General features: G+C 46.0%; 5 protein-coding genes across 9 annotated transcripts; all 5 read right to left on the bottom strand.

Annotated features, from left to right (window-relative positions):
* Positions 1–10,103: 10,103 nt before the first annotated feature.
* Positions 10,104–15,627, bottom strand: LOC124979648 (keratin, type I cuticular Ha3-II). Its single transcript, XM_047544129.1, has 7 exons — positions 15,277–15,627; positions 13,802–13,884; positions 12,675–12,831; positions 11,627–11,788; positions 11,411–11,536; positions 11,065–11,285; positions 10,104–10,274 (listed from the first exon to the last, which is right to left on the bottom strand). Exons 1-7 carry the CDS (start codon positions 15,622–15,624, stop codon positions 10,172–10,174), a joined length of 1,200 nt encoding a protein of 399 aa, XP_047400085.1. The 5' UTR covers positions 15,625–15,627; the 3' UTR covers positions 10,104–10,171.
* Positions 15,628–29,667: 14,040 nt separating this feature from the next.
* LOC124979646 (keratin, type I cuticular Ha4) lies at positions 29,668–33,986 on the bottom strand. Its single transcript, XM_047544127.1, has 7 exons — positions 33,409–33,986; positions 33,222–33,304; positions 32,198–32,354; positions 31,197–31,358; positions 30,981–31,106; positions 30,603–30,823; positions 29,668–30,128 (listed from the first exon to the last, which is right to left on the bottom strand). Exons 1-7 carry the CDS (start codon positions 33,754–33,756, stop codon positions 30,044–30,046), a joined length of 1,182 nt encoding a protein of 393 aa, XP_047400083.1. The 5' UTR covers positions 33,757–33,986; the 3' UTR covers positions 29,668–30,043.
* Positions 33,987–47,193: 13,207 nt separating this feature from the next.
* LOC124979647 (keratin, type I cuticular Ha1) lies at positions 47,194–50,834 on the bottom strand. The gene is made up of 7 exons (XM_047544128.1): positions 50,484–50,834; positions 50,209–50,291; positions 49,733–49,889; positions 48,809–48,970; positions 48,594–48,719; positions 48,209–48,429; positions 47,194–47,557 (listed from the first exon to the last, which is right to left on the bottom strand). Exons 1-7 carry the CDS (start codon positions 50,829–50,831, stop codon positions 47,404–47,406), a joined length of 1,251 nt encoding a protein of 416 aa, XP_047400084.1. The 5' UTR covers positions 50,832–50,834; the 3' UTR covers positions 47,194–47,403.
* Positions 50,835–90,377: 39,543 nt separating this feature from the next.
* On the bottom strand, positions 90,378–122,109 carry LOC124979745 (keratin, type I cuticular Ha5). Of its 5 annotated transcripts, none has more exons than XM_047544389.1 (7): positions 121,651–122,109; positions 120,967–121,049; positions 120,572–120,728; positions 119,975–120,136; positions 119,746–119,871; positions 119,347–119,567; positions 90,378–90,883 (listed from the first exon to the last, which is right to left on the bottom strand). In XM_047544389.1, exons 1-7 carry the CDS (start codon positions 122,107–122,109, stop codon positions 90,754–90,756), a joined length of 1,338 nt encoding a protein of 445 aa, XP_047400345.1. In that variant the 3' UTR covers positions 90,378–90,753. The 5 variants fall into 5 exon arrangements, with proteins under 5 accessions (XP_047400345.1, XP_047400344.1, XP_047400346.1 ...); XM_047544388.1 differs by lacking the exons at positions 119,347–119,567; positions 119,746–119,871; positions 119,975–120,136; ... (1 more) ...; positions 120,967–121,049; positions 121,651–122,109 and adding exons at positions 103,711–103,931; positions 104,394–104,519; positions 104,814–104,975; ... (1 more) ...; positions 105,478–105,560; positions 106,370–106,840; XM_047544390.1 differs by lacking the exons at positions 119,347–119,567; positions 119,746–119,871; positions 119,975–120,136; ... (1 more) ...; positions 120,967–121,049; positions 121,651–122,109 and adding exons at positions 93,245–93,465; positions 94,193–94,318; positions 94,403–94,564; ... (1 more) ...; positions 96,176–96,258; positions 96,904–97,417.
* Positions 122,110–133,037: 10,928 nt separating this feature from the next.
* Positions 133,038–137,042, bottom strand: Krt13 (keratin 13). The gene is made up of 8 exons (XM_047544845.1): positions 136,560–137,042; positions 135,481–135,563; positions 135,138–135,294; positions 134,806–134,967; positions 134,579–134,704; positions 134,267–134,487; positions 133,549–133,574; positions 133,038–133,235 (listed from the first exon to the last, which is right to left on the bottom strand). The coding sequence occupies exons 1-8, from the start codon at positions 137,040–137,042 to the stop codon at positions 133,156–133,158; spliced, it is 1,338 nt and encodes a 445-aa protein (XP_047400801.1). The 3' UTR covers positions 133,038–133,155.
* Positions 137,043–142,091: the final 5,049 nt, after the last annotated feature.

Below are 142,091 nucleotides of genomic sequence, written 5' to 3'. Positions count from 1 at the left end.
CCAAGGAAATAATTCATAATGAGCAAGGAGGAGAAGACAAATGAAGCGGGAGATTAAAGCCAAGAATAGTAAATAACTATGTTTCAAGACAAAATATGGATTCAAAACCCAAAATAAATTTCCACTCTACCAAAAGAAGTCATTACTTTTTTTAAAGATCAAACAATTTCTAGACATGAAAGACAAAGCTTAAAGTATAAATTTTAAAAGTAGGTCTCCTGCAGTTTCAAAAAATCCAGTTTTGTTTTGACATCAATGATATTCTCAAAGCTGCTGAATTTCCTCTCAGGTTCTACTGAATTAACAGAGTTATAATCAGAGCACAGTCCTAGCCTCTATAATCCTATTGACAATTTTTATATAAGCCAATTCCTTTCCCACTGATTAAATCACAGCAAGTATCATGTTTTTTTAACTTAATTTTATTAGTATTTGTTCAATAGAGCTTTACAACATCCTTTGACACAATTCTGGAAGTCAATAAACTTGTCGAGTTTTTGGTTTTTTTTTCTTTTTTCATCAAGTGAAAAATCTACTTTTATAAAATCAAGTAGATCTCTTGAGGATTGATGTTCATCTTGTAGGTTTTCTAATAAAATACATAGATATACATTTCTGCTTCACATTTCATCATTCATTCCCCTTACTTTTATATTCTAATCACTTTTTATGTATCAAATTATCATTAACTTTAATAATTGACATATTTCTTATAAAGTACTGCTATCTTGGTTAGAATTGCATTTATTAAAACCAACTCTGATGAGGATTTTAATAATTTTTTTTCTATTTTCTAAACAATTATAAAATAAATCTGAAAATTCAATTGATAAGTTAAACATCAAGTTAGACAAAGATGAAAAGAGAATAAGTGAACTGGAAGTAATAGCTAAGTTTGCAAGAATGTAGCCCAAAGATATTTAAAGATAGAAAACAGGGAAGAGAAAGTGATAGAATGTGAAGGACCAAAGCCTGTTTAAAGGAATCCAAGAAATGGTGGTGTGAATAGCTCCAGGAAATCCCTTCCCCAGAATTAGCAAAGACAATCAGTCAAAGTCTCTGGAGATTAATTAAAGGCTCACAACACATTGAGAAGAACTAATGCAACAAAAAAAAAATATGGTATATGAAAAATAGTGGAATGAGAGAGACATCATTACCCTATGTAGATATATAATCACAAAAAGTTGTACACCATTTGTGTACAATGAATCAAAATGCAGTCTGTAAAAATAAAAAAAAAAATTAAAAACAAAATATGGTAAGGACATGGGGAGGCTGTGGTGTTTGAGTCACAAGGAGCTGCACTTACCCCTCCCAGCTCTGTCTTCCAGAAGAACATGGTCTTGGCAGCCAAATGAGAGTCGCCATACTCCCCGGCAACCAGAACACACCAGCAGATCCCATTTTCCATAGCTCACCCATTTTCTAAACCTTTGTGGGGAGGATCCAGGCAGGGTCGCTGGTAAATAGCACTGTCCCTCTTTTGCTCACACTTCTGGGTGGCAGGAGAGGTACTTTGGTGGATTCAATAGTAGAGTAGTTTAAAAAAAAAAAAATGATGGCAATGCTCCCCAAACTGGTCTACAGTTTGAATGCAACATCTACCAAAATCCCAAAAAGCCGATTTAAAGAAATTGACAACTTGAACCTAAAATTCAGCTGGAAATGCCTAAACAATCTTGAAAAAGAACAACAAAGTAGGAAGATTCTTATTTCCTGATTTCAAAACTTACTACAAAGTACATTCAATGCAGGTGCCAATAAAATTAACAGGGGAAAATAGTTTTTTCAATAAATAATACTTGAACAACTGGACATGCACGTGCAAAAGAATAAGGCTTTGCTCCCTCCTTACACCAGAGACCAAAAAAAGGAAGAAAAAAAAAAAACCCTCAAAATGGTGCAGAACCTAAATATAAGAGCTGAACCTATAAAACTTACGGAAAAACATGGGTGTAAATCCTCATGATCTTGGATTAGGCCATGATTTTGTAGATATGGCACCAAAACATTGAGTGATTAAAGTAAAAAAAAAAAATTTAAACTTCAAAATTTTAAAAACTTTTGTACTACAAAACTTTCTTTTCATCAAGAAAGTAAAAAACTATCATATGAAAGAAAATGTTTGTAAATTATATAAGAAAATTGTATCCAGAATATATAAAGAACTACTACAGTTCAATAGTAAAAGATAAATAAACCAAGTTTTAAAATAGGTAAAAAATCTGAGTGGACATTTCTCCAAAGAAGATATATGCAGCGACCAATAAGCACATGAACAGAAACTCGACATCAGTAATCATTAAGGAATTACAAACCAAACCCACAATGAGATGCTACTTCATGGGCACTAGGATGGACATAATTTTTTATAAAGAATGAAACGTCACAAGTGTTTGTGAGGATGTGCAGAAATTAGAGCCCTCATCTATAAACAATGTCCAAATGGTGCAACCACAGGAAACAATATGGCATTTACTCAAAATTTTAAGCATAAGGTTATAATATGTCCTAGCAACTTCACTCCTAGGTATATACACAATATATATATCCACTCTAGAACTTGAACACAAATGTTTATAACAGTATTATTCTCATAACAATGAAACAACCCACATAATCTAGTGGCCATAATACATGTTAGAAGTTACAAACCTGGAAACATTAAGTTATGTAAAAGAAGCAAGTCAGGGCTGGGGATTTAGCTCAGTGGTAAAGAAGTTGTCTAGCATGTGTTAAGACCCTGGTTTCAATTCCCAGCACTGCAAAAAAAAAAAAAAAAAAAAACAAGTCAATGAATCCCACGTATCATGATTTCAGAATAAGTAAATCTATGGAGACAGGGGTTGCCCAGGTCTGAGGAGTTGACAGACAAAAGGGAGGTGACTACTAACGGGTACGAGGTTCCTTTTAGGAATGACAAAATGTTCTAAACTTGTAGTTATGGTTATAACTATAAGTATATTTTAAACCATTAAATTTTGTGCTTTGTGTGGGTAAATTTTATGGCATATGAATTACATGTGGTGTCTTAATTATATGTCAGTGAAATCAATGTATAATTTCTAAAAAGGAAACCAGAAGGAGAAAAGGGAGACAATAAGATATTTATGTTCTTCACAAAACATAAAGGCTGAGAAATTCCCACACCATTGAAAGGCATGAACCATTTCAAGAAGCATGCAAGTCCTGAACAGGAGAACAAAACTAAACCTGCCCTTGACACAATGTAGTGAAGATACACAATGTTAAAGAGAGCAAGACAATCTTAGAAGTAGAGAAGGGGGGAAAGAAAAAGCATTATCACTGATAGAAACATAGTGAGATTGAAGATGGGCTTTCAGTATCAACCACAGAATCCAAAAGATAATGGCACAGTATCTTCAAAACGCTAAGGAAAACAGCTGTTAACCTAGAGTTCTTTTTTATGCTTAATAGCACATATTAATTATACAACTTAATGGGTTTCACTGTGACATTTCCATACGTGCATACGTTATGATTTGATCACCTCCACCCCTTCTTACAGCTCCCTCTCTCGCCCAACCCTCCAGCCCCTACTCTGATCCCTCTTCCACGGTTTTTATTATGAAGGGATGTTAAATTTTATTAAAAAGTGTTTTTTCATCCATTGAGGTGATCATGTGATTTTTTTTATCCTTGAGTCTCTTTATATACTACATTATATTATTGATTTGAATATGTTAATCCATCCTTCCATCCCTGGAATGTAGCCAATTTGGCTATGGTGTATGATCTTTTTAATGTGCTGTCTGTGAAAGAGTAGAGACCCCCTTATAAAAAGAAAAAGGTAGAGACCCTCTGACATAAAACAAATATATCTAGTTAAGATTGACCAAACCAAAATGGGTGCGAATAAAATCACTTGAGTTGTTCTGACTGTGGTAAATACAAGGACAGTACCCAAGATAAAATAATGTGGCCAGGACTTAAGGACATTGCGACCATTTCTGTGAAGCAACCCATCCTCTCAGAGGCCCCAGAAGCTACCGGTTTCAGATATAGGCAGTCTGGCTTCCCCCAGCCTAGCTCACCCTGCTAACCCGCCAGGTGCAACCTGAAATAGATAAGCTGGAGCTGGCGGCTTACATTCCTTGGAGGGGTGGGGGGAGGAAAAAGGTCCCTATTGTAAGCCTGCCATGATTTTTTTATGGTTTTCACTTTAAAAACCAGCTTGCTGAAGTCACTCACTAGTAGTGACCCACTTGGAGTGGTGATCCTGACATGTCAGTCTGTTTTCTTTTCTTTTTATTTTTTTTTCTCTTTTCCCAAAATAAACTTTTTTCCTACTTTTGTTCCTGGTGGTCTCACTATGCGTCAATAACCAGACCCCACAACACAATGGTTTGCAAGTATTTCATTGAGTATTTTTTTGCATCCATGTTCATCGAGGATATTGGACTCTATTTTTTTTTTTTTTTTTTTGTTGTATTGGTTGGATTTTGGTAGCAGGGTAATAGAAGTGTCATAGAATGAGTTTGAAAGACATGCTTTCATTTCTATTTTATGGGCTAGCTTAAGGTTCATTGGTATTGTTCTTCCTTAAAATGCCTGGTAAAATTCAGCATTGACTCTGTCTAGTCCTGGACTTTTCTTTATTGGTAGACTTTTTATTACTTCTTCAATCCCATTGTGTGTTATCAATCTATTTGAATATTTTATATCCTCTTGGTTCAATTTTGGTAGATCATATGATATATCCACAAATTTGTCCATTTTTCCATATTTTCCAATTTATTGGCATAAAGCTTTTCAAAATATTCCCCAATAATCCTATGAATTTCCGTGATACCTACTGCCTTATCCCCTTTTGTGTGTGTAATTGTATTTATTTGGTTCTTCTCTCTCTTGATTACTTTGGCTAAGAGTTTTTTAATTTTATGTCTTTTCAAAGAAACAACTCTGTTTCATTGATCCTCTATATTGTTCTTTAAGTCTCTGTTTTGTTAGTCTCTGTTTTATTTATTAATAAATAACCTTTATTATTTATTTCCTTCTACTGATTTGGGTTTTTGTTTGTTCTTATTTTTATAAGACCTTGAGATATATAATTAGGTTATTTATTTGAGAGCTCTCTGTTTTATTTTTGTTTCCTTAGCCTTCCTTTATTGATGCATTATAATTATACATAATAGTGGAATTCATTATGCCATATTCTTATATACACATAACATAATTTGATCCATCACTTTTTTTTTTAATGTTGGCACTTACAGCTATAAGTTTCCTTTTTTTTAAAACTACTTTCAGGGCTGGGGAGATAGCTCAGTTGGTAGAGTGCTTGCCTTGCAAGCACAAGGCCCTGAGTTCATATCCCCAGCACAAAAAAAAAAAAAAAAAAAAAATGAAACTACTTACATTGTATCCCACAGATTCTGGTATATTGTGTTTCCATTTTCATCTGATTCTAGAATTTTTTTTAATTTTACCTTTGATTTCTTTAGTACTAGGAATTGGACACCCTACCACTGAGCTTTAACCTCTGCTCTTTTCAATTTTTGTTTTGATATAGGCTCTCACTAAGTTGCTGAGGGTCTTGCTAAGTTGACAAGGCTGGCCTCAAACTTGTGATCCTCCTGCCTCAGACTTCACTGGGGTAGCAGGCGAGCAGCACTGTGCTCAGCCCCCTTTGGTTTCTTTAATGACCCACTGTTCATTTTAAAGTGCACTGTTCAATCTTCATGTGTTTGTATAATCCCTGAGGTTACTCTTGCTGCTTCTAGTTTCATTCCATTTTGATCTGATAAGATGCATGGATTTATTTCAATTATTTCTATTTGTTAAGACTTGCTTTATTGTCTAATTATGATCCTTTTTGGAAAAATCAATCTGGAACCCCTTACCAAGTAAGAGTGACCATTAACAAAAGATATTTTCAGACAATAACAGAGAATTTATCGCTTCTATATTATATAAGAACTACCAAAGAATGTATTTTGGTAAACAGGAAATAGAAACCAGAAAGGAGGGAGAAAGTATCAGAAGCATTTTTTAAAAGAAATAAACTGATTCACATGCAGGTGTTTCTAAAAGCAAGGTGGAAGTTAAAGAACACAAATACAAACTTCCATGGACCTTGTTTATATAAAAGAAAAGAAAGATAAGTTAAAATTAGATAGTACTGTCAAATGTGCACATTTAAAAGTTATGGATAAACATTAAAAGGGGGACAATCCAATAGATGTTGGGAAACAAAGAAACAATAAGCAAAGGAGAATCATGCTTAATAGAAAACACAAAATTGGGTTCCATAAATTAATTCTAAGATGTCAATATAAAATAGACTAAGCCCTATTTTTCCTCATCAGACATCAAGTGCTCTGACCACTCGAACATCAAAAAGTTTCTGACCCCCACCCCTCTCTGTCCTTTCCCCACTTTACTTTCCTTTGAAGGCACACCCACTAACATAGTCTTGCTCTTTGCCTCTGTTGTCTTTCTCCACTTCCAAGTAAACTCTTAGAGATTCAGTCTTTTTATTTTTACATTTTATTAGTTGTTGATGGAGCTTTATTTTATTTATTTATATGCAGTGCTGAGAATCAAACACAGTGCCGAGAATCAAACACAGTACCTCACACATGCTAGGCAAGTGCTCTACCACTGAGCCACAACCCAAGCCCAAGATTCAGTCTTTGTTTGTTCACTGCTCTGTCTAGCAGGCACCAACATAAGTACTCAACCATTGTTAAGTTAAATCCACAGGGATGAAATCTAAACAAATAATCTAAAAAACATTTTAAATACATAATTGTGGAGAGCAGTGAATTGAATCATGGTCTTTCTGACTCTCTTATGTCTATATTTGCACTGGCAACTTCCTGTGCAAAGGAGCAGGTCAAGATGGTCCAGTTGCTATGGTGACGCTGGCCAGAGGAAGCCACATGCAAAGGCACACAGTTGTATCAGTTGAGACCTTAAGCTCAGACACCAACTCCCAGGGTAGAAAATTCTAAGCATAACAAGATAACCCTGATGTATCACCAGTCCTGCATCCTTCAGATTATCTGCTTTGCAGAAACTTTCCCAAAAATAACCTTTTGATGACAAAATCTATAGAATAAACATGCTAAGCTAGCTCTAGGTCAGTCAGTCTCTATCAGAGCTTGGCTGCCTACCTGGCCCCAGCTTTTTCTCTCTGTGTGTGTCTGTTTGTCTTTTCTTCACCCCCCATCACCCTCCACTGGCTTCTGAATTAAGAGCCATGATAATGTCCCTAGGAATAAGAAAACTGCAAACTGGGATAACAAGATGTCTTTGTACCCACATTTCATTGGCAATATTTACTAAGTCTGATGACACTCCTCAAGTTTAAAGATAATAAAATCTCCCAGAGTTTCGCTAGAACAGGTTGCTAGTCCTCTCAGAGTTTTTTTAAGTTTGTAGGTCTGGGAGATCAGCATTTCTAATAGGTTCCCAGGGAACCACACTTTGAGAATCACTGCTCCAGAAAAACATTCACATGAGCACACAAGGACATACTGGCAAGGATGTTCCTACAACACTGTTTATACTTTTTTTTTTTAAAGAAAACTGTCCACCAGGAATGGAATAGATAAAAACATGGCTGATTTTCCTTATGGAATACTTCGTAGTTAACATAAATGAAAAGAAAAACATGTATTAGAATAAAGGAATCTCAGAAACTTTGTGTTGAACGGGGAAAGTTTAATGGCAACATTGGCACCATTTATGTTATGTTTTCTAACTTAAAGTGCTAAGTTAGAAAACATACCAACAAAATGCATCCCTATATAAATTTTAGAAATGTTTTACTTGAAGGATGATATACCACCAAGCTTAGGGAAAACCTCTAGGAAGACAGAGAAAAAGAAGGATGGATATAGGTGGGGTTTTATCTCAATCTATAATTTTATCTTTCTTTTCAAAACTACCAAAGAGATGATGTAACTATGTACAAGGTTAAGATTGCTCAATCTTGGTTATCAACTTATAGGTATCTTTTTAGTTTTTGAACTTTTATATATTTGAAAATTTTTCATAATTAACCATTTACTATAAGAGCCAGGCATGGTGGTGCACACCTATAATCCCAGCAGCTCAGTAGGCTGAGGCAGGAGGATAGCAAGTTCAAAGCCAGACTCAGCAACTTAGTGAGGGCCCTAAGCAACTTAGCAAGACCCTGTCTCAAAATAGAAAATAAAAAAATAAATTAAAGATCTGGGGATGTGGCTCAATGGTTGAATGCCTCTGGGCTCAATTCCCAGTACCAAAAGAATAATAAAGTAAAATAAGAAATAACAGCTCTGCCTGTCACACTAGGTGCCAATCATGATTCATAATCATGTCACAGTGTACTTTAGAACCTAAATATTGTTGCCCAAAGTGTGAGCAGAGTAGTAACACTAAACCCTATCTAGATACCTCAGAAACTAAACTGGTTTTGCCCTGAGAAAAAGTTTTTTCCCTGACGTTGCTTTCTCTTCTCCACCAAAGAAAACACTGTGTAGAGAGAAAAACTAAGGACAATGCCCTAAACCTTATTATCCCAGCATGAACACCAAGTGGTTCAGTACTTCACACACTGAACAGTAAGATCACCATGTATCTACCATGCTGAGATATTTGAGGTCTCACTCACAAGGCACAGAACAGAGTTCATGGGAGGCACCTGACACTGATAAAGGTGACTGCAAGGTCACCGTCTGTGGACAGTGGTCCCAGCACATAGGAGAAGTGATGAGATAGATTGGACAAGGGTGATTTGCACAAGGCATGGAGGTGGCTCCTAGGAATGAATTTGCCCTGAGGTAAGAGAGGCTGGAGTGCCCAGACTGGATCTAGGACACCCTGAGTGCAGCATGAAATGTCACTCAGATGATCTTCCAAGGAAGGGCCCGAGGCCCAGCACCATCAACAACAAAGGAACACCAGCATCAAAAGAACTGGAATATGAGAACACAAGAATTTAAGACTAACATCGGAGCTGGCGTCATCACAGCACTAGAGGAGACATAACTAGCTTGTTGGTCAATCTGGGGACAGGGGCAGTAGCCTTGGCACCAACTACAGCCTGTCTAGTGATGGGAGTCATTAACCTTGGCGAGACATCAGAGGGCACGGATAGGAACAAGACACAGCACGTCTGTCCCCTTTAGTATTCACAGATATCAGAGATAAAATCATTTAGGAGAAGGTGCCAAAATTCAAAGTTAGCTCCAGTGGTTAAAATATTTAGATTAGAAGAGAAGTACTTTAAAAATCTGTCGAGAATTACTTAAATATGAAGGATAGGCCTTTTTACTATTATGAGTTTGCAGTGTTTCCCAAGGAGAGTTTCAGCAAGGTTTTGAGACTAATAGTACTGTGTCTCCTCAGGAAGATGTAGAAGCTCTGGGTTTTTGTCTGAAATCCGCTTCCTTCCCTATTAGCCACTTCATACCTAATTGCCAAATGGAGAATGAACTCTGGGTTCAGTCCTATCGCCTCTCCTTCCTCACCATGTAAGAGAAAAACTAAGTAGCAGTGCTCCTGATGGTTGGAGGACATTCAGTAATGTGAGTTTCTGTCCTTTCTTTCAGGTTCATAAGAAAGAAAACGTGGAACTTTCCAGAAATGCTATGCATTGCATTTTACTGAGTAGTGCCCCATGATGAATGTATTTGTTGTATTCAGATGAGGTCTTTTGCCTCGGTGATCTTGCCAGTCAAATACCATCCTGAGCATATGCTGGCAATCCTTATGCTTAGCGAATGTTAATGAATCATGATGAAGACCTTATAGGACAGGGTGAAACTATAAAGTCCTCTTTTGCCTTCAAGTGGCTTTATAAGAAGTACATTCAGTGTGAACACTTCGAAAAGGATGCATACAAATGAGAATTGTATCTGCAAGAGGAAAGTTTATTAGGAGATTCAGGGAACTGCAGGAAGGGCAAAAGAAGCAGAGAGAACCTCATGTGGCCCCTTCACAGCTCCAACCTCTCAGACCGTCAGAACATGGAGAGAGGCCCTGGGAGAAGAGGTCCCAAGGGGAGCTCAGGTTCAGAACCGGTCAAGGCACTGGGCATCTGTTCTCCTTCCAGGCCATGATTCATAGTAATGCTGGACGTGGGGTCAGAGAAGCTGAGTTGGTCCTTCAGTGGTCTTTCTGTCTTCATGCAATTCTCCGTCTGGCCCCTGGGGATCTAGCAGGGCCCACAACGGGAGCGTAGAACACAAGGATTGGTGGCACAGGGTCCAATGGGCTTGTCACAGGCATTGGTGGTAGCACAGGGATTGCAGGGCAGCCTGGGACACAGAATCATTAGATCGTCAGCATGAGAAGAGTATTTTTAAAAAGGGAGGGGGCTCAACCTAAAGAGACCTAGGAACAAGAAGAACCCGTTCCCTAATGTCTTAGGAAGTCAAGCCTTGTTCAGACCACTCCTTCTACAGAGTTCAGAGACAGTGGCAGAAAAGAGCAAAGAACACTTGAGGTAGAACCCCAGCCTTTGCTCCATAGCCCTGGGGAAGTCACTTCATCCCTGTGAACCTCAGCCTCCCATCTATAAAATGGGACAAGTAATATCCTCCACACGTGTAAAAAAAAATCCAAAAACAAATTGAGTTCATATAGACACTGTTAGTTGACAAGTGGTGTGCCCTCTTAGTTACTGAGTCATTGTCCCTTCTGACACTCAAGTGTTTATTATGAGATGGTTATAATGATTCTCTCTGCCTGCCCCCAAAGGATTCTGACACCAATCAGTAAAACAATGGATTTGAAAGTTTTGGTTAAATCTGAAAGATTGGTGATTGTTAAGCATTGTTTTCTTTTTTCACATCACAAGTCATCCCTGAAGACGTAAAGCATTATTTACCCTGCAGAAGTCAAAGGATCACCAGTGGGGAAAAAAGTCATCTCATAACCATCTTTAGAACAGAATAGTTTCGTCCCAGGTAATGTTAGTAACAAATACCCTGCCTTTCCCATTGCTGTATGTAAAACTCTGGCCTCTACAGATACATGGGTATATGAAACTTGGTTCTCAAAGTTCCGTTTTATTCTTGAATAGGATTGTGCCTGCCGGGTACTCACTTGCAGTCCTCGCTGTCCAGCAGGCCCCGGTACGTGTTGATCTCGCACTCCAACCGGGCCTTGACATCCAGCAGCACCTGGTACTCTTGGTTCTGCCGCTCCAGGTCAGCCCGGATCTCAGCCAGCTGGGACTCCACGTTGCTGATCATGCACTGCACCTGGGACAGCTGGGAGCTGTAGCGGGCCTCGCTCTCTGTCAGCGTGTTTTCCAGAGAGTTCCTCTGTGGTGGGGAAGACAAAGGAGTGTCAGGGAGCAGAGTCACCAGCTTCAGGGGCTAAGAAGAGTGTGGCCCAAAGGTGACTCTGCCTCCCTGACTTCACACGAGCAGGTCTGCACAATACACACCAGGTTATGCTGGGCCTGCAGCTCGATCTCCAGGGCGTTGACCGTGCGTCTCAGCTCAATGATCTCCGCCTGGCAAGACTGAAGCTGCTCTGAGCTGGACACCACCTGCTTGTTCAGCTCCTCAGTCTGAAACACCCAAGGGAGGAGACAGGATCAGACCCTGGCCAGAGGAACCTGGGCCTCGGGTCCTGAGTGGTCACGTGCTCAGATGCCCACCTGGGTGGTGAACCACTCCTCCACTTCCCTGCGGTTGGTTTCCACCAGGGCCTCGTACTGACACCTGGTCTCATTCAGCACGCGGTTCAGGTCCACAGTGGGGGCGGCGTCCACCTCCACGTTGAGGCGATCTCCAAGCTGGCAGCGCAGGGTGTTGACTTCCTGATGGAGGGAAGGGAAAGACTGGACTCACAAAACAAACTCTCTTCAGGGAAGTCCAATAGGATGGGACGTGAAATTAGGAAATGCAAGTTGAAATCTACATTTAACTGATGTAAAACCCAGATTAAGTTACCTCTAGGGACTTCAGCCTCCACTCTGAGTCTCTTTCCTTATTTATATCAGGAGACTGATTGATTAAATTATTGCTAATATTTCTTCTGACTCCAGAATTATATCATTCCCTTCTGATTTTCCCTTTGCTCAGTGATAAGCATGGCATGACACTTGGTTTTGCTAGGTAGATATAGAGAAACCAGGTTTCTCCTTTCATTTTCATGTCTTCTCCCTTCATGTACTATCTTCTAAAGCTTGTTTACTCCTCATGAGAACAATGTTTGAGACATGCATCTGATTTCCTAATATTACATTTAATCATGACATTTGAGTCAACCACTAAGTTCCTTCATATCTCCCATTTTTCTATCCATTCATCCATCCATCTATCCACCCATTAATCCTACTTGGATTCCAGCTATCTAGGTGACAAAGAGAATAAGAAAGTGTGCTATCTCCTTCCAGTCTTAACAGTAATTTAGTACCTATTCAGAAGATAATAAATCTTATCAAACAGTAGCAAGTATTTTAAAGATCTTTATATGGACTTCTGGCCACACATCTGGCCCCAGTTGATCAGCTGACCACACTCCTTTATGTAAAAGAAGTCAACATGCGACTCATTCCACAATACTCCCCCAAGTATGCTTTGAGCAACCAGAAAAATTTTGCATTAACTGTAGGGTTCTTAGCAAATCAAAAGCTACCTTTCCCTGCTCAGGGTGTCATGGAGCTCTCAGTATTGTGATATTGGGGGTTGGGACTTTCTTACTTGTTCATGGTTCTGCTTGAGGCACAGAAGCTCCTCCTTCAGGGACTCCACCTGGGCCTCCAGATCAGACTTGCACAAGGTCAGCTCATCCAGGATCCTGCGCAGGCCATTGATGTCTGATTCCACCAGCTGCCGCAGGGACAGCTCTGTCTCGTACCTGTACACACAGCCCAAGGTCAAGGAGGAAGACTTTCATTCCTAAGCTTTACTCAGTTGACCTAGTCAAATTCATTATATTTTGAAATATTTTGAATTTTAAAAAAGTTTTTCTAAAAGGAAAAACACCACTGTGCTGGATAAGGAGACCTACTTCCTCAATGAGACCCACCAAAGAGGCATTGGTGGGATACCTGAACACGATTTCATCTATCATTAACTATATCTATTCTAAGAACCCCATTCACAAGTTGCTTTCAATAAAACCCTGCCATCTTTGCCCTCTTGAGTTGCTACAGTTGGTACATCTGCAAAAGATTCTATCACCATCTTTCCAATCACACTGAGGAGCAATCTAGTTTTGTGAGAGAAGCACTGAAGTAGAAGTCAGTTAGATCCAGCCTTGCCACTGAATGGCTGTGGATAGATTCCTTAATCTCTCTGAGCCTCAGTTTTCTCATCTGTAAAGTGAAGACAAAACCAGTACTTCATAGGGTTGAACTGAAAATGAAGAAAAGGTATTAATTATATTGTAAACTCTAAGGTCACATAAAAAATGCAAAGTATTCTTATGTTTGCAGCAGTCAGACCTAAAAATATTGATTAATTCTCAGAAAGATAGAAATTTTGCCTCCTATTCTTGTGGTTGAATAACTTCTTTCTGATGAGCTGATAGTAACCGATCTACACTAAGAGACCAGTGTGAATTATGCTTTCAAACTTAGTCCAGACCTTGAGTTGAAAGGGAGAAGGAGTAGGTGGCTTCTTATACTCCTTCAGACTAACCATAAAACACAGAATCTTAGCACTCATGAAGAGACTTTGGCTTTTAACCTAACTCTAGCCCAATGCATGAACTCTCCCTGTATCATCTGGAAGCTTCTGCTGGAACATTCGCAGGACAGGGAGTTCATCACTTTGCAATTCTGCCTGCCTGTCACTGGACCGCTGTGGTCAACACTAAGTCTTACTTGGTCCTGAAGTCATCAGCAGCCAACTTGGCATTGTCAATCTGCACCACCAGCCTGGCATTCTCAGACTTGCTGCACAGGATCTGGGGAGGAGATTAATTGTGAAATGAGTTATATTAAGAAAGGAATGTCCTGTTACTTAAAACAAAAAGCTATTTCTTTCAACCACAGTCCTTCCCAATAGCTTTATGTCCTTCCAGATTTTCAGTTTGGAGAGACAAGAAAGATTCGTTCATAGAACTGATCATTTTCAAAATAAGAACAGTCAAAGTGAAAGGTGCCCTTAGTCATGAATTGTACTCTTCTTGGTCTGCCTCTGGTTTCCTATAGGAACTGAGCTAAGTGGGTAGTCAAGGCTCAGGTAGGGTGACCAACCATGCCAGTTTGCTTAGGACTGAGAGGTTTCCTGAAATGTTAAAACGAGACAAGTCCCAGGCAAGCCAGGATAAGCGGTTATTCTACCCTCACACCATCTCATCCCAGTCCCTACTCACCCACCTCTCTCCACTCTCCTTTTGCATGCATGATCATGCTTTGATGAAGCATCTTCCTCTACCTTGAATGCCCTTGATGCCTCATCTACCTAGCAAGGCCCCTTCCCTCCCCAACCCCTCCATGTGCTTTTTACTTCAGTGGCACTTCTTAGCACCTTAGCATTTGTTTCTCCATGGCTCTCCCCTATTAGACTTGAGCTCCTGAAAGAAAGAGGCTGTCCAAGTAATTTATCCCCCACCTCAGCACTGTGTCTGATACTTGCCAACTGTGGGCAAATAAATAATGATATTCATATTGCATGACCCTCCTCTGACCTTCACTTTGCCAGCACTATGCAAGAGTGGACAGAAAAGTTCATCCAAGAACCAAGGGTTTATACAATTGAACATAAACTCCTACTCATCCCTCAAACCCCACTCAGATATTGGCTCCTCTGGGGAGCTCTCCATGTTCCACCTCCAGGTCCTCTCTTTCCTGGCACCCACTCTACTTCTGCATTTGTGACTCTGCATTGCCATTGGTATACATGCCTGCACAAGTGAGTGTCGTGTGTCTCTGTATACTAGTGAGGTTTCTGAAGTCAATGACTCTCTTGCTTTACCAAAAACAGTCTTTTAATGCAGCTTTGCAAGGTTTACAAATGTTTGAGGATTTATTATTCTCTGAAAAGCAGATTAAGATATCATAACATAACTAAAAAAATCAAATATTGTGGTTTTAGGTTAAAACACAAAAAGCAATGTAAGATGCTTTTTGGGGGGGGGGGGGGGCAATGCCTTACCCTAGTCCCATTCCGTATCCTTCCCTTGGTGATTGCAAAATGGATTTTTGAAGGCTGTTTGATGTCCTATCTAAGCCAGTGGATTCTATGTCTCTCACTCTCAACATTAACTGCCCACAGCCTTAGAGTCATTTGGAAGCAGATACGTGAAATTTAGATGAAGTTCATTAAGTTGGCACTGTGGTGCCCACCCCCTCACCTTCTGCTGGAGCTCCTCAATGGTCCGGAAGTAGGACTGGTAGCTGGAGCACACCAGGGGATCCTGCTGCTGGCTCCGCTCCTGGATGCGGGCCTCCAGCTCTGCATTCTCCCTCTCCAGCTGGCGCACCTTCTCCAGGTAGCTGGCCAAGCGGTCATTCAGGAACTGCATGGTCTCCTTCTCACTGCCATTGAAGGAGCCCTCACAGAACCAGTTGCAGTTGCCCACGTTGGCAGGGATGTTGCAGGCCCCGGGCAGGGTGCAGCCATGGCAGCTGGGGGGCACGCAGGGCCGGGAGGAGCAGCTGCTTCTGCAGCTCACATTGGGCAGGCAGCAGTTGTATGGCATGGTGCTGGGAGGGAGCAGAGCTCTGAAAGTCAGTTTCAAAACCTGATTTCTTTTCTCTGGTGTTAGCCCTGGTCCTCCCCAGGGCTTTATATTCTGTCAGTAGTGGGTGTGGTAACCACATAAAGCATTACCCTCCTTTTCCCTTCTTTACCAATTTTTCCATTTGTTATTTAGCTATCCCGCGTGAGTCCTTGACCTCATAAAATGTTTTACTCTGGCTTCTTGCTAAGTCAGGACTCCTCACCAATCATGCTAGTTAGTTAAGTAAGAGCTTCATGGTTTAGCTTCAAAGAAACCAACTTTGCCAACAGCAGCACTTATTCATGGGCACTTAAGTTAGAGTGACAGCTGTACCCTGTCCTCCAGAGTTGGGGGCACTTCTGTATCTCTTTCTCCTAAACAAGGAAGAGTTTGTGCCTTATCCAGTACATACTCAGTTAGAACTCTGGGGGATGGGGAGTACCTAAGGAATCCTCTCTGGAAACCAGGCTATTTAGTATGGAATCCTGGAAGCTCAGATCAGAAAAGAATCACAAGGCCATCCAACTCAGTATCCCTTAGCCATTCCATCCAGGCAGAGTGAAGCAACTCAACCCTCTTCCTCTGGGGCTGCAGGAGTCTCCCAGGCTCCATTTCTACTCCATTCTTACAAAATTATTAAGAAAACTAACGTTTTAGAACTACCTACTACATATGAAGCACCGTACTATGTACCTACACACCGTGAGACTCTAATCACTGGATACCCACTAAGTTCAGGAACCTCATACACATTATTTCCTTCAGGCCTCACAAAACTTGGCAAGAGTTTGTAAGGCTGCTTCTGATGGGGTCCCCAAGGTTCCAGAACTCCTGCATGGTGGAGCCAGGATTCAAATGCAGATCTAATCCCAAAGGCTATGATGTCTCCACCACTTTGTATTATCTCTCCATTCCAGTCTTCTCACTCTGAGATGCAATAATGTGGAAAATGATTGCAATCAGTGGAACTCAATCAGTACTAGACAATATATCATCCTAAATTAGAAAGAGCCAAGTAATAACAAGTCTGATCTTCTCTATGAAAGAACCAAGAGTCATTTCTGTTCTAATGGAAGTTTGCTAAGCAAGAAATGCACCATACCCTCAAGAAGCTTAAAAAAAAAAGAAAAGAAACCTCTAGTTAATCTGATATAGAAATTCTTGAGCCTGGTTAACCAAAAGCACCACATTTTCATGGGTTTAGATGACATTTCATGAACATCAATATGTTTTGCAAGCAGATGTTCTTCCCTTATATTCTTCCAGATGGAGCTATGAACTGTAAGAATTTTACATTTAGTCAGTGCTCCAAATATGAAGGACATGTTCCTTTTGGAATCTACAAGCTAATTCTTCTTGTATAACTATCATTCAGCTCACCCTTTCTTCAATCTTGCCTATGCATTCTGGGACACATTCTTTTGGTTATCCTCGTGGAATGCAAATCTTCATCTTCTAAGGGTGTGTTTATTTTTGGAACTAGCCATATGTCATTTGGGACCAAGCCTAGTGAGTAGGGTAAACAACCAAGCCAAGGAGCATCTTTAATGGGTCAGAAGCAAGTTATGGCTGTAAAAATAATAATGTGCATTTTCTTGGGTGATTTTGAAAGTATTTCCTAGGAGGAGCTTCAAATATGCTTTTATAAGGGATCAAAGCTTTGGAGCAAATGTGTGGTCTTCAAGATCAAATGCATTGAAGGCACTGGTAACCCACTTCCCCCCATGTTCAAGTTCCACAACACTCTGCCCCTCCTGCCTGATTCTCTACCTGTAAAATGATCTCTCAATAAGAGGGATGTAGGATGGGTGTGCTGGGTTAAGATTAGTACCAAATGAGATGAGATCAAATAACATAAAGCATATAGTTGAATTCATTTGTTTTTCTCTATTAATCACCTGTTCTTCTCCCCTCATTCTCTGTCTCAGGACTTATAAAACCCAGACAATGGCATTTTATAAGGAATAGGAAAGGGATAGTATGCTATAGACTAGAAAGTATGTCCATGAAGATCTGTATAACCATTGCTATAGCTTCAACCTCAGTCAGAGTAGAACAATACATAGATAAGCATCTTTGTATCTTCAGAAGTGGAGGAAAGAGTTTAAAAACTATGAGATGCAATAATGTGGAAAATAACTATTTCCACATGTTGAGTAGAAATAGCCATGATTGCTTCAGAGCATCATGGTAATTCAGTAGTGATGGTTGAGAAGATTTGGGTCTATTGAGAAAAGACATGGGTTTCAATTCACTTCCTAGGAATTCTTGGTGGCAATTGCTTTTTATCTGTTCCATTTACTGTGATCTGGGAATCCTCACCTTTACATAGTGATAATCTTTTCTATGGCCAATGACCCTTTAGTAAACATGATGAGCAAATCAAACTCCAACAACCAAAAAGGTTTTACAACCGCCCATGTAATTGTGGCAGACGCTGTGGTTGAGGCTTCTGGTCTCAAGATGAGAGCAAACTGCATTTGAGGTTTAAGGATACAATTTATTATGGAAGCCAAGGCTATTTCCATGTCAGAGATCACATGCAAACTCACCAGTAGTACATAACCATAGAGTGGAGTCGGGACAAATCTGCTGAGGTCACCCTCCTGTGACAAGGCTTTCAAGTCATGAGAAGGCCTCCTGCCTCCTTCTCCAAACCATCTTCCATGATGACCAGGTCCTGCTCCTTGAAATTCTCACTCACATGAAAAATAGAAAATGTATTCTTTTGGAAACACAAAGGAACATCTTGAGCTACTCACAGATTAATTACATGTTAAAATATACAAATGGCAAGGAGAAACTGGAGGATATCACAGGGCTCCCACAAAGCAAGAAAATTGATAATTGATTTACACCCGAAAAGGATCTCAGGTAGGGATTAGAAAAGCAGAAAGGCTGCCCAATATCAATACCAATCAACTGTGCTGGAACAGTCCCAGTCAGAGTTGCTCATAAGAATAGGATATAGGGATTTCTCAAGCTGTTTCATAAAGGTGGAGGGAAGAAATTGTGGTGGTAATCCAGGCTCCAATAGAGTACCACCGGGAAAGAAGCCAGAAAACAAGTCAAGTCGGTTGTAAGATGATGTATTAACCAGTTTTCCAATACTAGTACAAAATACCTGAGATAATCAACTTATAAAAAGAAAAGGTTTATTTTTGCTCACAGGTTTGGAAGTACCAGTCCATAATCAATGGGCCCTATTGCTTTGGGCTTGTAACAAGGTGACACATCATGGCAGGAGTGCAGAGCAGAGCAAAACTGATCACCCTGTGACCAAGGAAGAGATTGAGGTCCCACAATCCCCTTCAGGGAATCCACCAGTGACCTAGGACCTCTCACTAGGCCCCACCTCTTTAAAGTCCCATCACCTTCCAATAGTGCCACCATGAGGACCAATCCATTAACACATGGGCTTCTGAGAGACATTTAAAATCCAAACTATAGCAAATGCTCTGAGCAAGAACAGACACAGATACCTCAAAATTGCATTCAGGGGCTAATGACCCAGTTCTTAGAGTTTCCATTATTTCTCTTACATTCAGTCCTGGGCTTCCAACAGGAATGGAATTGGGGGCATTTCAGGGACACAGCCAAGCCAGAAAATGCAAAGTGCATCTATACTATGTTTTTAACTTTACTCAGTCTAGAATGAAAGAGAAGTGCATGAAACAATCCAGGACAATGTAACTTAATGATGCTAGCCTTCCCTGGAAAGCTGGATTTGGGAACAACTCAGAGAAGGGTTGAAGACCTATTTGTATAGACTGCACTTCAGGTCCAGGGAAAGAACAGAGGCTAAAACATTTTTAGTAGTATGCAGAGGATGAAGGAAAGTAAGCTTTATGCTTAGTATGAATTTGTTGTGGTGAACCTTTGTCATAATTTCACCATCATGATTGGTAATTTAGGCCTGGGGTTGTAGCTCAGTGGTAGAGAGCTTGCCTCTCATCGGTGAGGTCCTGGGTTCAATCCTCAGCACCACATAAAAATAAATAAACAAAACAAAGTAACGTGTCCATCTCTAACTAAAAAATCTTTTTAAGAGAAGATTGGTAATTTGACTGGGCGCAGTGGCCCACACCTGTAATCCCAGCAGCTCTGGAGGCTGAGGCAGGAAGATCACATGTTCAAGGCCAGCCTTAGCAACTTAGCTAGGCCTTAATCAACTTAGTGAGACCCTGACTCAAAACTTAAAAATGAAACAAATAAAAAAGTCTGGGAATGTGGTTTAGTGATTAAGCACCCCTGGGTTTAATCCCTGGCAATAATAATAATAATAATAATAATAGTTTGAGACAGCAGAAAGGGGCTACTAAAATATGACTCCTTCCCCAGAATCCCTCAGACCTCATCTCCTGGGAGTCACCAGTGCTCTCCCAGTTGCTGTATCCAGATTTACCTGATTCTCACCTTCCCTGACCTGAATGCTGTTGACCACTCCCTCATTGAAACTCTGACTTCTTTTGACTTCTGTGTCACTCCAACTGCCTCTCTATTTCCTTTTCCTACTGCTATAACCAAATGGCACCTTTATTCTAAGAGACCTGGAAAAAACAGGGATGAACCTCATTTCAGAGATGTTGGAGAGCCTCTGGTGAGCTCTGTCATTTCTCTTAGTGGTCCCCAAAGATGCTTCTGTACTCCACCATCTTCCTATATGACAGTTTGACTCCTACAGTCTTAACTACCATCTTTATTTAGATGGCTCTCTAACATTGCTTTCAAAGCCAGTCATTCTTCCCAAGTTCCCTCCCTTTCCTCTGGAGTCCTATCATTTTTTTCATTTTCCAAGGTCCAAAAACATCAGATCCACAGTAGCTTGATTACATGTCAGCTTGACAGAGCGAAGGTATGCCCTGATAGCTTATAAATTACTATTTCTGGGTGCATCTGCAAGAGTGTTTCTGGAAGAGATTAATTTGAACATCACCTGCATCAGAGTGAATGGGCAACATCTAATCCACTGAGGGTCCAAAGAATCAGACTGTATTAGAAGGTTGAATTTATTCCATCTTCTTGAGGTGGCACATTTTCTCCTGCCTTCAGACACTGATGCCTTCAAACTCAGATTTATTCTATTGGTTTCCCAGTTTCTTTGGCCTTTGGGCTTGGAACAGAACTAAGCTGCCAGCTTTCCTGGGCCACCAACTGGCAAATAGTACATTACAGGATTTCTTATCCTCCATTCTGGTATTAAGCCAGTTCTGCATAATCAATTTCTTTCTATATCTGGAGTTAGAAAGGTAGGTAGGTAGATAGGTAGGTAGGTAGGTAGGTAGGTAGATACATAGATAGATAGATCCTATTAATTCACTGATTATCAGTGTTTGATCAGTTAGTGTTTCCTTCTTTTTCCTCTCCACTCTTCCTCTACTTCCGATCAGCTTCCATATTCTAGGCTATGCTTCCAAAATCCACCCATGCTCTGCCTACCTACCTCCAGCCATTTCAATTCTTGCTGTTTCTCACCAACCCCCTAATTGGTCATTATTGTATCCTTCCATTCCATCCAACTCTACCAATTTCTGGGACCCATCACAACCCAACCTATATACACTGCTAGATGTATCGTATGGCAACCGCTTTGCGAGAAAAACTCACGGGCAAACGTTCAGATATGGTCCCGCTTTGCAGTTTCACCTTCCACTACTACATTTTATTCTCTGTTTCAAGATAGCAATCGAACTATCAAGCTCTAAATACACCTCCTTGTTCCTTATCTCTTTGCCAAGCAAAACTCATGCTTGGAAAAACTCTCCCTCAGACCTACATACACGCTTCTTTCCAAACATTCTGTCCCTTCAAACTTCATTTCCGAATTAAGCTAATACCATATAGTAAGAGCTGATTGAAATCAAAACCATGGGAAGTACATATCATTTTAATAATCTTATCATGAATCCCCATTAGCATTAGCCTTATTTATTCCACTTACAATAGTCCATAGCTTGTACTAGGTTTGAATTAGGCAATGGTATCTCTGCAGAAGGGCTTCAGTCAGCAAGAAAGGCAGACAAATTTTATGTGAACTGAACACTTCCACTTTCAAAGCCCTCCTTCTTCTTGGAGCTTTTTCCTACTACTCTCTCACACCTCTGAAAATTGTAATTCTTTATTTATACCCTCCCTGAGCCATCTCGATGTCTATCTGGGATGACTGTCCCTTTGATAGATCCATCCCAGGCTGTAAACATGCTACAGATCAGGACTGGAGTTCAGTTACCTGTGTTTCTCATGACCTCACCCAGTACCAGGCACACACGATAGATAACAGATGATGGATTTGTCAATCAGAGAGAGTTAAATTGAATGGATAATTGAGACTGTAGTCCATAGAATTGACAACTTACAAAATTCAAAGATAAGGCAAGTGGGGGAGTAGAGTAGAATTAATGTGTACTTGGGGATACCTAGTGAACATTGGCCTTGAGAATTACAGGAAATGAACTGAAGAGGTTATGGGAGATCATTACAGATATGAGTGAAGACCTGGAGGAAGGAATAAACTTGAAAAAGGCATGTGTCCGACTTAAAAAAAAAGGAGACTGTAAAAAGGAAGGAAGAGAGAGAGAGAGAGAGAGGAAGGAAGGAAGGAAGGAAGGAAGGAAGGAAGGAAGGAAGGAAGGAAGGAAGGAAGGAAAGAAAAGGAAGAGGGAAAGAGAGAGAGAGTAAGAAAGAAAGGAAGGAAGAGAGAAAGGGAGAGAGACAGAAAGGAAGAAAGAAAGGAAGGAAGGAAGGAAGGAAGTTCCCTGAATGATTTCCTTTTGATTCCTAAAACCTATCCAAGATAAGGGAACAATGACAGTAAGCCTGGCTGGAATGTACACATACATATTATCTTGAAGGACACTGATATTCTCCCATGCGCACTGGGAACTAGGGCAAGTTAGTGCTGTCTGTAGAAAGCTACTTTCTTGCATGTACACCCATGGCAGTTGCTCCTTGGGATTCTGGTCAGACAAGCAAACTAAGACAGTTAATACAAGTGATGTCACCACTTCTGCAGCCCAACATATAAAACCCTTGTCCCGTGGCACTGGCATGGAACTGAGGTTGTAATAGGGGTCTGTTCCGTGCTTCGACTCTTACCTCTGCTGCTCTACCACTGGAGGCTTATTTTTAAACTGTCATGTCTTTCATTCCTCTTCTCCTTCTTTCCCTCCCTAATAATGGGGGAAGCAGGATTAACCTTCTCATACTAGGCTGAATTATCTGGTCTTCAGCTCACTACCACAGAAAAAGAAGGAATCTGTACTTCAGGGCGGGCACCAGAGGAGCTAATAAACAACTGTCTCTCAAGGTTACAATGAACTGTGGCTCCTGACAGGGCACAGCTGAAGTGCAGCCTTAGTACCACCTCTTTTTTTTTTTTTTCTATTTTATGAATTTCTGCTCTTTATTATTCATTTCTTCTACTTTGTTTCGGTCTAAATTTTGTTCATTGTTTTTTTTTTATTGTAAACAAATGGGATACATGTTGTTTCTCTGTTTGTACAAGGAGTCAAGGCATACCATTTGTGTAATCATAAATTTACATAGGGTAATGTTGTTTGATTCATTCTGTTATTTTTTCCCCTTCCCCCCATCCCTCCTACCCCTCTTTTCCCTCTATACAGTCCTTCCTTCCTCCATTCTTACCATCCTCCTTATCCCTAACTCTAAACCTAACCCTAACCCTAACGCTAACACCTCCCATCCCCCATTATATGTCCTCATCCGCTTATCAGCGAGATCATTCGTCCTTTAGTTTTTTGAGATTAGCTTATCTCACTTAGCAGGATATTCTCCAATTTCATCCATTTGCCTGCAAATGCCATAATTCTATCATTCTTCATGGCAGAGTAATATTCCACTGTATATATATGCCACAGTTTCTTTATCCAGTACCACCTCTTTAGAAGCCCTCTGTGCCCTTTGGCATTTGGAATCACAGCCTGTGGGACAGGAGTCCACTGTGTGTGCTCCTTTGTTAGCAAAGCAATAAGACTTCTTTTTCTCTTTTCTCAAAACCTTGTCCTCATTATTGGATGGGCATCAGGGACAAGGACTGAGCTTTCATTATCAAGGGCACTGTGGAAAAGACACGTGTCACTTGTCCAGCTGGCCACCACTGGACAAAATACCATGAGGGAAAGGATGCACTGCTTGGCAAAGGGCCCTGAGGGGCACAGGTGCTCATCTGTCCATCTGGTCACTACTGAGCTCTTCCTGGAGCAGTCACTGATCTCCCGGACACTTTCCCCAATAAATTCTACGTCTCACATGTTATCTCTGGGCATTTTCTTTGATCTTTCAGCAACCTACCCCAACTACCGTGGCACAGTTGGGCTGAGGGTGTGACAATTGGTGAGCCAACCAGGAGGTCAAGAAACCACTGTGAGGGCCAAGATTATAGCAGCTGAAAAAGAACAATGTCGGGGAGGAGGCTGTCATGATGGTCTCCCAGCTCTCTGGGAGGGGTGGCTGTTATGGATACCAGGGAGCCACCACAATGCTCTCAAGTCACCCCGAGGATTGGGAGGAATATTGTTGCTGGTGGGCTCGCAACATGGTCTAATTAAAAAGAAAGATTGGCTGCTGTTAGATAGCAGCAGCTGCAGGGTGGCCCCATGGCATGGCAGTGCGGACAGAGCTAGAGACCCAGGCCCATGTTAAGTAATTACATGAGAAATTAAAGATGGAGCATGAGCACATTAACTCAGGGGCTACAGAGCAATTACTCGCTTGTGTGAGAAGTGCTAATGAAACTTTGGAAACTAGCCTGCCATGTTGCTAAACTAAAAGGTAAAAGTGAGGATAGTGGTTACTCAAAAGGACCAGGACTCCCATAAATGGGGCCCCTGGGAACTGAGAACTTCAGAAAAAGAGGATGAGGACTGGGACAAGCCACCTGAGGTGCCAGTGCCAGGGGCCAGACAAGTCATAAATCAACAGGTAGAGACAGGTCAGCTGGGAGAGTGGATGCTGAGCATCTGCTCCCTCCCGACTAGCACAGGCATATCTCCTTGAGAGGTGGTACTACTGCTGAGTTGGTAGAACTGGGGAAAAGTTTAGGCAGAGAGCCAGGGGACTAGAACTGAATGGCTGTTACAGATCTGCAGGCACTCTCCCATCAAGGAGTGAAATGAGAGGATTGCCTCAGTCACCGCACGCCCTACCCTACAGCACGTTTGTATTCATCTCTTACTAAGGACCATGCCATCTCTTTACTGTCCTGACTGATAGCAGCCTGTAAAATTGGCCTGATATTGGAGAATCACCCGCCATGACAATCCATGGAAGAACAACAAGATCACCTGAGAGAGTTAGGGATGAAGGAGACCATTTGTGCAGCAAACTACATAATGAAACTGATAGACATTCACAGCAAGAATGAGGGACACCATTCTCCAAACAGTTCCAGGGCAATTCCGTGGGGCTCTGGGATCAATCTGGAGGCCTTTGGTGGGTCTTCCTCTTTCTCCAGCATCACAGACTCTAATTAATGTAGGAAGAAAAGAATAGGAAAATAGAGATATGGAGTAAGGATCAGACCGTGGAAGAAAAAGAAGGCAAAGGAGTCACAAGGGACTCAGTAAGGAAAGCCAGGAGTAATTTGCTTTCATATGGAAAAGGCAACAATGGACTTTTGATGTCCTTCCCCAAAGACATGTACATAGCCCAACCATTTGTTATGGGATGTAACAGTGGCATCTCTGGCCCCATGGACAAAACCTGACGCAGTATGGATGTTTCATTATATTGATGTGATGTGAACTTCTGAGTCTTTTCCCCACCTACAGAAGGGCACTCAAATGGGGGTGTTGCGTCTCTAAGATTGCAAAGATTCAAGTTGTCTGCCAAGTCCTTGGGATTATCTATTGCTATAGATTAAGTCCAAGTTTCCCCTACTACCAAATGGTCACAGATTTTCTTAAGGAATATTGAGATGCTGGCATTCCAGCATTCCAAACTTAGCACAAATGTTAAAACTATTGTACAATTTAGTAGAAAGAAAAGCCTGGTGGATCTGGGAACTTGAGCACCTTGAGGTGCTTTCTCCTAACAAAAATGGTTGTAGGACAATTACAAGTCCTGGTCCCATTAGGCCAAGAACATCTCTATGGACTGGATGTTTTTAGCTCCCTTGATGTGTTTGAGTGGATCCTGTGGCAATAGCAGAGCGATAAATGAGTTCCCTTAGGACCATGATCACAGCTGCAGAAGGAGGTGAAGAGATGGAAAGACATTTGGAAATGACTACCACACTTGGAACTGCTGTGTATTATGTGGTGGCATACAACCATGCTTCTCCACCAGGAAACCTGGAAGCCGATGTTAGATGGCTACAGGATGTGCCTGCTGAGATCTGGCTGGCTTGGCAGGCCACAAGGGAGAAAAAGCTCTTCAGCCCACAGCAAAGCAATAGGGGTGCTCACCAAGATACTCCTGTATATGTGACTTTTGCTCTGCCAATGCCTTGAAGCAGTTACATAGCCAATGCCTCAGGTGACAGGGTGGATAACTCAAGGTTGGCAATGTGCACGACAGTGGTAGGTTGACTTCATTGAACCCTCACTCCCATCAGAAGGCGGCAGGGTTCCCTAACTGCAGGCGCATGCACAGAATGACTATGGGCATACACTCGTAGAAGGACCACGCAGAAGGCAATCAGGCACGGTTTTCAAATGCTTGGCACCCTGCGTGGCACCCATATGGCTATAGACAATGGCAAGGGAATACACCTTGCTGACCATATGGTACAAGAATGGCCTGAGAACTTGAACATATATTGGCCTTTTCATTTACCTAATAACCCAGCTGCAACAGGATCAATTGCATAAATGAATGGCCTACTAAAACAGCAACTAAATGTGGAGGATGGATCCTTGGCAGTGTGTACCAGGTGACTAAGGATGGTCATCAGGACCATCAGTGAACATGATAACAGCACATGCCCCAGCAAAATTATCTGTTTGCCTGTGTATTATTGAATAATCAAGATCTGCCTGTATTAACACTTGCTAACTATGTCTTACATTTCATCCTTAAGGCTAATCTATTTGCAGAGTGGGCAAGTATCATCCAGATATTGAGACATACAATGAGCTGCCTTGGTTCTCCACTAGTCTCCTGTGGCACCTGTAACCAGCTACCTTGGTGCAATGGAGGGGAATGTTAAGTTGAAATAATGTGTACCACTTGTGGACAGCTGGCAAAATGCCCTCTAGACTTGAACTTAAATTTACCCTTCTTTAAGAACACCAAATATCTTGTCTTCCACTTAGTATGGGAACAAGTTAACATAAAACTTTGCTGTGGTATTCTCTATTTGACAGATCAGGGTGACCAAATAAGTAAAAATGAAAAGAAAAAGTTCTCTCTGTGTAGAAAGAAAATGACTGCAATACCTCTCTACCCTCTGAAAACGTGGGTTGGACCCCTGTCAATCAGCATCATTTAACCATTAGACTCAAAGACATTGACTATTTAGGATGGCAAAGTTGAACAACATGTCGGAGAGCATATCCCTCTCCTTGGGGGCAGTTATGGACAGGTGGCACCTAGAGGTAGCCATACTTGGATTAGCCAATGCACTTAGAAGACTTTACATACCAGCCTGTATACTTCCCACTTTGTCTACAATCCCTACCAACTGGGACTTTGTAAACTAAACATAGAGTAACTTGAGCTGCCTAGTGGCTTTACGCACTTGCCGTACTTGCTCCTCAAGCAACAAGCATTAACATTGAGTTCCATGTTGAGGCATTAGCTAAGCACACTGCTGCTGCCCTACATAATACTCACAGAGCCAAAACTTTGCTTAATAAAGAAACTACCCAAATGTGGAAAGTGGTGATTCGAAGTACAGTGGCATTAGTTATGCTGGCTAAAGCACAGGGAGGTGCCCTGTGTCCTCATAAATACAGAATGTTATGTATACATCCTTGATGGTTATCATAATGTTTCTTTGACTCTAGGTAGGTTGCAAACCCATATTACTACTATAGGTAAATGTAGCCCTGATTCTGTTTCTGCTTTGCTACAATCTCTTCCTGCTACCTGGAGATGTGTTGTATTCAGTCCTCTTAACCATGCTCTTAACCCAGGGCTTATCACGTTCTGTTGCTCTTTGTATGGCAATTGTGGGACTTGGCTACAATATGACATCCTGCTATGCCACTCAAGGGATTTTGGAGAAGGTGGGTGTCAAAGAGAACAGTAAAATACCATGTCGGTAAATGCACCCTTTCCATTCCAAAACTCTAGCTAAGTCAAAGGCACAATAAGAACAAGCCAGAGATGGAAAGTCCAGATATACATTTTCTTGAAGAAAACTGGCATCTCTAATGCACAGTATGAACTAGGGTCAGTTAGTGCTGTCTGTAGAAAGCTACTATCTTGCCTGTGCACCATGACAGTTTCTCCTTGGGATGCTGGTCATACAAGCAAACTTAGCAAGCTCATGCTACTGATGTCATAGCTTCTGCTGCTCGACATATAAAACCCTTCTCTTAGTGATGACTGCCATCGAGCTGAGGGCACTGGATAAAGGATACATGTCTCTGGTCCACCTGAGTACCACTGGACAAAACACAAGGGGGAAAAGGAGTCACTGCTTAGCAAAGCACCCTGAGGGGCAGAGGTGCCATCAATCTATCACCATTGAACTCTTCTTAGAGCAGCCACTGATCTCTGTACACATCCCCAGTCTCTGGACACTTCTTTTGGTCTTTCAGCAACCTGAAAGGCCACTGTTCTGGCACAAGTGGGCTGTGGCCATGAGAGGGGAAAAGTAAGGATGGAGGGTGGGCTGCATGTAAAGAATCTTGTTAGGAAACAATGTCTTAGGTATAACAAGTAGGTGGCAAGATGGACCAGCTTGGCAAAGCTGAGCTTTAGTCCAGTTACATGTGACAGATGGTGGCCAGACACAGTTGCTCTCCTGGTGACTTGAGAGGCTGAGGCAGGAGAATCAAAAGTTCAAGGTCAGCCTCAGCAACTTAGCAAGACAAAAAAATTAAAACAAAAACAAAAGTAAATAAAAAGCTGAGGGTGTAGCTCAGTGGTGGAACACCCTTAGGTTCCATCCCAATGCCACAAAAAAGGAAGGAAGGAAGGAGGGAAGGAAAGGAGGAAGGAAAGAAGAGAAGGAGGGAGGAAGGGAGGTTTAGAGGGAGGGAGGGAGGGAGGGAGGGAGGAAGGAAGGAAGGAAGGAAGGAAGGAAGGAAGGAAGGAAGGAAGGAAGGAAGGAAGGGAAGGAGGGAGGGAGGAAGGGGAAAGAAAAGAGAAAGAGAAAAGATGGAATGGACTGCCCTTTGTGCAACTGAAAACCTGAAACCTGAGCTAAGTAAGGTGAGAGTGAGATTTGAGAGTCTTCAGCAGAGAGGTGCTGCTAGTCCTCCAATAAGGATATAGGAGAAAAACAGTGGTCTGAGAATAAAAATGTTCAAGTGATCTCTCCATTTGGGACAAAAAAGGGAAAATAGAGCCCAGGCAACAAGAGGTATAATAATTGGACCCAGGATATATGGACTTACAGAAATCAAGGAAGATAAATTTTAAGGTGTCTATCTGAGACATCTGTGTCACAGAGAGGTAAAAGGAGAGGGTTGCTGTTTTTGTTTTTGTTTTTGTTTTTTTGAGCACTTGCTATAGACACTAGTCTTTTGGCAATTTAGGGGAAAGGGAAGAAGATAATTCCAGTCTGATGAGGATGCCAGTTGGGAATAGCTGTGAAGTTTGGGGCAGATTCTCAAGATGGTCAGGGGTCCTGCGGCCAAGGGTCCTACATCCAAGGCAAGACAGGCGTGGGTGTTGAAGGATAGGTTTTCTGCATGGCCTACCCTCAGTGAGAGACCCCCCCCCCCAGGAGGCCATTCCTCCCTCTCCATCAGTGTTTCCAGTGGAGCACAATAGCTATGATCAGTCACGTGATCCATTCCAACCTCCTAACGTGGGATATTTTTATGAAGCGGTCATGATGAGTACTGTACAATGCATAAACGTGAATGCAAAACACCTTTACTATGCCAGAGAAATAAAGTTTATTGTGAAGTAAATGAAGTTGCTCCTTGCATTCCAGAGAATACCAGAGAAGGAAGGAAAGCAGGAAGTGGCAGAAGGTACAGGAATCACCCTAAGTAATACCTGGAGCCCAGATTACAGGGAGCTGATCATCTTCAGAAACAAAGAGGAACAACTCTCAACACCAAGGCGTTCTCCAGACCTTGGAAGTTGATGGTGTGAGCCTTTGCTTGTCAGGGGTAGAAAGCATGCCCAGGTCTAGAAATACAGCTGGCATGAGGTTTCTCAATGGCAACTGAGCCCTGGCAGAAGGTCCTGGGGATCGTTCCTGTACTCCACCTAAATGGCTCCATTGACATCTTCAAAGGGGATGCAAGTTGTTCAATTAAGAGCAACACTTCTGAGAGCTGCCGCAGGGTCCACAGGAGTTGCCAGTCGCATTGGTGGTGGCACATGGGTTGCAGGGGAGGCTGGGGGGACACAGAGGTTTAGAACAGATTAGGGAGGGGAGAGAACCCTAAATTGCACACATTGCCTTGGGTTTAATATGACAACCTACGGTTTCTCAGTGGTTGGAATTAAAACAAAATTTTGATCAAATCCTTCTCCCTCTCCCAAAATACCACATGCAGGGTTAGAAAATTGTTCATTTGAAAAATATTATCTCAGGCTCTTAAGCTCTCATGGAATTTGACACAATCCACTTCAGGTAACACATATTGTTTTACCAGGCAGTCTCCCCACCAAGACCTCTGCATCAATAACCCCCAGAAACAGGAACCATTCCCTTCACCTTTGCCTGTGGACATTCATTTAGCTACCTCAAATCAACAGGCACATAGTAGACAATTAATGCACATTGTTTAGGCAACCATGTGTGGGTCCCAAGCGCCTGACCCTCCCACCATATCCTTTATCCCAGAAATCCTTCTCCCCATACGCACTTGCAGTCCTCGCTGTCCAGCAGGCTCCGGTACGTGTTGATCTCACACTCCAGCCGGGCCCGGACATCCAGCAGCACCTGGTACTCCTGGTTCTGCCGCTCCAGGTCAGCCCGGATCTCAGCCAGCTGGGACTCCACATTGGTGATCATGCACTGCACCTGGGACAGCTGGGAGCTGTAGCGGGCCTCGCTCTCTGTCAGTGTGTTTTCCAGAGAGTTCCTCTGTGGTAGGGAAGATAAAGGAGTGTCAGGGAGCTGCCCCTTTAAGGGGTTTCTCCATGGGCTTGCAGAGTCACCAGCTTCAAGGGCTAAGGAGAGTGTGGCCCAAAGGTGACTCTGCCTCCCTGACTTCACACGAGCAGGTCTGCACAATACACACCAGGTTGTGCTGGGCCTGCAGCTCGATCTCCAGGGCGTTGACCGTGCGTCTCAGCTCGATGATCTCCGCCTGGCAAGACTGAAGCTGCTCTGAGCTGGACACCACCTGCTTGTTCAGCTCCTCGGTCTGAAACACCCAAGGGAGGAGACAGGATCAGACCCTGGCCAGAGGAACCTGGGCCTCGGGTCCTGAGTGGTCGCGTGCTCAGATGCCCACCTGGGTGGTGAACCACTCCTCCACTTCCCTGCGGTTGGTTTCCACCAGGGCCTCGTACTGACACCTGGTCTCATTCAGCACGCGGTTCAGGTCCACAGTGGGGGCGGCGTCCACCTCCACGTTGAGGCGATCTCCAAGCTGGCAACGCAGGGTGTTGACTTCCTGATGGAGGGAGGGGAAAGACTGAACTCTGAGAAATAGATCTGCTATCTTCCTGCTGTAGGGAAGTGAGTTCAACCCTGCCAACAAAGCACTAACAGAAACAGCCCGATCTTTCCAAAGATTAGCATAGACATTCTACAGCAATCAGCTCCGGGATCATGCTAAAACATTTCCCAACAAACTGAAAGGAATTCACACTTAGTGTGAGACTGAGTTCTTGGCACAGGCAAGTCCTCCCTCGTTTCTCACCATACAGCTTAGGCACTGCATGCCCAGCATACCCCAGCACACCCTGCTCCACCACTTCTGTGTCTTGGCTCAGCCTCTTGCCTCAGGTCAGGACACCCCCTGTATTGCAGTCCTCCTTGCACCTGGGAAGAGCCCCTGTTTCCTCTCTGGCACACTGGCTTACGCGTGCTTGTGTACATCTCATATAGAACTTGCTTCATTCTGCCTTGCTTTGATATGGCTGTCTATCCACTCTAGAACTGTGAGTTCTTTGAAGAGAAGAGTCCTGACCTCGTTTTTTTTGTTTTTTTGGATTTTTTTCCTATTCTTCCCCCACTGCCACCAAATCCAGGACCTAACAATGACCAGTGTCAATCAATGAAGGTCATTCCTCAATATCTTCAATAGCTGCCCAAACTTCACCTGGGTGCTTGAGAATTCGCAGCTCACCTCACTTCCTAATGTGGATACCGCATCATCCTTTCATGAACTAACTTTGATTTTTTCAGAAAAGGGTTCCATGCCAGTGAGTCTGACAGTTACTACCATCTGATTCCCAATACTAAAGGCTCAGGAGTTCTGAAGCCAACTTTTCAAAATTTTCTTCATACCTCTTCATGGTTCCTCTTGAGGGACAGCAGCTCCTCCCTCAGGGACTCCACCTGGGCCTCCAGATCAGACTTGCACAGGGTCAGCTCATCCAGGATCCTGCGCAGGCTATTGATGTCTGATTCCACCAGCTGCCTCAGGGACAGCTCGGTCTCGTACCTGCGCACACAGATCAGAATGGGAGGATAAGCCAGGAAAGAAGCCTGCCTTCCTCTCTGTCACCATTTCTGGATAGGATTGGCCCAGAGCTTCTTGAACCTACACAGTTCTCTGCCCCTTCTCTTCCATGTCTTCCTCATGCTATGCATGGATAGACCAAAAAAGTCCTTTGATTCAACCTTACACCAGAAAGTGCCCACGGAGACCCATAAGACAGAGTCTCTAATTCTGTTCTCAATTTCATTGGTTATTATATCACTAAATCCATTTCCCCAAAACAATTAACTTCAATCTCTGAATCTGAGGGTTTAAGAAACGCTTCCAGAAATACCAACTCTGGTTGAGCATTCCTAATCAGAAAATCCAAAAATCTGAAATGCTCAAAGATCTAAAACTTGTTGAGCCATGCTATGACACCACTGTGGAAAATTCCAGGCCTGACCTTGTGACAAATCACAGTCAAAACAGGAGTGCACCAGAAATATTGTATAAAATTACCTTCAGGCTATGTGTATATTGTGTGTGTAAAACATATGTGAATCTTGTGTTTAGATGTGAGTTCCATCCCCAATATATCTCATTACATACTTGCAAATATTCCAGAATTTGAAAAAAAAAATCCAAAATCTGAAACATTTCTGGTCCCAAGCATTTCAGATAAGGGATACCCAATCTGTAGCTACTGAAGGGCAGGCAGCTCATGAGTCTGGATTCCTATTTGAAACTTATTTTACATAACTAGACGTAGAGGGAGAAAGAAGAAGGGAGATAGGGCTTTCTCTTTCTTTCTGGGCAACTTTAGGTCCATGAGGCCATGGAGTAGCCATGAGGCCCTGGAGGTCATCTAGTCTAAAAGGTTCAACATACTTGGTTCTGAAGTCATCAGAGGCCAGCTTGGCATTGTCAATCTGCACCATCAGCCTGGAGTTCTCAGACTTGGCACACAGAATCTGCAAAAATGGTTCTAATGTGAGATCCACTTGAACTTGAGAATATCTCACTAGTTCAAAGAGAGGCAACTGCTCCTGGGCCCCCACATAGCCCACCCCCTCACCTTCTGCTGGAGTTCCTCAATGGTCCGGAAGTAGGACTGGTAGCCAGGGCACACCAGGGGATCCTGCTGCTGGCTCCGCTCCCGGATGCGGGCCTCCAGCTCCGCGTTGTCCCTCTCCAGCTGGCGCACCTTCTCCAGGTAGCTGGCCAGGCGGTCATTCAGGAACTGCATGGTCTCCTTCTCACTGCCATTGAAGGAGCCCTCACAGAACCAGTTGCAGTTGCCCACATTGGCGGGGATGTTGCAGGCCCCGGGCAGGGTGCAGCCATGGCAGCTGGGGGGCACGCAGGGCCGGGAGGAGCAGCTGCTTCTGCAGCTCACATTGGGCAGGCAGCAGTTGTAAGGCATGGTACTTGGGTTTGGAGAGGTGATGGAAGAGCAGTGAGCTGCTGGAGGTAGATGTGGGTGAGGTTTGAGTCTCTCCTTCCTCTGTGGTCCTTTTATACCCTTAATGGTGGGTGGGGGCTTGGCCAAATGCTTCAGCTAATTTTTCTTCAAAATATGCTAGTTAGTTGCTTCCAAAGAGTCCCCCCTCATCCTATAAAATTATTCCATTCAGCTTGTGTCACACCAGGCTCTTCCTGGGTGCTAATGGTTGATGAAATCAGAGTCTCATCAGATGACTTCAAAAGAGGCAGAATCACTCCAGCCCCAAAAGGCTTACCCCATTACTCAGAGGGAGGGACTGCCAGGGACATGGGGTGGAATCGTTACCACCTGGAATGAGAGCTGCAGGTGAGTATTCCTTCAGGTAGCTGTCTCCTCCCAAATCTACCCACCTTTCAGCATTCAGTTCAGCTGTCCTCACAGCAAAACAATCACCCTGTATTAGCTCTAAGGATCCTGATTCTTGCTGTTGGTTGGGACTTAGGGCATTGGTCAATACATGGAGAGATTGAAAACAATTATGCATTTGTGGTTGGGAAATGAGTAAGTAAAATGGAAACTGGCTTGATGGATGGAACTAATCCTAAAGGGAGGACGGACCAATTACAGCCTACAAGCTGTGGATGGGTTGGCCCTCAGGTGGCACTCTTGGGAGAGTGCGGAACCTTAAAGAGGTAGGGCCAAGGGGGTAGAGGGTCTGATGTTGGGTGAAAATAGCCTAAGGGAAACACGGGGGGCGGGGTTCACCAAGTTCAGCCTGCTGCATTTTTTTGTAGGTAAAGTTCTCATAGAAAATAGCCACGCCCACTTAGGGGTGGCTGCTTTCAAGCTGTGAAGGCAGAACTGATCCTTGGTAGCTGAGACCGCACCACCAGGAAGCCTAGAGTATTTACTCTTTGGTCCCATACCGAAAAGGTTTGCCCAACTGCACTGAAGCAACAGTCTCTCTAAACATGAGAAAGGGGAAGAAATATCTAAAAGGAATATTACACTGGAAATAGTCCAAAAGAGAAAGAGTTCAGGCAGCTGCAGTGTAAATATGAAGCATTAAGGTTTAGATTCACCAAGAAACCAGAGTGGGCTTCCAGAGCTATGCATGATGACCTTATCACAAAGTCTGGAAATTTCTATTGCCTGACTCTGAGACTGATGCCCCTTTTGGAAAGTATCAGCCCTCCTAGAGGAGTGCCTAAGCCACCTGAGAGGCTCCTGGCTCACAGTGCCTGTGACAGGCAGCTCGACTCTGTCTTCCCTAAACAGTCAACCTGTCTCTGACGAGCATGTTCCTGTCACCTCTCTCTCACTGCCCTGTGATTCTTCCCTACCCTGCAGAATTTCCCGATTGCCCGTTATGAATCTTTAGAGAGCAGCCTTCCTCACCTCGCCTTCTTTCCCTGTCACACTGTCTTTCCTTTGTTCTGCATACAAATTAAGCCCTGCTTCAGAAAGAAGTTCCAAAAGACTGTTTGTGGAAGACAATATAAGTCATTTTAAATCAGGATGCATCCAGATTTCAAAGGCATTGTGAGAGGAGCAGAAAAATCAAACCTTTGATTTTGTTCTTTGAGTCTTCCTTTTATTTTTTAACTCTCGTTAAAGGCCTATGAATTTTATCTTTAAAAAAAAAAAAAAATTCTTAGTTTCTGTATCAGTTCTGTTACTATAACAATATACCTGAGGTCATCAACTTATAAAGGGAAAGGTTTATTTTGGCTTACAGTATTAGGGGTTCCAGTTCATGACCAATTGGCCCCATCATTCTGAGTCTAACCTGAGGCAGCACATTATAGGGGGAGTACACGGAGGAGCAGAACCACTCACATCATGAGCCAGGGAGGAAAAAAGAGAGAAAGAGAAATAGGCCAGGGTCCCACAATCCCTTTTTGAGGGTGCACTCCCAATGACCTAAACAGCTCCCACTAGGCCCCACCTCTTAAAGGTTCTGTGATGTCCCAATACCACCACCATAGGGACCAAGCCTTTTAACACATAGGACTTTGGGGGACATTCAAGAACCAAACCGCAGCGTTTCCATTGCTTTTCTACTGTCTATTTTTGTTTCTTTCTGCTCTAATCTTTATTACTTCCTTTCTTCTGCTCACTTTGGAATTAGTTTGTTCTTTTTTCTAGTTCCTCGAGGTATATGTAAATGAGATTGTTTCTTTGATATCTTCTTTGTGTGTGTGTGTGTGTGCTGGGGATTGAACCCAGGGTCCTTGTCCTTGGGAGGCAAGCACTCTACCAACTGAGCTGTATCCCCAGCCCTGTTCCAGTTCCCACCTCCTCCTGTCATACCCTACCACTTCAGTTACCTCTCTGTTACTCCCTATCAGGGGTTAATCACTGACTGGATTAAGACTCTCCAATCACTTCTCCTCTGAACCTTCTTTCACTATCTCACATGTGAGCTTTTGGGGGACACCTCACATCTAAACCATAACACTTGTAGACAGCATAGACAGTGTAGATAGGTCTTGGTTTGGTTTTTTCCATTCGATTACTCTTTTAATTGTAGGGTTATTCATTTACATTTAAAGTAATTGTTGAAATAAATGCTGGAGAAGATGTGGAGAAAAAGGAACACTTTACACTATTGGTGGAATTGTAAATTAGTACAACCACTATTGAAATCATTACGGAGGCTCCTTAAAAGACGAGGCATAGAACCACCATATGACCCAACTATACCACTCCTTGGTATTTATCCTAAAGAATGAAAGTCATCACACTACAGTGATACATGCATGTTCGTGTTTATAGCAGCACAATTCACAACAGCCAAACTATGGAACCAGCCTAGGTATCTACCAATTGATGAATGGATAAAGAAAATGTGGAATATATACACAATAGAATTTTCTTCAGTCTTAAAGAAAAATGAAATTATGTCATTTTTTAGGAAAACGAATGGAACTAGAGACTGTTATGTTAAACAAAATAAACCAAACTCCAAAGGTCAAGGGTCATGTTTTCTTTCCCATTTGGAAACTAGAGAGGAAATAGGAAAAGAAAGATGAGGGCAGAGAATCTAATGAAAACCAAAGGAAGACTTGCAGAGGAAAGGGACCAGGGGGTGGGAGGAGGGGAGAGGGAGGGAGGAAGTGCTGGGAAGTCATATTGGCCAAATTATATTGTTATGCTGTGTGCATGTATGGATATGTAACAACCAATCCCATTACTATGTACAGCTCTAATGCACCAATAAAAACGGTGGAAAGGAAAATTAAAAAATGATGACTGATGATTTACTTACTATTGCCATTTTGTTAATCATTTGGTTTATCTTATAGGGGTTTTGTCCCTCTTTTCCTCTCTTGCTGTCTTCCTTTGTGCTTCACTGTCACTGATTTTTTTTTTTTTTTTATTAACATGCTTTGATTCCTTTCTCCTTTCCGGTGTGAATCTTCTATAGCTGTATTCTCTGTGGTTACCATGAGGCATACATAAAAGGACTTTCATTTGTTCCCACAAGCATGTCATCTATTTTAAACTTATAACAACTTCAATTGCATACAAAAACTACATTTTCACTTCTGACACGCTTTATTCTATTGACGTCAGGATTAACACTTTTTTTATATTGTGTATCCATTAACCTATAGCTATATTTTTAACACTTTTAACTTTGATACTAGAATTAGAAGAGATGTATTACTTCCATTATGGTGTAACAGTATCTACCTATGCCATAATACCCACCTTTACCAGCACATTCAGCCCTTTCATATGCTTTTATTATGCCTCTTATCATCCTTTCATTTCAACCTGAAGAACTTCCTTTATCAATTATGTTAAGGCAAGTTTCGTGGTGATGAACTACCTTGGCTTTAGTTTGTGTTTCTCCATTTTTTTAATTTGTTCTACTTAGTTATACAAGACAGTAGAATGCATTTTCACATATTGTACACAAACAGAACACAACTTCTCCTTCCTCTGGATGAACATGGTGCAGAGTCACACCAATAGTGTAATCATACATGTATATAGGGTAATAATGTCCATCTCATTCCATACCCCTTTCCATCCCCATACTCCCTTCCCTCCCCTCACTCCCCTCTGCACAATCCAAAGTCCCTTCATTCTCCCTCCTTGTTATGGATTAGCATCTGCTTATTAGAGAAAACATTTGGCCTTTGGTTTTTTGGGTTTGGCTTATTTCACTTAGCATTATATTCTCCAGTTCCATCCATTTGCCTGCAAATGCCATAATTTCATTCTTCTTTAAGGCTGAGTAATAGTCCATTGTGTATATGTACCACATTTTCTTTATCCATCCATCTGTTGAAGGGCATCTAGGTTGGTTCCATATTTAGCTATTGTGAGTTGAACTGCTAAAAACATTCATGTGGCTATGTCACTGCAGTATGCTGATTTTAAGTCCTTTGGGTACAAACTGAGGAGTGGGATAGCTGGGTCAAATGGTGGTTCCATTCCAAGTTTTCTGAGGAATCTCCATACTGCTTTCCAGAGTGGTTGCACCAATTTGCATTCCCACCAGCAATGTATTAGTATACCTTTCCCTCCACATCCTCGCCAACATTCATTGTTCCTTGTATTCTTGATAAGTGCCATTCTGACTGGAGTGAGATGAAATCTTAGAGTAGTTTTGATTTGCATTTCTCTAATCACTAGAGATGATGAACATTTTTTAATATGTTTGTTGATCGACTGTATTTCTTCTTCTGTCAAGTATCCATTCAGAGTCTTAGCCCGTTTATTGATTGGGTTATTTGGGAGTGTTGGGGGGGTTGTTTTGGTGGTTTTTGAGTTCTTTATATATCCTGGAGATTAGTGCTCTATCTGAGGTACATGTGGTAAAGATTTTGCCCCATTCTGTAGGCTCTCTCTTCACGTTCTTGATTGTTTTGTTTGCGGAGAAGAAGCTTTTTAGTTTGTTACCATCCTGTGTATTGATTCTTGATTTTATTTCTTGCACTTTAATTCTCTGGTTAAGGAAGACAGTTCCTAAGCCAACATGGTGAAGATTTGGTTCTACTTCCTCCTCTATTAGGCACAGTCTTTGTTTTAGTGCCTAAATCTTTAATCTACTTTGAGTTGATTTTTGCACAGGGTGAGAGATAAAGGTTTAATTTCTTTTTGCTACATATAGATTTCCAGTTTTTCCAGTACCGTTCGTTGAATAGGCTATATTTTCTCCCATTTATGTTTTTGGCAACTTTGTTTAGTATGAGACAAACTATTTATGTGGTTTGTCTAAAGTATTCCCCCTGAAAACTGGAACAAGACAGGGATGCCCTCTTTCACCACTTCTATTCAACATCGTCCTTGAAACTCTAATCAGAGCAAACAGACAAAGAAATTAAAGGGATACAAATAGGAAAAGAAGAACTCGAACTATCACAATTTGCCAATGACATGATTCTATATTTAGAAGATCCAAAAAACTCCAGCAGAAAACTTCTAGAACAAATAAATGAATTCAGCAAAGCAGCAGGATATAAAATCAATACCCATAAATCAAATGCATTTCTATATCTAAGTGATGAATCCACTACAACTATCCCATTCACAAAAGCTCTCCCAAAAAATAATAATTGGAAATCAACTTACCACGAGAGTTGACAGACCTTTACAATGAAAACTACAGAACACTAAAGAAAGAACTGAGGAAGACCTTAGAAGATGGAAAGATCTCCCATGCTCTTGGATAGGCAGAATTAATATTCTGTTTCTCCATTTTTGAAGGACCGTTTTAATAGGTACAGTGTTGAGAATTAGCACTTTTTCTCTTCTTTCAGCACTCTGAGTATATTATCCCACTTCCTTCCAGTCTGAAAGGCTCTTTCTAAGAAATCCACTGATTCACTTTTGGAAATTCCATTGACTTTCGGAGATTCCATGATGAGTCACTTTTCCCTTGATAGTTTCAGACTTCTTTCCTGGCCTTTGACTTGCGACAACTTAATTGTAATGTGTATCCATGTGGACTTATTTGGGTCCATCTTTGGAGTTCATTGGGATTCCTGAATCTGGCCATCCATTTCCTTCCTGAGTTTTAGAAAGATTTTGGTCATTATTTCTTTGACTAAGCTTTCTTTTCTTTCTTTCTCCTGTCTGCTTCTGGGTCTCCCATAGTGTGTATTTTGGTTTGCTTAATGATGTCCCCAAAGTCTCTTAAGATATCTTTACTCTTTTTCATTCTTTTCTTCTTTTCCTCCTCTGACTGGAAAATCTCCCCTGTCCTGTCTTTGAGTTTGCTGATCCTTTCATCTGCTTGATTCGCTGTGCTTTGAATCCTTCTAGTGACCATTTCATTTCAGGGACAGCGTTCATCAGCAACATGATTTCTGTTTATTTATTTATTTGCTGGTACTGGGGATTGAACCAAGGGGTTCTCTATCACTGAGCTACATCCCCAATCCTTTATTTCTTATTTTGAGACAGGGTCTGACTAAGTTGCTGAGACTGACGTCAAACTTGTGATCCTCCTACTTCAGCCTCTGAAGTCACTGGGAATACAGGCATGCACCACCACACCCAGCTCCTTTTTTTTTTATTTTCTGTCCCTTTACTGAAATTCTCACTTCCCATATTGTTCTCCTGATCTTGTACAGCACCTTTATGGTGGTTATTTTGAATTCTCTTTCACATTAATCATATATCTCCAATTCACTAGGGTCAACTTCTGGAGATTACTTTGTATCTTTGTGCAAAACATTTTTTCCCTATTTCTTCATTTTCCTTGACCCTTGTTATGGCATCTGTGCATTAAATAAGATAGCCACTTCTTCTTGTCTTCACTGACTGACCATATACTGGAGAAGGCCCTCATCGATCAGCCTAGCCAGGGACTCTGGGGACCTCTCAAACCTTTGTGCTAGTCCAAACCACTGCCTTTGTTGCTTGAGGCCTCCAGGCACCTAGAGTATTTCAAATCTGGTCAGCACTCTTGTACAGATGAGACAGATGCCGATCCCTCAGGCAGCGTCCAGAAAAGTTGGAACGTTGGACACGTGGTCTAACTCTCTCTGTCCAGAAGAACATGTGATCTGGGTAGTCTCACTGGCTAACTCTGCACTGGGCCAAGAGAAGGGGCTGTGGCAAATGTTAATTTGCAAGTTCATCAAATTGCTTTTGTTCTCAGTGACTCCTGGGTATCTAATGTGTGCTGAATCTCATCAGCAGTCCAAGACAGGCAAAACAGAAGCTGGTGCCTTAAAAGCACCCAGAAAAAAAATCTGAATGTTGAATGTGTGGTCCAGTCCTTTCCTTCCCTCACTGTAGAAAAGAAGCTAGTAGCTGAGTTTCCTTTTAGGCATGTGGCATTGTTCTGGGGATAAAAGATATCAAGAAGAGGTGTCTTGAATCTTTCTACCAGCTTTAGTTTGGCTTGTTTCATTCACCCAGGGTGAAAGAGCCTCTTAATTAGTTCCAGGATTTCTCACTAAGGGAATTGATCTATGAATTGGTGCATCCATAGGAGCAAAGAGGGCCTTGGGCTTCCTATTCCACTATCTTGCTGACATCACTACCCAGAAAACAGATTACAAGTTAAATAATTCACATTCCTATGAAAGGAACTCAGATAAGTCAGTTCCCTTTTCTGTGTCTTGTTTTCTTCATCTTTTAAATTAAAGAAACAAAGAGTGCTGCCTGACCTCTAGATTTTTGTGAGGGTTGTATAAGATGATATTTGTAAACATGGTTGGGGAATGGAGTGATGATAATAATTGCTGTAAACTTCATCCTTCCTAATGCTATCCCAGATTGTTCAGATGAAGAATTCTGTGAAGAGTTCACTTTGATAAGCAGACACCCAGGCACATTGCCCATGTTAACTCAGTGGCAATCCAATCTCACTTGCCCTGTAAGCACTAGGGGCACCTGTATTCAGGAATTAATCAACCACAGTGCAAATGTTGACATTATCAGGAATAGGAAGTTAGCAGATGACTATTATCACCTAGCTTCTCTGCTAACTTCCTGATCTTATGGGTTTAGTCACCTAATTTGGGGTGGTTCTTGAAGAGCACAAGTTCTCTACGTGGAGCTGCATTGCCACCAAGGCTTCCCTTCTGGTACTGGAATTGAAATGGGTTATACTCATCCTTTGGGAATCCCTCAGCCTTACAGCTCTGTGCAAGCCTTCATAATAATGATGCTAGTGACAATGACAATGATGATGATGATGATGATGAAGCTACTTTTTCATGAACACTCATTATATGCCAAACAAGGTAATAAACAAAAGGATCAACACATTTTTCATTTGATTCTCCCACCAACACTGTAAGTTTGCCCTATTATTCCCATTAAAGATAAGAAAACAAATTGGAAAAATATCAGAATTATGTATGATCTATCAAAATGTATAAATGCATTCTACTGTCACGTATAACAGATTAGAACAAATTTTAAAAATTTTAAAAAAAGAATTTTCCTAAGATATAGTTAATTAGTGGTGGGGCTAGGATTTGAACAACTCTGACTCCTGAGCCTGAACACCTAAACACAATGCAAAAATCTCATATCTGGCAGTGTCTTCTCTGATTTCATGAGGGGAAGGAAATCTTAGATTCATTACTCTCCATTGCCCCTACATTTTGTAATTTTCCCTTTTTGTCCCTTGTGTGGCCCTGTACTCCAACTCTTCCATACCCCATCAGTCCTCCAAGGGCCTCTCTGCTCAAGTCACCTAACTAATCTCTATGATACTTTCCTAAATTAAAACCAAGTTTCTAAAGAATTCCCATACTTAACAGGGAAACAACCATCCTTCTGCACAATTGGCTGATATGCCCATGTTAGAAATTAGATTATCTTTTCTGAGCATCTAAGCCAATGAAAATATATAACACATGACCTAAGGTAATTTAGAACCTGCAAGGAAGCCTACCTGCCTAAACCTAAACATTTAACCTTGTAAAAGTTCATTTCAGAACTAAGCTCTTTGATTCTTTGGAATCAATGAATTTCAAAACTAGAAGGACCTGAATTTATGGAGGAGAAAACTAAGGCCCAGACAGCAAGATAGGAAAGAAATGAATATCAACATATAACTTTCTAGTCAGATGCTAGATACCTTCACACATAGTGTTCCATCCTGACCCCAAACCCTGGGTGTTCAGATTCCATTATTGTCACTGTGTACCAAAGATAAAGTGTCTGAAACATTGGGAGGAAACTTCACTTGTCCAAAACTGACACAAGTAAATAGACTCAGATCTGCCTGGCCCATCACACCAATTTTGAGTTAGAGAGATGAGACCCTAACCTAGGTCAGGGTGTGGCAAAGCCCAAGAACTGGGAAAACATGCAGAAGAGAGATCACGGATCCCAATGCCAGCTCTGAGCACACCAAGGAGAAGACACACCCAGGCTTCCTGCACATTGCAGTAAACTGGGGGATTTAAAGTGACAAATCCCACAGGCTTGTGATAAGGCATGTCTACTAGAAATAATGGGGTGGGTTTTTTTTTAAAGGAAAAATGCTGAGCATTCCTGGACAGCCCTGCTGTTCTTCCTTTGAGGCCTCTGATGATGGCTTTGACCCCAGATGAGAGGATGGAAAAAGTGCCTTTTCTCTAAGCTATAGCAAACATAAAATCTGTTGGGAAACAGCAAGTAAAAGAATCAGAAAAAAAAATTCAGATGATAAGCCTGGGGGAAAATCAATCATCCCATAGTGATATGCACCCAGAACAGCCCACGAGTCAAAAAAAAAAAAAAAAAAAAGTCACCAAAAAGCCCTGGAAGCACCAGGACCTGGGACCCCATCAAATGGGGAAAAAAAATCAAATAATACTGATTGTGCATGCTCTCCTGTTGCAGGACTGGGTTTAGAAAGAAATGGTACTATGAAAGATGATAATTCATAAATCCTACTGTTGAGTATGAAACTAAAAATATTTTAAAAATTGCTTTCCTTAATAAATGCACTATATGTTAAGTCAGTAATAATCCTACTTAATAACCCTAATTTAAAAATCTGTTTTGCCAAGTGTTTCCATAAACACAATTTTCCAAGCTCCTTTAGGCAAGGTTATAAAGTTAGGGAAGAGACCATCATCTCTTCTTGCCCTTTAGGGAAATTAAAGCTCAGGGAGAGCAAGGCCTTGCCCAAGGACACAGAGCTGACAGTTCTGACTAGAATCAGGGTTCTGTCAAGTGGGTCTCAACCCAACACATTAGAAGTTCTTCTCTGTAGAGCTTCTAAAACTCCCAGTGACCAGACTGAACCCCAGACCCACTAAATCAGACTGTGTAAGTGCAGACTGGGCCTCAGCATGTTTTTTAAAGTTCCCTGGGTGGTTCCAAAGCACAGCCAAGTTTAAGAACTACTGTCCTGCTGTGTGTTTGACGATAATGACAGAGTATCTGGGGACAATTTCAAAAGCCTTGTGGAAGCATTGGAAGAGTAGAACATTTTTTATTTACCAAGTTAAGAAGTAGCTGGGATTTTTGAGTTTAAAAATTGTGGCAGCATTTTTGGATCCTATAAGTTTTGTCCATGGCCAGAACTTTCCTTCTGTATAGATGTTGTCTCTACTTTCAAGCATGTTTAGAGCTTTCCGTTTGGGCAGGTCTGCATCTCCCTAATACTCAGTTAACTGATAATAAACCTTTGTTCTTTAATGGTGGATTCAGTGTTTTGAATACATTCAAGAAAACTTGTGAATAAGGTGGACAATCAAGTTGGATAATTAAAAACCAACTCCATATGATCATGATTCATCAATGAGTTTAAAGCCAATTTCTGAAGAGGCTTGCCAAAAATTAGTTAGGAATCTACATACATTAGGAATCTGGTTGTAGGCAACAACTTTAAAGGATGTCATTGACTTGGATATATTCATTTTGCCCTGATTTTTTAAAAACCATTCTTCATACTGTATGGTGGTGCCTTACATGCAACTCTAGATAGAACTGGTTTAAATCCCTTAATTGCTAACAACCCAATGTGATTTTGAGCAAGTCTCCAAACTTCAGTTTACTTAGGTGTAAAATGGGTCTAATTTCTAACATTGTTATAAAGGTTAATTAAGATAAGATCCTAGTATTTTGCCTAACCCATGATAGATGAGAGCTGTGCTAGTTTCTTATTGCTGCTGTTATGAATTACCACACAACTAGTAACTGAAGATAACTCAAATGTATTACTTAAAGTCCGGTAGGTCACAAGTCCAAAAATGCATCTAGAATTAGGGTTTATGGTATATTAAAATAAAGGTATCAAATTGTATTTTATAGGCTAGTTGTGAAAAATCCAAAAAGGAAATTAATAAAATATTGTGTTTATGAGAACATCAAAAAGAATAAAACAACAAATAAAATTTTCTTTAAAAAAAAAAGAATAAAACATTCAGGGATAAATTTAGCCAACATGGCAAAAATGCTGAAACTATAAAACATAGCTGAAAGAAATTAAAGAAAACATAAATATATGGGGAAAGATCCCATGTTCATTAATTAGAATATTTACTATTGTTAAGATGGAAATACTAGCCAAAGCAAATTACAGGTACAATGCAACGTGTATCAATATCCTAATGATCTTTTTTGCAGAAATAGAAAAACTCATCCTAAAGTTTATATTGAATCTCAAAAAAAAAAAACCCAAAAGCCAAAACAATCTTTAAAAAGGACAACAAAGTTGAATAACTCATGCTTCCTGATTTCCAAACTTAATACAAAGCTATATGATCAAGAATGTGGAAAAAATAACAGAATGAATCAAACATTACCCTATGTAAATTTATGATTACACAAATGGTACGTCTTTACTCCATGTACAAACAGAGAAACAACATGTATCCCATTTGTTTACAATTTAAAAAAAAAGGCAAAAAAAAAAAAAAGAATGTGGTACTGACATAAAGATAGACTTATAGACTGATGGAATCCAATTGAGGATCCAGAAATCAACCCTCACATTTGTAATCAAATGATTTTTGACAAGGGTGCCAAGAGCATTCCATGAGGAAAGGAGAGTCTTTTCAACGAAGGGTGCTGAGAAAACTGTTTAATCACAAGCAAAGGTGTGAAGTCAGAAGCTTAACCTTATGCCATATTTTTAAAAATACACTTGAAAAGGATCAAAATTCTCAACACAAGAGCTGAAACTATAGAACTTGTAGAGGACAACTTTAAAAATTAAAGGAAAACTTAAAGGCATTGGATTCAGCAATGATTTCTTAGATTAGACACCAAAGGCCCAGGCAACAAAAGAAAAAAAAAAATAAGATAAAATAACTTTCATCAAAATTAAAAACTTTTGTGCATCAAAGGACCCTACTGAGAGAGTGAAAAGGAAATTCACATACTAGAAAAAATATCTGCAAATCATATATCTGATGGGGATCAACATCCAGAATGTACAAAGAACTCCTACAACTCAACAACAACCAAAAACAAGCAACCCAGTGTAAAAATGGGCAAAGGACTTGAAGAGATGTTTCTCTAAAGATGTACAGATAGTCAACAAGCACATGGGAAAGATGCTCCTCCTCATTAATCATTGGGGAAATGCAAACAAGACCACAAAGAGATACCACTGCAGACCCATTAAGATGGTTATTATTTGAAAACAAACAGAAAATAACAAGAGTTGTCCAGAATGAGGAGGAATTGGAAATCTGCACACTTCTACGAGAAATTTTAAATGGGGCCGCTTCTGTAGGATAGGTATGATTTCAAATCGTTTGATGATTTCAGTTCACAGGACTATGCTTCATGAACGTAGATTAATGGCATCAAAGCCTAAAACCATCTCTACAATAGGAATTCAAAGGTATTGGTTGAATTGAACTGCGAAAGGTCAAAGGATCAATGAAGAGTTGATGGGGTCTCCAAGACCCAGAGCCAGGGAGGGAAGTAGAGCAGCTGGTAACCCAGACTGATAACCATCTGCACACCCAGGGGAAAGGAGGAGGTACTGGACATGGCAAGAAAAATCAGAGGGTCCCTTCACAGGGTGCTGCTGGGACTGCCTGGTCCAGAATCACTGCAGCACTGGACCCAAAGCTCCTACTGAGAAAAGATGAATTTTCCAGAGTCTCTTTCCAGTCCCCATCTCGGGCCTCAGTTTAAATTTGGATACCAGCAACTTTGGGGAATGCCAGGTCAAAAGGAAAAGCCAGGAATGGTCAAGGGGAGACACGGGTGGCAGCACCCTGCCCTGCTTTCTGCTGACCTCTCTGCCTCACCCCTGGGTCCAGGGCACCAGGCCAGACATGCCTGCCTGCCAGGCATAGAATGTCTCTTGTCTCCAAGAGTCAGGCCATTGTGTGGTTCTTTTCAGGTGGCTTTTTATGGAGTCCCCAATTGGTGCTCATGTGGCAACGAATGAATACCAATGAGAAAGGCATCTATCTGCTTTGCCATGAAAATTGCCTTTATTAGGTTACAAGGGAGGGCTGCTGGCACTTCAGAGGGTGCTCTGAGCAAGCAAAGGAAGAAACCGACCCGGATGCGGGTCTGGAGTAGGTCGGAGTGGCCGGAGGCTTCCGGTGAGTTTCTTGTGCCTCACCGGGGCAGCACCAGTCTTTCCACTGTGTTTTCAGGCCTTTTCTGTCGAATGAACCAGAGCCGGGTCAATGCCCTGGAGCCCGAGGCCCTGCGTCCTTGCCCCTTTGGCTTCCCTGGGTCCTAGCGCACAAAGGAGTTACAGGGTCCACAGCGGGAGCGCGGGACACAGGGCGTGCAGGGAGCAGGGGGCGCGCAGGGGGTGCAGGGATTGGCGACGCAGGGCCCGATGGGCTTGCCGCATGCGTTGGTTGTGGCGCAGGGGTTGCAGGGAAGCCTGGAGACAAAAAATGATAAGGCAAATTGAGGGAGACGTGTAATCATACACCAGATGGACCCCAAGAGTGGAATGCCTGTCAGGACTCAGCCTGGCCTAGAAAAGAGAAGGCCCACCTCCCTCTGTGGCACAATTATCAAATCGCTGACGCTCTTCCTATCACAGACTGGACAGAAACCCTGAAACTCTGACTTCTAGCCCTTATCTGTCCATTCCTCGCTGGTGACCTTGGGCAAGTTGCTTACCGTCTCCAAGCTGTAGCCTCCTCACTTATAGAATGGGGAGGATACCGATCCAGCCTGTGTGGGGCTAATTATAAGGCCAGAGGGAATAGTGTATGGAGAGCTCCCCTCTATATAATACAGCACAGCAGAAACTAAGGCACATCAGGGATCACACATCAGGCAGTCATACAGATTACTGTAGCAGAATACAAAGAATTGGTGGTACAATTTCAGTCTGTACATCAAATAATTCTTGCTGCCAAACTATTTGATGTTTTTAATGATGGCCATAATGTGTTTTCTGGGCTGTTTGAGCATGCCTGGAGTGAAGCTGGGTTTCCTTTCCAAGGTATGTAATCTTTGGAGAGTTCCACAGAGTAGTATACTCATGAGTGTGGCCTCATCAGACACCCCAGCTGGCACTCACTTGCAGTCCTCGCTCTCCAGCAGGCCCCGGTACGTGTTGATCTCACACTCCAGCCGGGCCCGGACGTCCAGTAGGACCTGGTACTCCTGGTTCTGCCGCTCCAGGTCAGCCCGGATCTCAGCCAGCTGGGACTCCACATTGGTGATCATGCACTGCACCTGGGACAGCTGGGAGCTGTAGCGGGCCTCGCTCTCTGTCAGGGTGTTTTCCAGAGAGTTCCTCTGTGGTGGGGAAGACAAAGGAGTGTCAGGGAGCTGCCCCTTTAAGGGGTTTCTCCATGGGCTTGCAGAGTCACCAGCTTCAAGAGCTAAGGAGAGTGTGGTCCAAAGGTGACTCTGCCTCCCCGACTTCACACTGCTCACCAGCAGGTCTGAACAATACACACCAGGTTGTGCTGGGCCTGCAGCTCGATCTCCAGGGCGTTGACCGTGCGTCTCAGCTCGATGATCTCCGCCTGGCACGACTGAAGCTGCTCTGAGCTGGACACCACCTGCTTGTTCAGTTCCTCGGTCTGAAACACCCAAGGGAGGAGACAGGATCAGACCTGAACTGAGGGCCCTAGGCCTCGGGTCCTGAGTGGCTGCGTGCTCAGATGCCCACCTGGGTGGTGAACCACTCCTCCACTTCCCTGCGGTTGGTTTCCACCAGGGCCTCGTACTGACACCTGGTCTCATTTAGCACGCGGTTCAGGTCCACAGTGGGGGCGGCATCCACCTCCACGTTGAGGCGGTCTCCAAGCTGGCAACGCAGGGTGTTGACTTCCTGTGGATGCAAAATATACAAGAGTGACTGTCTTCAGTGGATGGACCCTCGGAGATTATGGGATTTTTCTCAGAAGAGAAACTTTGAGCAGAGCAGTCTGTGACAGCTCAAAGCAAACCTGTCTGCCCTCCATGTGGCACAGCGCCCCCCTCATCGTGGCCAGGACATGGAACTTGGTTCCAAAAAAAATTCCCAAGGATTTGTTTGGATGCCACCGAAGGATAGACTGGTGGATGTGCTCTTTCCCAGATTGGCTGAGACACTTCAAAATACAAAACTTTGGTGCACAACCTCATATTGCACATCTAATAACACTGACTATCAAGTAAAATCATGCCATGACCTCCTCCAAAGACGGAGTGTCCCCAACTCATTCTTCACCATAACTTAGGAAGTGTGGTGACCCACAATCCCAGTCTTATTTTGTTTGTTTGGACTTTGAGAGAGAAAAAAAAAAAATGACTTTGCACTAAATCACAGCAATACCAGGATTCATTCCACAACTTGGTGACCAGCTACCAGCAAATGGAGATGCTCTGAAAAGCAATGATGCCGAGGGTTGGAGTGGAAAGGTAGGTCTTGATGGGAACAGGCACAGGTTTTATCTCTCTCCAGTTTTTCTTTCCTCATAAGGTTTGGGTGTATTTTTAAAGAAAATTCATAAAGATATCCTAAGGCTCATATTTGTTCTCCTGCTCCAAATCCCTAGAGCCTCCCTCTAAGACTGAGCCAGGTTTCTAGCTCTCACATTTCTGGCCTCACCTCCTCATGGTTCCTCTTGAGGCAGAGAAGCTCCTCCTTCAGGGACTCCACCTGGGCCTCCAGGTCAGACTTGCACAGGGTCAGCTCATCCAGGATCCTGCGCAGGCCATTGATGTCTGATTCCACCAGCTGCCGCAGGGACAGCTCTGTCTCATACCTGCGAGACGATAGGGGCAGATCAGCAAGTGGCAGATTTTCAAGACTCAAAAGAATGATTTTTGATGATCTCATTTGCTTTGTCTTCCCTCTTTCTGAAATGAGTAGACCCAGGACACAGAGAGTTCCGGAGAATCCATCAAGAGCCAATATTGTCCTCTGTTTTTGTAATTCCTTTACTTGGTCCCGCCACCCCCACCCCAGCCAGCCTTCTTCACAACCAGTGGATTGATCTGTTGTTCAATAAAGCTATGGAAATCCCTTTTAACGAGAGGTTAAGCCAAAAAAAATAATAAAAAAGGAAACAAGTGTGAACTCACTTGGTCCTGAAGTCATCGGCAGCCAGCTTGGCATTGTCGATCTGCACCACCAGCCTGGCATTCTCAGACTTGGTGCACAGGATCTGGGGAGTGAGAGATTGCTCGGTGAGGATGGGAAATAAATATGAAACCATCAACTTGCTTCAAGTGGCTTAAAGAGACATTTTGAAGGTAATAAGGGAGGTAAGAATCTTGACAGCCTAGAAGCAGGAAACACAGACGGAGAATCTCAGTCATCTTTCCTTGCTTGCAGATGACACAGCAAGTCCCCTCACCTTCTGCTGGAGCTCCTCAATGGTCCGGAAGTAGGACTGGTAGCTGGGGCACACCAGGGGATCCTGCTGCTGGTTCCGCTCCTGGATGCGGGCCTCCAGCTCTGCGTTCTCCCTCTCCAGCTGGCGCACCTTCTCCAGGTAGCTGGCCAGGCGGTCGTTCAGGAACTGCATGGTCTCCTTCTCGTTGCCATTGAAGGAGCCCTCACAGAACCAGTTGCAGTTGCCAATGTTGGCGGGGATGTTGCAGGCCCCGGGCAGGGTGCAGCCATGGCAGCTGGGGGGCACGCAGGGCCGGGAGGAGCAGCTGCTGCGGCAGCTGAGGTTGGGCAGGCAGCAGTTGTACGGCATGGTGCTGGGAGGGTGCGAGGTGCCCGGCTGAAGACAGAATGCAAGTCTGCGAGCCACAGCGCTGTGGGTCTCCTTCCTCTGGTGAGCATTTATACCCCTCCACAGAGGGTGTGGGCACAGTATGTAATGTCTTTTTTCTTTGTACTTCTTCATTGGTTTTAGACGCCCTTTCCTTCAGTCTGTTATTTGCCTTCCTCAGAAGAGTCCCTTGTCCCATAAAAATCTTTACTCGGGCTTCTTGCTAAGTCAGGACTCTTCTTCAGGCAGTACACCCATGAAATCAGAGTTCTGTGGTAGATCTTCAAAGAGGCCACACGTCCAGCCCTCATTAATTGGGTGTTGGTCCATGCAATGACATTCTTTTGTGTCACATGATCCTGCAGGCCCATAATCAACTTCATGTCCTGGCCCACCCTGCATTTCCAGATTGAGAGAGACACAGATTGGGTTGAGGAAAAAGTGGCACTAACTCTCAGCAGTAGATTCTCTTCCCCTCGGCTTTTAGAGAAGAATCTTTAAATGAGGCAGCGTACAGTCAGGGACGGATGTTTGAGGTGAATGATTAGGACTGATTTGAACTGTGGTTAAAAAGTTCCAACAGCTTTGTGTTTTACAGGGCCACATAATGTCCCCTGCTGTCACATAAAAGAATTGTAGAGGGAAGAATTTTATAGGTAGAGGCTTTGATAATTGGTTTGAGAACAGGGAAGTTTCTGGAGGAAGAGATCATTTTGAAAGAGGACTGAAAAATACAAGTTGAAAAATTCGTGTAAATGCATTTCAACTCGCTAGGAAGTGTATCTGGAGGCAGATATGAAAGCAAACGTTTTCACCAGGTATCCACTGTATCAGAATTGAGTGAGTGGGGATATTAGGAATGTCAGGAGATAGTCCAAAGGGCCCTCCATAGGTATGAAATCACTTAATCTTAAAACTTCACTAGTTGAAGCACATTTCAGAATACGTCCAGATCAACTTGAACCTTAAAAATCACTTTTAAATTTGCAATTAAACTTTGTAGCCTTTTGCCCAACTTTCTAAGTGAAACAGATATTCCAGGAAGTTGCACCATATTCTATCCTGGGCTTCCTATCTCCAGCCCTACTGCTTCACACACAACCTATTCAAAAGTATTTAAGTACTGAATCCAAGGCCTGGACACAGGGGAGAAATCTCTGAGACACCACAAGTGGGGGATTTGGGAAAGCAAGCTAGAGTCACTTGGGTTGGAGGATGGCACCAGAAGAGCCAAGGAAACAGTGGCCAAAGTTGGAAAGAGATAGACGTTGCATAATTACAGGCACCTCCAGGTACCACCTGCATCTCAGGAGCAGCACCCCAACCTCCTCTGTGGCTTTGGTGGCCAGCCAGAGCTGCCATTTACGATGACTTATTGGAGTCTTTCTCCCCATTGAGTTTTCATGGCTCACTTGAGTCTCAGATAAAAGGTCCTTCAGCTGCCCTCCCCAAGACCATTATCACCACTTATTATAATGCCATCGTGATGAAAAGCCCCACAGCATTACAAAGAAGCCCTAGACTTGTAATAAAATCAAGTTTTCTTTGTTTTCTTCCAAGACAATTAAAGGGGGAGAAATAGGCGGGTCTGGAGGCAGGTACCACAGACACTTTCCAGAGCAAAGACACCAGGCCAGCAGAAGCAGTCAGCAGGGAGCTTCTGTCTCCTTTCATCTGGAATTGTGATGGCTGGAAAGATGACCGCTACCAAAGATGAGCGCTCACTGCAGGGACTAGCACAGACCTCCTGCTTCCCAGCTCTTCCCAGCCTGCTCCAAAGTGCTGGTCTCCCAGCAATGCTGAGTCATTTCCTCAACCCTCTCTTCTTCCCACCAGGGAGGCTTTACCCCAAGCAGAGACTAAATGCCAGCAACGTCCTCCAACCTCTTTGGTCTTATGCACTGACCGACCAGTGTAGCTTCGTGGAGTCTTGAAGGAGAGAAGGCCAGGGGAGAATGTTTAGGTTATAAGTATGAGAAGATTCAAGGGCTGGGTTAGCAAAAACAGCTAACCCAGAATTCCGGACGACGCAGAGAGATTGGAGAAGTGGAGAGATGTGGAGACAAGGAGCAACGTGCTTCATAAAAGGGATAAGAACACAAGGATGAGAAACAAGAAGGAAACCTGAAAGGAATCCCTCAGAACCATGCAGGACCACAGGAATCAGACACAGATAGCCCATCTTCAAATGGGCTAACCTGGAGAAGGCAAAGCTGAGAAGTAGCCAAAGCAAGCTGAGTTGGTGGAGAGAAGCACAGTCCACCCTGCTGAGTGTCCTGGGGGATATAAATGGAGATGAATCATGGATGATCTACAGGCACAGGACCACAGCTTCTGAGGTCTCTGAAAGAAGCACCATTGTTCAGGGTGTCCAGAGCAGAGCATCATCTCTGTGATCCAGTTGGATTTGTTTGTGGCAGACAATGTGGCACTACAGTCTTCACCCAGGCAATGCAAAGTCATAAAGGAACACCACCATGTACTCCTGATGATTAAGGAGTATGGAGAGGAGAAAGAAGAAAGGAATAGTCAGACCCACACTGGCTCCTGGTCACAGCCAACTGGCAGCCGCACCAAAGATGCAGGGAGGAACAGGTGACCCCTGTTGCCTGCCAGTTGTTCCTATTCCTTCTTTCCCTGCTGGCTGTCCTGCAGTTGGTGAAATGACAGAAGAATTCTGGATGGAAACCACAGGCAGACTAGCTGGTGAGTAAACCCATGGCTGCTGGCCCCTGTCAATCTAACATCTTTCTTGCAGAGTTTGCAAAATAGAGAAAAGCTTGAGTAAATTTGCTTCTTGAATTAGTGGGGGAAATTGGACCCCAAGGTTGTAAGTTCCCCAAGAACTCACACAGGTTAGAAGTGGACTTTATGTACTTTCTTGATTTCCAAATTGGAATATTTGCAAGTTTTACTCATCCCAAGAAAAATTGAGCAGCCAATGAACTGTCAAACTCACATTTCTTTGTCAAGTTCAGTTTAATTCAAAATACATTTATTAGATATCTTCTGCATGCTGGGCACAGAACTAAACCAAAACAGAAGAATCCTACTTCTGGTAAAGGATTATCTGTGTGACCGAATTACAATTCAGGCCCATATGAGTTTCAAAAATAAATGAGGAATCAGTAGAAGGTAAGGAGATGAGTTATTTGAAAGATGTGAAATGGACATTTGGAAATGTGTTTGTGTCTAACATAATTAGAAAACTGCACACATGATAGTAAAAGCAGCAATCATTTGTTGAACATCCATTGTGTCTGATACAATCCCAGGGACAGGGGTCATAGTATGAGGCAGGTATGCTCTACAGGAGCTCTCAGACCTGTTGAGCAGGCGGATATATAGAATAAATATAATTGGGCCCTTCATCCCCGAACCTTTTGTTCCTTCCTCTACTCTCTGCAGTCCACTCCTCCTCACACCTGCTCCTGCCCAAAGCTCCAATCAGGCCATTTCAATCCAGTCCACCACGAGTCTCTTCCATAAGGTGAAAGGATGAAGCCATTTCACCTTATTTACCTGTATCTCAAAAGAGATTTATTTATGCTTCACTGTCAAGGTGATTCATAAGTAGGACTCAAAGAACTGATCTCATTAGAATCCTAATCCCTTTAAGAAGCTTGTCTTCACTCAGACCTAGGAATTGGTTATTTTGATGTTTGGTTCTTGTTGCCTTGGCGACCACAGTCTGGGCAGTGGTGATGGCCACACACATCAGCCCTGTGGCTGCCCACAGGTAATCTTTTAAGAATTGAAAGAGGCTTTTGGCAGGGACAAGGTGAGAAACTGCTCCATGGGTGTGGTGTGGGGCAGAGAAAAAAGAGACAATGTAAGTCAAGCACGTGAGAAACAGGAAATGGAAAAGGGAGTAAGATGGGCGGGGGGAAATGGAAGCAGCAGACAGCTCTGCCCGCTCCCAACCAGAGACCTCCTGCAGGTGGAGGGCCAGTGAGACTGGCCAAAGCAGGTCACAGTGGTGTCCAAGAACAAGGGAGAAGGAAGGGAAAGGGAGGCAGGAGTGATTTGGGTGCAATAACCAGCATAAAGGGGAAGACTCAGCTGAGGGAGACCAGAAACTCTGCCTGCAGTGTTGAGTTTGGGTGGAGAGGGCATTGCAGGATGGGAGAAACCCCAGGAAGATTGTCCTCAGGGAGATCCCAGACCCAGGAATGCCTTTCCCTGTGAAACCTATCCCGGCTTGTGAGGGTGGATAGAGGTGGCATTCCATCCAGATGTACCTTTGCCAAAGCCCCTAACAGCTGGGTGCAGGGAACCAGCAGTGGATCAGGATGAGACATGCCTGGTGCTGTCCCTTCACCTGCTGTGAGACCCTGGAGGGGTCATTTCACCTCCCTAAGCCTGAACTTCGCCCACTTCACAGTGGGGATTGTGTTGTCTGGACTGCCTCTTGCAAGGTTTTTCGGGGCTTGTTGTATAACACACACGTTTTGTAAATGTTGAAGCAATGAACATCTGTAAGGGACTCAGACTATCTCTCTTCTCCTCATAGGTGAAGTGGTTTTGGGAATGGCAGAGGGTAAGTTAAGTTTCTTTGGTGATTCTCAGTCACTAAAATTGTCAGGAACCTCAGGTTTTAAGTTACTTAGAGATACTACAGAACTTCCAGTCCTTGGATCACCTGTCATGGTATAAATTCTCAGAAATGGTTCCTGTAACAGAAGCATTCTTATTTCCTTCAAGGAAATGAATCAAAACAATGGGATAATTATGGTTCTGTCATCATGCTGACAAAATGTGAGACTTGGCATCCATAAAGCACAGTGGTTAAGAGCACAGTTGCCAGGGGCAGAGTGCCTGGACCTGAATCAAGGCTTCACCACCTAAGAGCTGTGTGACCTTAGCATGTTACTTAACCTCTCTGAGACTTGGATCCTCATCTGAAAAATGGGAAAGAATGGCATTGACTTCATAGGATTGCCATGAGTTTATAGACCTATTTAAACTCATAGTAAGACCTCAAAAGATGTATGCTTTGGTGATGGTGATGATGATGATGGTGACAATGACGATGGCAATGAAAATGGTTGTAGTGTTGGTGATGATGAGCAGTTTGGTCTCCAGGGAAGCTCTTCACAGACACACAGACACACACCCCAAGCACAATAATCCCCTCTGCCCTGCATTTTTTTTCCCAAGAACCCAAACCACTTCACACACACACAATCTCATCTCACCTAATCTTCCCATTATAAGTGACAGCTAGAGCATTAGGCATGAACTGAAGCACCCAGGTCAACTGCCCTGGGGCCCCACTGAGTCACTTCATGCCACCAGAAGAATCCCTCAACCACTGCATGACTCACCTTCTCCCTCTCTCCCTTAAATGGGAAGAACGATGCTTACCTACTCTGCCATGGTGCAAGAATAAGTAGGTTTATTTGTTAGACAGCTTTGAACTTGTTGGATAAAAGGAGCTATTTAAGTACAAAGGAGGAGGAGGGGAGGGTGGTTGGGCCAGGTGCTAAATTAAGACAATCAAGATTGCTCTTTCTTATTGAGACCTGCTCTTAGGTAAGGGCCTCAGGGGTGTGTCACCTGGACCCAAACACTCCACCACTCAGGGAAAAGAGCAGAGTCACAGCAGAGAGGAGGGGTAGGTTTGACCACCGCTGACCCTTCCAGAGATTCCTAGGATGGAGGTCCTGATGCCTCCCAAGCAAATCAGTCCTGGCTACACAGACAGTGGCCCACAGGTGGGGTTCTAAAAATGAGAGAAATTGGAGTCAGAGGGACCAGATTCTCACTTCAGCTCCCTCTACCCTTAGGGCTTGACACCTGAGCCCTGCACCAGGATGGGCTGCACTAAGTGGTCATCAACTATACCTGTGAATTTCTCAGCACGTCACTGTGAGTCAGAGAGTTCCCAGAGCAGAGGGAAGACACGAACCAGCTCCTAGAGTGGTTTTGGTGGCTCCACTTGAACACTTGTGGTTTCTCTGATGAATAATAAGGCCTAGAATGCATGGCGTCACAGAGCGTGGGGGCTGGAAGGCCTCTGCTGCTGTGACATCCTGTCCCCCATCCGATGCCAGAGTGGCTTCCTCGACATCCCCACCAGGTAGTTACAAAACCTCTGCTCGAGAGTCTTCCATGACGGGGAACTGGCTGCTTCTCATCTTTGGTCATCTTCCATGCCAGATTCTGGAGATGCGCTGGGTCTCAGCCATGGCTGCCTAAACAGACCTTCTGGTTTGAGTGTCTACTGCCTGCAGTCACCAGGCAGTTGTCAGAAAGACCCCCCCAGTGGAGTTGGGTGGAGAACTGGGGTGGATCAGCCTGTCTGAGCCTTTCTCTACTGATAGTCTGGCAGGCTCAGCAAATTACCATCACTGAACATTTTCAGAGTTTTTAAATGTGCAGGAGAGAGATACAGTCTTGACAGCAGGATGGGACACCTCAGAAGAGCAAGGCCAGTCCTTTCTGTACTCCTTTCTGGCCATAGAGGGGCTCCCTCCCCAGATACACCCCCTAACCCAGTAGTACATCAGAACCATCTGGAAGACTTGATAAAACAGACTGCCAACTCAGGTAGTCTGGGTGGGGCTCAAGGACGTGCATGTCCCACAGCTCCTGGCATTGCTAGTCCTGCTAGCTGGAGAGTCACACTTCTGAAGAACTGGCACCCTAAGGCTTCTCCTGTGTCCTTTTTCCCCTTCAAAGCTTCTAAAGAATGGGCTTTGGACCTAGTTCAAAGAGATGAGGGTTCAAGTCCTGACTCAGCCACCAGCTGAGAATAACAACAGCCACTCCCTCTGTGGAGCGTTGTGTCACATTACCTAAAACCTCTGCACGGGGCCTTGTAACCACAGCAGCCTAATTTAAGTAGGGCATCCTGGGGCCTGGGGAAGCCCTCTGTCTTAAGCTTTCCTTTGCACGAAGACCAGGTGGCTTCCATCCAGGTAACAAAGGGAATTTTACTTAGCATCTATATTTTTTAAAGCTTCGTCTACGAATCTGACTCCACGTATCTTAGCCAGGTCCTCGGGTACCAAGGACCTCTCGTCAAGGCCCTTTTGCGGCAGTCCTATTTCTAGCTCCCATTCTCTGGTTTTAGCATCTCCCAGAACCACCCTTGTGAGCGAGCTCCATCCCCACTTCTATAGGAGCAGGGGCTGCAGAGGCCCAGGAAGGCCATTAGCATGGGATTTTTAAAAAAAAAAAAAAAAAAAAAAACTGAGACCAACAGCCTCCAACTCTTATGCTGTAGAAGTGAAGTTTATTTGCAAAATAAAAATGGGATTGTCTGCCACATCTCTGAGCAGTCAAGAGACCATAAAAGGGGGGAAATGGAGCACTCTAGACACCCTAAAGAGAGGAGGCCCAGATCCAGGTATTGCGCCTGAGCTGCTAGGCTCAAAAGCCCGTCCACACAGGCTCTGGCCTCCCTTCAGCCTCCTGCCCAGCTGGTGGAGGAAGTGAGGCATCTTTAGCAGGACTTTTCCGCGGAGCCAGAGGAGCTGGGGGTGGCTCCCATCTCCAGCCTGGCAGGCTGTGGAGGCATGGAAAGGGGGAGAAGTGGAAGAGGAGAGGCAGGCAGCAGGGGCTGGACAGCAGGTGCTATGGGCTGGAGTCGCCCGCTGATTGCAGAGAGGAAAAAGATATTTGGAACATTAGCATGAGACGTGAGCAAAAGGCAAAGGGAGGTAGACACTTTAGAATTTGAGAGCAAAAGAGAGTTTTAGACCTGAGAGGTGAATCAAAGCCCAAAAGGGGCATTAGCTTGCCTGGAGTCCCCAAGGGAGCTGAAGCCAGAGCTCAGAGAATCTGAGTGCAGGGCCAGGGCTGCCTCTCAGGTGCAAAGAACATGGCAGAGAGAAGGCAGGGGGCAGGACAGATGTCTAAACTTAAACAAGCCCCTAATCGTGTTCCTTGTTGCTTACAGAGTGTATTATCCCTTACCCTTTCCACAGGGCCACTGAGGAATTAAAATGGAAGAACAAGTGTACACACCCTTAGAAACACTTTAAAACATCATACGAGGAATCCCTTTCCAGAAAGAATTTACCTAAACCTAAATGCCCTGAGCTCTGCCCTCAGTGGGAGTGCCCTACAGTGGGAATGTGACATGGTCAGCTGGACAGCTCCGGCACACCTTCCTGGAGGGCCAGGCAGCTGTGCCCTCATCAGGCCTGCTGGGAGGAAGTTGGGCCCCAAAGATGCAATCAGCATCTTTGCCCCACCAGCTGGCCTCCCAGGCTCCCTTTAGATGATTCCCAAGAAGAGGACTCTACTATCACATCTGGTGTTGACACAGATGACATTAGGGTGTGCACTTACAATCCTCCATCTCCAGAAGGTTCCAGTACTTGTTGATCTTGCCCTGCAGCTGGGCCCTGATGTCCAAAAGCAGTACTCCTAGTTCTGCACTCTAAGTCAGTCCAGGGCTCAGCCAGCTGCTCCTCCACAGTACTGGAGAGCCTTTGCACATGGGCCAGCTCAGGAACACTGGGGTCTCAGCTTCACACAGGAGTTTGACACATAGATACCAAAAAAAGGACAAAGCAGATTGAAAGGGACAGATCCCTGCCTTCAACTTCTGCAGTAAGAGCATGTCCCCCCAGGACATTGTCAGGACCAGAAAATAATCCAGACCCTTTAGTTGTCTTTGGCTGTAAGAACTAACACAATGCTGTTACTCTTCATCAGAGACCTTTAAGATAGGTTTGCAGAGCCTCCCTCGCCTGGCTTAATATTTCTCCATCCACCATCTACATCAATGAGAAAGTTCTCCCAAGGAGGATGAAGTCAAGGTGTAAGCTGTGTCCCTGCTTGGTATTTCAGTGAGACTTCTACTGAGTCCAGGGAACTGCTCCAGGGAAGTGGGAGCTGAGCAGAGTCTTTCCACACCACGAGGAACTCATCAGAACGTGCTGAGCCCAGAGCTCCTCCCCAGGGTGTCCAGCCTGCATCTCAGCTCAGGACTGCAGGCTCTGTCTTCAGACTGAAGCACCATGGGTCAAACAACCAGTCATCTCAGTGACCCAGAATAGAAGCCTGGGTCCTGCCCTGTTCTGCAGCATGTCCCTCACCTAGTCTTAGAACCACAACCTCACTTTCTTGCAACTGGTCTCCACCGTGGCCTCCTACTGACACCACGTCTGCTCCAGCAGCCCAGTCAGGTCCACAGTGGGCTCAGTGTGCCATTCAATCTGGAGCTTGTCCCCCAGCTGATCCCTCACAGAGTGGGCTCCCTGTGGCACAGGAGGAGGTTGACCCACTCAGGAGCCCCACTGCCCTCGACCCAAATCCTCAGCCCCCACTACCCATCTTCCCCCACAATTGCTCTGTGCTTTCTGAGGAGGGGGCACTACCTGCCTCAGCCCAGCAGCCTCCAGAACACACCTTCATAGCTTCCATGGCTCACCCAGCAGACCAGGCCCACAGAGCTCCCTTTCCAAGCAGGGAGAAGCCTCATTTTTGTCCCCCTACTCCAGGGAGCTGGAGTGCACCCCAGGATTTCTCAACATCACACAAACGGTCTCACACCTGACCCTGGTTCCTCTTGAAGCAAAGCACCTCTCCAGCTGCTGTTCCTCCAGGTCACACTGGGCAAGGGTGAGGTTGTCCCAGATGGCAACCACCACTGGATGGCACAGCGACTGCTCCATCCTGTACCTTTAACAGGCAGGTGCAAGGGTGAGAGTTGGAGAGTAGGAAGAGGCACCAGGATATGACACTCAGTAGTAATCCCTCTGGCCTGCCTTTTGCAGTCTAATCATGAGTTGGCTTTGCCCATGTAGTGTGCTCATAGCACAGAAAGTAATAGAATGTTCCTTCCTCCCTCACTCAACACTAAGCACCTAAGATGAACCAGGCAGAGTGGCCAGTACTGAGATGCCATGATGGGCACATAGCCAGCACCTGCCCTCCAGTTGATGGTCCAAAAGGTAGGCAACAAAGGAACCAAGTGGTCACAGCATGACCACTGGAGACCCTCTTCTTCAAAGTCCCCTACTGAAAAGAGATGCCAACCCTTCCCTCCCTGCTTGGCATGATTCTTAGAATAGAATCAAGTGGATGGTGCATTCTAAAGCATGTCGGAGACTGCAAAATCAAACAATTACAGAGTGGCTTGGGGTGGTGGGTGCTTAATGCCGTTTGTTTCTCCCACTGCAGTTGTTGGGTCTGAGTTGATTTTATCGTGATGCCAACTGCACCCCAAGAGAGAGGAAACCAAGGTTGGCACCTGTCTCCTCGCCCTTCCCAGCCCACCCCAACTCATTCAGTCCCAGAGTCATCTGCAGCCAACTTGGGATTGTCTGTGTGCATGACCAGCCTATTGTTCTAAGATTTGGGACACAGGATTTGAGGAAAGAAAGTAGACTCAGTGAGTGATTTCCTGTTCCCAGAGCCATCTATGCCTGAGGTTCAAACTCCAACATTCCCTAGGACCACACAAACTCACAGCTATGTAAGAGAAAAACTTTGGTGGTTCAGGAGAGAGAATGTGCAGGAGGGTTCTTGGCAAAAAAAAAAAAAAGGTATAGAGTCAAGGGAACCAGGAGATGGAAAGAAGTAACAAACTAAACCCAACAAGACTTTTTTTTTTTTTTTTTGGTACATGCCTAACCTGATATAAACAAGAAGACCTGGAATCTAAACCCAGAGCAATGCACTGGCTTTGGAAGTTTTGGATAAAGTGGGACCCATTCTAAACAAGTTTCTTTCCCCCATTGCCCAACCTCCCTAATGTCCTCTGAATCGGTTCAGGTTTTTACTGCCCCTAATTTGACACTCTTTGTCTTCCTGTCTCCAAAACTAAGACAGAGGCTCTCAGAAAGCCCTGACTTGCTAATCAAAGGGAAGAGCAGGTGTGTTCAGAGACCAGTGCTACTGAATGAATAAGATACCAGCTCATCAAGGACATTAGAAAATATCCCTCACCCTGTTTATTGCACCTGAAGACAGGTTGCTTTCATGAAATTAGCACTACCTTGGTAGCTGTGGTTCAGGAATTGCACGTCCTGAAACCAGGCAAGTGTGAACTCACTGGGGAGGCAAACCCTGCATCCCATCCTTTACACATTCCCATTCACCTTCACTCAAGAGATGCTCTCAAGAGAGATTCTTTCCACAATTCGAACACTTTCCAGCCGCAGTTAGTTCTACTGCTGATCCAGGGCCTGAATACCCTGAATATCTAGTGCAAGGAACTCAAAGATTTTTCTGTAAAAAGTCATTAGGTAAATATATTAAGCTTTGAAAATATATTAGGCTCAACTCAACTGTTATAGCACAAAAGCAGCCGTGAACTGTACAGGCATGAATGGCCATGGGTGTGTACCAATAAAACCCTATTTACAAAATCAAGTGGGAGGCTGGATTTGGCCCTAGGCAGTCAGTCCAGTAGTTTGCTGACACTTTATCTGCTACACAGCGAACCTCCCCTTTGACGGGCGCTCTTCCCAGTCTGAAGGTGGGACTGGTGGCCCACCAACACGCTGGACTCATGGCACCTGCTTGGCTCTTGGATCTTGCTCTCCAGCTCCACCTTGTTTTCCCTCTGTGCCTTCTCCAGGGGGCTGGCCAGGCAGTCATTCAGGGACAGTGTGGTTTCCCCATGACCATTCAGGGTGCCTTCACAATAGGTCCCACAGATTCCAAGGTTGCCTTGAATGTTACAGGTGCCTGGCAAGGGACAAGCCGCATGGAGCTGTGGGGCAGACAGAGGCTGGGAGAGCCTAGAGGACTGGACTCCACATGGATTCACTTAGTGTTTGCCAGAGTGGCCTGGACAGCCCAGTAAGGGCAGTCTCGGCTTCTGAAACCTGCCACTGAGGAGGGATCCGCTGCAATCAGAAGCCATGGTGGTCGAGGCTGGACTCCTGCTTTGCCCATGCTTGGATTTGCTTCAAGATGAAACCCTCAGTGGGTATGAATGCAAAAATTGGCATTTTTCCCATTAATATTTATGTCCATTATTATACAATCACTCTATTACCCAGTAATTTCCGTTTCCTGTAGAGTTAATGAGCTTGTGAAAGAGGCCTTAATCCAAACATGATGCTTCCTATCACTGCAGAGTGCTAGAAAAGAGAGGAAGCAAGGACTTTTTCCAGCTGCCTGGTTTCTGTGGTTATGAATTCTTTCCCCTTCTATTAGCTTATGTCTGTAAAATAAGAAGCAGAAACACCTAGAATTTCCTAAGTCTCTCTCACTGCTGTGTTCTTTTTTCTCACTATGTGGAATCTGAAAAGTTGCCCTCGTAGAAGTTGAGAGTAAAATAGTGGTTACCAGAGGGTGAGGGGTCAGGGGACAGGGATGGATGGGGCAAGGTTAATCAATGTGTACCAAGTGACCGATGGAACTAGGAGGCTGGAGTGTGCTGTTGCACAGGAGGGTGACTATAGATAACAACTAATGAACTGTGGACTTTAAATGCTTTCACCATAAAGAAAGGAGAAACGTCTGAGGAGACAGATACATTTGCCCTGATTGAAACATTTTATAATGTATACGTGTCTGAAAATATCACATAGTACCCTATGAATATGTAAAATTTTTATGTTTGAACATATCAGTTTAAAATGAATTTAATTTAAATTTGAAAATATATATTTCCCTCTGGCAAAATCTAAAATGTTAGTCACTGAGGCACAGTGAAAAAAGGGGTGAAAACAATCACAATTAGTTTTTTTTATTTTTGAGTAGATATTTATGGAGTGTTCATTGTGAGACAAATACGAAGGCCAGGCTGCCTGGTGGGGAGAAAGAGGTCAGACTTTAGTAAGGGAAAAGAAAGCAAATGAGTTTGATAGTGTGATAGGGAATAAAAGAGGTATTTTTTTTAAATGATATTGGTGATTTCAAGATGGAATGTCTGATTTCAAGGAGTAGGGGGATTTTCTTAAATGATGTCTTCCCCGAAGGATCGAAGGAAAGAATGTCTCTCACAGAAAACAGAACGGACAGAATCAAACATGTTTAGGAAATGGAAATAGTCCAGTGTGTTGGTGTTTGCAATGAAGACATACATCAACGTGAGCACTGGAAAGCTGCATTCTTGTCCAGGTTGTGGGAAGCTTTGGCAAGGGCCGCCCCATAGATAGTCTTCCAGTAAAGCAGAGTCAGAAAGAGAGATCTGGCCCTGGTAACTGACTTTCTTCAAATAGGAGGGAAAATAAGGCATAATTAACCAGATTCCTTTTGAAGGAAAGTAGCAGACAAGAGATGGCAGTTTCCTCCCATGTGATCCTACAATTTATATAATCAGAAAAATGAGAGATTACACTTCATTTACGTATGAGCTATCAAAATGTATAAATGCATTCTACTGTCATGTACGACTACTTAGAACAAAAAAACTAAATTTTTTTAAAAATTAGGGGGAAAGACAAAGCTACACAATATAAAAGAGAATTTTGCATTGACTTTGGTGCTTGAAAATTAAAACACTTTCTAATAATTCATGGGTCAAAAAGGAAATCTAATGAGAAAAAATATTTTAGACTGAATTAAAATGAAAATATACTGATTTCAGCTATTATAAAACAGATAAGAATTAGGGAGGGAAAACTCGTGAATGAAACTAAGTAATCTGTGATTCCCAAGAAATACAATTCTGGTGCTGTATATTGGCACCTTTAGGCTAATTAAGGTGGGCAGTGATTAATATTTTATGGGGTCTGTTCTCAGGGTCTCTTCCCACTAACCTGGTCTCTGGCCTGGGTCCCTCCTCACCTTGTTTACAGAAGATACACAACTCAACAGCTTTTGAAATCTTGCCTTTTCTTTGAAGTGCACCTCCCTGAATTACCCATTCCTTGAGAGACCGTAGAACAAAATTTAAATTTTCTTAATTTTCAGATGCATTCAGAGCCTCAGAAGCTTTAAAGCCTTCTGTATTTCTAAAATAAGCAACCAGTGGTCAGTTTTTCAATAAACCCTGGGAAAGGGCAGCTAGGGGCTTCTGGTCTGTGCTAACAAAGATGCTGCATTGACCCATTCCTAGGCTGAATGAATATACCCAGAGGCCCTTGAGACAGCTGACCCTAAAACAGAATCCCCAAGCTGAAAGAGATCTCAAAGTCCTTAAGTCTAGAACTCACTGGCATTAAATCTCCTCTGACATCTTCCCTCCTGCTACTTGTGCAGTCTGTCATTTTCCAGGAGGGCCTAAACCATCGTTAGCCAACCCAGCCCCAGCGGTTCACAGTTTCCCCGGATCTGCACAAGACACAGAAATCCAGGGATGAACAACAGTCAGCTCTGCCTTAAGGCGCTCAGAATATGGGGCACTGTTAGAAAGTCCTTCATGCAGACACAAACCTACCTCCTCGTCACCTCTGCCTACAGAAGTGATACAGTCAGTGAGGCCCAAGAGGACACTTCCCATAACTAGTCTGTATACAGACGCAGATGACATTTGCAAGGTGGGTTTATCTTGTCTTGATGGTCTACTCCAAATATCCTATATTCAAGAGCTGCTATGTCAAAACCCTTCTCAAGGCACAATGGTGGGGAGAGGGCACAGTGATGAATGAGCGTCATTCTTGTCTTTCAAAAAGCTGAGATCAAGAGAGCAGGCCATGGAACTCAGGGAAAAGAGAGTACATTGTCCTTAGAGATGTAGGGGAGGCATCAAAGACACTATCTGGAACCTAAGGATAGGGAAGAGTTAAATAGGCAGAGACAGGGAGAGAGGGTTTTTTAGAAGAAAACTATATGTATATGAGTACAAGCAAACTTTAGAAAGCAGAAACGTACATAGGGTTCAGAAAAATGGGGTGCAGGCTCATGAATGCAAGAGTGCAACTGACTAGAGGCCTACCCCAAGTGCAGGACCCCCCAAAGAAATGGGTTTGAATGACATAAGAGAGTAGACCTAAAGAAGCCAAAGTAGCATTTTTAACCCCTATAAAATTCAAATTTATATTCAGCTGTGCTAAAAATGTAGTCTGCCTCCATTTTTGTAGTGTCTCTCCACTGGTAACTCTCAAATGATAGCCTGCATTGGAATCACCTGGAGGACTTGCAAAAATGCAGTCTGCCAGGTCCTGTGCCTAAGTTCCTGATTCAAGAGTCAGTCCCAAGTCTGAATTTCTAACAAGCTTCCTAGTCACACTGATGCTTCAGGATTCAGGGTCACACTTGGAGGACAGAACACCAGTTCCCTAACAACAAATGAGCTCTGTGGCACCTGTCATCCTGTGTAAATGAACACCAGGTAGCAAAACAGATCTCATGAGGTCAAGAGCAGCCTGGGTTTCAATTTCCACATTTAAGATCAGCATGCATTGCCCTCGGGATGACAAAAAATGAGCTAGTCCTATTTGTTTTCCTAGATCCTTCTTCATCATTGAAGTTTGTTTTATGAGAACATCTAGGATGGAAGAAGAAAGGAAGGACAAGTAGGGAAACCCACACACTGTTTGTCAAGCTTGTGGGGACAGGCCAGTCAGTATCAAGAGCAATGTTTGTTTGTGGAGGACAGATAAAGGCCAAGTGAAGTAATATATTAACATCCATCGTGCGCTGGCTTCAAGTTTGGCACTTAACACACAGTATTTCATCTAATTCTCTTTCTCTCTCTCTTTCTTTCACACACACACACACACACACACACACACACAGAAAACCCTGTGTTCTCAAAGTAGATACACGCTCACATTTATCTACCTTCTATCCACCAGCTTTCTTACTGTGTGCTTTACATATAATTCTGTTTTGATCATTACAACCATGCTTGCAGTTTCTGCAAGGTAGTTGCAAATATCCCGTTGTAAAATAAGACAAAGCTCAGAGCAGTGAAGCAACCTATCTGGAACCTAGCCACAAAACTGAAAAGAAAGCACAGTCCTTGAAACCTTAGCCCAGGTCTGCCTGAATCTCAAGCTCAAGTTCTTTACACTCTCCCAAGTGACCCAGAAGGGAGCAGAGCATGGAGGTTGCTCTGAATACCAAGTCAAGCTAGAGACTAGCCATCCGGTGATATCCATTCAGTTCATTCAGCAAATAGACACTGAGTTCCTTCTCTGCGCCACATGCTCATAGAAGCGGAATACAGCAGGGGACTGAACAGCGTTCCCTAGAGGTGTTTGGGAAGATAGAGAGGTCATCGAAGGAACAGCTGAGGGAAATCGCTCCAGCACACTCTGCACCCTGGGGTGGGGATGCTGACTCCCCTCTCTGTGGGCTCTCCGGCACACAAGGCAGTGCCTTGGATATAAGGTACTGGTGGTGTCCACAGGATGACCTTGGCACAGAACAGGAGAAAGCACCTTCAAGAATCCCAGAGGAGGTGATGGAAACCAAAACCAGCCACCAGCAGTGCTGCAGGAAAAGAGGGCAGGCAGGGAAGACAGAGGTTCCGAAAGGACTCCACAGGCTACAATTTACTTGCCTGGGGTTAGAGGAGGGAGAGAAAGTAAAGGCGCCCTGAAGTTCCCCTCGGGTTCCCGGAACAACCATGTGTTTCAAGGGAGGTCAAGGGAAAGAACTGGCTGGAGGGGAGATGCTGTGATTTGGAGGGTCGGAGATGAAGATGTGGGGCCAGGAGGAAGTAGCTGGGTTGTTGGACTCACTGAGAAACCCTCCTCCAACCGGCAAAGACTTTCAGCTCCTGGCAGACAGGTCACGCTGGTTGGTTTGGCCCAAGGGCTCACACCTGAGGAGCAACAGTGATTCTCAGTGGGACAGTCCGTGCTCCAGAGGGGAGATGATGTTTAGCATCTCCAAAACAGGTGGCAGGGAAGATATTTTGTTTCAAGGAAGTGTCACTTGAAAACAAGCATACCCTGTGTTCTAAATGAGCTATCTTTCAATCATGATAGGAGTTTGGCCTTTGTATTTTTAAAAGTCAAAACAACATTAAGCAAGAAGATGACATATTTTTATTTCATTACATGGGAAGGTCTGGTTGAGAACCACTGCCTTAGATGAAAAAAGGAAGTTGAAACATGGTTCACCAAGTCGAGCTCCTGGGATTCTTATAAATGGTCATGAGAGAGGACAAATTGAAAGATGAGAGGATGCCAAGAGGAGAGGAAGGGGAGGACACAATCTGCCCTAGGTGTGATGCATCATCATGGGACACACACACACACACACACACACACACACACACACACACACAATGCAAAATTCTCTTCAGGTAGGTCCAGAATTGTACCTGGTTTTCTTGGTTTCCCGGTTTATATGGGGAGTGGTGGTAGAATAGAAGTGGAGTCCTTTCCCAGAGTTCTCTCAGTGACTTCAGTATCCACTCTCAGGGACATACAGTTGGCCACCCATCCTACTCACTGGGCTTTGTGGGGAATGGCATTTGGAGCCAAAAAAAAGTCATGAGTCTAGGCACCTGGTAAGTCCTGACTGATGTGACCTTGTAGAACCTGGAAAGAGACATTACAAGCTCAACTGTTGTCAGTGCAGGGCTGGTAAACTGAAGCCTCTTGGGCTCAGCACTCAGTGGCCCCAAACTGGATCTGGTCCTAAGCCAAGGGTGCAAAATCTCAGAAGGAAAATAAAAGCCTCCTGAAAACAACCTGGTTGCAATTATGGCCAAAGTGAAACCAGAGGTCACATCTAGGGCTACACAGATCCAGTTCATAGGGTTTGGTGGTGCTGGGAGGCCAGAGAGAGGAGCATAATGTGCAGGTGGGAGAATCAGCCTGTGAGAAGAGAGGAGCTTGGAATTTGTAACCAGGAGGAACCCCGAGCCCTCATGGCCCCATTGCATGCTGGGATCATGGACACTCCTTAACACATGGCTTATGTGGTTTATTTGCTAGAAGGAAAACCCACAGCACCCTGGATATTTCTGTCCTCTGGCAACTCAAAGAATGCTTTTTTTAAGTTTCAGATAGACCAACTGGAGTGAGAAACAGCTCCACTAACACCCTTACCTATAAAGAAGCAAGGGCTATGCTCAAACTTCCAGGCCAACAACGTGGTCATGTTGGGTCCCTGATGCTGCTAATGGGGATTTCTATCACCTCTCCAGTTCTTCTTCCCTGATGAGGAGGAAAACTGTCCTTACTGGCTCCCAGGGAGCCCCTGTAAGCCAATGTCCACAGGGCACCTTCTATGTACTGGGAACACTATTTGAATTATCCCTCAACCATAGTGAGAAAAACTGCAATTATTCTACTTTTAGAAGTGATGAATAGGTCTCAAGAGAGTGTAGTGACCTGTCCAACTTTGCTCAGAGAGTGTCACCAAGGTGGGATTTGAACCCAGTTCTGACTGAGTGTAGAGAACATTCTCTTCACCATGTACTGCTACCACAAAGAAGGACTCATTTTGCCTTGGCCTTGACACCGGGGTGCATAGGTGAGCTGAGATCTTCCATTCCTCTGGACACACTCAATGCTACTTGACTAGCACAGAGTGGAAGGCAGAACAGGCTCTCGGGAGTTGTTCCTCCATCTGCTCTTCAGTCATATCCTGCTGGGAACCACTTTGGCATGTACCAGAGCCACATCCCAGAAGCAGGCAGGGACTCAGGGTACTCTGATGGTGACTGTGATTCTCACCACTAGCACTGGCCAGGCAGCAGCCTCAGATGGTGTACACATCAGTGTTAGGATCTCTGTGAAGAAAATGGCATCCAGAAAATGGGCCAAGACCAAGACAACTGTCCCCAGTGTCTGTGCTGGGCCTCCATGCCTAAGAGACTGAGAAGGAATTCCATGCTTCTGTGAAAACAGCTTTTTTGAGGGAGAGAAAACTTGGCAAGCTGGCCAAGGCAATTCTCAACATGACCTCCGTTTGACTAGATTGGAACTTTAAGTGGTGTGATTTTGCTCTTGGACAAAATACCAAGAGGCCTAAGATGCCAAAAGCATGGTAGGGACATGTTAGTTCTGAGCTGTTCTGAAAGAATGCAAACTTGGCAACCAGCATCACCTCCTTTCACTGGTCCGTAGAGATTGTTGGGCAAAGTAAGTACACAACCAATGTCAGGAAAGGGCCAGAGGCTGAGACCCCTGCACCCAGAGAGTTCCTGGCAGTGACGTGTCAGGGCCGGCAAGGACCCAAGGACTTGATTCTGTATCTCACCACACATGTGGCCAGCACCAGGACAGCATGTGATACAGGAAGTAGGCTCATTGGGCACTTAATACAGGAACCAGTTACATTTTAGGAGATCTGAAACAATAGAGTAGAACCAAAATCCCAGAAGCAACACTGGGAAAAACAATATCTTTTTTTTTTTTTCCAAAGGCACTGCATTTCTTTATTTTTATTCCTCTAGGCAATGATCTTACAGGTAGCAAAAAGTAAGATGAATTACAGATCTATAGAATATAGTGAGATAAGAATTACATAATTGCAAAACACACAGATAACATTTCATGGAAGAAAATTGCAGCATTGCAAAAAAATAATACACACACATACATGGTTTAAGGCTATAAGGTAGGTCGCTATTTGGAAATATCTGCTACTCTTCATTTTAGCAAAAATGCCTCCAATGGGTCTGATCTTTCTGGAAAGAAGACTAAGAAATAAGGGTAAGAGAATTCCTCCTCCACTGGAACTCAGACCTTCAGAACCAGCTCCCAGAGCTTGCTCCCGTGGTCCAGGGAGGCCCATGCGTGGGTGGCAGAGCTTGGACAAAGGGCACAGGAGACAAATAGAGAGCAGGGGTGACAGAGGTGTCTCCATGGAAGAGAGAAAAGGAAGAGTTAGACAAAGGAAATAAAAAGATGCCTCAGTGACGGACAGGCCAAAATGACAAAGGGCAGATCTATCACCAACCAGGCACAGAGACCAAAGGAATCTATACCAACAGTTCTACTTCCCTTGTCACTTGTATCTTTCCATATCCAGGAGCCCTGATTCAGGGACCTGGCTATCATTTATGTAACATTCTGTCAGCAACAAGAGAAGTGAATGAGTCACCAAGCGAGGATGCACAGGAAAGCTTGTTCCCTATGCCAAGATCTGTAAGCACTTCAGTTATCTCTAAGGAATCTCCTGACGGCCAAGTATGTGGCTTGGCCAAGAGTTGCCTAGATCACATATTTACAGTCCCCACTCTTAGGAAGGTTCTGGTACATGTTGAACTCACCCTGTATCCAGGTATTGACATCCAACAGCCCCTGGTACCCCTGGTTCCGCCACTCCAGGTCAGTTCCTCCACAGTGCTGATGAGGCTCTTCTTCTGAGCCAGCACAAGGCTGCAGAGACACCACATCACACCGTTCTGCACACTGTCCTTCTGCAATGAGAAATGATGGGGTAAGAGACCCAAGTGCATCAAAATTCAGCAGTGAAAATCATAGCCAAACTCACCAGGCATGGGGACAAGAACTCACAGGACATTCAAAGAGGTCTCTAGAAATCACTGTCAATACGTCTATAACTTAAAAAAAAAAAAATCTAACTTAAGAAACCCATATCTCCAATACCTGGCAAAAAGTGGCAGCTAGTGAAATCTCATTGAGTGCCTGAACTTCACACTTGATTCTAGAGGAAAAGGGAAGTCGACTTCATAGGAGCTGTTTCTCTGGGTCAAACTGAAATCTCCACCATGGAGAAAGACACCAGGTCACTGATTTAATGTCACAAGAACTCACGAATGAGACCTCTATGAGTTGCTACCACCAGGCCATGGTATGCTGAGGGTTTACCATGTGACAGAGGACTCATACCAGGCTGTGGTGGGCTTGGTGCTCCACCTCCAAATCCCCTCTGCTCCTGGATCTCCGACTGGCAACACCACAGCTCCTCATAGCAGGACGTGGCCTGCGGGCTGTTGCCTTCAGACTAAAGCACAGTGATCGAACAACAGATCAGCTTGTGGCCCCAGAACAGAGCCAGGGGCCCTCCCTGCTCTGCACCACCCTCACCTGATCTTGGAACCACCGCTCCACTACCCGGCAGTTAGTCTCAACCATGGCCTCATATTGGCACCACAGCACCCTGCTCAAGTCCATGGTGGACTTGGTGTCCAGTTCTATCTGGAACTTGTCCTCCAGCTGACACCTCAAAGTAAAAGGTTCCTGCAGGGACAGAGGGACAAACACTTAGTGAGAAAGGACTTTGGCAGGACAGAGAGCATCCAGACTCCTCTAACAAGCTGAAGGAGGGAGGCCCACACACACATGCCAATGCCTTGCTCAGGGTCCAATGGAAGCACCCACTGGAGACTTTCTAACTCACAAGGAGGTTTGCCACATTGCAAAGAGGCAGTCTGGACTCTCAGAGCCACATCAACCTTTTTTTTTTTTTTTTTCTTGATGCCAACTGAGCCAGGCTCTAATCAGAGCCTCAGGGTAGAGGGCTCTCTTGCCTGCCCAGCACCCTCCCCATGCCATGAGTCCATATTCACAGGGCTGCACCTGCTAGTGGTTGCTCTTGAGGCAAAGCTACTCCTCCTTCAGAGACCCTTATGGGCCTCCAGACTGGTCTTGGCCAGTGCGAAGTCTTCCAGGAGCACATGTATCCTGCACATGCCCACCTCCTCTAGCTGGTACAGGGAGCTCTCATTCTCCTGCCTTCTGTCACAGGAGATGCGGGGTCAGTAAGAATGCCTGTGGGATCTCCTTTCAGCTGCCCCTACCCACTGCTTCCTTCACCACCTTGGATCCTCATTTATTCACTTGATCAACATTCACTATATTTGACCCTGCAGTTCAAGAGTCACATGACCAGGACCATTATCATTGTGGCCATTGATTAGAAGGGAAAGTGAGGCTCAGAAGGAGTAAGTTGTTGTCCAGAATTTTATGCCTGGACAATAGTAAATGCACAGACTCAACCTTAGGGTTCTGACTTCAAATGCAGTATTCATTCTGCTGTATGGGAGTCATTCAGCCAGGAAAAAGTGACTCACAGTCAGCCTCTGGACCTTCAAGTTGCTACTTTGCTTTGGAGTATCTCCCATTGATTTTTTTCCCCCTTTCTCATTCACTCGGTTACAACTCTTGATACCAAAGAGCTCCTGTGACTATTCTTCCCACTGATGGATTTGGCCAAAGATCAGTGACTTTGTCAGCCACCTGTGCCCTGACAGTTTATTCTGTCAATGACTCAATTTCGCTTCTGGTTAGAAAACAAAACTCTTTTATCTTCTAGATATGGGGGAGGAGGGGATGACACAGGACTTAACCCATCTGGACTATGCCTTCTCCTTTTGTTTTAATGCTTTTCTTCTCTTCCGTGCTACGTAATGATCATTTCTAGGACCATGCTAAATTAAGGTTGGGAAAGTAAGGAAGTTGACACTTCTTCGTTGATTCATTCCTTCATTTAGTCAAAAACTATTTTGAACACCTAGTGTAGACCAAGTACTATGACAGGCACTTATAAATAGATTAGAAAAGAGGAGTCACGTTGGGCTCCCTTCTTACTTGATTCTGAAACCATTGACAGCGTGGCATTGTTTCTATAATCATGCTGGCATTCTCTGATTTGCTGCATAGGATCTAAGGGAAACCAAGAAGACTGGTTACATATAACATATGCTCTGGGCTCCAGCTCTTTGTGTGGTGTCTACACTCATATCTCAAGAGAATCCAAAGATTATTGGGCCTTTTTTTTTGGGGGGGGGGGGGCCTTTTAAATGGCTTTTGTCTACCCTGTCCTTCTTTCTTCCTCAGACCCAGCATACTCCAGACTATTCAAATCTCACTTCAGCTGGAGCTCTTCCTGGTCTGGATGTAGGACTGGTAGTCCAGGCACACACTGGACTCACGGCATTTGCTCAGTTCTTGGGTGTTGGTCCAAGCTCCACTTTCTTCCTCTCTAGCTGGTGCACCTTCTCCAGGTACCTGACTAATTGGTCATTCAGGAACTGCATGTTCTCCTCCTCATGGCCATTCAGGATCTACAGATTTTTATACCACTAGGAACGTTGCAGGACTCTGGCAAGGGACAAGTAGTATGGCAGCTATGGGGCAGACAAGGCCAGGTCAGTCCAAAGGAGTCAACAACATATGAATTCAGTGGACATGTCGTACCAGGGTGCCCGAGAGGCCCAAGGAGGCAGACTCGGCATCTGCCCCAGGCTAGTCCCCCAGCACCAATGAAGGAGATATAGACAGTTCTTGCTCCAAGCATCATGGTGCTACCCAGAAGGGAGGGTGAACTGATGCAATAGGAAGTCAAGGTGTGGGCTGAGTCTGCTTGAGAGCATCAGATCAGCTGGGAAGGTCAAGCCACCACGTCTGAAAGCCTCCTCCTTTCCCAGCCCTGTTGTCTCCCATACCAAGTGGATGTTAGCTCAATCCTTTGACCTCACTACCTTGATTATCTACTTCTTATTGTACCTACATCCTGTCACTCAACTACTAAGTTCACCATCAATAGTTCCTTACCTCGTTAAAGAAATGTTGATGAATCTGAGGTGACTCTTGGCTCCTCAGAATATCAAGTGGGCTATTGGTGTGGAGGTCAGAAACTTTCTATCACTTTCCAAGGGAGGAAGGTTCTTTCAATCATCAGATACTTTTTCCTTGACTGGGTGTTCACCTGTTCATTAATGTTCACTGAAGTCATGAACATTCATGACAAACCCCTCTAACCATGGGGCACTCATCTGGGTTTAGGTTCAACCAGGCTTGCCTACACAGGAAAGACACTGATTGTTGGTATTGGTCAACTTCATGGTGTTTAATTATCAAGAAGATCTACATGTTTGCTCTCTACAGTTGAAGGTCTTTCAGACTCACATCTGGTTAACATCCTACATGCCAGGCTCTGTGCTATGACTTGATGTATTGTTGGTAAATCATGACACAGTTGATGCCACAAGGAAACAGACATCACTTGGGTAGGCACAGATGGTTTCAAGAGTGTCTGAGATGCTCATTAGTGTGAGAGTAACTCTTTTCAGATGCCCATAGCTGGTCTGCACAAAGGACAACTCAAGAAGCCAGAAACAAACAATAATGAATAGTAATCTTTTTGAACCCCTAAGATGAACTAGGCCCTCAAAGTCAAAGGACACCAAATTATCAGCGTCACTGTGGGCCCTCTTTGTACCTTGGTTCCTTGATTCTAAAGTCAGTTATTAAGCACCCACCATATGCATTAAGGAATTGATCCATATTATTTAATTCTTGCTGTCAACCTGTAAGGTGGGCATTCTGACCTTCATTTTACACCCCCCCCCCAAAAAAGGCCATTGAGGACAGAGATGTGACGTCATTTTCTAAAATCAATCCCAGATAAGGAGGCAACACCTGTTCTCAGTATCAGCCTCTGTCAACTCCAAGGCCTTGTCTTATTCTCTTCACCTTGACCACCACACTTCCTACCCACAAGGAGAAGAGTTATGTCATTGCAAGAACTAAGGATTAAAAGGCCTAGAAACACAGCAAGACCTTTAAAGTATAAAACAAAAATCTGACATTCTATATTATTCTTTCTGTATCTAAGAAAATATACATGTTAGGATTCCAGAGCAATGGGGCAGGGCTTCTCCTGTTAGGCTAAGGAGGAAGATGCCCAGGGGAAAGTACTGTCTCCAACATGGTTATGCTACACATAACCTAATAGCTCTTGGGACAGGGAATCCAAGACTTGTGAAAGCCTAAAAGTTTTCTCTCAAAGTTAGAGGTGGTAGATACACAGGCCATAGGGTTAAAAGAACCAAATGTGTAATAAGACCCTAGAAGTAGCTATAACTAGATGCTTGAGAAAATGAATATTTACCAGTGCTCTGAACACTGAACAAAAGTTAAATGGAAATTCCTATAGGGACTGAATATGTATATTGAAACCCAGGCTATTAGAATTCTATCAAGAAGAAATACAGAATTAGAGGATTCTATTCAGTTTAGGTTGCTCAGGAATGATAACTAGTGACCAGTGTTCACCTAAGGGTTACTCAGAGATCACCAGTGAATGACCCCTTAGAAAACTTTTATAGACACCATTATTCAAAGACAGCCCCAGGCCAGGCTAGGCATCCTCTGGGGGCCTCTGGGTAAATATGCATGTCCCATCTTCAGACACCCTTTCGTTATTCTCCTCCACCTCATCACAGGACAACAAGCTTCTCTATCACCAGAGCTGGACTTTTAGCATAGTTTCCTTTCCAGCAACTAAATTTAGGACTACCCCAAGCTCCAAGAGGTGGATTAACAAGGGTCATTCCCAGAAGACAGTTCTTCCCAAAAACTAACACAAGAATATTTATACAGGAACTATTTTGCTACTTCTAACAAATTTTGAGCACTATGACTTATCCTTTAATACCCAACAATGTTAACTAAAATGCACATATAACTATGGCTAGACCATCTGAAATAATCTAAGAGGTACAGGCTGCTTCTCTCTGTGTGCTTTCTCCTTCCTCCACCCACCACCCAGTGAACCTTTGACATACTCTCCAAGACATCAAGTTAAACAATTCCATTCCCCTAAATGTCAATCATTCTTATATAGTAACAAACAATGCTTAAAGGGCATTATTACTTTAGCCTCTACTTTTGCCATGTGTTGTGCACTTTTAAACATCTAGAAACACTAGATGTTTCCAACAAGGACTTAAGTTTCCACTGATACATTCAGTAGGGCTGAATAGACTGCAACACTTAATCAACAAAGGCTACACATTGAAGCAAAAAACCTTTTGTAAAAGGCTGGAATTGGAAAGTGTCTTCCAAACAGGACCATTCTGGTCCTGAACCCTACCCCTTCTCATCTCTTATCAACCCAGGGCTCAGATACATGCATCTGGAATGCTTAGAGATGAATTGAACAATTTCACTTAGTAAGTGGTTTTAAGAATGATATTTCCTATGAATTTAACACAATGATATTTCCTATGAATTTAACACAAAGGGTACTCCATGTGTTACCTTACTAACTTCACTTTTGTCAAATGTTGGCAACCCTCCTTAACATCTAGATCAACTATATGTAAATTAGGACTCTTTTATCCTTTATATACACTATACTGGTCACTGGAATGGTGAAGAAGGAGAAGAGGAAGGTTGAGGGGCAGTGCTCTTTGCTATTATCTCCATATCTGGAAGGCAGGTTTAGATTACAATCATAGATCTATATGTGCATTTTTGGTAAAGTACTTATGTTTATTGTGCACAAAGTTTATATTTTATTTCATAACGTCTAAGCTTTCTAGATGTCACTGAGGTGACAGTGAATCTTAGAAAGTAGAGCTAGTGAATTAGCCAACTTGTAAATAGCTTTTTGTTATAATTGATGGAAAAGATGCATCTTGGACATGGAATTGTAATACCTCTGGGTGGTGTGTATCAGAACTTGTTCATCAGGCTGGCAGCAGAGGGGCAGAAGAAAGTGTACAGGGAAAGATGGGAGCAGGTGCTCAAGGATTTACATTTTCGATGTGAGCCACTGGTGTGTGTGTATGTGTGTGCATCTTCTGGCTGCACTGTAGGAATACTTTAATTCACTGTGAACATGCATTCCTGCCAATATTTTGGTAGTAGAAATCTGATAATGAAACAAGCTTGGTGTATTCTGTTGCTTTGTCTCATTTTACATTGATCATTAAGGGAATGGGGAATGCATTATTTTAGTTGTAACTTTGCCAATATGTCTATCTAGAGGCCAGTTGCCATTTCTGTATTCATTGAAATTTTTGTCCCCAAGGAAGGATTACAATTTTTTGTAACGAATTAAGCTGTTATAGTGTATTCTTGGTTATCAAAAATACGTAGCTTTGTGATTTTGAATTGGTGAATAGTCATCATGTGTGGAAAAGCATGACACACAAGACAATCTCCATCACACAAAATGGGATGTTGTGTATGGGTACACACCACCTGGAGGGACACATCCAACTAAGCTGCCTGTGACTGGATGACTTGGTTCTTTACTTGTGTTTTTACTTTTCCTGTAATGCACATATTAACTTTTTAAAAATAAAAGCTATTTCTTAAAAAAAAAAGAGTTTCCTTTTATTTGCTAAGTGGAATTCATCTTTCAACATTGTCCTCTGGCAAAATTCACTTCAGGAGCTAAAAGACAAGATTTCTTCTACTTCATAATTCATGACACTTGTTACTTTCTGACATCTCTGAGGAAGCTTTGTACACTCTGATGATGGTTCCCTCTGCTAAAGTTTGATCTCGTGGCCTGGACTTCGGCTTTTCCTGAGTCTTCTTTTACATAACACTGATGTTGCCTGTCTCTGTAGGAATTTCAGGTCAGTCAATGAACAGAGGAGCAGAAGTCCTTCAAGTGGAGCAAACTCCCCAGGACAAAAAGCACTCTGTTTGAATGACTTAAAGATGCTCTGCAACTCCTCTGTCCTTGAGGCCTGGAGACATTATCTTGTTATAATAACTTTTGGTAGTATGGACTCTGAGAAGCAAGCAAATTATGTGATCTGAATATGCACAAAGCTAACTGTACTATGTAACCTAGGTAACATGATATGTCCCTGGAATAGATAATAAACTGGACTGACTTTCCCAGGAGAGTCACTTCTAGCTCTTCACCATCCTGTGCTTGCCTCTTTATTGCTCTCTCCTTAACTCTTATAGCTGGACCCCTATTAACCTCTACATATCTCTTTGTAAATTCACTTGATTCCACTGACTTGTATGTTTCTCAGAGGAGGTGAAATGTGGAGTGGAGATCCTAAGACTGCCTTTCTTCCCAACCCTTTAAGAAGAATCCCTGTGGTACCTGGTAACCAAGAATGAGTCAGGTTCAGGAGTAAAAAGGAATGAAAACTGAGCATGAGAGATGGGAGCCTGCAGCCCTCCTTCATTCACTTCTGCATGGAGTCTGACTTTAGAGGTACCAATATCCAGAGGCAGGACGTCTATCTACTACAGACTGGATGGGGGACTGGGATCTTGAGATGATACTTACAACATAGCATTGGAACATATGAGTGTATCTCAACCTGTGGGAGAGAAAGGTGTGGAGTTGCAGGCCAGCACCTGGAAATTATGACTCACTCACAGCTTACCTTTTCTATGTTGTGGTTCCTACTACAGGAAGATGCATCCAGGGAATCATGACCTGCAGGGAACATCATCCCTCACACTTTGCACTAGATGCAAAGATTTAAGAGAACTACTCTACTATTTATAAAACCTAGTACTTCCATGTCTCCTAGTTGTTAGGAAATTATGCCCCAGAAAATCAAATATCAAGGAAACCATGAACACTCTTAAGAGATTGAGCATATCAGTTATTCCAGGTATGCAGCTCTTAAGGATTTGAAGAATGGGAAAGTTGCCCTTTTTATTCAAGTTAAATTGGGTTATTTGAGTATATTCTCATTTATGATTTAAAAAATACAAACTAAAAGAATTAGTAAAAGTTTGGAATAAAACCACCATTTGACATAACTATCCCACTCCTCAGGTTATACCTGAAGGACTTAAAATCAGCATACTACCGTGACACAGCCACATCAATGTTTATAGCAGCTCAACTCACAATAGCTAAACTATGGAACCAACCTAGGAGTCCTTAAACAGATGAATGGATAAAGAAAATGTGACATATAGATACACACACACACACACACACACACACACACACAATGGAATATTACTCAATTTGAAAGAAAAATGAAATTATGGCATTTGCTGATAGATGGATGGAGTTGAAGAATATCATGCTAAGTGAAATATGCCAAACCCAAAAAACCAAAGGCAAATCATCCTTATTGAGTAATTCTAAATAGTAAATGTGAATTAATAATACAAAATAGAAAATTGCCACTAGAATACCATAGTAATAACTGTTATATGCAAGGGTAATTGATGACTGCAAAAGTTATGGACAAAACTGAAAGGAGAACATTTTATTGCCTTACTTAAAGTAAATCATTTTAAATATTGATTAATACATTTTCCTCTTAATTTCTTTTGAAAATCTATGATTATATTTAACAAAAATTATACTCTGTATTATGGGTGTGTGTCTTGTGTAGATAAAAAAGAATAAAGACACTGCTTTCTCTTTATCAGATTTTGTGAAGCTGGACAATAGCACACAGTGCTGGCGGGAGTGTGGGAATCAGGTTCCATCACATCCTGTTGATGGGATATTGACTGATGCAATTCCACCTCTGCACATGGTCAGAGGGATCAGAAACCCACACAGCAGGGACTGTGAGCCTCAGATTTGCCTCTGATGGCTTCGTGTGCTGCTCTGAGCTTCTCTGCAATCCATCCGTGGGGGAAGAAGGCTTGTGAGGTCACCTCACTCTGGTGGGAGATGATTAGGGGAAGAGATTCCAGAGCGGATGGATTGGGAAAGTTGAAAGGTCTTTGAACATCAGGATTCTAAAAAGAGAAGGAAATTTAGAATTCTGTTTCAGCCAGAGTGAAAACAGATGTTTAGCAGAGTTCAAAGATCCTCATGGTGGAAAAATAGGACAATATTGAAAACTCTAATTGGCTCATTACAAACTCATGATTATTAAATATCCCAAGTCAACAAAACAGATGAGCTCTGTGGATTCAGTCACACCGTCTACCTACAAAGCTCTCTCTGGCTTCCCAGGCATGTAACTCTTCTTCTGGTGGCATGCTCCTTCCACCCTGGGAAACTGTGGCTCCACCCTCTCCTCCACTGATATGGTCACCTCTGTAGCCTCAGAGCCCAACACAGAGCCTGGTCACATAGTAGGTACTCCATTCACATGTGCTTAAGTAGAAATGGTCTGACCAAGAAAAGATGCTTGTATGTTCACTCAATGAAGCAAAATCATAGATTCTTAAGCCATATGGAAAAATAAGTATACAGCCAGAGATGTGATTGTAAATTAGTTCTCCTATAAAGGAAAAAATTGCCCCTACTTGTAGCATGTGCCAATGTCTGTGGTGTAAATACCCCCACAATAGCCAAGTTACCAATATGATGTCTCTGAATGAGGAGCTGGAAAGAGATACATTAAATCAGTTCTCGTTTGTCAGTAACAGCTAGCTCCCACATTCCATTCGATCCCACTTTCCAAATCCAATTCATGACAGTGTATTTCTTGCATATTAATTTCCTTATCAAGTCTTCAGAGAAATCAAAGGTAGGCCACACTTGATGACACATGCAATAGATCAATCCTTAGAAAAGAAGAAAGAAGTGGGGTCAGGGTGCTGTGCACACACTGCCTCATCACCTCACCGCTCACTGAGGTGCTCTGGCTCCCCTTCCAGCCCCAAGGCCCGAGATGGATCCCAGGTCAAAGAAACTCAGGCAACCTCTAGAAAGGGCCAAGCCCACTGATTTGCTTGCACATCTCTGGGAACAGCCCCTCTGTGTTAATGATGTGTGCTCCCTCCTGTCACCCTCCACCCTTTCTCAGATACTGACACTGACCACGGAAAGGTACAGCCCCATGTGAGACATTTAGCAAGACTTAGGTATGGAAAAGCCATCCTGGGGCAGATGACTTTTGATAAGGAAAATGGTACTGATTCATGTTTATTTTACACTGTGCTGGAAACGTCAATGTTATGGTCTGGATGTGAGAGTCCCCCAAAAGCTGATGTGTGAGACAGTGCAAGAAGGTTTAGAGGAGACGTGATTGGATTATAAGAGTCTCAGCCCAATGGGTGGATTAATCCCCTGATGGGATTAACTATGGTAACCAAAGGCAGGTAGGGTGTGGCTGGAGGAGGTAGGTCCCTGGAGGATGTGCCTTTGGGGTATATATTTTGTATCTGGAGAGGGGAGTCTCTCTCTCTGCTTCCAGATCACCACATGAGCTGCTTCATACTCTTCCACCATGATGTTCTGCCTCACCTGGATCCCCAGTGGATGGAGCTGGCCTGCTATGGACTGAGATCTCTGAAACCATGAGCCCCCAAATAATCTTTTTCTCCTCTTAAGTTGTTCTTGTCAGGTCTTTTAGTCACTGCAACTAAAAAGCTGACTAAAACAGTCAGTGTCTGGACATTTTCCTACACTAGCTTTGTCAGCCTCTAGGACAATGGTTTTCAAAGTTAAGTTCTCTGGCCAGCAGCAGCAGCATCTGGAACTTATTAGAAACACACATTTTCAGATTCCATCCCCAGACTTACTGAATCAGACACTCTGAGTTTGAGGCCCAGCAACACGTATTTTAACAAGCTGTCTAGGAGATTCTGATTAAGTGTTCAAATTTGGTAATCATTGCTCTAAGAAGAGGGAATGATCCTAAACACACTGATTAGAAATATCTAGAGAAAACAGCACCCCCTCTTCTTCCCTCCCCACAAAACCCACTGAGAACAGTTTCTAACATCAGTGGCACATTGGAATCCCCTAAGGAACTTCTAGAAGCTCTGATGCCCAAGCCATTCCCAGACCAATGATGTCAGAAGCCCCGTAAGAGGTGAGACCCAAATATTAGTCTTTTCAAAGCTTTCCAGGTGGCTCCACGTGCAGCTGAGGTTGGAAAGAAAAGAAGGCATGGAAAAGGACATCCCACCCAAATGCTTGCTAAATAGTGAAAAGCAGTACTTCGTGTCAACAGAGGAGCAGATTCTGGCTCATTAGGTTTTATTTAAATCATAGAACTTTTATTTCTCTTTTATGGCAAATGAAGATTATAAAATCGGCCTTGGGAGTTATTTGGAAAGATTCACATCACAAAAAGTCATCATCGGTTGCTAATGAAACTATTTTTCAAATAACAGTACAAGGCCACAAGGCCTTATCTGCAATTCTCAAATCCAAAATATTTGGAGAACCAAATTTTCTCATTACTTGTTTCTCTTCAGATAATGTTTATTTATCCCACTTAGTATACACAGCAATACTTCAAGGCAGAATTAGCAGAGTAGTATTTGTTTGCAAGGTCTTCCCCACACCCATCAGAGGTTTGGATGGGAGCCCAGATATTGGGCCTCGGCAGGGAATCAGCCCTCTCTCACTACTGTTTGAGTGTCTTTTGCATGAATGCCAGGATTAGGCTGATTCTGGTGGGTGGTTGAGGTCTGTGAGGGAGAGTCACACCCTGTGGTATGGGAGGGCCCATCTAACATGCCGATCCCTTGCAGAGGGTGTGCATTCTCAGAGAGGAAAGAAACACATCGGGGCCTCAACTCCTCATTGATGTAGAAGTCCTGGAGTCTGACACCTGGCTTGGGGCTCCTGGGAGCACAGAGGCTGGATGTGGGGCCCAGCATGCAGAGAGAAGTAAGAGGAGAGGTTCTCAGAGATACAAGATCATTTTCCTCATAGAACCATGAGTTAGAACAAGTCTGTGGGTCCCACAAGCAGTCAATCATGTAGAGCCATGAGCTGTCCACCCCCCCCCCACTTTACCAGTTCCCAACCTAGAGCTGAGTTGCCTCCAAAGCACTACCCTCCATCTAGTGACAGGAACCAGGAGTCCTTTATCATCCTTGACCACTAGTGAGTGACAGAAGACTCCCCAACCCTGGCAATGGAACTTAGTGACAGCCCCCAAGGCCAGGAGACCAGGCAGTAGGACTGAATGATTTGGCCCCTTCTTCCCACCAGGAGCATCTCCTTTCAGAGCTAACAAGGTGGGACTAAGGCTTTGATTTCATTACAGGAGGCATTGCTATAAATGGCTCTGCTCCTAGCACTACCATCACTAGCTGCTCGTCCCAAAACAAGTAAGCTTGCTCTCTGTGCCCTAATTCCCTATCTGAAAAGGCAAGTTCTGGAACTGATCATGAACTTTAGCTCTTGTGAGCACAACCCAAGTAAGAGTTACAGTGTATATTGCAACCCAAAACACATGTATTTACATACCAAGACCCAACTGCCACATAAAAATGCTTCTCTATTTTCTACTCTGTTTTGATAGCCTCTCCCTCTCCCTCTCTCTCTCTCTCTTTCTTCCTCTCTTTAAAAGTCCACTACAATGATTTCACAGACCAATACTGAGTCACAGCAGTAATTTAAAATACGACAGATCAGATACTCACTGTAATACTATGAAATGACCTGATATTATTAGACTCACATTCAAAGTGCAACTTCATTTAATTTCTTGTCCAGGAACTAGAAGAAAGGTGCAGTCTTCTAAGCACCAAAAGAAACCCATTGAGAAAATCCCTTGAAGATCAAATGGTGGAAGTAGAAGTTGTGAGAAGCTGCATCCTGCCTGAGTGACAAACCATTTGGAAGGTGGGCTCCAACTGCAGGTGAGTTTCCCTTTCACCCACGGTCAGAGATAGGACTGTCTCCTGGCCTTGTGTTCAGGGTCTGCCGCTGCTCCAGCCTCTGGTGGGTTTACAGGGCAGGCTCAAGGAGGATCTGCTGCATGGGGCCAGGGGTGCAGGCTACACGAGCACCCGTGGGGGGGGGGGCCAGGGAATGGCGCAGAGGTTGGATGGCATTGTACAGCACAGAAACAGATGGAGATGGTTCAGCTGCTACCATAAGAGCTGGAAGCCCAGTCGGTGCGAGGAAGCAGAACTGGCCCCCGTCTCAGTCCCCCACGCCTCTTTCCAAGCTCTCTGACTAGAGGCAAACTAATTAAATTCTCTGAGCCCATATCTTATCTTCAATAATGGAGATAGTAACATCAACCCTCACAGATTGTCAGAGGGCTTAGAGGAAATAATACGTGTGGGACACGGAACTTTCAGCAACAACTGCTTGTTGGTACTGTCATTCTCTGAGTCTCCGTTGCCCAGGCTATAAAATGGGACCACTGGGGCAACACTGGTCTGGACTCACGAGTCTCCTTTCAGGTAGAGCCCGACACAAAACTGGCTGGGGCTGGTTGGAGTATAGCGGAACCAGGTCGGAATTGATTTTTTTTTTTAACTTAAAATATTCCTAAAAATTTTAAAGTTAAATACACCTGAAATTTCCCTCTATAATGGAGCAAGGTTTCAACATGGAAATACCAAGTGCCCAGCACACCATGGATGTTCCGGTCACCTACGTGCCTGCTTCCCCCTCACCCTGTTCCTGGTGTGCATTCCAGGCTGAAGGAAAAGGGCTAAAATTAAGGGTCAAAGGGACGGCAGAGGCACTGGGAAGGAGCCACACCTCCACTGCTACAGCTGGGCATCCCATGGCAGACAGAGAAGGAGGAAGTCAGTCCTGGGCAGTGCTTGGTGGACTCTGGTCAGGACGCATGCAGGCTTTTCCCTGAGACACTGCTAATTGGGGAAGTTGGGTTAGTTGTGCTGCCTTTGCCAACACTGCCTTTCAGAGATCCAAGGTCCATGGTTCTTTAATTTGGAGCAGGGACAAGGCCAACTGAGGGAGAGAAGGTTCTGCCTGGTGGGGAAAAGCACCTAAGTGAAGACCCAAAGAGATCTGCCCTCTACCTGGTCAACCTCCTTCAACTGGTTTCTGCCATTGCCTCATTGCTTTTACCTGTTCCATGTTATTTTTTAAACACAGCCGCTCCTCCTTTAGGGACCCTGCTGAGCCTCTGGCTGGTCCTGGTACAGAGTTACATCCTCCAGGACCTGGGTAGGCTGCTTAAATCAACCCTCACCAGTCAGCAGCACAGGCCCAGCTCACACTGGACCTGCCAAAGCAGATGAGCAGCCAGAAACCATCTGCTCCTTCCTGATCCAGGATACCTGGACGTCAGCTTTGACTGTGGGGATGCACAGGCTGGAGGACAGGGCTGCTCTATAGCTCCTCTCTTTCAGATGGGCCCTAGTGCCAGGGCCAGGGACTGGGCAGCCACTGGGTACAGAGTTCCTGTTTTCCCCAGGCTGCCTGGAGTGAGTAGCCCTCAAATTGCTCTTGACAGAGGAGAGATTTTACAAGAGCTAGAGCCTTGGCCTAGAAAGGTTGTTTGCAGATTTGATTCCAAGAGCCAAACACCCAGGTGTGGGAGTGTTTCCATGCCCAGAGATGTTACTCACCCTCTGTGGTAGAAGGAACAATACACAAGCTTCCCTCCCACCATGAATCCTCAGTTCTGCTGCCATAAGAACAACTCACTAGCAGTTATTCAGTTCCCCAAAGTAGCTCTTTGCCTCATAATAGAGAAAGGTAACTACCCTCAGACCCCCCGTTATTGCCCTCCATTGCTATAATAAATGTTCCACCTCCTGTCCTTAACCATCTCTCATCAGGGAGCTCAGTTCTCTCCCTGAGAGACCATCTGGCATCTCTCTAGTGGCATTGACTTTAAGATGAAGGAGGCCCCTCTGCTGGCCTTCCCTCAGAGGTAGAGTTGCCTGAGCACAGGGACCTCTGGTCTCAGGTCAGGAATCCCTAGAACCTGAACAATAAATAGGGGGAGAGTAGGTTATCAGAACTCAAGGATGTTTAAAGAACCCACTCAGCCCCTCTGTGCTTCAGAGATGGGAGAAGGGCTCTGAGTTCCTCAGGGGCTCAGAGAAAATTAGTGACAGAGCCAGGCCTGAACTCTGGGCTCCTAACTCTAGCACATTCTGTTTCCTCTCTACCAGAATGGACAAACCTTTTCTTTTTAGAGAGCCAGATAGTAAGAATTTTCATCTTTATAGGCCATGTGGTTTCTCTGTACTAGAGCAACTCAATTCTGCCATCATGGCACTGAGCCAAGATTATTAGAAACAAGGGGATGTGGATATGTTCCAATAAACAGGATTTATCAGAACAGGCAGCAGCTGGATTTGAACACAGAGCTGTCATTTGTTGTCCCCTGTGCTACACCGCATAATAAATGAGGGCTAAAAATAGGATCCCTCAGAGCACATGGGAGATGGTCAGTCTCCTCCAGCCACAGGGCCTACACTCTATTAGGACATTTAGACCAAGACTGGAAGTTCGTCAGATACTCTGAAGCAAAGCAAGACCCCCATGTGCTGTTCCTGCTCTGTTGTTCTGTAACTTGAGTTTTGGGGTGGCTCCAAAAAGTGGTTCAGTTGCCATTGTCACTGAGGGAAATCAGAAAAGAGGGAGAATCTGTTGTAAAAGCAGATTTTCTTTCATCAACATTTACTGAGCACTTACAATACACAAGCATCATATCCTAACCACTCTACGAAGCAGGTGGTATTCTCCCCATTTCGGAAGGGGAGGAAGCTGAGACACACGGAGACTAAGAGATCTGCCAAAACTCACACGGCATGTGAGTGGCACAACCGGAATTCCAGCCAATGGTTTCTGAAGCCAAAGCCACTGATCTTTTCCATTGTGCCAAAGATGCTCATTCGTATGTTTGCTTACTTGTTATGGCTAAAGGAGACCACTATTTAGGTTGAAAAATACCTCAACCAATTGTTCACGAAGATAGACCTCTAACGGTGTTGGGAACTTTCTGTTTAGACAAATTGAGATCATTGCTCTTAAATGTTAAAATTGATGAAACCCAAAAAGACAGCTCTTTTATTATTAATAATCTTCCCACTTATGACCTGGAAGAGGCATAATTGTCTATCACACTGCAAAAGTTTTCCTAATATATAGGGGAGGAAAAACTTCATTCAGTTCAATCCAGGGTCCACAAACCACCCCTTCTTCTAGCCCCTGTGCACGATTCCTGGGTCTTTATCTCAGGAAGCATCACCCTCTGGCCAGGTTTCCCCGAAGAGTGATTCTGACCACAGGCCCTCATCACCACCCCCAGAAGAGGGGATTTGCCCCAGGGTGATGAGTGGCAGGAGCCAGGCTCAGACTCTGTAATGACCTTAGGGAAAGTTGTATCTTTTAAGAGCATGTCCTGTCTTTCCCAGTCCCACTCTGGGAGGATCCTTGATCCCTGTGGGAATTTCTCCCAAACATCAAATATGCCTGAGTGTTCATTACTATGGCCCTGCCTACGTTTCCCTATAAACCAGGCCTAATTAAATCCAGATGCTTTCATATGAGGACAGAGTTCCTCCGAGAATCCCCGTGGAACAATACAGAAGGTCCTGGTGCTAGTGGGGCATAAATATTTCTCAAAGTCTACACTTATAGGTTCTTTACCCATAGGCTAGGTAGGAAGATGGCTCACTTGAAAGTGTCACCCAGGCATAGAGGGTACTGGTCAACTGCTTCCGGCAGGGGGCACACTCCTAACCCTGGGCTGTGGGGCTTAGTTTCACATAAAAAGCCTTAACAGGCATTTGGGGGTGAGGCAGGTCTTGGCAAGTTGCAGTAACACACAGGGGTGGAAACAGAAGCCAATAGGACTGGACAGTACATGTTATGGGAAAAGGAACCTGAGGAAGTCTCCCTAAAGGGTACAGGGGCCTGGACTCTTGGCCTATACTTCCTGTGTGGTTGTTCCTGCTCAGCTATCAACTGCAGCCTAAGGTCTGTGCTTCCACCGAGCCAGATGTGCAGAGGATGCAGAGATTCTGAGTTTGGTGGTTGCTAGTTATTTTTTAAAAGTGGACTACATTTCCAGGAAAGAGTTTCAGCATCTCAGAGAAAATGTCTCCATTCTTAGGGAAATGAAGAAGGAGAAAGGGAAAATATTTATTAGCCTGAAATCATAAATAACCACAGATGCTTGGAGAAAGTATAAAGAGCTTAGAGAGACCTTCTAGACTTGGCTTCAAAACACTTGGCCTCAATTTGCACCTGTTGGTTGTGTATCTGTGAGCACATCTTTCCTTTCCCTTGGGTCTTACACTCCTCGTCTAAAATGGGAGAGGCTGGGCCAAATCATCTGGAAGGCTCCTTCTGGTCTGACAGTCTAGGCCAGCTCTATCCAACAGAACTTTCTGTGATGTTGGAAATATTCTATACCCACATTGTCTTGCTTGGTTCCTCTTAGAACAATGCATATTAACCACGGGAGGCTAGTGGTCTTTTACATTTTATTTAATTAAAATCAAATAGCTAAGGAAGGTAGTTAGTGGCTTTCACATTGAACAGAACAGATCGAGAATTCTAGAACCAAATATTTAGCCTGTTCCATCTCACATACTTTTCAAGCTAAGCACATTGTAGAAAAAGGAATACTGGTTTGCACACAGTGATGAGGAACCCCTCCCCCTTGGCACTACACTGCATTGAAATTTTACCCACTCACCAACCAGGAACCACAGCTGGCTCAACATTATATGAGTGTCTCCGCTGTCGGGTTAATGGCCTTGTTTGCCAGGTAGGCATGCGGGATCATGTTCAGAGGGCCCCCAGGTAGGTTGGGGATCTTATCCACTTTCATCATTTCTTGGCAAGGCCAGAGGGCAGATACTTAATAGAAACATCACCTCAGCTCATTAAGGAAGAGTTATGTGTTTGGAAAGTGAGGTTCAGAAAGGCACTCATCTCTCTCCTCTTTACCTGCCATGGCCAGTCCATTGCCAAGGCAGGTCCTTCACCACATCTCTGAAATTGAGCCCTTACTTTTCCATGGCCACTGCCACTGCCTTAGCTGAGGGCCTGTTGGCTTCTTCTGTTGACAATCGATCAGTCTTCTGCTTACCTCTCAGCCAGCCTGTCCACACTCCATGTGAGTCTTTGAAAGACACCACTCTGATCATGTCGCCCCGGGGCTCAAGCTCCACTGCAGCCCTCCCACTGCCTCCTGGACAGTCGGGCTCTTCATGGGGTTCCTGAGGAGCCCCGAAGTCCAGTGCCTTCCTCCATTGGAGATTTACCCCCATCAGTCTCTCACACAGGAACCTGCTGCTCCCGCCGGCTGGGCCACTCCACCGTCCCAGACATGAAGGCCGCACCCCTGTGAACCACACCTCGGGCACCCACCTGTCTTGTGTGTGTAGCTCCCCTTCACCCTCCACAGCCCACCTCAATCGCTACCAGCTACAAGAAGCCCTTTGGGATCCCCCAAGACAGTACTTTCTCCCAATCTTTGTTTGGGTTTCTTCTTTCCAGATAGGAATTTGGCAGTGTAGCTTGGTCATTTAAAAAAAAAAAAAAATACTACTGTGCAATTAGACTTGTGTTTAAATCTTTGTCCTTGCATGTAATCCTGTATAACTGACTTAACTATTCTCTTGGCCTCTGTTTCCCACATCTCAAATGGATACGATGCTGACTTTACAAGGAAGTCATGGAAACTAAATATTAATTTTTGTAGGATGCTCAGTAAGTGGCAGTGATCATCATACCTGTTGTTACTATTACTATGTGGCCCTTATTGAGGAATATACTGGTCTTAGCTCCTCTTCTAATTATAAGTGTCTGGATGGTGAGGATCATTTGCCTATTTTGGTATCCCTTGTACCCAGCTGTGGTTTGCAAGTAGTGAGGACTATGAATGTGAATGGACTGAGCATCTCTGGATCCTGAAGGTTTCTATTTGAGTCCTAGTTTCACCACTTACTGTATGACTTTGGGCAAGTCTCTTAACCTGTCTGGGTCTCTGTTTCCACATTTATAAAGTGGAGGAAAGAATGGTACCTTGTTCATAGATTGTTGCCACAATTAAATGAGGCACTATTAACTACGTGTCTGGGGACCATCACTTGGGTTAGCCAGTCTCTAATGCAGAAACTTCTCCTAGTAGGCACTCATCGAAGATCTCTTAAATGAATGAATAATCCCATTGTACCAGCTGTAATGAGATTTAAGGGTGGGTTTATTATAGTATTATTCTCAATTACAATAATTTGGCCTAGGTTTCTGGCATAATTATCTCCTTCTTTATTCTTTTACTATTTGGCTCCAGACTGATTGCCTGATTTTAAGTGATTTATGGCATGTAAGCTCTTTTAGCCAACACCTCTCAAGCCTCTATGGAACAATGGGGGCATAAAAATAAATACAGAACTTGGGCATATTCCTCTTGAACCCAACAGAGCCAAACTGGCTGTGAGAGACAAAAGGAGAAAGATGCACGTGCAGGGCCACTAAATGAGGCTTTATTTGCCAGTTAACTAAGAACACATGCTCTCTGCGGTGACTTGGACCACCAGAAGCATCACCAAAGAGAACAGTTGGCCCCCGGAAATGGAGGAGGCAGTTTTGAAGCTTTGAGGGCAAGGGCGCCCCCTGTGGTATCCGGACGCGTTGTGGATGGTCCACCTCCTGGTCCTGCTCGGGGTCGTCCTCGCTGGCGGAGGCTGGCCCTGCTCCTCTGATGGAACTGTGGTCTGACTCAGCCTGAGAGGTACCAGGTCTCCCAGCCCGGGTCCTTCCAGGATCCACGACGCTGAGAAACTCAGTAGCGGGCAGGGGAGCAGGGTGAGCAGGGCACGCAGAAGGTGCGGGGCACACCGACGGGGCGGGGCACACAGGGCGAGGGCGCGCAAGGCTGGCAGGAGGGAGTGGAGCACGGGTTACAGGGTAACCTGCGGGAGAAGCCACGGTGGGACAGGATTAGTGGAGGGGCCAACTGAGCAGCGGATCTTAGCAGTTCTAGCCACGAGGCTTCTCAAATGGGTCCACTGTACACCTTCTCCACCCAGCTTCCCTCGTCCCAACCTCCAACATCTTTTTTTGTGTTATCTCAGCGGCCTCCTAACTGATCCACTCAACCCACTCTGGCCCCTGCTAACTGCCATCAACTTAGTGACCAGATGATCTCCTGCGACACCCCAACCTAATCGTATCCTTCCTCTGCCTAAAACCGTCAGTAGCTTCCATTTGTGCTTGGGATGAAGTCAGCTCTTAAGAGCACCTTCTTGGTCCTGCTTCTGCCTCTCTCCCCAGCCTCACCTCCTGACCTCGGTGCTCTCCGATCAGCCACGCTCTTATCTCCTGCCAGTTTCCCTGTGGTCCAAGCTGCTCAGGTCACAGGACTTTTGTGTCTTGCTGGCTCTTTCTAAAACACTCCTCCCTGTTTGCTCAGCTAATCAATTTCTTCTGCTCCTTAAGAGCTCAGCTCAACTGCCATGTCCCTGAAGCCTTCCCCCATCTCTCTGGGTCACACCCCACAGTGGTACCCATACCTCCTTCTACAGCAGTCAGTAACTATTCTATTATGGACTCCTCCCCACACACACCCCACACTAGGCAGTATGTGTGCCCACCCTGCATACCTGGCATAGAGTAAGCATTTAATGTGGTGAATAAGAAGAAATAAGTGAGTATGGAATGAATACATGGCAAAAGGAAAGAGGGTGATCTCAGAGACTGACAGGCTGGGGCTCTAAGCCAGGAACAATGCACTGGATGCTGGGCAGAAACCAAACAGCTCAGAGACCCAACAGGCAGCCAGAGGGCTACAGACAACCTGAAAGATACTTAATTTGACTGGCATTCTATTTTTTTAATTTGTTGAGAAAATTTAAAATCTGGATATGTTTTAGCATTTTAAGACATTCAAATTGTCAGCTTCCCTTGATCAATCAGAAAATCCAGCAATACTGGGCCCGTACTCACATGACAGCATTGGCCCTGAGGGGACAGTGCTGCTGTCCTTGGATGAGGCATGGGCTCCTTGGTTCCCACAGCCTCACATGACACACATCACACATGTGTTGATGGTCTGGTGTTTGCAAATATCTGACTTTGCAACACTTGCACGAGAGGATAAGATTCTAAATGACAGGACTGGGGGTGTAGCTCAGTGGTACAGTGTTGCCTAGCAGGCATCAAGTCCTGGGTTTTATCACCAACACATCAAAAAAGATGAAGGAGGAGGAGGAGGAGAAACAAATTCTGAATGACAGAGAGCAATGCTAAATGTAAAAGGAAATGCTGCAGTAGGGATCAGCCCACCAGGTGTCCACGGCCCCACTGACTCCTGCATCCAGACAGCCACCAAGTCCTGCTGATCCTGACTGCACAGCATCCAGAGCAAATGCCTCCCCTGCCCTGATCAGGCCCTCTCCATTGCTTACCTAGGCCATGGCCAGTGTCCCTGACTGCTTCCCCCTCTACTCAGTTCTTCTACAACTCTCAGGGTGACTTTCCTGAAGAGCAACTTTGAGCTCTCTTTGACTTGGACAAGAAATATTTATTGAGATCTATCATGAGCCAATTTCAGCAAATGAAAATACATCTTATTGCCTCTGCACTCTAGATGTTTACCTTCTAATGGGGGAGATGAACAGGTAAGCAAATTCTATAGTCCCTCCTCAAAAAGAGAAAGAAGGAAGGAAAAGGAAGAGAGAGAGAGAGAGAGAGAGAGAGAGAGAGAGAGAGAGAGAGAGAGAGAGAGAAAAGAAGGAAGGAAGGAAGGAAGGAAGGAAGGAAGGAAGGAAGGAAGGAAGGAAGGAAGGAAGATGGGCCTCCCACTTGCCTATAAAATAACAGCCCACACATACCAGCATTGTCTTGTGATTGTCCATGAATGGGCCTGTCCTGATCCCCATTCCTGTCCTGATTCCCACCATGGCTCAGTCTTATTAAGCTACCTGTTGTCCCCTAACATCCTAAAAATGTTCCCCCCGGTGAACTCTCCAGGGACTGTCTGCCTAGCCCTTTAACAGATGCAAACAATTTGAGCCCAGATGCCTTGTCCAAGACCTGGAGCTTGGAAGTAGTTTGTCAACTCGGCATAGAACAGAATGGTTTCCCATGAGCCCGTAACAGGATGACAGCAGAAAGATCATCACCTGGCCTTCTTCAGACCCTGCCAGCTTCCCGATGGCTTCTTCATCTTGACAGGGTTCTAAGCTGGTTCTTAAGGGTGGATGCGGTTGCTGCCTATAACCTCCCCCAACCCTCATGCACGTTCCTACGGAGCCCCTCCAGGTCCTACGTACTTGCAGTCCTCACTCTCCAGCAGGCCCCGGTACGTGTTGATCTCACACTCCAGCCGGGCCTTGACATCCAGCAGCACCTTGTACTCCTGGTTCTGCCGCTCCAGGTCACAGCGGATGTCCGCCAGCTGGGACTCCACGTTGGTGATCATACACTGCATCTGGCCCAGTTGGGAGCTGTAGCGGGCCTCCGTCTCTGCCAGTGTATTTTCCAGAGAGCCCCTCTAAGGCAAAAGAAGATATAACCATGAGGAGTAAGCTATTTTACGTGGCCTGGTTCAGAAAGAACCAAGAAGAACCAGGTCTCCCTTTGGTGTTGATCATGACCCACAGCCTGCAAGAAAGTTGCTGCCGAAACTGAAGCCCAGAAAGGTCAAGCGGGATTAGGCGCCTGTTAAGTGATGGAACCAAAGCTTAAACCCACGTCCTAGATCTGACTCTAGATCCCTTTTCCTTCTAAAACCCTAGGCTGGCTTCAGGCTTTGGATTTGAGGTTTACCAAGTACCTCCCCTATGGCATCATTTAGGACAGCAGTTTTCAACACTGGCTGCACTCAGAGTCACACGGAAGTCCTTTAAAAATACCCATGTGCAGGCACTACCTCCAGTGATTCTGGTTCTTGGTCCAGAGAAAAACCTAGGGATCAGGACTGTTTAAATCCCTGTGGTAATATAGAGAACCAGGGGTGTAGAAGAGCAGAATAAGCAGGGAGCAGGCTTCTTGAGGAATCCTGTTAAGATAGTGTCCGCCTGGCCCAGATCTGATCTGGGACATGCCCCTTCTATCTCTGAGCTGGATCTTGGAAGAAACCTTGGATGTCTGCTGGGGGAGCATCTGTGGTGGCTGAAATCCAGGTCTCCCCTTCCCCCTCCCGCGAGCCTGCACCTGCGCTCACTCAGCACTGCCTCGGATCCAGGGCTGGCGGAGAGGCACCCAGCAGCAGCACTCACCAGGCTGTGCTGGGCCTGCAGCTCAATCTCCAGTGTGTTCACTGTTCGTCTCAGATCGATGATGTCGGACTGGTAGCTCTGAAGCTGCTCAGAGCTTGTGGCCACCTGTTGGTTAAGCTCCTCCATCTGCAGGGGAGAAAGGAGAAAGCAAGGAGGACCTTCCCTCCCTCAGGACACTGAGGAGCCGGCCACCTGGGGGGGCGCACCCACCTGCAGGTTGAACCACTCCTCCACGTCCCTGTGGTTGCTCTCCACCATGGTCTCGTACTGGCACCTCATCTCCTCCAGCATCCGGGTCAGGTCCACAGGGGGCGCAGCATCCACCTCAATGTTAAGGCGGTCTCCAAGCTGACACCGGAGGGTACTGACTTCCTGAAAAGGCACAAGACCCGGGGCAAGTGTGAAAATCACACGTCCCCAGCTCACCTTCCCAGGGAGACATGAAAAGTTCCAACAAAAGATGCTGAAGATCTCAGAGTTAGAGGGGTCCTTGGAGGACAGCGGTCCACCCTGCAGTATCTCAATGATCTTCCTGTTCTAGCCATACCCTTCCATGACACCTTCTGTCACTTTGGTAGAAGCCAAAAGCAGCTAAAGGGTGCATTTGATCCATTTGGGCTAATATGGGGAGCCCATCCCCCCAGGTTCCCCTGTCACCCTCCCACTCCTGTTCAGTTGGGAAGGAGGGAAACAGAAACCAGGGTCCACCTGGTTCAAGGCCCCAAGTTAAGAGTGAGTGACTCCCCAGTCTTGGTTGCCAACGAGAGAAAGTTGTCACTGAGGTTGCTGTAGTGAGTGATAATGCCTCATTAGTGACTTCTTGGTATGATTTAAGTGTCTGATTTAAGTGGAATGAGTCAGGCGCCCAAGGGTGCTCAGTGAGAACATGGTGACGGGTTGTTACTTTACACTTAAGCTGAAGGAAACCCAGCCAGGATCCAGAGACACTTGTTCATTCAAATCCCACAGCAAGTGGTTGAGAGTCAACCCAGGGAAGAAGGAATAAAGCCCCACAGCTCAGGTGGGCTTTGCAACACACAGGTTCCCTCCAAGGACCACCAGAGAGGAAGAAAGAGATAGTAGAGGGTTTCCCTGTAGCTTTGGTTTAAGTGTATTATAGGCAAACAGAAGAGAAAAGGGGGGACAAAGATAGGGACAAGAAAAAGAAGAAAACCATTGCAGTTCAACTGTCTCTCAGAAGAGATAGGGACACCCCCAGGAGTCTAGCCTGGCAGAAATGGATGGACAAGCCATTGATGTGAGTTCCAGAATATAACCTGCCCCTGGCCATATCACGTCACTCTGTGGCTCTAAGGAGAAAGACAAATGCTTTCACCACAAGTGAGCATTCGGCAGTCACACTGTCCCAGGAATTGCAGCAGAAAGGAGCTACGTTTCTGAGCAGCTACCAAGAGGCTGGTCTTTTCATGTCCATGACCTGGACCATGGGTATGATCCAGGTCATGTCCATTAAATCCTCACAGTAACCTTGTATGATCATGTTAGCCCCATTTTACACATGAGGGGGCTCAGAAAGATGGTGTCAACTGGGCAAAGTCACAGAAATAATATATATCAGGCCCACAATTTCAACCCACACCTACCCAGCCCCAAATGCCCTGTTCTTCCCGCTCTGCCTCCCCTCCTCAGCTCAACTTCTGGCCTCACCTCCTCGTGGTTCTTCTTGAGACAGAGCAGCTCCTCCTTCAGAGACTCCACCTGCGCCTCCAGGTCAGCCTTGCACAGGGTCAGCTCGTCCAGGATCCTGCGCAGGCCATTGATGTCGGCCTCCACCAGCTGCCGCAGGGACAGCTCCGTCTCGTACCTGCACACAGTTGGGAGTCAGCAAGTGAAGGGTGGAACTGCGTACGGAGCTCAGGGAAGGCCTTGAACTGCTAGCACTTCCCAACTTCTGTGAAGCTCATGGAAAGCCACCCTAAGAGGGGCCCGGGAAGAGGGGCAGCAATCCCCCGTCAAACTCACTTGGTCCTGAAGTCATCAGCAGCCAGCTTGGCATTGTCAATGTGCACAACCATCCTGGCATTCTCCGCCTTGGTGCAAAGAACCTGGTGGGCCACACGGAGAGGGTTAGTGCAGGAAGAGAAGAAGGAAAAAGAACCCCAAGAGCAGAAACAGAGACAGGACTCAGCAGCCCTGTGGCCATCCCTGAGGAAGTCCCTCTACTCTGGCATTCTGGGCGATATTTGGGAGCTTCTTGTCCTTGAGATTTATTTTTTTTTAATTAATCACCTGTGGCTTTATAAATCCAAATGCCCCATTTCAAGTAGGAAATAGGGAAAGAAAGAATCTCATTCTGTATGAAGTCATCACATGATAGTTAGAAAGGTCCTTGACATTTTACTGACAGACCAGGGACTATTGCAAGCACTTGACCTGCATTGTCTTACTGAATCCTCTTGACAACCCCATTACATAAGGACCATTGTTATCCCCATCTTACAGAGGAAGAATCTGAGTCCTAGAAAAAGGAATGGACCTCCCAAAGTCATACACCGAGTCAATGGCAGAGCTAAGACTAGATTCCAGGGTTCTTCCCACATTAAGGGCTCTGGCTGAGTGCATAAATGATGAGATAATCTTATGCCCTAGGGAGGTCTCTTTTCCCTGAACATATATTAGTGCGATTCAAATCCAAAGTGCCGGCTATTCCAGATGCCTCCCCAGCGAGTCTGTTCTCTACTTGACCTCACCTTCTGCTGGAGTTCCTCGATGGTCCTGAAATAAGACTGGTAGTCAGGACACATGGTGAGCACCTGGGACTGGCAGGCCTCTTGGATCTTGCTCTCCAGGCTGGCGTTCTCCTGCTCCAGCTGGCGCACCTTCTCCAGGTAGCTGGCCAGGCGGTCATTCAGGGACTGCATGGTCTCCTTCTCATTACCATTAAAGGAGCCCTCACAGTACCAGCCACAGGTACCCATGGAGCTGGAGATGCCACCGGCTGGCCAGCAGCTGCTAGGTCGGCAGGAGCTGGGCAGGTAGGTCTTGGTGAGGCAGCTGGCTGGCCGGTAGTTGGGAGGCATGCAGACGGAAGGCATGCACTGCATGGGCTGGCAGACGTAACCCAGGCACAGCTCGGGCCGGCAGCTCATGCTGCTGGAGCAGACGGAGGAGGGCCGAGGGCAGCCCTTGACAGAGGCTGGCGAGGTATTGGTGACACAGCAGTTGGAAGTCATATTGGGAAGGCCCTTCCTCCTCAGCTGCAGCTGTCCCAATGTCTACAGGCGAACCTCCTACTCGGACCTTTTTATACCCTTGGAGTGAGGGGGCTCATGCTAGAAAGTCGTCCTGGGGGATGTTGATGTTTACACTCAGTCTCAGAGGAAGCTGCTCATTAATTTGCAATCTGGTTTCCAATAAGGAGTTCCTTTCCTCATAAAAGATGCCAAACTTGTCATTTGGCTAAAGCAGGACTCTGGGTTCCTATCATTGATAACCAGGGGAAAGCTTCTAGACACATCTTCAAAGAATCAGCTCCAGGCCTGGGCCCTCATTATCAGGGCGTGGTGGCCAGGGACCGCCACAGCCTGGCCCTGTGTTGCCATTGGCCTTGCCGCCTGCCCCTGCCCTGAGGAAGTCTGCAGGGCTGTGGAGAGGCGGCTACCCCTTTTAATGAGAGCATTCCCTGTGGGAAGAGGCCTGGCCCCTTAACAAAGAAACGTGTGGGTGACAGAAGTTGCACCGATACTAGCAGTGGCGTAAATCCAGGGAGACAGGAAAATGACCCTCTGCCACTTCCGAACATGCATCACCCTCCCACCAAGGGAAAGAAAGTAATATCAGGGAAGAAGAGGAGGAAGTTAAGACGCAGATCAAAAGCCTAAGAATCCAGCACATCATTTCATTCGAGACAGGGAAGGGCGAGGCCCTTTTCTTGGAAAAGCAGATCAGTAGTACCTCCAGGAGGCCAACGCTCTACCCTGACCATGTCGGGCCTCCACTCAGTGGTCACTGAGTTGCCAAGCATTTGTTTTTTGTTATTTTGTTTTTTGTTTTTTGTTTTTTTTTTTTTTGACCAGAGATTGAACTCAGGGGTGCTTAACCACCAAGTCACATCCCCAGCCCTATTTTGTATTTTATTTAGAGACAGAGTCTCGCCGAGTTGCTTAGGGCCTCAATAAGTTGCTGAGGTTGGCTTTGAACTTGCAATCCTCCTGCCTCAGTCTCCCAAGCCACTGGGATTACAGGCGTACGCCATCGTACCCAGATAAGCATTTGAATATTGACTGTTGTACAGACTGAGGTCGAACGGGTTGGAACCAGCTTTACTTTCTGCAGTGGTGGACAGGGTGGGCTTACTTCAGGACCCCAGAGAACAGAAGCCGTGGGGATCAGCCCCTTTGAGAAGGGATGCTCTGCAGCCCTGGGATGAGCCAAGTCGGGAGACCAGGGGCAAGTGTCCCTTTAATGGGCACCTTGGGCATTCCCATAAGGCCACTTGCTGTACCAGTGGTTTTCAGTCCTCTGCAGATGCCAGGAGCTCACACAACACATGTTTGATATGTGTGTTGTATAGCCACATCTTTTATTCACTCTCTTCCCAATATAATGTTGGGGTGTAAGTATTCTTACTTTTCATTTACTCCCAGAAGTGTTGGTCAAAGGACCAGCCAGTCCTTTCATTGCTTAAGAAAAGTCAAAATAGATAAGCTGCCTTCTAGCTTATTCTGTAGCCTTGGGAAAGTCAGTTTGCCTCCCTGGGCCTCAGTTTCTTCATGCTAATGGAAAGGGTTAGATTAAATAATATCTCAGCTTGATTTCCTATAACAAGTGTAATCCCACTACCCTCGTCTGAACAGTTTAGAGAAGTCAGTGGTGTCAGACAGAAGGAGGCGGGATGGCAAGGGAGGGATGAAACTTCGGGCCATCCTTCCAAAGCATAACCAGTGCTATCAAATGTACACCAGTGCCAGGCGTTGTGCTGGGTTCTTGACATTCATTTGCCCATTGAATCCTCTTTCACAAAAAAATAAGATAAATATAATAAAGTGTAGTCGTAGTTCTCAAAGTAGAGTCCCCAGTTCAGCAGCATCTATGTCACTCAGGAACATGTTAGAAATGAAGTTTTTCAAGCCCACTCTAGAATCAGAAACTCTGAGAATGAGGTCCAGCAACCTGTATCCAGCAAGACCTCTGTGTGGTCTTGGGAATCCCTGAGGTAGAAAAGCATATGTATTTTAACAGCAGCCACCAGAATTCCTCTTGCAGAAGAAAGCAGTTTTTACCTAAAAAAAAATTATATTAATCATTTCGTGGGGTGGATGGTATGATTTGGCAGCAAGACATCAGATGGAAAAAGGGGAGAAGACTCTGAAGTTCCATGGCAATCTTGGAAGGAAGGTATGAGGAGGAGAGGAAAACAGGAGTTAGGTGTAGAGAGAGACACCAGGAAGGTGGTGAGAGAATGTCACCATCTGACCTCATGGTCTCCAGGAAATCTTCAGCAAAGTCCACTCAGTTCAAATGCTAGGCATTATGAAGGATGGACCAAGTTGCCCTTGAGAGTTGATTGATTAAGGAGAGCAGCAGCATTCAAAACCAACAGAGACCACAGTTCTGGTCAATCTGCCAGACCTGGGTGCATCTCACAATCTATGGAGGTTGGGAAGGATGATCACAGAGTAAGTGAGGCGAGCAGTTTTCAGACCCAGTCTGTCTGAATCTAAACCTGTCCACTGTGCCTCAACTTCTCTGAGGTCAAAGCAAAGTCCTGGTCAAAGCAAATAAGTTGAGAGAGAGAAGGGAAAGTGATGCAGAGAAAGCCAAAGAAGTGGGAGAAAACAAGGAAGAAATGCTGGGGATAGTTTAGGGCCACTAGGCCCAGGATGAAGGACACATTTAAACAAGGACAAAAGGGATGCCTGTCAGGGCCTGGCTAGAGAGCCATTTCTTCTTTCCATTCCTCTGCAAAAAATCAAAGATCTTCTTTGAGAAAACAATGTCCCCAGAGAAAAGACTTATAAAACTGGATTTAACTAGTTGTACTAACCAAAAATCCAACTTTCCAACCTGCTTATACACATAGTACCTTTTGTCATCTGTTTAGTGTCTCATGGTTAAATATGAACAAAAGAATCACAAGATATGTGAAGGAAGCTTCCAACATTAAAAACCAGGGCAAAACAAAAAAAGCAAACAGTAAAAGGAGAAATTAAAGAAAACAGAAAGAACATAAAATCTAAAACCATATTTTTTTTCTATTTTTACAGACTGCATTTTGATTCATTGTACACAAATGGGGTACAACTTTTCGTTTCTATGGTTGTACACAATGTAGATTCACACCATTCATGTAATCATACATGTACATGGGTAATGATGTCTGTTTCATTCCACCATCTTTCATATCCCCACTTCATTTTAAATATTTGATATTAGAAAAAAATAACTGAGGAATACCTTAAACTATCTTAGAGTTCAGACTTGAGAGTGCTAAGGTCTATGTCAGGGCTGCTCTAAGCCTGTACTCCCAAGTTGTATTGCTAAAATCCCTTCCTCCTAATGAAGGAGCTCACAACCCTGGCTGTACATTATCATCACCTACAGAACCTTCAAAAATTCCAATACTGGGCCATATGATAGAAAAACTAAATCAGAATTTCTGGGAAACAGAGCAAACATATGCTTGTTTTGTTTGTTAAGCTTTCTAGGTCATTGCAATGTACAGACAAGACTGAGAACATCTGGATAAATAGAAACAGTATTATAATTAAAAAGCACAAGCAAATGAAGTAAGTAATAATTAGAGGCAGGGTTGTATGTGGTTAACTCCATCTGGAAGGGAACCAGGATAAGCTTGGAAGGGTCTTGGGCCATCAAGAGTGCCATAAAGAGGAAGAATGTGACATATACAAAACAGAATTCACTAGAACCATGTGCTCAAGAGAGCATCATGTACTACTGACCATGACTTCCCCCATGACTGGTCAGAATTGGAATTAAATAACAAATTGCATAATTGTGTATTCACTTTAGCTAGTCTGCCTTACCTTGGGCATTGCTGCCTTGAGGGAAACCTAAGAAATGAAATCCCAGACAGGAAAAAGGTATATACCACCCCCAGAGCAATCCAGGCATCCAGGAAGAAGAGTCAATGTTGACTAGTTTCCAGATGCCCATTGCATGCTCAACGGGGACTTTACAACACAAGTGTCACATTTTCCACTTTTACGAGGAGGAAACTAAGACTCAAAAAGGAACTGTGGAACTGGGGCCATAGCTCAGTGGCAGAGTACTTGCCTAACATGTGTGACACACTGGGTTTGATCCTTAGCAACACATAAAAATAAACAAATAAAATAAAGGTATGCTGTCCATCTTCAACTACAAAAAAAATTTTGTTGTTGTTAAAAAGGGACTGTGACCTGCTAGCACTCCCTTATGTAGTTAGTGGTAGGGCTGGGATTTGAACCCACATCAACCTGACTCCGTGTTCTGGGTCCACATTTTCTTTACACTTATTTCATGGCCTCCTCCCACCACTGAGGTGGAAAGGAAAGTAGTGGTAAGTGGGTGTCCTTCTTGTCCCATCCCAAGGCCTCCCTCCTACATAGACCAATCCTGCCCCTGGTACCTAACCCACTGCCTGGCACATGTTGGTGTTCTATAAGGGTTTGTTGGATGAACTGAATGGTCCTGAGTCCACCCCCCCTAGTGGACCCCTGACCCCCAACAAAATCTGCTGAGGTGTTCCAGGATGACTGGAACCACAGTGGAGGTTGCCATGAGCAAGGGGTTGGCAGAGACCAAAGGCCCAGGCCTATACACAGGGACGGAAAGGGACACAATCTATAGTCGAATCAGGTTGAAATATACAGACACCCTGATGAGGCAGGCCTGGGGCCTGCGTGGGTCAGCAGCATCTACCAATCTGCTTACCCTGGCACTGCTAGAGCCCTCTTAACCACTGAAGTTCCCCAGCAAGAGCCTTTGGCATCTTTGGAGAGCAGAGGGCTGACTCAGGGAAGCCTTCCCTCCTCTCTAGCTTAGAAAGTGCTGCCTTGACCCTGTCCCTTTCCCACTGGGACTGCTAGAACCCGGTACTTGCCCAGTCTTTTGGGGAGGACATTCTGAACACATGTAAGAGCCTTCCATCTGAGATGCCTGGAGCTCTCTCGTCTTGTGCCTGGTCACACGCCTCATCGGATGCTAAAAGTCCGCCAGAAGAAGAAGCATGAGTCTCCCAAGGGCAAGAACTTCTGAGCTGTGGCAGGCTCTGAGCCACTGGCGGGCCCACTCTGTCTTATGTAAATGATGGGATCTAGAGTATTAAGGGGGTTTACTGAACTAGAAGGGCTTTATGAAAGGCTGCAAGGGAAGAAGGTGTTTATACCCTTAAAAGTACTGTGAGCATGTGGTACTATATCACTGCTTTTATGAGGGTTCACATTCATGAGGCTAATAAAGTGGCCTAAAATCCTCTCTATGTCACTGATCTCCTAGCATACAGGGTGGTCATGTATACTAAGAGGGATAGCAAGCAAGGTCTGGTAATACTGTCACCACACTGGGATCTTGGGGAAAGGTCTTCTTCAGAGAAGTCAAGCAAAACATCTCACTGTGGCCTGCACCCCTCTTGGTCAGAAGCTCAGGGACCCTGTCATCCCCAGGGTCACACTTGGTCAAGCATTCTGCATTCATCTGCCCAGTGGTTACCTCTGGAACCAGCAGGGACACAAACGAACACAGAAATGATGTGAATCAGGCATCAGGAGCCAGAGCAAACATGCTTTATTGTTCCACTAATAGAAACCTTGTATTACATTTCAGAACCTACTGGAACACACCAGAAAGAAAGCCCAACCCAGGGGGCAACCTGAGAACAGAGACCCTGGTGCCCATTGAAATGATGAGGAGTGAAAGCCTCGGGGCAGCCAGCCTTCCTGACAGGCCCTGAGATACTCGCAGGCATGTGTTTGGGCCTGGGCCTGGGCCTGGGCACTGTATGGACAGAGGGGATTGAGCTGTAAGAGTTAGGGTTGAGTAGAGGCCAGGTCCGAGCCTCGGAGACATTGGCCTTGGCCTTCTGGGTCAGACATTCTCAGAACCGACCCCCTGGGCAGGGCACACAAACAGGGCGGGGGCTGCAGGTTGTGCGGGCTATGCCTGGACCGCAGGAGGCCGCAGGAAGGCAGGGGAAACTTGACTTGGAGGATGAGTAGTCGGAGGCACATGGGTTGCAAGGGAGCCTAGGAGACAGAAAAGAGTCAGGTCACTTGGATCTTCCAGTTGCTATTTGATATCTCCTAGCTGATCCCAGAATGTGCAAACTGGAAGTCATCTTAAAAATCACCTAATCCTGCCCTCTCATCTTACCAAAGGGGAAACAGAGACCCAGAGCAGAAAGGGGGCCAGTTGGAATCACATGACAGCTTCGTACCATGACCAGAGGTAAATCCCAGGGCTCCTGACTGAGTATCAGGCTCTTCCCAGGCACCATGTTATCTCCCCAAAACTTTGGAGACTGCATTCAGAAGACAAGAGAATGCAGTGGTACTCACTTGCTGTCCTCGCTCTCCAGCAGGCCCCGGTACGTGTTGATCTCGCACTCCAGCCGGGCCCGGACATCCAGTAGCACCTGGTACTCCTGGTTCTGCCGCTCCAGGTCAGCTCGGATCTCAGCCAGCTGGGACTCCACGTTGCTGATCATGCACTGCATCTGGGACAGCTGGGAGCTATAGCGGGCCTCTGTCTCTGCCAGGGTGGAATCCAAAGCATCTCTCTGGGAGGTCAAGAGTTATGGAAGGAGGAATAAATTTAGAGGTCAGAGAAGGTACAAGTGAGGCATCAAAATCCAAGAGTGGAAGCTCAGAGAATCATTTTCAGCTAGGATGAACCACAATCACACATCTCATTTGAGATAAGCCAACCAGTTCCATAGCTTGCTGGATCCAGAGACCATCTCCCGATTAATGGCATCTCAGAGTAGCTGATAATATGTCAAGATAGATATGCTTACACAAATAGAGGAGCTACTGCCAGGATATATGGATTACTATGGGTCTCTTGCCCCGTACCACTGGGGCATTTATGATTGGGACCTGGCCCTCATTTCTCTTCTCTGCAAGAGAAGCATCTCAAGAACTTGAACCCTTGGAGCTGCCTGCGTGATCAGAGCATGGAAACAGTGGAGCTGTGGGCTTCCAGGCTCCATCCAGCACCTCTCCCCCATCTCAGGGCTCACCATGCTCTGCTGGGCCTGCAGTTCGATCTCCAGGGAGTTGACCGTGCGTCTCAGCTCAATGATCTCTGCCTGACAGGACTGTAGCTGTTCTGAGCTGGACACCACCTGCTGGTTCAGCTCCTCGGTCTGAAACATACATACACACAGGACCTGGTTAGGAGCCTTTTGGGGACTCAACTTCAAAGGTCTAACAGAGGCCCCTTAGAACCATCAATCAAGAAGGACCTTCTAGATTGCCCAGTCCAACACATTCCTTTCATTCATGCTGTTTAGAAGACAGCCACCTGCCCAAGGAGGCACAGTGAAGTTAGAATAGAATTGAGACTCTCAAATTCAGGTTTCTTGATTCCAAACCTCAGGGCCACTTCTGTGTGGTCTGACATGTGCCTCTGTCACACTGATTGCTTCCAGGTAACCTACCTGAGTGTCAAACCAGTCTTCAGCATCCCGGCGGTTATTCTCCACCAGAGTCTCATACTGGCACCTCATCTCATCCAGAACACGGTTCAGGTCCACAGGTGGAGCAGCATCCACCTCGACATTGAGCCGATCGCCAAGCTGGCAGCGCAGTGAGTTCACTTCCTGTGGCACAGACCAGGGTCAGTGCTAACCTTCCCAGTTGGCAGCCTCTCCCATGCTCACCTCCTCCCACGTGCTCACCTCCTCCCACATGCTCACCTCCTCCCACATGCTACCTGACCCCGCCATGCTTGCCTCTTCCCCATGCTCACCACCCCCCCACCCCCTGCTCACCTCTTCATGGTTCTTCTTGAGGCAGAGCAGCTCCTCCTTCAGAGATTCCACCTGCGCCTCCAGGTCAGCCTTGCACAGGGTCAGGTCATCCAGGATCCTGCGCAGGCCATTGATGTCGGCCTCCACCAGCTGCCGCAGGGACACCTCTGTCTCATACCTGCAGGTGTAGAATAGGGCACCTGCAGCTCCATTTTCTTTCACATTCAAAGTCAGGCCCCACCATACACTGCCCTGGTGCTGTGAGTCCTGCCTGCCTTTGTGCCTTGGTGACCAAATGCATGACCATGTCCAATTCCACCAACCCCTCTCAAGGGTGAGCAGGCCCACTTACTTGGTCCTGAAGTCATCGGCAGCCAGCTTGGCATTGTCGATCTGCACCACCAGCCTGGCATTTTCTGCCTTGCTGCAAAGAGTCTGGGGGCATAAAGGAGTAACTTCAGTATAAGAGGGGACCTTCTGCTAGTGGGACCTTCCCAAGGCTAGCAGGGGGAGAGGCTCCTCTGGACAGAAACTGTTGTCCATCCTAGACTTCTGGCAGCAGAGGCTCCTTGAGGCTCATGGCTGGCTATAGAAATCAGACTGTGAAACCTCTAAGATCCCTCCCAGTGCAGCCCAGGGCCAGAGAGAAGGGTGTGGCCTTGCTGCAGGAAAGGCTCAGCATGGTGGAACAAGACTTCTCCCTGCCTTCCTGTCTTCCTGTCTCCCAGGCCTGCTCATCGTGTACTCTGTGATTCTCTGGTCATAAATTGTCCCTTTCGGGATCCAGCTGTGACTTTCAAGCCATGTGGACTGGGCAAGAAGGAAATTTTTCTGACAGGTGTTTTCTTCCCTGAGTTACTTATGGGAAACCTGATCTACACTAAACACATCAAATTCAATCCCTTCACCTTTAAATAAATGAGAAATTAAAAATCAGAGAAATGGACAATGGTACCAAAGGTCACACACCAGTTAGTTCATAGACCCTATGTTCATCATGACCCAGAAGGCACTGATGGCCATCTGGGTCATTTAACCAGCCAGAACCTCAGAGTTCTCCTCTGTATAATGGGCTAATGATACCTCCCTTGTGAAATTATTGGGAGAAACAAAAGAGGCCACAGATTTCTTGACCTGCTAGGTGCCCCAAGGGAGCAGGGCTACCATCACACATGTTCTGGCTGCCAGTCTGGGTCTAGCAACACCAGGCTCCTGGGTAGCCAGTGCTGCTCGGAACCTCTCACCTTCTTCTGGAGCTCCTCGATGGTCCGGAAGTAGGACTGGTAGTCAGGGCACATGTAGGGCACCTGCTGCTCACACCACTCGCGAATGCGGCTCTCCAGGCTGGCGTTCTCCTGCTCCAGCTGGCGCACCTTCTCCAGGTAGCTGGCCAGACGGTCATTCAGGGACTGCATGGTCTCCTTCTCATTGCCAGTGAGGATTCCTTCCCCAAACCAGCCCCCGCCCATGCTGTAGCTGGTGGCAAAGCCTCCAGTGGGGAGGCAGAGAGCAGGGAGGCCACCAGAAGCCCGGTAGCTGCTTCTGCCCAGCCCGGCCGTGCACACAGAGAAACTGCGGGCCCCCCGGGAGAGACTCGGGAGCTTGCAAGAGCTGCTGGAATACATGGTAGATACACGACCGGAGCCCCCTCCAGTTCCTCCGGGGCACTTGAGGGATCCCGAGGAGAAGCTGGCCTTGAGGCATTTGGAAGCCATGGCCACAGCAGCCCAGATGGAAGCGGTAGAGCTCTGTGACCAGACACCCCGATGTGAAGAAGCAGCTCCTCAGCCAGGATTTATACCTCCGCCCCAGTGGGTGTTGGTTGGCCCTTACAAAGTGTTTTCTCCTCATTAAAGTTAATACCACTTTCTATTGAAACCCCTCATTAACCTGTTATTTAGCTTTCCGTGAAGATTTCCCGGCCTTGTAAAATAGGAGTCCCGTTGAACTGGTGGCTACATGGAGACTCACCCCCACCATCCCTTGTCCCTGGGAAGACCAAGTCTCCATCAGTTCTTCAAAGGGACCTGTCATCAGAGCCCAGACCTCAGCCTCCTCATTAAACAGGCGTGGGAGTCCAGCCACCGCCTCGACTTCTGCAGCTTTGTCTCCTTTTATGGGCTGACTCCAATGGAAGAGCAGGCCTGGAAGCTGCCGGAAGACAAGGGTCTTGCAGCCAAGGAGAAAGAGAGGGCTCTTGAACTGGCCCAGAAGATATGACCAGGGTCGCCAACTCTTCCCACTTCCTCAGGATGTTCTAGTTTTCGTTTAACATAAGGCGTGATGCAAAGGACAACTGGTCACCCTCAACTTGGCAGAATCATGGTAGATGCACCCCTACTCCCTCTCTTGCCAGGAAATCTATTCTGATTATGTAGCTTATTTCCAGCCAAAATGACTAGAACACAGGCCATCAGGCATCTGCCCATGATGCCACCCAGAGCCGTGGCTTGGAGGGCTTGTCTTCCCTGCTCCTCAGTGGAAAATGGAGGGTTTCCTGCAGGTTACCTGAATGAACAGAAGGTGAGACCTTGATTCACAGGCCTCCTCAGCAAGCACCAAGAACCTGGCCTGGCTGCAGGACTTTGCTGAACTGACACCTAGAAAACTTAACAAAGGATCTAGCAAGGCCAGTCTACCAAGCCAGGGAGGCCTGGAAGAGAGGGGAGGGGCGGTGGATCCCAGGATGAGGCCTTGTCTTCTGATCTGCCCTGTGGATTGGGGACCTGCTCACTCTTCTAGGGATGCTAATTATCTTCCCATCAAGAGAACAACCATAGCCGGGCACAGTGGCGCAGGCCTGTAATCCCAGAGGCTTGAGAGGCTGAGGCAGGAGGATTGGGAGTTCGAAGCCAGCCTCAGCAAAAGCAAGGTGCTAAGCAACTCAGCGAGACCCTGTCACTAAATAAAATACAAAATAGGGCTGGGCATGTGGCTCAGTGGTCGAGTGTCCCTGAGTTCAATCCACAGTGCCAAAAAAAGAGAGAGAGAGAGAGAAAACAACCATGACTGAGCACCAGCAGTGAAGCAAGCACAGCACCCAGCGCTTCCCCACACATGATCTCCCTGAACCCCCAGAATTATTCCAAAAGCCTGAGCTTCTCATCCCTACCTTGAAGCTGAAGAAATCAAGACTCAGAAATGGCAAGAGCTTGCTTCATGCCCCTAGCTGGTTACTAAAAAGCCTGGGATCCCAGCCTGGGCTGGATGTGATGGAATCTACGGAGAACAGGAGGAGACAAGTGGGGTGGTTTCCACATGGGGCTGCTGCTCACCCAATGCTGTCCCAGGAGAAGCAGCACAGGATGGCTACATCTGAATTTGTGGGTTCCCTGACTTCACTTCTTTGGATGTCTTTCTGTCTTCTCTTTTGTAAACTGGGGAGAAAATAACAGAATCTGCTCCCTAGCGTTGCCATGAGAATAAATGAGTTTGAAGCATCTCAAACACAGCCACCTGTGATCAGCGCTCACTGGGGCAGCCGCTCTGATGGCCTGTCTCCGCCCAAGCACAGTCTTACACTGAGACCGATGATGCCAAGCAGCTGTCACTAGGGAATATGGACAGGCTCTGAGCACACAGGCCACTCTCCCGTGGGCTAGGTACATAGGTTTGGGGCCCTCGGATACTCACTTCCAATGAGTCAACATGCCTTTCCTGCACCCAGACACCCGTATAACCAGCACAAGCCTGGGGGCCCATTGGCTGCCTCAGCATCTCCTCCCTGGAGATCCATCCTCAGTGCAAATGGCAGAGTGACCTGAGAGCCTGGACGAGCCTCCTCAGATGCTTGCGTTTCCCAGCCAAGTGGGAATAGGACTTACCCACCCTGCTAAGTCACAACCTCCTGCTCTGGGTGGGCCAGCCTGGAGTCACAAGGCCCTGAGAAGTCACAGAAGGAAGACCTGGGAAACCTGCACAGCCCCAGGGATCACGTGGGTCCCCAGGCAGGGGTCCATAACTGTCCTCCCAGTTGAGGACAGTTAAGTGTAAGACGGTCTCAGTGTAAGACTGTGCTTGGGCGGAGACAGGCCATCAGAGCAGCTGCCCCAGTGAGCGCTGATCACAGGTGGCTGTGTTTGAGATGCTTCAAACTCATTTATTCTCATGGCAACGCTAGGGAGCAGATTCTGTTATTTTCTCAGGTACTATTCAGCTTTGAATGCTCTTCAGCACAGCCCTGTTAATAACGAAGCTGATGGGACATGGTGCACTGAGCGCTCAGAACCTACCAGGCCCTGTGCTTAACTTTCTCCATGCATTCTCTCACTCGGTCCTCACAACATCATGAGATCAGCATGGTCCATAGCCCCATTTAATAGATGAGTAATCTGAGGCTTGGAATGCTTCAGGAGCCTGACCAAGGTCACACAGGTGATGAGCAACAGAGTCGGCAGAACTAGCATTTGTTCAAGGTGTGCTTTCTCCTTGAAGCCCACGCACGCCTTTCAACACAGCCATGGATAGAAGGATGCCAGTTTCCTCAGGAGAGCTCAATAGTCCAAATAGTGACTGGTTCCCCAAGGTCTACACAGGCTTCCCAGGAAGACTAAAGCCCAGGCTTTCTGGTTCTAGGCCTCAAACCTGCCCCACTGCCTCTGGGAACCCAGCCCCAGCCATCCCTTCTCCCTGGGGCCTGGCCCCTGCTCCAGCCCTGATGCACCTTTCCAATGCTGAGCACCCATGGCAATGGATGGTGGGAGATCCCTTGGCCCTCCATGAACTGCCATCCTCAGTCTTGTGTTTCAGCCCCAGCTTCTCAGGGACACTGGGAAGGACTGACCTGAGGACTGACCTTGTACTTCTTTGGATGCTCCTGTCATGTCAAGCACAGAACTGGACTCCTAGATGTCTCAGAAAGAGTGAGCAAATGATGAACGATTTGCCCAGGGTGAATTGTGTTTTGAGAGGAAAGGAGTAGAGAAAGGAAGGGAAAGACAGAAAATTCAAATAGAGAGGGTGTAGAAAAGCACAGTTGTTCTTATTACTCCTACTCTCCTCTCACAGACAGGAGGCCGAGACCCCAAGCCAGGAAGGGATCCAACATCTGTGTCATGAGCAGTTCATGCCAAAATGACCAGTTGTTTGGTAGAGGAAAAAAGGCATCTGCCCCAGGGAGAAAATTGAGTGCTAAAAACATGGCGAAAAATTCTTGATTAAAAAATTGATAAAATAATAATATGATATATTCTGTATATTCTGGTCTACTTCCGTTCTTTCTTAGCATTCCTTTTTCTTTTCCCTCCTCTTTTTTATTAGGTTAAGTGCTGACATGTATAAATTTAAATTAATTGAACATCCACTTGCATATTATTGTTCACTACAAACTCTCAAACCCAGCAATAGTCACAGTTTGCTAGAAACAGCAAAATTGATGTGAATTCTGGAGTTGAAAGTGACAGATAAAGCCATTACATATGATGTGCTCACTGCCTCACAGGATCTGAGGTCCTGGGGACTTTTGTATGCCATTTGGGAGACAGGCAGTGTGGACAATACCAGCAGCCACTTGCCATGCGTTACAACTCAGGGAATTGCCTCTTGCACTCACTTACAATGCTGTTCCAGAACAACTTCCTTTAAGAAATAAATCCAGAGACAGAAGTCTATAGCTCTGTGCCCAATGCATTCAGGTTTTTCTAAAGCTTTCCTCTACCACAGAAGTACCCCATGCACTTAAGAACTGTGCTCAGGGCCAGGAGTCAGAGCAGGAGCCTCATGCTGCCCCAGGGAACCTGAGGGACAACCGGTAAGTCACTTCTTCCTTTCGGGTCCGATCTTCTCATCCACAAATAGTTCATAGTGCCTACCATGCATAGGTTAAGGTTTCCTTGTTCAACAAACATTTCTGAACCCTTACTATTTACCAGGTATACATGACGATAGGAGCCCATATGTTCTCAAGGTAAGAACATTATCATCCTTATGCTACAAAACATGTACACGTTCAGGTCGTGCTAATATGGAAGATGATGTAGTTTCCAGCTTTCTGTTGACAGTGTTATCCCAGGCGAGTTCCTTTCTTCCTTTATTCAATCAGCAAACATTCAGCCTGAGACACTTTGTAGGCCCTGGGTATGCAAAGATCCATGAGACAAATACCTGCTCCCTTGGATGTCACAGTATAACTAGTTATGATAAACCATGTGATGTGACCATCTCTGATGATAGAGATGTGAGAAATGTATGCGAGGTTGAAACTACTGAGATTTGACCAACCAATTTTGTCCAGAGGGGAGCAGACAAAATTGAAGAATGTATCAGAGACCATCAGATGGGCACAGTGAAGAAGGAGATGCCTGTCATCCCAGGCTCAGGCAGGCATTGGAGCCTCATGGGGGTAGGGGGACAGCAGGTTCAGCCCGTAGATGGCACAGCTCTGGGCCTGAGGTGAGGTCAGGCATGATGGCGGAGAACATGGCAGAGGAAAGTCACTCAGTTCATGAACAGCAAGGGGGCAGAAAGCTCTTAACCTTCTTTTTCAAGAACAAAATAATCACCTAGAACCCTTAATCTGCAAGAACTAACAGTGTTAGCAAGTATCCTAATACTTTCCCTCCAGGATCTTTGCGCTTTGCTTGAATGGGCTCATATTGTCCCCAGAACACACCATAGGGACATTCAAATGACCATGTCCTAAAATACCCTTTGCCCTCCTTCCTCCTTTTTCTACCCATCCTTGAATCCAATTCTGCCCTACAGCCTTAGCCAGGTGCCCCATTCTCAGCAGAATCTCCCTGTCTGCGGAACTTGGAACCTGCCACACCAGTTCCTGCCATCCCCAGTGCTGATCCTGGGAGTATCAGGAGGGGGTCCCCTCACCTGGATGGAACCCTATGGGAATTGTGCCTGCTGTCCACTTTTGGTCCAGCTGCTTCCACCACCCTGCTTCTGCCTCGCTGAACCCTTGCATCCATCAGCACAGATGAGCTGTGAACAAGGTGCTCCGTACATTGCCTCTTAATGGGCTCCCTGAATCATGAGTGTGTGTGAACAGGAAGATGGCCAGACATTGTACCTAGATCATGCCAAAAAAAATCAACCACCTCAAAATCAAGATAAAATTTCAGAAAATGTAATATTGATATTATCTCTCTGTTGATGTCCTGGAAAGAGTAATGATATAAGAACCCAACCACCCAAAAGGACTGCCACTCTCTGTGTGACTTTGGATGGGTCAGTGCTTACTCTGTCAATGTGCATTCTGGTCTGCACATTGGTAGTGACCACAATCAGAACTCGGTTAAGGGTGTGCGTGAGGTTGAGGGGTTCCTTAGCTGGTTCAGGTGCTCCTCTGGAGAATTTAATAAAACTTGAGACAATGATACATAAGTAAATCTCCCACAACCACACAGAGTTGTTTGTGTGCAAGTGATAAACCTGTGACTATTCTCTATGAACTGTAGAGTGCTCATAAAACAATAAGCTTTGTGTGGTGTTGACAGCATGATTACCTGTTAGGTCATAACCCTGTGCAGTCTGTCTGCTCCAACATGGCGGCAAAGCAGTGATCCATTTTCTAAACAGAAGGCTCGATCCATCCCCTGAGCCTCAGCCCAGAGCCTAGGATGTAGACCTCAAGCCCCAAAGCAGGGGTGGAGCAGAGAGGGAGGCTGGACAGGGGTGAGAACCATATGGACTTGTCATCTGCCCAAAGCTGAGTGGATCCTCTGAAGCAGAGGCCTACGAGTTCACTGTCCAGCTCTGAGGTTGCTGCCCACAGCACTGCCCACCCCAGCATCCTGTCACATGCCCAGCAATAAGCTTGGCACACCCAGTGGGGTTTTCTGTTCCCCACTGAACCTAGAACTCTTCATTTTGGTTGACACCAACTCTGGTAGGTACCACATTTGGAGCACGGTACATAAATTATCCCTCTGGATAGATCCATTTCACAGGTGGAACTGCTGAGAAGTCTAAAGAAGTCACAGGACATGTCTGGGCACACGCTGCAGGGCAGTAGAGTCAGGCACAGTGCAGGGTGCTTTGTGCACATCTCCCGAGGCCTGTGTTGCTGCACCTCTGGCTTATCCAGCAAGAAGGCAAGCTTGTGTTTAGCACCAAATACCTGGCAACACAGGCATGGCCAGCGCTTGTCGCTCCCGCCAGCAAGAACGACCCGGAGACGTGATGGGTGGCAAACTTCCCTATTAACAGCTTTTTCTTCTTTTTATTTTTCTTCCCTTTCTGGGAAGTTATTGTCACTTATATAGGTTATATCAACTAATTAGAATATTCACGATATGTGGGGAAAAGATAGACGTATATGGGTATAACTTGAAGCACCTAAGAATCACGCAAGAATCATGCAGAGGCCCTGACCAATTACTGAGACTTCCTCAAGGTGAAGTTAGTTGTATACGTGCAGAATAGCAGTTTTTCAACTGCACTGGCAGCTTGCCAGGCGCCATCTTGGCCAGGCTCCACCTAGGGCCAGGGGTCCGTACGCAACCCCGACAGTTCCCCCTTTTTTCTTTTAAAAGAAAAGCTCGGGACCAAGCCTGTCTTAGGCGGAGTGGTCAACTACCGTCCTTACCCGTCATCGGATAACTGTAGAGCATGCTACAGCTCCTGTCTTAGGTTGGTACGGCGTTACCTACTACCTTACCCGTCTGGTCAATGGTCCAGCCTCGCGAGCCACACTTGTGGGGAGCTGCCGGCCTCTAGGGCAGCCATGGCCTGATGGAAGATGATACGATCTCTCGCTTGATCTCGGCGCATGCGCATGATAAGGCGTGTGAGGAAGACAACAGCAACAACCATGAACATACAAAAGGCTCCCATACCTGCCCATTGCTTACAAAGCTGAAAGAGGAGGATAGCCAACTTAGCACTTCGGACATAGGGGCTACATTAACTCTAGTAGCATTGAGACTAACAATTTGAGATCTAAGAATAGCAGTAAGATTATCAAATTCATAAGACCAGTTGGTACGTAGCTGAACAAACAAGATTCTAGACAAATTTGCTGCATAGCTGAAGTTATGATAAGCTACAGGTGTAACGCACAGTCCCGCCAGATGATAAATACATCCCACGTTTAACAGTTCCTGTAAAATGTCCATTTGTTCTTGAAGTAAGTCCACTCGCTGGTTCATAAGGAGTATGCCTGCTGTTAGATGTTGGTTTAGGGTCTCTTTAGTCTGTAAGGCTGCAGCTATATTTTCGGCCAAGTGATTGACTGCTGTTGCTGTAGGTATGGCAGTTGCTAGTGCTGCTGTTGCAGAAACCACTATTGCAGTGACCATACCCGCTGTGATGTCAAATTCTCTCCTGTTTCTTGATAGTAACACTGGCAATTTTGCATCTGTAAGAGAGACTGGGACTGGTAGGAAGGTAGGAACACACATTAAGTCTGCCAGCAGGAACCTAGAAGCATTTTAACATTGAGAGATAGCACAAATCTGAAGTACAATTGAGAGAAGCAGTTGTTTTGTTACATAGTTGAACTGTTCCTCCTAAGAGACTAAAAAGAGGTAGTAAGTTAGTTTATTCCGTGGAAACACACAAACTGAGCCACAGCTCCAGTAAAGCACCGAGTTACCCTTATTACCCAGAGTTAAAAAACCCCAAACAAAGAGACAAAGAGAAAGTTTATCTTTAGGGGACCTGAAGGTCTCCTCTATTCCCCCTTTTTGTTTATAAAGAACATTTTTGAGGGTGAGATGTGTATGTTCAACAATACCTTGTTTTTGTGGGTTATAAGGTACATCTGTGGTTAGAGTTATTTTAATTTTAGTGAGGAATTGGTTCTTACCAATTTTAGTTTTTAAAGAAAAATTTAGACTTTATAACGTAGTACAATCTTTAACAGTTGTTTAACCATAATTGTATAAACCCCTATTTTTAAGACAATTGTTCTAAAGAATAAAACTTAAGAGACACAAAGTTAAGAGTAAATTAGTGTTTCTAAGAAATCCTTGTCATTTTACCATGTCATTTTACCATATAGATTAAACTTTGGCTTATATCAGAACATTAGTATTTCACCTTAGGAAAAACCTTAAATAGCTTTAGCTGTTTTACATACATACAACCAACTTAGTTACACACAGATTTGTTGAAGCTTGTCCTTTGTTACACACAGACTTTCTTATCCAGAAACATTTCCTTTTACCTTTTACTAAATATATTTCTATACCCAGAACCTTTTATTTATTTATTTATTTATTTATTTTTATCTGTTGACACCTTTTAGTTCACATTTTGAAACAACTCTTATGAAATTTCTGAATTTAGATAAATCACCCTATTTTAATAAGATTAAATATTTTGTTGTTTATAGTACCCTTAATTGAAACACAGTTGAAACTTTTGGGACCCTTTATATATAGAATTCCACTTGTTAGGACATAACTTTTAGTAACCTTGTTTTTAGTTTAGTGATGGCACAAAGCAAGTTTAAACCCTTTTATTTACCAACCTATGAAAACACCAATAATGTTTAAGTATGATACCCCATGGAATTTGAGGAGTTAAAAGTACTTGATGTTATTTAACAATTAGCATTTCAACTTTGTAAATTAACCAGACGTCTCTACAAACACATTTGAGTAATCCCATACATGTTAACTCCAATTTATTTATTTTATAAAAACCAAGATATCAGACAAGTGTCCTGAACAGGATCTGCTGCCTCTTTCCTGTTGAAGAAAAGTCCTAGAAGCAATTGATATTAGACATTGTTTAACATTAACATTTCATTAGTTTGACCACCTGGAAACTTGCAAGTTATTTTTAAAAATATTTTACTTTTATTAGTTTACCCAATTTAAATTGAACCTTTTTAAATCATGTGAATAAAAGTATTTGGATCCATTTTTAAATTTTAATTTTAAGAGCTCTCAGTTTTGATGCAGATAAGACATAACACCAGACAGTACGACATACAAATAACACAAAATCAAAGGCCTTGTAATTTATAGGTAAATGTTCATTGCAATGAAACAGCTGTTTAAAAAACTTCAGTTGAATAAAAAATAGAACTGATCAAAAAGAGAAAAAAAATCATTAACCTAGGTATGCAGGATCAAAATTATGAGCTCAAAAGTACAGCATTAAAGAAAAAAAAAACAAACAAGAATCCTGAAGAATAAGTTAGTTTTTTGTAGCGGCCCAGGAGTTAAAACGGACACTTTTTTTTTTTTTTTTTTTTTTTTCTTCTTTTCTTCTTATCTTTAGGTTACCCCCCTTTTCTCCTTGAGACGCTGTAGTTACATTCCAATTTGGCAGGGGGAGGGAGGATCACCCAGGACTTTTTAACCCCTTTTTTGCCTGGTTGAGAAATCAGGTTAGGTTTGAATGCAGAAAATCAGAAAACATTATTTTTTACTACTTTTAAGGAATGGAGCTGCTGAGCTCTCTGCCTAGGGGGACCCTCCCCTAAACTGATTTTTCTCTTTGTGCTCTGTTTGTGGTTTTATTTGTACTTTCTCCCTTTTTTTTTTTTTTTTTTCCACTGCGCCACTGCATATTTTTGTAAGCTCAACTCTTTTGAGTAACTCTTTTTTTTTTTTTTTTTGTAACGCCTTTTTTTTGTCTTCTAGCTGCTGCCCTATGCCCTCCAATTCCCTTAATGCCTGTTGACTAATTGAACCAGCTTGAGAACACTTTGTTTCTTCACTAATTTTATTTAACTCCATTTCTGAGAGTCCCTCTTCGCTCTCATCAGAATCTGACTGAGTGCTAACAGAGCCCTTTTGTGACTCTTCTTTTACCTTTTCTAACACTTCCTCTCCCTGCGCAACTGCCTTTTGTAAAGCCTCCCGAGGGGAACGCAAACAAGTTCTGACTAATGACCAAACTGCTAACGTCCCTGGGAGCGTTACCGGACAGCACTTTAAATCTTCCCCCGGGTGTTCCCACTGTGGGATAGTTAACAATCCTTCTTCCAGAAACCAAGGTGAAATCTCCTCTACCTGCTTTAAAAATGCCCAAGCAGTTTGTCTTTAAGGAAGTGCCGTTAGCTTTAAGAATTTCTTTCAAGGGACCTTCCATTCTACATCTAGCAACCTCGTTCCCCATTTTTTGAGGAAACTTTCACCTCTCGTTCCTAGGAACTTTATCACAATCACAATATTATCGTCTCTAGGAAACCTCCCTGTCCACTGACAGATCTGGGTGCACACTTTCACCGATCCGTTGCTCACCTCACTCACCTCTCCGCGGCACGTAAGATTCCCGGGGTTCAGCACCACTTGTCGCTCCCGCCAGCAAGAACGACCCGGAGACGTGATGGGTGGCAAACTTCCTATTAACAGCTTTTTCTTCTTTTTATTTTTCTTCCCTTTCTGGGAAGTTATTGTCACTTATATAGGTTATATCAACTAATTAGAATATTCACGATATGTGGGGAAAAGATAGACGTATATGGGTATAACTTGAAGCACCTAAGAATCACGCAAGAATCATGCAGAGGCCCTGACCAATTACTGAGACTTCCTCAAGGTGAAGTTAGTTGTATACGTGCAGAATAGCAGTTTTTCAACTGCACTGGCAGCTTGCCAGGCGCCATCTTGGCCAGGCTCCACCTAGGGCCAGGGGTCCGTACGCAACCCCGACAAGCGCTTCTCACAGAGGTTTTGTCCTCAAGTAAGAGCCCAGAAGCAGAGTCAGTGTCACTGGGTTAGGACCAGGTCTCTGCCAATCATGACTGTGTGACCTGGAACAGGTCACTGCCCTCCCTCGGCCTGTGTTCTCAATTGAAGAATGAGGCAGGGGACAAAGGAGCCAGCATGGGACTCTCAGACTTCTTATAGACCATGCTACTCTGACCAGCAGGATCTCCAGGTCTGGACTGCTCAGGCCCCACACCAGACCCACACAGCTCAGCCTATAGAATCCAGGCACTCTGTTCCATCTCAAGGTCCTCCTGTCCCCTCCCCACACTCCTTATCTGAGCACCTGCACCCCACAGTCCCTACCACCCTTCCCTTCCCACACCACACTGGGGACACAGATTCGCTTGGCCCTCTGCCTTCACCTCCCGGCTCCTCCTCATTCCCCTCCTGGGGTAGTTGACTCAACCTGGCTGCCTGGAGTTTGGTCCTTTCTGGTTGGTCCTAGGACTCCCCTCTCCTGAACTGTCCCCAGTGTCGAGCAGTAGGATGATAGGATCTGGGCAAGGCAGGAGAAGATGCAAAGAACGTGAGGAATTTTCACCCTATCCAGGCAGGGCTTCCAGGAGAACTGGCACGGGAGCATGTGCCTGTCCTCAGACTGCCCTACAGGGGCTGCCAATGGGCTAGCCCATTCACATGGGATCAGTTTCTGCTCTCGAGGACCAGGGCCTGAGGATCCCTGTTATCAAGTATTTTAAATCACTCTGCCAACTTCCGACCACTCAGAGCCAGACAAGACAGACATGAAACCAAACCCCACAACTCTCCTACAACCCCTGCTCAAACACCCCTGCTAACCAACCACAGGAGAATCAACAGAAGCAGCCAGGGTCAGGTGTGCTGAGCAAGAGAACACACTTTATTAGGTTCATTTCCAGGGGAACCTGGTTACACATGATGCCAAAAGCACAGTTAAGACCAGACACACAATACGAGAAGAATTTGGTGAGAAAAACATGCTAAGCAGAGGGCCTCCCCCTCTGGGCGACTGGGGGAGTCATTTAGCAGCCAGAAGCCACAGAGGGCTTCCTGGGGGCCAAGCCTGATCACAGTGGGCGGGGCAGCACATGCTCCCTGGAGGAGATGACTTTCCCATCCCTTATCTCCTCGGTGATGGTGCGGATCTGGGTGCTGACCTGGGGACCCGGAATGCAGGGCACAGTTGGGGCGCAGGGAACATAAGGAACTCTCACGGCAGACTTGCAATCCGTGGCACAAGGGTGAGCAGGAAGCCTGGGGAAATTACATCATGCAGGGTGCACTTGACATTGGGGCATTGGACTGAGAATGATGTGAAACAGATTTAGGGGATGAAGTGGGATGGTGGGTCTCAAACTATTTCAGTGCCTCTGAAATCCCTTAGAGTGAAAGGATAGAACTGCAGAAAAGACGAGAAACTCCCAAGCAAAAACAACGGTTGGAGAAGCAGGGTGTGGGCTGGGTTGGCCTGTCCCCTGGGCGTTACCAAAGCCAAGGACAAGAAGGAACCTCCAGTAGATTGGGTTCTATACCCTTCATTTTTGCCACAACCACTTCAGGGTCTGATGCCTCCCACTTGGGCCTTCCCCCACCCCGGCTCCCAGGACCCATGGGTCACTCACTTGCAGTCCTCGCTGTCCAGCAGGCCCCGGTACGTGTTGATCTCACACTCCAGCCGGGCCTTGACATCCAGCAGCACCTTGTACTCCTGGTTCTGCCGCTCCAGGTCACAGCGGATGTCGGCCAGCTGGGACTCCACGTTGGTGATCATACACTGCATCTGGCCCAGCTGAGAGCTATAGCGGGCCTCTGTCTCTGCCAGGGTGGATTCCAGGGAATTTCGCTGCAATGGGAAAGAGGAAGAGCTACCAAGGGAAAGGTACCCCACCCCAGACACCCACAGCCCTGGGGTACCTGCACATGGTTTGTGATCAGGCCCCATGGTAACCCACATGCCGAGGCTGGTGAGCCAGGGAGCCTGCCATGAACCATGACCAGTCACTCAGGCAGATGCCACTCACCATGCTATGCTGGGCCTGCAGCTCGATCTCCAGGGTATTGACCGTGCGTCTCAGCTCGATGATCTCCGTCTGACAGCACTGCAGCTGCTCCGAGCTGGACACCACCTGTTGGTTCAGCTCCTCAGTCTGCAACACATGAGAGGATGTAGGGCATGGTCAGACCAAGTGAAGCTAATTTAAAGGGGGACCCCACCCCAGGAGTTCAAGCTCCTGGACTGCCCCACCCCACCTGGGTGTTGAACCAGGCCTCCACATCTCTGTGGTTATTCTCCACCAGGGCCTCATATTGGCATCTCATATCATCCAGTATCTTGTTGAGATCCACTGGCGGGGCGGCATCCACCTCCACATTCAGTCGGTCCCCAAGTTGGCTACGGAGGGCATTGACTTCCTGCAGAGGGAAAGCAAGGAGAAGGACGCTGGCTTAGCATCAACTGACCTGAGTTCACACTCGCCTCTCCTCTTTGCCAGCTGTGTACTGTTAGGCAGGATGCTTAACTGGGTCTCCCAGTGGATGCACACCTACTTCCTCCTGGGGATTTGGGAGATTTAAGGGAGATGACACAAACACCAGGCAAATAGAATTGTTATCAGGCACCAGAGCCTAATTGGAGATTGGTGTCATGGGCAGAGTATGGACTTTGTGACTTAAGCTCTTTGTGCCTCCGTCTTGATGGAGCTTGTATTACTATGTATGTATTATTACTATGTCACTCCTGGGATTACTATGAGGATAATGTCTTAGTGTTTCACCTAGTTCCTGAGACACAAGGAGCCCAAGGTCTGCTTCCCTCAGCTGGATGGGATCAGGTGGCACCAGCCTCACCTCCTCATGGCTCTTCTTGAGGCACATCAGCTCCTCCTTCAGGGACTCCACCTGTATCTCCAGGTCAGCCCTGCACAGGGTCAGCTCATCCAGGAGCCTGCGCAGGCCATTGATGTCGGCCTCCACCAGCTGCCGCAGGGACACCTCTGTCTCATACCTGCATACGTAACCCTGCTGAGTCTGCTGCAAGGGGAGCCACACCCAGGCAGGGCCCCATGCCCAGCTGCCCAGCTGCCATGACTGATTTGGGGTCAGTAGCATGCCCCAGGAGAGATTGGCACCACATTTTCCCATTTTCTACTCCCGCTGGTGTTATTCCACCACACAAGTTCCCAAAAGCAAGGGACAGAGATGAGGCGGCAGCAGAGCAAAGCTCCCCTGGTCAGGCCACTCACTTGGTCCGGAAGTCATCAGCAGCCAGCTTGGCATTGTCGATCTGCAGGACTAGCCTGGCATTCTCTGCCTTGGTCAGCAAGATCTGGGGAACAGAAGGCTTCCCATGAAGTGGGGGAGTTCCAGCAGTGGGGAGGTGGGTAACCTGGCTCACAGAGGCCATGAGCCTGGACACCAGGCATAATGAGAGTATTGGCCCCAGGAGGGGCATTATAAGGACATCAGTCCTGGCATCTGTAGCCCCCAGTTGGCACAGTGTGGCATACCAAGGTGAGGCAGACCCAGGTTCAAATTCTGTATCCAACACCCTCAGGCTCTGTGATGCTGGGCAAGTTGCTGAACCCTCCAAAATTCAACCTCCTTATGTATTAAGTGGGTTCAGTAATACTCATCTCTCCAAGATGAGGAATAGATAAATCAGTGGATAGGAAAATATCAGGCACAGTACCAAACCCAGTAGGAGCTCAATACATGTTCCTTCCCTCCCTGTAACTGAGCTACTGAGAAGTGACTGACAACAGGGTACAAGCAAGAGACCTGTAGAGAATCCTGGGTCCTAGAGAGAAAAGTTTGTCTTTACAGGAAAATTCCCTATAAGCTAAGTCCCACCTGGGAAGGTCTTGGAATGAGACAGATCCCTCCCAGCAGCAGGGTGCCCAACTGGTGGGAGATCAGGTCCCCATTACCTTCTGCTGGAAATCCTCAATGGTCTTGAAGAAGGACTGGTAGTCCGGGCAGATGTACGGGATCTGACACTCATACCACTCACGGATGCGGCTCTCCAGCCCCGCGTTCTCCCTCTCCAGCTGGCGCACCTTCTCCAGGTAGTTGGCCAGGCGGTCGTTGAGGAACTGCATGGTCTCCTTCTCGTTGCCATTGAAGGAGCCCTCACAGAACCAGCCCCCGCTCCCAACAAAGCCAGACGGGTGGCACCCAGCTGACAAGTAGGAGCCAGACAAGCAGCTCCCTAGGCCAGGGAGGCCCATTCTAAAGGAAGAGATGGACCCCGAAGCACCAGCAAGACCGGGGACCCTGCAGGAGCCCAGGGAGCGGATGGTGGACATGCGAGAAAGGCCACCTGCTGTGCCACAGAGGCCTTTGACAGACCCAGAGGAAAAGGTCGGGGTGCAGATCTGGGTGGCCATGATGCTGGCAGAGGAAGGTTGCAGTTTAGCACAGAGCTCAGGTTCTGGACTCTCAAGGCCTCTCCGGTGTGCTTATATACACTCTCTATGGGGTGTTGGCATGTTACACTTCTTTTGCTCTTGGGAAAGCCTTTTCCTAGCCCAGAAAGCTAATCGCATTAGAATGTGATTTTCACTACCCATCCAGAATTCCTTGCCTTGTAAAAAAAAAAAAAAAAAAAAAAAAAATTGTTGATTTGGTTTGCTAAGTCAGGACTCTCTGCTGTTGTCATTTCCTAGCAGACTGTGAATTTTATTGCCTCTTCAAAGAGTCTTTGCACCAGATCCCATAAACTGGGAGTGGCCTCACAAATGACGCTGGAGACCTGACTTCCCTTTCTGCCTTCCCCTGAGGAGCTCTAGCTGTCCTTGTCACCACCCTCACTTCCCCGCCTCTACCCTATCCCCCCACCCTGCTCACCTGGATCTGGGACACTGGGAGTGAAAAGGGAGTAAACGGAAGTAAAATCCATGACACGCCTGTCCTGTGCAAGCTCATCGCAATCTTGGGAGGTGGCTGACGTTATCCTCATTTCACCAGTGTGGAAGTGGAGGCTCGCAAATGTTTGAAAATCTTGCTCAGGGGGATCAGGATGTGAGTGGCAGAGCTTAGATCTAAAACCAGGGCTCTCAGACACCAAATCTTATGCCCCTATCCCACTGTTTCCCCACAACTGAGGTCAAGTCTGGATACACAGAATTTAGGGACAAGGAGACTGGGGTTCAAATCCTGGCTCCATTGATTATTTGCCCTGTGATAGTGGGCATGTCACTTCTCTGTGATCTTCAGTGTCCTCATCAGAATAGTAGAGATCCTTGTCCTGTCTGCCCACTTCACATCAGTACAAGGAGACTCAAACATCACAAAAGTAGAAGTATTTCAATGAGCATGAAGCTTCCTCAAAAGACTAGGAATGGAACTTCCGTGTGATCTAGCTATACCATTCCTTGGTATTTATCCTATAGAATTAAAGTCAGCTTCATCTGCATACCCCTGTTTATAATAGCACAATTCACGATAGCTGAATTATTAAACCAGCCTAGGCGTCCATTAACATACAAAGGATGAAGAAAATGTGGTGTATTTATACAATGGAGTCTTTTCCCGCCTTAAGGAAGAATGAAATTATGTCATTTGCAGGGACATGAATGGAACTTGAGAGCATTTTGTTAAACAAGGTAGGAACAACTCAGAAAGCCAAGGGTCATTTGTTTTCTCTCCTATGTGGAAGCTGGAAAGAAAAACTGGGAAAAGGGGAGGGGAGTTTATGAAAACAGAAGGGGGACCAGTGGAGCAGAAGAAGGGGACCAGTAGTAGGGAGGGGAGGCGGGGGAAAGGAGGTGCTAGGGAATGAAACAGACCAAATTATATTGTCATATTATGTGCATATACAAATATGTAACAACAAATCCCAATGAAAAACAATTCACCAATAAAAAACAACAAATAAAGAAATAGAAGCAAAAGCATTTCAAGAGCCATTGGTACTGCAGAAGTGTTGGTCAGGCTAGGACAGTCTTTGATGACACTTTATGGCAGGTGAGCAAAGGATCCCAGGTGTGAGCACTCAGATGGGGCTGCTAGGGGCTGAGGAGGTCTGCCTGCCTGCCAGGCCACATGGTGGCTGTGGGGGAAGGGCGAACCCCACAACCAAGCCCTCAGACAGTCCATGAACTCCTCATCATGGAGAGTATCTACACCGTGGGGTCCACATGTTTGGATTCATGGGTGGGACTTGAACCACCAATGCCAGTTTCCTTGGTGGCCCTCAACTCTCTGAACCCAAACAACTCAGACAACTTCCAGTCTCTGAACTGTTTGTAGAGATGGTCAGGGGCAGGTTCTGTGGACAGAGAAGGAATAAAAAGAATAAAAACCAAATATTGCCCAAGTTCAACATGCCCAAAGAAAAGACTCTGAGAATTAAGGACCAAAGATAAACCTTGTCCTTCCACCTCGAAAGGTGGACTTTCCCAGGGCTTAGGGAACCTGCTTGTTCTTCACAGACTCGGTTTGCAAGGCTGGCGTTTATGGAAGCATTTATGTGCTTCTGAAGTTGTAATTTGCCAACCTCTTAAAGTGCTTTACAAGCTTCTCTCTGAAATTACTCAAGGAGGATTGGCTGTGGAGGACACACCTCACCCGGTGAGATGGACTCTTCCACAAGATGCCCAACAGCATCTTGTGATGGTCTCCCCAGGGAGACCTGCAGCTCCTCCTGGGAGTGGGAGCAGAGGCACCAGACCCCAGAGCCCCAGCTGCCTCAGCAATGGCTTCCCCACAGTTGCTGCATCTCCCAGCTCTCCTGGCAGGACCTAGGATTGCCCCGCGCACCCCCAACATTGTCCGCTCTGTGCGCCAGGTGATCCTGTGTTGTCTGGGGCTGCCCTGAGCGTTGTCAGCTGGAAGGAAGTATTCCTGGCCCCAACCACCCAATACCAGCACCAACTCCTTGCCCCAGTTATGACAACCAAAAATTTTGACAGACATTGCCAATATCCCCTAGGAAGCAGAGGGTGGCAGAATGGCCCCCAGTTGAGAACCCCTGGACTCTCAGAACAGATACTGGGGCTCTGCCCCAAACTCCTCTAATCCCCGCTACCTTGTTTTCTAGAACAACTAGCACAGATTCTGCTGTCCCTGTTGGGCCCACCAGGCTGGTCCTTAATACCCTGGAGCCCCAATTTGTCTCATTTGTGACACAGAGCACTCGTCCTGCAAAATGGACCCTGACTAAGTCCTCACTAAGCCTTTAGCACAGTTCTTCTCATTCTTACCTGTGTGTCAGGAGAGCCACCAGGGGTAAGAGAGATGTCTCCAGGAATGTGGGAACAGCAAGCCACTCTTCCAGAACAGGTAACAAGCAAGTCAAAATAAATTGTCTTTCAACTGCCCTTGATCCCCAGTCTTATCTCTGTGGTAAGCTGTCACCTCATGGAAGGGACTTACAGGAAGAAGTCCTCTGTCCTCTCTCACCCCAGAAATCTGGACCACCACAGGAGAAGGTGGGGCCCACAGGAACAAACAAGTCTATCTGCATCAGAGGAGAGACCCAGACTCATACATCTCCTAGGACAGCTCTAGGGGACCACCCCCTCCCTTGGTAGCCCAGCCTTTAAGAACATCCAGAGTAGAGTAAGCCAGGAGTGCCCATTCATCGGGTGTTACCCAAAAGGGGGATCCTTCTCTGAGACCATTCTTTCTAACATCCATCAAAAATTGCACTGGCCTAAGGCTTAAGAGATCAGGTCTCCAGGCCTAGCTCTGCCCTGGCTCCCAGCATGACCCCTCCACTCTGGGATCAGAGCCCCAGTCTGAATAAGGAAGGGCCTGGGAAATGAGCTGGAGTCCCATCCATCTCAGACATGATAGGATTAAGTGCTCATGGAGCATTTATCACCTCAGCCCATCCCCAGCCCGTCCCCCCTCTATCACTGATCTACAGGTTAAAGAGGATTTAAGGAGTTTAAAGCACAGGACATAACTGAGTTCTTTTTGTTTTGTTTTGTTTTGTTTTGTTTCCCCAAACACTCCTGGACCTCAGGGTCTTTCTTTGCCTCCATCATCACATGCCACAGGGACGATGAAGCTCCCTCATGGTCTTTCTGGCTATGGGCAGAGGCAGTGTCTGTTTATCTCCCAGGGCTGCTCCTGAGAGGAGCCCCTTCAGAAGTGCGATGTCACTGAACACTGAACAGATACCCCAGCATGTCCAAGAGGTTGAAATGACACGTCTGACCAACTGAACCAAAGACTTCACTATGCAGATGAAGCAACTCAGAGAGCACAGGGCTGGACAGCAAGGGCAAGGGCCCCGGACCTGGAGTCAGCCAGACCTGGGTCCTGTGAGCCTCAGTCCTGTGAGCCTCAGTCCTCCCACAGTCACAGGATTGTGAAAACAAAGTCCAAAAGTTGCTTGAAAAACTGGAAATTATTTCCCAGATTAAAGGGATCCAAACTGCTCTGAGAACCCACATAGACTGAGCCACAGTCAAATGCTATTTCCAAGACACAAAGCACTTGCCCTAGTGTAAAGAGACTGATTTTTACAGCATAATCCAGCTATCCAAGAAAAGACAGCCCCTCAAAAAGGCAGTAACTAGGACTGTGTCCTGAGGTGCAGCAAATCCCTTGGTCAGTGACCTGGCCTGTGACCCTTCCTCTAGAAACTTCCAAAAGCCCCATTGCTCTCTGTCCACCATGATCCCAGCTTTGCAGGGCAGAGGGAGGAGGGAGATGCTGCTGTAAGAACAGAAAAGACCATGGCTTTTCCCAGGCCCATTTTGAAAGGCCAAGAAGTTCAAGATTAACTGCTAAGTCTGTGGCTACTTCTTTGTTGAAAAGGGGTCTCCACTCTCAGGTAAGCTTCTTCCTGAAAGTCAAGTTTCTGCATGGATGAAGACCCAGCATATCAAGGCTGAGTCCCCTACTGCCCAGCCCTGAGCAGTCCCTTTGATGCAATGTCCTGTATAATCTAAGGAGGAAATGGGTGCTCTGAGCAAGGTCTTTCTTTCCATTCTTCTCTGGGCTTTGATCAGAATGTGCCAGCCTCCGCTGCCCCACAGAATCCAAAAGGCAGCAGAGGAAGCAGACCAGACTGTAGTCCAAGGGGCAGTCAAGTCACCTACCAATGGACACCAATGGACACCAGATCATTCCAGAAGGTCAGGATTCATCTTTCTGACTTTCTCTTATTCCCTGTTACAACCTTGAGGGCCACACACAGGTCCTAGAGAATTTCCTATCACCTGAGGTACCTAAGAAATACTGATCCCAGGTCCTAACTTCTTTGGAACCCTCCAAACCCACCCAGAACACTGTGTATCCTCCAACTGATCTTAATTTCCCCCAAACAACTGGTTCTTCTTTATAACAAAGAATTGGTTCAAGCCATGGAGCACCTGGGCTTCCTGGACGCTCCCCTTAAAACCTTCTTTTACTACATATTCTGTCAAATAGCCACATCCATAGCCAAACCTGCTGCCAGCTTATGTCAGAGTCTAGTACAGACATGTCCTAACAGGTACACTAAGTTGAAGAAAGCATTATGGGAAGAAAAAAAGGCTTACAATTAAGACATTTCTAACTACCCATTTAAGTTTCCAAAGAATCCAGGAAAGATCTCACTCAGTTTTGATGGTGAAAGCCTCAGGGTCATTATAGACCTGGTGAGGACAAGGTTGCAAGATTCAGCAAATAAATATATATGCAATATTTGAGGCCCACTTAGACTAAGAAGTTATTCATTGTCTCTCTGCAATGCCAGTTTACCTGGGCATCCTATGTCCTGTGTGGCATCCCTGTTTGAGAGCATGGGCCAAGCCAGATGCCACTGCTCCTTCCCCCTCCCCCTTAAGGTCTGTCACCATGAAGAGCTGATACGGGGGACAGGTGTATCAGGCTTCCCTTGGGAAATCATGCTTTTGGGTTCCCTAATACCCTGGTCTCAGCTGCCTCTTTTGTCTTTCCAGGCCCAGGGAGCAATGCTTAGAGTTACAGGGGCTAAGTTGTCCGCCTTCTGGACCTGGCCACCTCAGTAACTTTCCATCTTGATCCCAGCTACCTTCAGCAGGGTGACTCAGGCCTCCCTAGACAGGATTTCACAAGTCTCTCTTTGCTCCTTTTCCCACTCCCCCAGGTGCCCCAAACCTCCACCCACCCCTCACGATCAACTGGGCCTCATCAGGCTCACAAAAGTCCAAACACGCACTGAGTGACCAAGGAGGACTACCCCTCACTGCCTAACTGCCCCTCCACAGGGAACTCCAGGAGAGCTGATGAAGAACGTCCTGGTCCAGAAAAGTGGATCCTTCCAAAACTCTAAAGCTCGACAAGGCTGGTGGGCATCCAACTCCTGGGCATGCTGCCCTAGTGTGGTCCTGAATCCCCAAAGGGTTGCTCACACTCTGATTAAGCCTTAGAACTCCCACTTCACCAGGGCCCAGAAATTCTCTAGAAATCTCATCTCCCCAAAAATACAAAAAATGTAGAGAGTCTTGGCTGTTGCCCAGGGCTTTGAGATTCTGCTTCAAATGGTTCTTGCCACAATGATGCCCAGAAAGCCACCCTGTCCCAGTGTGAAGCCATACCTCTCCAGTCCTCTTGCGGCCACACTCTGCCTTACATTCCAGGACCCACTGCCCCGTGGGCCAGCTCTTCCTAGACAGCTGCACTGGCTGACTGCTCCCATCTGGAAGAGTCCAGGGCCTCTCACACAGATCCTGAGTCCCTAACTCCCCCCACCCAGCTTTTATGGTCTGGAGAATTCCAGGGCTTCCCTTCTTTCCCTGATGTGCCTAGAGAACCTGTGGTTTGTGAGAGATGCGCAGTCAGGCCCACTGGGAACTGGTACCTCAGAGTCCTGCGTCCCCTCCATTCAAGTATCACTTAACTGAACCATAAAGAGAATTCCCCCAACACCCTTTTTGATTGGATTCAGTCGTCTGCTTTTACAGGGCCTGGTGTGCAGTGGATCTAACGCCCTTCCTGCTAACAACGGCGTGTCTGAGGCAGGCTGTGGGCCCCAGGCTGTCATTAACCATGCTGTACGCGGTGGGGTTTACTTTCAAGCAACTCTAAGATGCTCGGATGAAAAAAGCCACAGGGTTATTATGGCTGTTCATAAAAATGGACCAGAGAGTGATGTCAAATCCTTGCCAACTCCCCCAGATTCCCACCCCCAACAGGTGCCTGGACCAACCTCAGCAGCATCCCCTACCCACCCGTCCCCTCCCAAATTTCATGGGAGGTGAGAGTGTGTGCCCAGCTCCCCGAGACTGTCCCCAGGAGCTGCTCAAAGGGATGCATCTCACATGCCCCGCTCCACCCCAGCCACCAAGACTCCCAGGAACACCATCAGAAAGGACACAGGTCCCCAGGCAGCCCCTGAGACACAGGGACCCAGGCAGGGAGGAAGGAAGGGTCTAGCAGTGATGTGGGGGACACTGAAACAGTACCTCCCCGCACCTCCGCAACCACAGCCCTGCGTGACATCACCTCCTGGTCTTCCCACAGGACTCTCTTGGGTTCAGTGAGAGCCCATCCTCTTACTAGCAGGGCCCAGGCACTCAGACGCTGTACTCTGAGTCTTTATAAATCCTCAAAACTGTCAACCAAAACAGAGGGGCAACAGGCACCAAAGGGGTCCCTGGAACCCCTCAGCCACACCCTATTCCCCAAGTGCCTTGCTGCCCCGCCCAACTCTGGGGACAGACAGGGTCCCCTGTTGGGACCGTGTCTGGTGAGGACCAGGTCTAGGGGCCCCCAGCAGGCACTGACCAGCTTTCTGGCATGAGTCTGCCCTCTGCAGGGCCAGGGCAGAACAGACAGCCCCATGGGAAGGACAGAAGTGCACTGGCCCATTAAACCAGGGTGGGCGGAGCCTTGCGGACAGGGAGGCACCTTTTGCTCAAGGTGGGGAGGAGCCAGGAGCCCCACAAGCAGCACAGCGTTTCACTACCTTGGTGCAGCACCTGCTGTGTGTCAAGCTCCTCCCTCCTAAACATGACCTAGCACTCAGGTTCTTGGACACCAGGGGAACATCCCCTGGTTGATTCCTTTGTCCCTTGAGCACTGGGGTCCAGGAGAGAGCCTTGTTTCTCCCCCAGATTCTGGGTCAACTGAACACTTGACCCTTGACAATGGCCCCAGCCACGGTCTCAGAAAGCATGTTGGAACCTTGGATCAATGAACCAGCCTGGGCCTCAGTCTTTCTGTGTGTGAAATGGACACAATGGTGCCAACTCCTGGGATCATTGTAAAGATGCAGTGACATCAATCCTGAGGAGCTCTGTAGGGTAGACTGTCCAGGGGCACTGCTCTCTCCCCTTTGCTCCAATCCCCTTCATCTCGCATTACCATGCACTCATCCACGCTGGCTGACACAGGGATGAGTCAGCTGCCGATGGGACAGGGCTGCTTGCTCACAGTTGCAGCACTAGGAAGCAGTGCTGTGAGCCTGGGGTGACCTGGGCACTTAGGACAACCCCTGGGGAGCGGCAGTATCGATCCAGCAGGTGCGATCAATCTGTCCTTCCGCGAATGGCTGCCCCATGTAGATGACTAAGGGATTAGATTGAGTCTTAGACAAAAAGGCAGGGTTCCCGCCTCCTGCCTCTCCTGCCTCCCAGATCAGAGCTGGGTCGGCTACTGCCTTCTCTCAGTCCAGGATGGCTCCTGAGTTGACTTTGACCTTTTGACCAAGGTCTGCTCTTGGCCTGCCCCACCCAGCTTCCCCAGGACCCCTGAGGGCCACAAAGTTCCTCAGATGGATCCAACCTCTCAGCATCCTCCCTCAGGTCTGTAAGAAAGGCTCCCAGGCCAGAATCCCCAGCAGACCCAGAATCCAGTTCTTGTCACTTCTCTACATGGACAACTACCTTTATACCCAGTGTGCTCCCCAATGCCGGCTCAGGAAGCGGGTGGTGCTGCCCCTGAGTAGCCTCAACCTCGGTCCTGGGATTGCTCCAGGACCGGCAAGGACTGGGAACAGAACCCGGGCTGCCTTGGACACACCACTGATGGCTCAGCTTTGAGAACCCAGACTCCTTTGTCTGGGGCAGGGGCTCCTCTCTTTGTGCCCTCAGTGAGATGCGCCTGTTCGCCTCTTCCATTTCCCGTAGCCTCTGTTTATTCATCGCCTAGTTCCTCCATACAGTGCATTTATTCAACTCTTAAAACACGCTAGGTATGAGGATGCGGATGACCATGAGACTGTCCCTGCCCTGAAGGAATTCACAGGTAAGAAAGAGAACTGGGAAGGTAATGACCAGAGGAGCTGTTTATAGAGCACTTACTCTGTGCCAGGGAATGCTCTAAGTACTTCCCTTTAATAACCCGGAGGGGAGATAGCACTTAGCAGGAAGATTAGCACTTTGCCCAGGGTTAAAAATGGAGCAAGCAGCAGACTGGGATGTACACCAGGTCATGTGACTGCAAAACTGGAGCTCCTCACACCTCTTCCTATCATTGATCTGATGGCCATTGGCACAGGGGGTCTTGCTAAGGAATATGGGAAAGACCAGAAAAGACCTTCTACCCTCTGGCCTAAAACTCCAGGAAAATTTCAAATGACATCTGAGAAGTAGTTCCCCAGTTTCTTTGTACAACTCTCCCTTTAACAAGCGCTGGCTAAGCCTGTCTGTCTCCAGCAGGCTGCTCGACTCCGTGATGAGGGCATAGCTCCATCACACACTGGGAATGCTGGAGCTGTTGGGTATGTGCATGTGAGCACCCAAGTGTGCCCCACAGCAGCTGGGTGCCATGGAGGAGGCATGTCCATCTCAGTCTGAATCTTAAATAAAAACTAGTGGTCTCCAATAAAATAGAGATGGGGCATGGAGAAGAAGAGAAGGAGGAAGTTCAGATAAGACCTAGGACACTGAAACAAGGGTCCCCAACGTCCAGCCTGTGGCTGCTTCACCAAGAGCAGTTTAGGGTGGCACAACTTGGGGTGTGCTGGGGAGGTTGGTGCAGAAGCCAGGTCTGGAGGGAGGGAGGAAGGGGCCATGGAAGCAAACCAGGCCTTGGGGGCATCTCTGAGCTGGAAGAAGACTTAGCGTTTCCAACAATCACCTGGAGGAAGGGGAAGGTCAAAGCAGAGGCAGGGAGGCCAGGAAGGAGGTTGTGGCAACATGTCTAGTGCCCTTGGAAAAGGAGGGTTGTCCTAGCCAAAACATCCATGGGAAGGACTATGGAGGATATGAGGGAGAGAAGAGGCCAGGGTGCCTGCTTGCTTCTGCTGTGGTTCACAGGTCCTCTGGAGTAGAAGCCAGAATGGAACAGACCTGGGAGGGTGTCGGGGGCATCTCTGGACATGTGGATTTTAGGAGGCAATGTCCCCCACACAGTTGGGCAGGTGAATGTGAAGCTGAGAGGGGCCTTGACTGGAGATGGAGGCTTGGGCGTCATCAGAACCTGTGGGTAATTGGAACCACGGACACATCCAGGATGGTCCAAGGAGGGAGTGAAAAGAGAGAAAACATCTGACAGAATCCAGGGGACAAGTCAACAAGCAAGGAGCCAGCGCAGCCGGAGGAGGCTGTGACTCTGAGTCAGACGCCCAGAGGGGCAGGAGAGAGCCGAGTGCAGAGGGAGCGGGCAGGGCGAGGTCAGGGCAGACTGAGCCCCTCGGTGAGTCGGTGAGTCCTGAGCTGGTTCCCTGAGTGGGTAGGAGTTACAGTACCTTGGGGAAGGCTGGAGAGGACAGCAGGCCTATGTGCCTGCAACCAAAATAAAACCATTTGCCTGGAAGGAGGCACTCTATGCAGGAAGCGGGGAGTCAGCAGGCTGGGACACTTGTCACGGGCCTCCTTCTCCCCAAACCACCCCTGGACTGGCCCCTTGCAGCATGCCCAGAGCCTTCTCTACCTTCCCCTGTATCCCCCATCCCCCAACTCTACCATAACCCCATTGCTGCCTCCATAGCTGCTATCCACAGGGCTGTTGAACAGGCTCTCTGAACCGCTGAACTGCCCAATCTGGTGGGTTCCATTTGTCCATGTTGACTGGACACCAACCCACTGGAAGCTGCCGTGTCGCCCATGTTTGTCAACATTGCACCTGTGTGTTCAGGGGTCCACATGCCTCATGTCCATCTCAGATGGGAAGCTCCTGGCCCTGACAGTGTCCGGGTTAGCTGCTCAGCCCAACCGTACCCACCTCACCAGTGACCCCAAACCAGGGCTTTAGCAGGGATTACCCTCAAAAACCAGACCAGAATCAAAAGTGCATTTGCAAAAGCCAGGAAACTTTATTCGATCATCTCTTCTTTTTAGTTGAGAAGTTGAGAAACCAAAGAACAGGCAATACAGAGTGGGGGCGGAGAGGAATCCCACCAGGAGAGAAGAGCCGGGAGTGTCCACCCTCAGGGAGGATCAGTGTGGGGGTCCTGGGAGAAGGGACCAGCCTCACATCCTGCAGCCCCCCGACCCCGCTCTCCTGCGGGGACCCATCAGCTTTCTCCTCCTGCGGCTGCTGCAGGCAGAGGGAGGGGGTGCCAGGCAGAGTTAAGACCTGCGGGCAGCATTGGTGTCTGAAATTCGGCGGCGACCAGAGGCTGAGGTAGGACTGGTGGCGTTGCCATTTCCTGAGAGACAAAGGAAAGAAGAGAGGCTTAGTACGGAGAAGACCCACAGGCCAGGGTCCCCTGGAGGGTTCACAAGCTCCTAATGAGTCAGGAGGTATTTGATGAGGACTCAATTTTATTGTCCCCAGTAGTGGCTTTCTCCCAGACAGCCCAGTAGCTCTATGGGACCGACTCGTCTAGTTTGAAAAAAAATTAGGTGAGTAACAGACCACTCCAGTGCCCCCCTCCCTGCACTTAGGAGCCAGTACCGCCTCCCTTTGGTCCCCAACAATCAGGAACCTTATCCCAGCTCCCCATGATGCTGTCTCCTTACCTCCAGAGGCAGGGGGCCCTGTCATCCTGCAAGGGAGAAGAAAGAGACAGTCATGAACAGAGGGTACCTGAGGACAGGTGTTTGTCTGTCCCTCTGATGGAGTGACTCAGATTATCATTTGGAGCCCTGAGTTCACTTGTATCCTAGCAGTGTCCCCAACCCAAGGGGCAGCAGGATCAGGTGTCCACTAAGCCTACCTGCTTCCCTGCCTCTCTTTACTGTTCATTTGTCTGCCTGAAAGCCCTTGAAAGGAAATATTATTGTCCCCAAGATTCAGGACATTTTCCAGAAGCCTTGGACTCCCTCTGGTTCACCCAGCACCCCCATCCCCACCTCCACTCATTTCCTGAGCCCACAGGGATGGCTTGGTCTCTGCTGGTGGTCTGATGGCACTTAAACCAACATCTGAATAGCTTTGTTGGTCTGAGCTCATCCAAGCTGATAGTTTTCCAGGATTAGATGTCCCCTTTCTGTCCAATGGAAGGCCTCAATGAGAATGTTCAGAAGTACTGACCCTGCAGTCTACAGAGGAAAGGCCCCTCATGTGATTGGAGGGAAGTGGGGAGCTCTGGTCCCTGCTGTTCTTCCAGGATCCTTAAGCTCAGACAGGAGCAATCCCCTCCCTGACAAGAGGGAGTTGATCTCTAAAGCCCTGACGGCTCCAACACCCAGGATCCTGCAGCCACCTTCCCAAGAGAGCAGGGGCAGAGGGACCTACTTGGAGTCCTGGCCCTCCAGCAGGCTGCGGTAGGTGGCGATCTCCTGCTCCAGCCGCGTCTTGATGTCCAGCAGCATCTTGTACTCCTGGTTCTGGCACTCCATCTCGCTGCGGAGCTCACTCAGCTGGGCCTCGATGCTGCTGATGAGCCCCTGGATCTGCTGCAGCTGCAGGGCGTAGCGGCACTCTGTCTCCGCCAAGGTGCTCTCTAGCCCAGCTTTCTGGTGGAGAGAAAAAAGATGTTATGGCCGGAAAGCCACACACAAGGGAGAACTGGAGGTGGTGGCTGCTGGGCAGGGGCAGGACGGGTACCATGCTTAGCTGGGACTGCAGCTCGATCTCCAGACCCTGCAGTGTACGCCTGAGCTCCGTGATCTCTGTCTTGCTGGTCTGGATCATGGCGGCGTTGGAGGACACCTCCTTGTTCAGCTCTGCACTCTGAAAGTCAAGCAGAAAGGGATGGAGGAGCCCAGCTAGGTGCCAACGGCGCCATGTCCACCTGTCACTACCTGGTTATGTGGGGGTAAGAGGGCTAATACCTTGCTCTGGAACCATTCCTCAGCATCCCGACGGTTCTTCTCTGCCATGGCCTCATACTGTTCCCTCATCTCTGCCAGGACACGCGTCAGGTCAATGCCAGGGGTGGCGTCCATCTCCACGTTGACCTGGCCCACCACCTGGTTGCTGAACTCCTTCATCTCCTATGGTGAAGGGAAAGGAAGATGTGTGGAACTCCTCCCTTTCCTTGGCTCTGAGAGCTGGTGGAATGTTCTGGAAAATGCTTCCAGGTCCCCCAGTGGAGGGCTATGTCATTCTGCAGCAGAGGGCTGCCTTTTTCTCACTGGAGTGGAGACTTGTTGTCCCCTCTCACCTCCTCATGGTTCTTCTTCATGTAGGCCAGCTCCTCATTCAGGCTCTCGATCTGCATCTCCAGGTCAGTCTTAGACAGGGTCAACTCATCCAGCACCCTGCGCAGGCCGTTGATGTCAGCCTCCACACTCTGGCGCAGAGCCAGCTCATTCTCATACCTGAAATTATTAAAACAATATTTAAAAAGCAAGACATAGATGATATTAGACCCACCCCTTCCCCTGGGCCAGACTCTACGCCTCCTCCAAGGCCTTCACTCCTGGATGTTCCAGGGTCCTCAGCCAGCTCAGCATTTGTCTAAAATGAGAGACAGCTGGGAAAGAGAGAGGGGGAAATCGACTCACTTGAGCCTGAAGTCATCAGCAGCCAGCCTGGCATTGTCAATCTCCAGGATGACCCGGTTGTTATCGATGGTGGCTGCCAGGATCTGCAAAATACAGAAGGTCACCTTTGGAGGGTCCACACACTTGGAGAACAAAACAAGGGCAGGACTCCACCTCTTCAGTGTCCTCAACTGAGACAAGACACTTCTCTCTGGGTCTCAGTTTCTCCTCTGTAAAGGGAGGGGTGGGGCCACCTCCCTTTAGTGCGTTCTGTCACATTAGAATATCCTGTCTGATCGTGATGGGGAGATCCAGGATGTGCATTTCAGGAGAACCATATCACTGGGCACATCATCAGGTAGTCATTCCTGACAGCCTCAGACCTACTACCTCCCTAGGTCATTGTCTTGAGACCCTCCTACTTAAGGTCCAAAGGGATTCAGTGTGGCTCCATATATTTCCTAGTAATGTCCCTGAAGCTGGACTCCCCGCTGAGCATAGGGTAAATCCAGCAACTATTCCCATCCCTTTGGAATTTCGTATTCATGCCTTCATATTCCAAAGCACTTACAGCCCACCCCACATAGTTGGGGCTCAGCCCAGGCTGGTGGGTTTATGTTCCAACAAGCTAGTGTCACAGAGTGATGAACAGGCACTACCTAAGCCTCTGCCTCTTTCCCCACCACTTAGTGGTTGCCAATTGACAATGAGAGTTTAAGTGGGACCACTCCAAAATAAACAATTATTCCCAGAACAACGAATGAACATGTCTCCTTTTCTTTGTTGACTTTAGTCATGCATAGTGGCTTTAAAACTGCCATGTTTCCAAAGAACCCTATAGGTTAGGATTATAGAGATTCAGTCACTAATACATAGCTGTTTGGGAAGCCGTAAAAAAAGGTTGACATGAGTAATAATGTTAATAAACATGAATAATGGGAGTAATGCACTTAAGAAGTCATGGCAAGAGAAAGCCCATCAGAAGTAGAGACTTGATAAATAACTAGAATTTTCCTCTGCAAGAAGGGTGTGAATTCCATCCACACCTGGTCTCCCAGGGTCTGCTCTGCACCAGGCAACCTTGGCGTCCAAGGCCTCACCTTTTCCCGGAGCTCCTCAATGGTCTTGTAGTAGTGGCTGTAGTCACGCTCTGGACTGGTAGGGCTCTGCTTCTGGTGCCAATCTCTGATCTTCACCTCCAGGTCGGCGTTGGCCTCCTCCAGGGCGCGCACCTTTTCCAGGTAGGAGGCCAGGCGGTCGTTGAGGTTCTGCATGGTGATCTTCTCATTGCCAGAGAGGAGGCCACCATCACCACCACCGAAGTCACCAAAGCCACCACCAAAGCCACCACCAAAACCACCACCAAAGCCACCTCCAAGGCCACCTCCAAAACCACCCCCAAAGCCACTACCAGCCCCACCACCAAAGCCACAGCTCATGCCGCCCCCATAGCCTCCAGCGGATCCCCCAGAGGCAAATCGGCTTGAACAGGTGGAGATATTGCGACCTCCGCCCAGCTGGCAAGAGCCACCTCCGAAACCACCACCATAGCTGGTGGAGGAACTCTGCAGGCGACAGCTCATGGTGGAAGCAAGATTGAGAGCAGGTGTAGACAGGAGCTTGGCGTGGCCTGAGCCAAGGACGGTGGCTCTTCCCTGGTGCAGATGCCTTTTATGCACCCTCCACGGAGGTGGGTCCTCCTCTCTCCTCCCTTCCCCGCCCTCTAACTTGGTGCCAACCTCTTCCATTCCCACAAGCCCGTTGCCCCTGCTCTCCAGGGTGGGTTGCACATATTGGGGTGGCTTTTTTTTTAATCCTTTACACAAAAGGGATGATTCAGAGGGAAGAGTGTTCTGCTTGAGACTACCCCTTGACAACCGAATTCAGAGGTGAACCAAATTCACCTCTGCTGCAAGGAGCTCACTCTGCAGGCTGTCAGCCCCGCCCAGTGTTAGAATGGGCCCTGAGTGGCAGTGGTCTGCCAGAAGCCTCCACGAAGGCAGAGGAGGCTGCAAATGACCCTGTAAGGTCACCACAGCCCTCAGGCCCCCTTCTTCCTAACCCTCGAACTTGTGAATGAAATACTGAGAATCCTCCTTAGCACTTGGTCTATACCAGGGCTTCCGATGACTCGGATGTCAAACTTTGTTGGTCTTATAGAATCAACAACCTCAAATGTGTCTAGGCTGAGAAAGACATGGCACTACGACCATCAGAAAGAGTGGCAGTGACAAGGGATCTTTGAGGACCTCAGGGATCAAATATAGATGAGGAAGCTGAGGCACAGAAAGAGGAAGTGATCCTGCATATTGTAATCGCTGATATCCTTGGAGCCTTTACCATACATCACACTGAGTTGAGTACTTAATACTCAGTATCTTTTTTGATCTTTGCAGCATGAGGTAGGTCCTATATTATCCCCTTTTCACACAAAAGAAAACCAAGCCTTATAGGATCAGAAGTAACCCCCAACTCTGGTTCTGCCTGACACTAGGACTCACTTTTAGGTATATTTTTCACACAGTAAAATATATAAATCATTAATGTCTAGCTTGATTCATTTTGCCTATGCATGCCCTGTGCAAGCACAACCCAGAACTTTCCAGCACTTCCTAAATCTCCCTGCACCTTTTCCCAGTAGCTACCCATACCACACACCCCTAATGTAACCACTCTTTCAACATCTGTCACCAGAGACCAGTTCACAAGTTTTCAGCCAGGGTCTGCTCTGCTCCCCAGGGAACACTGGACAAAGTCCAGGGACACTTTGTTTGTCACACGAGGGGATACTACTTAGTATGGAGAGAGAGGGTAGAAGCTGGAGGTGCTACTAAAAACCTACGATGCACAAGAAAATCCCCACAGCAAAGAATTATTTGGCCAAAAAGGTCAACAGTGCCAGGGGTGGCCAGCCCTGGGTCAGTCTGGAATACCATTATACTAATTGCCTTGGAGGCACAGCCAAATCCGGAAATAAGGTATTGTAGTGCCAGAGCAGGGCCCTCTCACATGACAGCTCTCTCGGTTTGTGTTTGACTAAGAGGCTGTTTAGGAAGATCTGACCCACAGCCTGGGGCCTGGGTCTCTTCTGGGACCCAGGATATGGCCGAGACACGCAGGGACACTTTGTAACACTTCCAGAGGGGTCTCTCCATGCTGGCCAGAAGAACAGGGCTTGTAATGGCTTCTCAGAGTCTAGGAGAGAAGTTTCCAAGGCTGAGAAAAGAGAAGCCTGGGACCAGGGCCTCTCAGGAGCAGCCACAGGGTCTGTTCAGAACCAGGCCAAGGGCTGGGGTGTGGTGGCACAGGCATGAGGTTACCCTGGAGGCCGCTTCTCTGACTCAGACCAGAAAAGAGAGATCTGGTCAGGGTTTTGTGTTCCGGGGTGTGGGGTGGGCCTGCGTTCACCCAGGGGGCAGCCAGCAGTGCCAGGGAGAGAGCCTGGGTATGCTGTGGGTGGGTGCTTCAGCGCCATGTTGAGGCAGGATTCGGGCTGACCCCTGACCCTGCCCAGCCCTTCTGCTCTGAGCTGACGGCTCAGCTCTCTGCAAAGGTGTGATTCAGCCCAGAACGAGAGCTCTGGCTCTCTCAGGAGAGGATCAAAACTGACAAGAAGGAGATTAATGGAACCTGCCAGGTCTTGGGTGACAATGCCCCAATCCTCCCAGGGCTGACAAACAGGTTAGGGCCAACGCCTCTCAGTAACAATGCCATTGATCCTCCAAAACCCAGCAGAACAAACACGGGTGGTCATGCAAACCTCCACTCCAGGGTCAGGGCACTGCCCCTCCCTCCCAAGCAGGGACTCCCTCTCCCCATCCCACGCCTAATGGAAGCAGCGTTAGCAGGTCTCTGCTCTGCCTCTCCCCAGTAACAAACGCAGTCCTCTCCCCAGTAACATTTCAAGGGAAAAGCTACATTCACATCCATGCTTAACACATTGTCCTTTACTCACAGCGACGGGAGAGGGTTTTATTAGTCCCAAGATTTTAGATGAGACATCTGGGGTTCAGAGGTTGCAATGCCCACGATTGCAATGCAGTCAAAATTCAGATATTTAAATCTGTTCTCTCTCTTCCTCTCTCTCTCTCTCTCTCTCTCTCTCTCTCTCTCTCTCTCTCTCTCTCTCTCTCTCTCTCTCTCTTTCTCCCCCCCCCCCTTTTTCTCCCTAATGATGTCTTGGCAGCCTGACCATGAACTCAGGTTGACCAACCTCTCTGCATATTTCATTCTATGATGTTGTTTTATAACAAAAGAGATATATTTGTTGGTCTTCATCCTGGGTTCCTAGCACAGAGCTCCTAAAGCCTTAATCATTCCCTGAGTGAGAGGGGTGCTGGAGCATCATTTGTTTTAATATTTGGTTGTCAGCCCCAGTCTCTGACACAGAGCTCCTAAACTCTTGGAATTTTCTGGTGACAGGAGCCTCCTTGGGTCTAACAAGGTGATACTAGTGGTCTCCTAGAGAGGAAGCTGGGCACTGGAATTCTTTTCAGCCCCACCTACCTCCATCATTCAGGAAGGGAGGGGTGCCAGAGATTGAATTAATAATTAATAATTAATAATTAATAATTAATAATTGATCATGCTTTTATAATGAAATCCCTTCAGAGAGCTCCCAACTTGATGAACAAGAACCAGGAGGGTGGTGGTATGTCCCAAGTCTATGGGGACAGAAGCTCCTATGCTTGAGACCCTTCCGAACCTCCCTATGTATCCTCTCCTCTGGCTTCCTTTAAAATAACCTTTGTAATAAATCAGCAAGAGTGAGTACACCGTTTTCCTTGGCTCCTTGAGCTATTCTGCCAAATAATCAAACCCAAGAAGGAAATCCTGGGAACCTGTGACTTGCAGCCCAAATGGATAGAAATTTTGGGCAACCTGGGGACCCACTACTTGCAATTAGCATCTGAAGCAGGGAGCAGTCTGTGGAAGGGAGCCCTTAACCTGTGGGGTTCACACTAACTCTGTGTACCGTCAGAATTGAACTGCCTTGTGGGACACCTCATTGTTGTCAGAAAATGGTTTGATGTGGGGACAACCCACACATGGGGTCACAGTAGTATTGTGTTAAGGGCAAAGTAAGAGGAGCAGGAAAAGCAGTCTGATTTTGCTACACTCACATCCCATGTATGTTTGACGATAAGAGAACACGAGCTAACATTCATCGACCACTGCGTTCAACGCTCTGCGTGCACGATCTTATTTCAAAGCAACTCTACGATGTTTACCAGCCCCTTTTTGCAGCTGAGGAAACTGAAGGCCAAAGAGGTTAAATACACTGCTCAAACTTGAAAGCTCATTTGGGTCAAAGCAAGATTCAAACCCCTGGCTCTGTGGTCTGCATCTTAACTACTGTCTGTAGACTACACTCAGGTCAGTGTGCGCACTGCCACCACGCAAGCAAGGGCATCCTCTGCAGCCTTTTCCATTCTCAGGCCTTGCTAGCTCCCCAAACCTGGCCAGTGGGTCATCCTGCTTCCCAAGTGGCTAAACCTGCTTGATGGCCTTCGGGGTCAGCCTGTCTGCTCTCTGTCACTGGTCTGAGCTCCAAAATTTAGGGGCTTGTGGAAGTACTCAGTACAAAACACAAGAGCCAGAATCACCATAGGTACTTCCCATCCAACCCCCTCCTTTTACATGTGGGGAGACGGAGGCCCAGGACATTGGGAAACAAGGAGAAATACATGGATTCTCAACTCTGCCACCAGCTCATTGTGAGTCTTACACCAAACTGGTGTCTAAGTTTCCTTCAGGATGTTGCCTTTCCAAGTCTCTGGTTCTCAAAGATATGCCTATGCATGCCAGATTGTTCTTCTATACCCTGTCCCCAGCTCATAGACAGAGTCCCTTGCTTGGGTCAGGCCCTTCCCTCCCTCTCTCCTGGACTCCAAGGGACCCAGAGCCCAGGATAGCTGACCCACTTCCCAAATGGTCTTGAGGCTCCCCACAGGAGAGTGCCCTCTCCTAAAAGGCAGGCCCTCCCCAGACAGGCCTGGTGGGCGGCTCCCTCTCCTCAGAAACACCTGTTTGGCACAGTACTACTCAGAAGTCATTTCAGACTAGTCTCAATACCATAAGCCCTTGCCGTTCTACCATACCCAACCCTAAAATCCCTTTTACATCACCTGGGCTTCCCAGAAAAAGCAAGATCAGCAAAGACTGGATAAGGTGAACCTGAGTTTCAATCCTTCATCTGCTACTGATTGGCTGTGTGACCTTGAGAAAGTTACTCAACCTTGCAGGGCTTCCATAGCCACAACTGAAAAACGGGTACTAGATGAGTTGGTGTTTGAGGCCTCTCAAATACCTGAGATGCAGGAGCTACTGGGCAGGTGAAGGGTTGCTGTCACCTCACCTCCCTGTTACAATGAGGAAACACAAGCTCATTGTTTTTAGATGATCAGAGAATCCTCTGAGCCTCCACCCTGACAGATGGCTTTGCCTCCTTTCCTCTGTGGTCTCCGCAGCCACCATGGCACCCACAGCCACCAGACAAATGATGGTCAGTGCATTCCTATTTTATTTCTCCCATTCTATCTTACGTTCCCCAAGGACAAGATCTTTGTCAAATCTATCTCCAAATACTACTCCTGGTACAAGGGAACCCTTGATAAGTGCCTGAGAAGCTG

Source organism: Sciurus carolinensis, chromosome 3, assembly GCF_902686445.1.
Source record: "Sciurus carolinensis chromosome 3, mSciCar1.2, whole genome shotgun sequence".
In the NCBI taxonomy this organism is placed as follows: Eukaryota; Metazoa; Chordata; class Mammalia; order Rodentia; family Sciuridae; genus Sciurus; species Sciurus carolinensis.
Note: the sequence above shows the minus strand (reverse complement) of the source record. Positions and strands in the feature narration are given on the sequence as shown.

What these genes read in the sequence shown, in the direction of transcription:
- LOC124979648 (XM_047544129.1), bottom strand. Translation starts at nt 15,624, where the DNA reads ATGCCATACAACTGCTGCCTGCCCAATGTGAGCTGCAGAAGCAGCTGC. An exon ending in TCAAGCAGAACCATGAACAA is followed by an intron (nt 11,789 to 12,674) that starts GTAAGAAAGTCC and finishes TCCCTCCATCAG; the next exon opens with GAAGTCAACACCCTGCGCTG. An exon ending in TGCAGGCCCAGCATAACCTG is followed by an intron (nt 11,286 to 11,410) that starts GTGTGTATTGTG and finishes TCCCCACCACAG; the next exon opens with AGGAACTCTCTGGAAAACAC.
- LOC124979646 (XM_047544127.1), bottom strand. Translation starts at nt 33,756, where the DNA reads ATGCCTTACAACTGCTGCCTGCCCAATGTGAGCTGCAGAAGCAGCTGC. An exon ending in TTGAGGAACTCCAGCAGAAG is followed by an intron (nt 33,305 to 33,408) that starts GTGAGGGGGTGG and finishes CCATTTTTGCAG; the next exon opens with ATTCTGTGTGCCAAGTCTGA. An exon ending in CTGGACAGCGAGGACTGCAA is followed by an intron (nt 30,129 to 30,602) that starts GTGCGTATGGGG and finishes GTGTCCCCCCAG; the next exon opens with CCTCCCCTGCAACCCATGTG.
- LOC124979647 (XM_047544128.1), bottom strand. Translation starts at nt 50,831, where the DNA reads ATGCCGTACAACTGCTGCCTGCCCAACCTCAGCTGCCGCAGCAGCTGC. An exon ending in TTGAGGAGCTCCAGCAGAAG is followed by an intron (nt 50,292 to 50,483) that starts GTGAGGGGACTT and finishes CTCACTCCCCAG; the next exon opens with ATCCTGTGCACCAAGTCTGA. An exon ending in CTGGAGAGCGAGGACTGCAA is followed by an intron (nt 47,558 to 48,208) that starts GTGAGTGCCAGC and finishes TTTTGTCTCCAG; the next exon opens with GCTTCCCTGCAACCCCTGCG.
- LOC124979745 (XM_047544386.1), bottom strand. Translation starts at nt 122,109, where the DNA reads ATGGCCACCCAGATCTGCACCCCGACCTTTTCCTCTGGGTCTGTCAAA. An exon ending in TCAAGAAGAGCCATGAGGAG is followed by an intron (nt 120,137 to 120,571) that starts GTGAGGCTGGTG and finishes TTCCCTCTGCAG; the next exon opens with GAAGTCAATGCCCTCCGTAG. An exon ending in TGCAGGCCCAGCATAGCATG is followed by an intron (nt 119,568 to 119,745) that starts GTGAGTGGCATC and finishes TTCCCATTGCAG; the next exon opens with CGAAATTCCCTGGAATCCAC.
- Krt13 (XM_047544845.1), bottom strand. Translation starts at nt 137,042, where the DNA reads ATGAGCTGTCGCCTGCAGAGTTCCTCCACCAGCTATGGTGGTGGTTTC. An exon ending in AGGAATGGTTCCAGAGCAAG is followed by an intron (nt 134,705 to 134,805) that starts GTATTAGCCCTC and finishes CTTGACTTTCAG; the next exon opens with AGTGCAGAGCTGAACAAGGA. An exon ending in AGGGCCCCCTGCCTCTGGAG is followed by an intron (nt 133,236 to 133,548) that starts GTAAGGAGACAG and finishes TTTGTCTCTCAG; the next exon opens with GAAATGGCAACGCCACCAGT.